Source organism: Mixophyes fleayi, chromosome 6 (genome assembly GCF_038048845.1).
Source record: "Mixophyes fleayi isolate aMixFle1 chromosome 6, aMixFle1.hap1, whole genome shotgun sequence".
In the NCBI taxonomy this organism is placed as follows: domain Eukaryota; kingdom Metazoa; phylum Chordata; class Amphibia; order Anura; family Limnodynastidae; genus Mixophyes; species Mixophyes fleayi.
The window spans coordinates 190,903,739-191,047,917 of record NC_134407.1 but is presented as its reverse complement, the minus strand read 5'-3'; the positions used below and the strand labels follow the sequence as shown (position 1 = coordinate 191,047,917).

The 144,179-nt window shown below is 39.7% G+C and overlaps 3 protein-coding genes across 3 annotated transcripts; all 3 read right to left on the bottom strand.

Moving 5' to 3' along the window:
- Positions 1-30,061: 30,061 nt before the first annotated feature.
- Positions 30,062-55,120, bottom strand: LOC142094984 (protein-glutamine gamma-glutamyltransferase E-like). Its single transcript, XM_075177672.1, has 13 exons — positions 55,059-55,120; positions 51,140-51,313; positions 50,329-50,571; positions 49,039-49,157; positions 47,602-47,730; positions 42,661-42,832; positions 41,138-41,273; positions 40,157-40,260; positions 39,523-39,765; positions 36,308-36,631; positions 33,900-34,057; positions 32,905-33,038; positions 30,062-30,288 (listed from the first exon to the last, which is right to left on the bottom strand). The coding sequence occupies exons 1-13, from the start codon at positions 55,090-55,092 to the stop codon at positions 30,138-30,140; spliced, it is 2,121 nt and encodes a 706-aa protein (XP_075033773.1). The 5' UTR covers positions 55,093-55,120; the 3' UTR covers positions 30,062-30,137.
- A 16,624-nt stretch (positions 55,121-71,744) lies between these two features.
- On the bottom strand, positions 71,745-96,415 carry LOC142095002 (protein-glutamine gamma-glutamyltransferase E-like). The gene is made up of 13 exons (XM_075177701.1): positions 96,339-96,415; positions 92,390-92,563; positions 91,583-91,825; positions 90,293-90,411; positions 89,211-89,339; positions 83,184-83,355; positions 81,664-81,799; positions 80,540-80,643; positions 79,916-80,158; positions 77,948-78,271; positions 75,579-75,736; positions 74,581-74,714; positions 71,745-71,972 (listed from the first exon to the last, which is right to left on the bottom strand). The coding sequence occupies exons 1-13, from the start codon at positions 96,370-96,372 to the stop codon at positions 71,822-71,824; spliced, it is 2,121 nt and encodes a 706-aa protein (XP_075033802.1). The 5' UTR covers positions 96,373-96,415; the 3' UTR covers positions 71,745-71,821.
- Positions 96,416-117,175: 20,760 nt separating this feature from the next.
- LOC142095003 (protein-glutamine gamma-glutamyltransferase E-like) lies at positions 117,176-138,028 on the bottom strand. Its single transcript, XM_075177703.1, has 13 exons — positions 137,955-138,028; positions 132,391-132,564; positions 131,890-132,132; positions 130,587-130,705; positions 129,270-129,398; positions 125,292-125,463; positions 124,691-124,826; positions 123,724-123,827; positions 123,038-123,280; positions 121,351-121,674; positions 119,849-120,006; positions 118,438-118,571; positions 117,176-117,400 (listed from the first exon to the last, which is right to left on the bottom strand). Exons 1-13 carry the CDS (start codon positions 137,986-137,988, stop codon positions 117,250-117,252), a joined length of 2,121 nt encoding a protein of 706 aa, XP_075033804.1. The 5' UTR covers positions 137,989-138,028; the 3' UTR covers positions 117,176-117,249.
- Positions 138,029-144,179: the final 6,151 nt, after the last annotated feature.

Below are 144,179 nucleotides of genomic sequence, written 5' to 3'. Positions count from 1 at the left end.
CCAACTTGTCTTAGGGTTACATTAACCGTCAGTTGGTGACCAGCTCAATTAGTGCTCCAAAATATATATATAAACATAACAATTCTATCTATTATATTCTCTACAAACAGAGGATAAAAGTATTGGGGAAAATAATATGAAGACACCACGTTTTAGTTATAAATAAAGCACTCAGATAAAGACGATTTAGCTGTCCTTTTCCCTACCTTCACTATCCAAAGTTATCACCAAATCCTTTTGTCGCGCAGTTTCATGTGTTTTTAAGATTGGAGTAAGGTTGTGTATAAGCGTCAGATCCAATATACTAGTAGATTCTGGTAGCTGCCAATCAAGAGTGACGTGCGTAAACGTGTAATTGTAACAACTTATTTGTTACATTCAGTAGGATTTTTATATTCGACCAAGAATGTCCTAATGCTTCCCACCTAAGCAGGAATATGAAGGGTTTGGTACCATATCTGTAGTCATGGGAGTGTTTTATTCTACTCTACTGAATATGAACAGCGTGGTCTTGATGGACCAGTCTTAATAGGTTCAATTCATTCCTCCAGCGAAGGAGGTAACAATAGGGTGTTGTGCTTTGTCATCTTTTAGTAAGCCTGATCATCTGACCTGGGACCCCGATGATAGAAATCCACCAAGGCTAAAAAGTATTAAAATAGCTGCCACCCAATTCTTAGAAAATATCCTTCACTCAATGATGGTGCTACATGGTAAGGGGAGCCGTTATGGGGCTCAGAGGTGAGGGAACTAGCGATGGTCAGAAAAACGTAGAGTGGGGGGCCCGGGAGGCTATACAAGCAGGGCCGTGCCCCTACCCAAATTTTGGTAAGGAACTAAGTGATGTAGGGTTTCGCAGAGACGTAACTTAGAATTCTAGTGCCCTGGATGAGAAAGACAAATGCCGCCCCCCTAGCCCTCAATTTTAACCAAATGAACCTAAAATATTCCTAATTTGCGCCCCCTTCTGCGTTGCGCCCTGGGCGGTCGCCCCTGTCGCACAGCCCTAGTTACGGCCCTGGGGTTTCGCCCCTTCTTTCTCTACTATTGTTACTGAACAGATTACTTATGTTAAAACTAAAACAAATGGAAAGTCATCCAAAGAATCACATGCCCTCAGAGGCATGTCCTAAGCTAGTTACCAGGAAAGCTTAATATACTATAATGATTCTATAATTGTGGAGGAATCTCAAAATGTTCTTAGAAGTGTCTGATGGAATGACTATACAATTGGACACCATATTCTGTTCTATGTTTAGGATGTATAATGTAAATGTCTTGTCATTGTTTATTACTTACAAAAAAAATTTCTTCTGTGCCTTCTTAATAAAATAGACAATTTTATAGTCGTTCTCCCTTTTCTACAGACATGACCATTTCCTACTTTTTTAATACAAAGTGTTGATTCAGTTGAACAAAAATATGTTAAAAGCATTTATAATGCCTGTAGTTTTAGAAAAGCGATGCTTTAGTGCCAACCACAACTTTCTCATTAGTTTAAGAGGCAGAAATAATTGTGATTAATACTATAAAAATTGGAATTAAATAGCATCCGAAAAAAAATATGCATTTTACAATGTAAAATGCGTAGGGTAGAGAGACAGCAGCTGTCATCATCAATTAGTGGAGCAAGTCTTTAGGTGGGCAACAACATGATTAATGAGGGTGCATGGGAGTGATTATTTGTAATAAATGTGTTTGAAATCAGGTGTGTTTGTGTTTACTATACTATATATATTTTACAGCTGCACCACTGTTCCCAGCAGTCCCTGGATACCAAGGCATGCTGGTGCTTTTAGTTCATTATTTAACAACTGTTTACATACACTAGGGCAGTGCTTGTAGTGCACCAGCAAAACAAAACAATTTTTTTTTTTTAGCCTGGCATAGCCTACTGCTTGTAGAGCTGTTTCAGGGGGACCCCACGTTTTTCGCCCCCCTTCCCAATTTTGACAGCTAAGACCTAGGGGAGGGGCTTGTTTTTGTTTTAAATATATTTAACTTTTTTGTTTCTTTTATATACTAGTAAGATCTGTACGGATAATGATCACGCACCGGGGGTAGAGCAGACGCAACTGACTGCTCTTCTTACAGGTGTATCTGCGGCTGCTTCCACTTCTACATGGGCAGCAAGCTATGTCCGCCCACCTCAGCCACCACCCCCTGTTCTGCCTCTTTAAGAGTGGGACATGTATTTTACTCTACATATGGACTTGTGTTTGCGTATTTTCGCGCACATGTGCAGTAAGGAAATCCATATTTTATGCTGCAAAAATACACCTACATCCAACTCAGCATCAGGCTCCTAAACGGGGGGAGAGTTTGTCGTAGAGAACGTTACTCCCTGACTTCTCTATTTTGCCTCCTTTATACTGGTAAATGTGAACAAGTAAACAAGTCCTGAGGCTAAACAATAAAAATATATGTACTAGCAAAAGTAGACCTTAAATAAATGTTTGATGTGTTCGCTAATAAACTGTTAAATTACACAACCCGTTGCACGTTCTTTCTCTACCATCCCGAACTGAATTCTACCAAAGTGCCATATTTTGATGTTGACAGATATATAGGTTTCTATGTAATTATAAGTCATGTCACATCCTTTCCATTTTGTGCAACTAGATTAGCAGGTTGGATATTTTGTAAGTACCACACAGCTTTTGTCATAGATAATTAACATGTCATTCACAGCTTGCTACTCAGCAACTCGTCAAATGGAGTGTCATGGCGCTTAGACTACAGAATGAGTGAAGCTGCCGCTTAAATGTGGAAAGTTCATGACCCAACAAATCTCATACACATCCTTGATAAATGGTGTGTCATGTACTTTCTGAAGGTTTTTCTCGTTCCTCTGCTTGTAAATAGAATGGTATTTCCTTATAAGTCATTTCATGTCTTTATGCACACTGTTATTAGTGCCAATAAAAAATATTTTTTTATGGAAGTGTATGGCATACTCTTGCTTTTCCAAATACATGTAATTTTAGTTTTAACTATAAATGACTGTATCGAACGATTATGTGCTGGGCACCATACAAAACATATGTAACACCCCATTTCTCCTGCTAAGGGGGTGTACATGTAAAATTGTTGTATGTGTATCACTAACTTGTTCATGCACAGTGCCTCCACCAAGGGGTAAATGTATTATGGTCCGGTTTTGTCAACTCGCGGGAGTTCGGCGAGTTGACAGCTTAAATTTAAAGTGGCGCTGCCTTGTAAAGGGAAGTTTCCCTTTTATAAGGCAGCGCCGCTTTAAATTTAAGCTGCGAAGACGCCGAACTCCCGCGAGTTGACATAACCGGGGTATGATGCATTTAACCCCAAGTGTTCTTAGTCTGGGTATGTATGGATGTTGATATAATGACCACCAGAGGAGATTTGTAATCACACACACTTCACACAACTCTGACACACGATGAGATTGTTCTTTTATAAAATAATACTTTGATAATATATATTTTAAATAGATGTAAAATAAGGAAATAAATAATTAAAATCACAAATACTTTTATGAGGTTGAGTGTTATACTCACTACCGTTATATTAATACATTTGGATGTTATAGTATCTATGTTATTTTGATATTATGATAACTATTTCTAATAGACTACAAAATTCCCTTTATAAACTAATCCTAGCTCACAATAAAATATCGCTGTCTAACACCTATATGTAGATCATATCACACTGGTTTACTCACAAGAACCAGGGTTTGATTATACCAATACTGGTTTTCTGTGTCTTTTCCCAGAGGGTTATTTTTTTGAAAATTATGTTTCTCTTCACATATGTTTTGGTTTCAAAGATAATTCTCTTTACATACAGTGTGTATGTATATATATATATATATATATATAATGTCATCAGATGCATTTTCTCATAAATGCTGATCTCCACAAATACAACCTTTTACATATACATCTTTAGATTGTACGCTCCTTTGAGCAGGGCTCTCCTACCTCTTGTTTCAAACACCTTTAACTGCGCTCTCCAGCTACTCAGCTCACCTCCTCTCGGTCATTCTGCCCTCTGTCTCCTCTCGCTTCTCTCCGCTCCCCTCAGTGGCTCTTAACCTGTCATCCGTGCCCACCCTCTTGGGCCAAAGGTACCTGCCTGTACTGACTTTTCCCCTCCCTCTCGTTAGCTGAACCTGAGCCCCCAGAGTTATAGTGCTTACTGTTACTTGTACTGTGCTGTTTCACCTTGTACTGTGCCATTGTTTGTCCTTGTACGGCGCTACGGATACTTTGTGGCGCCTTATAAATAAAAATGTCACTCATATTAATATATATCTGTCTTCTCACAGACCTGTCTTAATTAGTTTTCTCCTCCTCACACAAAGGTCTATCTTCTCTCTCCCTCACCCTGTTGTTCAGTAAAACTGTTATTCCTCCTCTCTCCACAGTAGCTGACACAATCCCACATCAGCTCTGTTGTGATTGCGCACCATCTTTCCAGACACCGGGGACTCTGGGATATGTAGTCCCAACCAGCGCCGGATTCTATTTTTATTTTTAATCTCGGCACAGTGACAGATGTTACATATATGTAATACATCTGTGGTCCAAGGCAGGACGTAGTGTGGGCATGCAACGCAAAAAATAAATAAAATAAAAAGCATATTCCTGACAATGCATACCATATGATATCAGTCATGTCACAAGATAAAATAAACCAAAGCTGTATTCAAGTTTATTGTATATGTATATATATATATATATATATATATATATATATATATATATAAATGTAAAAAATGCATAAACTATAGCACACAAAAACCCTAATACCTTTAACCATAATCAATGTGGCAAGTATAGGAATTAGAGGGGTTTTGAGTGTCATGAACCAATTCCCCAATAAAAGCAGGAAACTTGTAAAAGGAATTCCAGGTTCTATTATACCCCCCGAACACTGCTTCTCATGCATGAACCTACCTATAAAAGTAACACCCTCTCTCAAGTGAGGGACCTTGTCTCCAAACACACATACAAAATACAGGACGTACTGGTCACCGTTTGCAGTGTCTTTCAGGAGGCATCCAACTTTTCTGTGAGACTGATTGAGCTGCCTTGCAACTTTTCATCAGCATCTTGCAGGTGCAACTCCTGATTACTCGCAACTTGCTAGTTGGTTGGAAAACCTGAAATGGGCCTTATAAATGGAGCCCACACTTCTCTTTCCATACGTACCCCAGGGACCCTTATTTGGCTATTTCTATAGCTGAACACACTCTTTGGGAAGCTTTTTCCCCCACACACCAGCAATCTCCATGGGGTTTAAATGCATATAAGACAGACAGCCTGGGACATATATACCTGCCATTTGCCACTTTCCCAGTGGTTCCGTCACATGATGTTAATTTTATGTATAACCTCAGGTAAATAATATCTGAATAAACAATGAGTTCAGATGTCATTAATTCAGTGTTCATTAGGAAATTTAATAACACGCTCCCTACTGTAAATTATGGGTGTTATCAGTGGTCGAAGAGGAAATTTAGAAGTAGAGGTATAAAATTTTAGAAGTGGCGGTATGGAAAATCAATGTAATTTATAGTTTTCTGTCCTGTATTAAACCTCATCCATCATAGCACCCTTTGGTGAAATATTATTTACATGGAGGGGGGTGGGGGTATATTATCCCATATGTAAATCTCATATTCCTCATTTTTACATAAATGGAAAAATCAAAATCAAAAGATTGCATATGTACTTACTTCGGCCATAATTTTTCCTTTATTTTCAATGTCAAAGCAAAGTAATGCTGATTAAATAGAGAATACAAGGGCATAGAGAGGCTATCTCCTGAAAATGCAGCTGAATCTTAGCGCTTGATGTATTGGGTGAGGAGATAAAATGCCCCATCACCGGTATAAACACATATGCTTTCTAAAGTACTCATGATATAATTATTAGTAAACCCACACATAATACCAACAGTATCCCAACCAAGACTGGTGATACAATTCTTGGCTCACTGTGCAAATAATTAATATGATGCTTGCTTTCTCTTCTTAGCTATTCATACCCCCACTTTAAAATGTTCCCATGCTCATATGCATTAATCTAATTACAAAATCAAGCATCATTATGAATATTATTCCGGCAAGTATTTCATTAATAAACAGGAAGTGTTGTGATGCACATCATGTCACAATGAATTAATATACAAATATAAGACATTAGTTCTAGGGATTATGCAGGCAGGGTGGGTATTAATAGCCAGTATCACAGGGTAACATAAAGTTTCACAGGAAACCACAAGACAGCATATGGCATGATAAAACAATATCATGGAGATCAAGACAACAAAGATTTAATGAATGCTATTGCACTTATTATTTCTTCCATTTCTTGTATTTTTTCTTTATTACAAAGAAGGATAACATAATATTATATAGTACTGACCGCTGTAACAATTCAGTAATCATTCCCCCTTCTAGCCTTACATAAAACACAAGACTTTAATTCAATGTAATACAGGACAGAGGAGGAGGAGATAGGCCATTTTCCTTTTATGTGTTGTCATTCACTCTCTCTTTCCCTGCTTTAACCCACCTATGCCAGCCCTTTAAGGCCCATAAATTCCTATAACTATCCCTACAGGGAAAATCTCACTTTCCTTCTCCTCAACCACTGAGATTTCTCCTGCCCAAAAAAACTCCTAATTGTTGTCATAACAGCGGACGTCTCCTATTGGGTGTTTGACCTTAGGCAGGGAAGCTATCTGTCCTTTCGTCCCTTACTTCACACCACAATGACACGTAAAATAATTGACAGAATATCAAGCAGAGGAAAGAATATTGCCTCAGCCTTTTATTTACCATGTCCTTAAGGAGAGAGGTGTAACTCTTCCTTCCCACCTTCTGAACACCACCTCCTCTCTTTTTTTTAATCATCACTTCAGCCAACCCCAACTTTGCTTCTTCTGGTTCACCATGGGTCACAAAGTCCGTGTTTTTCTATTATCCTCTCCCCTCAATTTGCCCCCCAGATCCCATTCCCTCTCAACTGCTCTGCTTCCTCTCCCCTCCAATGTCTGCATTCACCTCACTCAAACATTTCCTCTCAACTGACATCTTCTCCTATTTCTTCAAACATGCTCTCATCTTACCCATTCTAAAAAAAAACAGCTTCCCTATCTAAATAGCGTCCTATTTCTTTCCTCCCCATTGTCTCCAAATATATGAGTGGCTCATCTGCAACCGTCTCACCAGCTACCTCGTGGATTAACTCCCTCCTTGATTCTCTTCAATCTGGCTTCTGTCTACTCCACTTCACAGAAACCACCTTGGCCAAAGTCACCACTGATCTTCACTTTGCCAAATCCAAGAGCTACTTCTCCCAGTCTATCTTCCTGGACTTCTCCATGGCTTTTGACACCATAAATCATCCTCTCCTACTGCTCTCTCTTCACTTAATTGGCCTTTGTGACACTGTCATCGCTTGGTTCACCTCCAACATCTCCAACAATTCCTTCTCCGCTTCTACTTCCAACTCCTTCCCCACTCTTCCTGCTTCCCATAGGAGTACTTCAGGGCTCTGTCCTTAGCCCCCTGCTCTTCTCACTGTACACCTCCCTCCATTGTGATCTCATCAGCTCCTTCTGGCCTGCAGTACCACCTCTATGCTGATGACACCCAAATGACCTCTCTCTTTTCTTGAGTGTCCAGCTGTCTTTCTGCCATTTCCTCCTTGATGTCCCAAAGCTTTCTCAAACTCAAAATTTCTAAAACCTAACTCAGTGTCTACCCACTCCACAGGATCTCTATCCCTCTCCACCTCTCCATCACTGTTGAGCTGGAAAGTCATTCTATACTGGATCCCAAATTCCTCCTCTCTGCCTCTGTGGTTCTTCCTGTGAATCTTCCTCCTGGCAAGACCTTTGTTCTGAATTTTTTTGGAAACAACTTCTACAATGGGCGCGTTCATCTTGCTTTTCTGGGCATACTGGAACTTGAAAAACTCTGGAGTTCATATCAAAGGACTATTGGTAGCCAAATCTTTGACTGGATGTAAGGGAATTTGTTTCTGCCTTTGCAACCTGTGCTCAACACAAGATCCCTTGTCAAGCACTCTTTTGTCCTCTTCTTCCTCTTTCCATCCGTGTGAGACCATGGACCCACATTGCCATGGAATTCATCACTGATCTGCCTCCAAGTAAAATGTGTAAAACAATCTGGGAAGTTGTGGATTGCCTAAATGGCCCATTTCATCCAACTCACTGGTTTACATTTGCCCTCAACTCTTCCTAAAATCTTTATCAATGAAATTTTTCGTCTTCATGGATGTCCTCAGGAGATCATTTTGGATCATGGAGTTCAGTTTATTTCTAAATTTTTCAGATCTCTTTGTAAATCTCTTAATATCTGTCAACTTTTCCTCAGCCTACCATCTACTAACGAATAGTCAAACTGAGAGACTAAATCAAGATTTGGAGACCTTTATCAGAAGGTACACTTCATCTAATCAAGATAAATGGACAGATTTCTGTGTGCATAATTTGCACATGAAAACCTTTTTCATGAGTCTTCTACTGCTCCCTTCTTCATTGTGAATAGACTTTATCCTCTAGTTCCAAAATTTACTTCTTTTCCTCCTACAATCAAATCTTTGTGTAGTTTTCTCTACTGTTTGGTCTAATGTTACAGGAAATGTCGTGCTATTCCTGCAGTGAAAAAGTTAGCAAAGTCTGGCTTTCTCCTAGAAACATATGTTTCAAAGTAAAAGGTTTGAAATTTGCACCCAGTGTCATTTAAGTTGAAATTGCCACCTTCACTTCACATCTCCAATAGCTTTCATATCTATTTATTAAAACCACTCATTATCAATCGTTTTTATTCTTCCTTCCTCTCCGTCATATGTAAAGTCACTCACATTCTCATCTTATGGTGTACATACTATACAGATTTTCAACCTCTTCTCTATATGTGTCCCACTAGATCACCACAACAAATCCTTTAACATTTCTCTGCCTGGATCCCTCATTTTGTTCTCTCTCTCTCTCTCTCTCTCTCTCTCTCTCCCTCTCCCTCTCCCTCTCCCTCTCTCTCCCTCTCTCTCCCTCTCTCTTCCCCTCTCTCCCTCTCTCTCCCCCTCTCTCCCTCTCCTTTTTTTTTTAATTTACAGCCACCATGTTCATAGATTTATATCCCTACCCCTTTATTTAGGTTAGGTTGTACCCAATGCCAATGATTTTATAATCATTTATGAATGTTCCTTGTCATCTACTGTTATTTATGGTCTAGCTAAAAATGATTTCATAGATTGAACCTATCATTTTTATTTAGGTTTTTAAATTAGCGCTCTTTTCCACCCTAGGCTTATACTTGAGTCAATACGTTTTCCCAGTTTTATGTAGTAAAATTAGGTGCCTCGGCTTATATTCGGGTCGACTTATACTCGAGTATATACGGTATGTATATTCATCTTGTGCCACTAAACTAATTTATCAAACCTCCTCTCTTGGGGCCTGATTCATTAAGGATCTTAACTTAAGAAACTTCTTATTTAAGTCTCCTGGACAAAACCATGTTACAATGCAAGGGGTGCAAATAAGTATTCTGTTTTGCACATAAGTTAAATACTAACTGTTTTTTCATGTAGCACACAAATATCAACTTTAAATTTCAGTGTACAAATAAGCTATCAAGTATTTGTGTACTACATGAAAAAACAGGCAGTATTTAACTTATGTGGAAAACAGAATACTAATTTGCACCCCTTGCATTGTAACATGGTTTTGTCCAGGAGACTTAAATAAGAAGTTTCTTAAGTTAAGATCCTTAATGAATCAAGCCGCTGGTCTCTCCCAATGGATAAAATCCACTATCCATCTGTGTCTGATTGCTATTTATTACTTTGTTTGTTTCAAATGTATAGAACTGCAAAGTAAGTAAATGTTAACAAATAACAATAGTAAATTGGGCATACTTAATGCATTATAGGAAGTTTGTAACCTTACCAGTATAATCAATGATAATCTTAACATTGCTTCCTAATGGCCACCATCAACTTCCTGTGTCCTCTTTAGCCAGTCGAGCGTAGCTTACAATTTGACACAATCCCAAAATATGTGTCATATTATGGAGCAATGTGAATTAGCAGGTACAGTGTGTTCTTGTCATAAATTAAGTTTGAACACAGTTTAACTGAAATGACACTTGTGAAACAGTAAAGGGTGGATGACTATTTGCTACTTAATTGCACCTTAAAGGGTAAACTTAATCTGAACCTAATATATGATGTGTAGGCATTAATAAAACATACAATATGGACACATATTTGTTTTGTTTTGCGTTACCTTTAAACTATAGATGGTTAACTCCAAAATCAGCTCAATAAAATATGTTAATAATTCCAAAATTTCTTGGACTGTGATCACTTGTTCATTTCAGGATGATCATTAATCTAATAATTGGAATTCATGTTGAACAGGTTGTGTCTTGCTCCAAAAGCACAGTTCATTTGTTTTGTGTAATTGGTAAACTTTCCAAGATAGATTTCACATATATGGACAAACATATTTGGCCACACCTGTTAATTATTGAATTAAGGTGTTTCAATCAGACCCATTGCCAGAGGTGTATAGAATCAAGCACCTAGCCATGCAGTCTCCATTTGCAAACATTTGTGATACAAAAAGGGTTGTTCTGAAGAGCTCAGTGACTTCAAGCATGGTACTGTGATAGGATGCCACCTTTGCAATAAGACAGTTTGTGAAATTTCATCCCTGCTGGATATTCCATGGTCAACTGTAAGTGATATTAATAGAAAGTGGAAGCGTTTAGAAGCAACAGCAACTCAGCCACGAAGTGGAAGACGAAGTAAAATCACAAAGCGGGGTGTATAACTGCTAAGGCGCATGGTGCGTGAAAGTTGCCAACGCTCTGCTTATTCCATAACTGAAGAGTTCCAAACTTCCACTGGCATTAATGTAAGGCAAAAATTTGTGTAGCGGGACTTCTACAGGCCTTCATGTTTATCTGTTGCACACAGGAAACTGCACATGAATTGAGGAACTAAATCCTGATTTGACAGAAGTAAAACAAGAGAGACCTTGACCAATTTTTTTTAGTTTTTGAAAGGGCTTAGCTTTGTTAAAGGTTTCAGGAGTTAACACATTGAAATTCAATTTAAGAGTGACCTATACATCTCACTATAGGGTCTACTGCAGTCATTTATCAAAAAGTCCTGCCAGGACTGCACATCCAATAAGAGGCTGTTCTAGCCTTACTAACAACTTCGCGTTCGGACCTGGAGTCTTTACTGCATTATGCACAGAGTCAGGGGAGAGCTTGCCAAATTGGGATCTGAACATCCCTCTCCTGGGATGCTCTCCCAATAAGACAGGACAGCTAATGCCATCTTCAGATGGAGTAAGCAATCATGGTCAAGCTCCAAAAAGCTAAGCATTTCAGAGCTTGAAAAATTGGCCCAGAGAATTATGGGTACTATGGTTTTCCCCGATACCTAGCCTAATGTTGGTGATATCTGTTTTAGGCTTTTGTTAAATAACTATGATACCAAAATATGCCTAAACCATGCAGAAACTGCATGGTTTAAGGCTTGATAAATAGGTCCATATAGCTGTTATGAGTCAAATCGCTTAGAGTTTGCCGGTTAGTATCAGAGATTCATTGATTGAGCTATATTATTTTATATAGAGTAAACTCATCAGGGATTTTAAAAATGCAAACAGAATGTGAGCGCTCAGTATATCACTTGAAAATATTTATTAAACAGATAAAAATACATATAATACCGTGAATATGGCCATATACACCTAAAGGACATAAAAAGCACGTATCTGATATATAAATATCATGTGATCTCTAACGAAAGAGGTGTTGAGTTAGAGTAATCAAATAACAGACTTCAGCATGGAAAATATATACATATGAGCATGTTTTGTAGATAAATTAGGCTCACAATAGTCAGATTTGATAGCGTAAGAGTCTGGCAAATAAGGGCGACATGGGCGATATATCGATGATTTATTTTTTATATGGGACGGAGATTTAAGATCTATCTCCGAATTCACAGCCCATTTGAATTCTAATCCATTTGGTTTGCAATTTACTAGTAACTTCATAAATTCAAGATTAATTATTTGGATATTTCTCTAAGGATTGATCAGGTTTCTGTTATTACTGAAAATTACATACATACTTTTCTCAAGGCTTTTTTTGATAGTTTTATATACTGGACTTCTAAGGGCTTTCCCTCCTTTGTTCTTTCCTCCTAACCTGCAATCTTGTCATGTGATTATTCCGACCAGTTCACTGTCAGTGTTGTGTCTCGGCAGGGCCGCAGCGAGGGCGGTTATCCCCCTGGACGGTCAAGCACTTGTAAAGAGCTGGGCACACACCCATAGTAGGATGACACTTAAATATGAATTGGATGTTGCTACATTCACTGGCATATGGTCTGGTTCTGGGCGTGTGCAGAGTGATTTTACGCAAAATACGGCACATAGTGACATTTTACATTCCTTAATGAATCAGGTCCAATGTAATCACAGTATAAATAAAGTTATGATAAGTGCGTAGATTTAGCATTAAACAGCCCCAGCCACCTTGTCATAACCCCTATATCAACCTCGTGAGAATGTGCGCTCCCACAGAACATTAGACCAGCCTCATTAAGAACAAACTCTCTTCTCCTCCTCATTGTTCATGTATCACCTGGATTGGATATATTGGAGAAATTAAGAATATTGGAGAATTATAGATGTTGGATTTTCCAAGAAATTAGTACTATATACAATTAATACTTGTATATACACACCAAAAATACCCCAGAAAACATAATGACACTAATGAATACCATAGTGAAGGCATATGTATTTTGACAGAATTAAAGTGACATTATCTGGGAACTCAAGCTTACATTGAATTCCGGGAACCACAACAGCAAAAGCTACTTGGTCATTATATAATGAGTTATGTAGAAAAGACTCATGACAAAAAGATTGCACCACAAGTTAGTCAGCAAAAGTTATTTAAACATCTCATCATAATTGGGGGAAATGCCATCAAACAATAAGTTATCAGAGATTGACAATTAACATTGTAGATGATAACGAGCACACAAAAAGTTAAAGTAAAACATCCTTCTAAAAATAGATAATATACAGCTAGGATTAAATAGTAACCCTCACTTATTTACTGCTCCTTAGATAAGTGGATCTTTATTAGGTTGCACAGCAGTTCATAGGTACTTGAAGTATTAAGTGTAACCAGAAAGATACATTGTTTAAGCACACACATTGTAGTAGTTCCTCAATATAGAAATATTCAGAGGTAACTTGGGTCGACCTTGCCAGTATCTCAAGGGTAAAGACAATTAGCGCTGGTTTGCTGTTGTACAATAGAATATTCCAAGGAACATTTTACAGAACCATCTGAGACAGCTGCAGAAAATTTCAACACCTCATTAAAATTAACAAACTAAAGTTCTAAACAGTGCCAAAAAGTGTAAAAAAAGTGTATACAATGTTCCTATTATTAGTAAAAATAACCAATCTGCAGTGCTAATGCATTTTCTGGGTAATCCACGCACTTCCTCAGGGCCAGAATGCAGAAGTTTTCGAGTGAATTCAGTACTGAATAGATCTTGTGTGGTTATCTAGCCCACAATAAGGCAAATTGTTTTAACAAGTGATACCCTCAAAATATAATCGGATGTAGTACGAGTTATCGGTGCTGTAAACACTGACACTGTTTACTCCTACATAATTATTTCGATAATGAACAGAGCTACATAGAAAAAATAACTACTTACCAGTAAAAAGACACAGAAGAAATCCGATGAGAGGACATCGCGACACTTCCAAATGACGTCAGTTGCGTGCGTGACTTTGTTTTTGATTTTTATAAAGCGGCAACGCACGGACTATGGTAATATTCATTTTATTCCTAACCCTAGCCCTAACCCCTAACGTAAAGGTAATACTTACCTGGGTTCGTGAGTTGCCGCTTTAAAAGCCAAAATTTTCAAGTCGCGCATGCAACTGACGTCAGTTGGAAGTGTCGCGATGTCCTGTCATTGGATTTCCTCTGTGTCTCTTTACTGGTAAGTAGTTATTTTTTCTATGTCGCTCTGTAAACATTATCGGTGTGTACAGCACAGATAACTCGATTACCAGCTATATAATCAATACATTTGTTAAAAATTAAAATTTTTACACATTGGTTCAATGGCACTCTTTTGTTCCGAAAATGATGTAGTGTTAAATTTACAATAACCATGGACACCAGGGGGCAAATGTATTAACCTCCGGTTTCTTCAAACCCCGCGAGTTCGGCATCTTCGGCGCTTAAATTTAAAGCGGCGCTGCCTTGTAAAGGGAAGTTTTAAATTTAAGCGCCGAAGACGCCAAACTCCCGGGGGTTCAAGAAACCGGAGGTTAATACATTTACGCCCAGAAGGGGTACTAAAGAAATACAACTTCTTGTGTCACTTCAGGAACAGCTATGATGTGCAATATTGTCCAGTTTTCCATGGCATTATCATATGATAATGTTATCATCATTTGATACAGATTATACTATGTACAAGTCATAAAACTGAAAGCATTCATTATTAGTGTTTTCCATCAATGGACAAGAAGTCATGTCACTATTAGGATATATAGGCATCCCTCATATGTGTTACTCGTACACCGAATACATTGGTCCTATTGAGGTAATACATAGTATTGTATATTAGAGAGGTGTGTGTATTAGTATAGATAAATTAGTATGATAAATATTTGTCCTTTTGTAATCAAATTTTACCATCATAACAGGCGTATCATTGAACACCACTTGGGGCACTGCACTGAAAAATAAATTTCAACACAAGACATATAGGGCAGCTTTTCCTCTGTATGATTGGAACTGTTACCTCATTCACACAAAGCCTAATTTAGGAAGATGTTCATAGAAGATTCTCCAGTCTAAAATGAGCTCAACTACTAAAGTGGCATTGTAAAAACTTGGGCACTAGCTACAGTGGATAGTACACGCTGAACAGTGTGTTGTCATAAGCGCGTTTCGCTATTGGCGTTCTCATGGGCGCAATTAAAAAAAGTAAAACCTAGAAAAGTTTAAATGTACTGTCCATGACAAATGAGAGAACAACTCTCTTGTCCATTGATGAAACATTGAGGACATTATGTATTAATATGAAAATACCATACTTGCCAACTTCTTAAAGTCGACGTCCGGGAGCTGCCGGGGAGAGGTGGGCGTGCGGAGGGTGGGGCTCAGCAAATCGCGTCATTTTGGCCCCTCCCCTGCAATGTAATGATGCAAACATGTCATTTTACAGCGGGGGAGGGGTCAAATGCCACGATTCCCAGAGAATTGTGGTATTCTGGATGTAATTCTACCAACTTCACTAGTAAGTGGGCAGATGCGGGAGGCTGCCAAACTTTCCCGGGAGTCCGGGAGACCTACCCGGTATCCGGGAGTCTCCCGGACATTTCGGGAGAGTTGGCAAGTATGGAATACAATTTGGTCACTGTTTACATCAGTAGTTGTGACTGACGCACATGTGTTAGCACATTGTCCTCAGGTTGTAAATGAATATTAGTACAGTACCTCTATCTCTGGTATCATTTGATTGCTAATTCAGCATAATTCTTGTATATAAATTAATTGGACAAGAATATATACCCTCTGTAAATATCATACATCTCCCCAACTGGAAACTTTTGGAGGATGTTATACTCATTTTCTTCTTTCACACTCCATGGCAGCCAACAATGGGTTAAGTCCCTCTTCACTTAAGTAGGGACAGCAAAAAGAACACTCCCCCTTCTCTATTTAGCCCAGCTGCACCTCCTTAGCTTTATCCTTTTCCTGTCTCTATAGGTAGTATTAGTTAGTTTTGTTATTTTGGATTTGGGCTTACCTCTTTATTGACTCAGTGACTGCAAGCTGCTGTCAGGGTGGCTACCTGGGATAACACTACATGTCATTGCTTTCAGCTTGACAAACACAGTGTTGGAATGCATTTTCCTTTCTTTTTTTTTTTTAAATAAATTTTATTGACGTTTTTCCAATGCAAAAGGTACAGAGAAAGAAAAGGGACCAAATCCCAAGTTTTAAGATAAGTACAAAAGTTACATTACAGACAGGTTAAAATTAGCAGCACAATGTTATTGCATATGCAAGTGTAGGACAGAGCCACGGGAATAGTCCAGATAGAACTAAATTTGTTGTGTGGCACATCCGGTACCAGGAGGAGAAAGGGGAAGGAGCAGGAGGGGAGAAAAAGTGGGAAAGAAAAAAATAAAAAAGGTGGGGGGGGGGGGGGGGGGGAGAAGGGCTTGTTAGTATAGGGATAAATAGTAAAGGGAGTAGTAGGGATAAATTGTAAAACATAAAACTTTTAGTTGGTGTAATACATTAAGACATGTATTGTGAAGAGGCAAACTAGTCTTGCCACAGATGCCATATCAAGAGGAAATGGTTAGGGCGATCATTTAAGATACTAGTCATATGTTCTAGATTATATATCTGCCACACACTGAATCAACGCTGGTATAGTGGGACTTTCATCTTGCATCCAGTTTCTAGCTATTAAACATCTAGTGGCTGTGAGAATGTGACTAGGGAGTTTCCAAATAAGTTTATGAATGTCAGAGGGAAGAGGAGGAAGAAGAAAATAAAAGTAATGGAATGGAAAGACTGGTTATTTTATGAATAAACTCAGCTACTTCTCTCCGGAAAAGGATAATTTTAGGACAGCTCCAGGAAACCCAGTGAGCACAACAACGCCAGCAGAGATCTGAGGCCGTTGGATAAAGTCTCCAGTCTGGAAGGGAGTAAATACCAGCAAAATAAAGTTTATAAGAATTTTCTTTTATCTGAGTGCAGATTGAAGATTTAGAAACTGCCTTGCGAATCTCTTTCCACTCTTCAGGCTCTAAAACCTCAGCCATGTCCTCCTCCAAACACAACTCATGCGACTCCTTATCAGGTAGATTGTTATTCATCAATAGAGAATAGAAGGTGGATATTAGACCTTTAGAGGATGATCTATTGAGACAGAAAGACTCTAGAGGAGATGGGTGGCAAGGAGATTGCAGCTCTATCTAGTAGTTAAATAGGTAACGAATTTGTAAATATTGGTTAAAAAAAAGGTTGAGGATGGGAGGTGAAGACAATTGTGGAGCTCAGGGAAGGTCGACAGAAATTGCATCGGATCCATATTGGGTCAAAACACGACGTCATGTTTAGTCCAATGGGCAAAAGACTAGGGGGTAAATGTATTAACATGCGGGTTCTTCAACACCCGCGAGTTCAGCGTCTTCGGCGATTAAATTTAAAGCTGCCCTGCATTGTAAAGGGGAACTTCCCTTTACAATGCAGCGCCGCTTTAAATTTAATCGCCGAAGACGCTGAACTCGCGGGTGTTGAAGAACCCGCATGTTAATACATTTAACCCTAGGGATTAGTTCCAGGTGTAAATGCTGGGTTGTTCCAAAGAGGGAACATTTGTTTAGGATTTTCTAAAAGCTTGAAGGTGCGCATACAATATTTCCATATTTCGAGTTAGAAGCATACTGTAGGAGGGAGGGTGTGAAGAGAAGGATGATCTTTTGTTTCAAGCCAGAATAAAATACTAGGTGATAACATCTGGAGAAGGTCCTCTTCCATGTCAACCCACAGTCTGGTGTGAGGGTGTGAGTGAGATGGGACAATAAATAATATTTATGGAGACAGGGAAGACCCAAGCCACCATTTTTAGCCCGCTGGTATAGGACTTTAGGCGGACTCTTGGGCATCTATCAGACCAAACAAATTGGGAGATACTTGATTGTATATCTTAAGTACAAGTGAAGGGACCCGTACTGGTAGGGTTTGATATAAATAAAGAAGTCTGGGAAGGATATTCATTTTTATTGCAGCAACTCTACCAATCCACAATATTAATGGAGAGTTCCAGGAGTGGAGATCGTGCAAAAAATTTATTATTATTATTGTAACATTTAGTTAGTTTGATCTCTAAATATTTAATGTGTTGCGATTGCCAATTAAACTTAAAGGTGTCTTGCAAATGTTTTTTGGTGTTAGGCTGAATGTTAAGAGCTAGGGCTTCCGTTTTGTCTGAGTTAATTTCAAATTTAGAGAGTAGACCATAATCTTTGTTTTCGGAGCAAACAGAGGGGACTGAAACATGTGGATTCGTGAAGGTAAGGACTATGTCATCTGCATAAAGTGCTAATTTAGATGATCTTTTGTCAGATGAGACTCCTGTGATGTTTGGGGGATTCTAGCGACAAGAGTTTCCATCATTAATGCATAGAGAAGGGGAGATAGGGGACACCCCTGTCTAGTGCCGTTATGAATTGCAAAAGCGGGGAGACACAACACAAACACATTTGCTAACACTATAGCTGAGGGATTGTAATATAACAAAACAATTCCATACCCAGAAAAATAGAATTAAATAAGTCTAATATATGTGGTGAATATGTGGCTGTGAAGTCATCAGTGCCTAGGGCAGAAGCTTTTCTAAGGGATTTGACAGTGTGCTTCAGTTCATCGGGCGTTATCTCCTTGTTTAGAAGAGTCAATTGTGAGTCACTCAATGTAGGGAGATGACATGACTCTAAGAATCTTTTGATACTAGGTCAGAGATCTTTGTGGGGGGGTTATCTGCATGCAAATTGTACAATTTAGAATAAAAATCCTGGAAGCGGTTGGCAGAAGCGTCCTGTATATAGATAATTCTGTGTTCTTTTAGAGCGTAAGCTATTAGCTAGAAGGGAGTCTGCCTTGTTTCCTTTTTCGTAAAATCTTTGGCGAAACCATTTCAGTGTATTGGCAGCCTTAGTTGACAAGATTTGATGCAATTAGCCTTTAAGAGCAAAGATTTTTAGATAGGTTTTACGTTGTAGATGGCGTTGGTGTTTCTCAGTTCGGGAAGATATCTCAGATTCAAAGTCAAATATGCGGGATAATTTAACTTTTATCAAAGTTGAAGACATGCTAATTAATAGACCTCAAATTTGTTAATATATAGGAACAACGTAGCCCAGAAAAACACACACCACTTTATGTGTAGGCAATAATTCATATGCGTACCAGAAATATGGGCATAATAGCCAGAAGATGTTTTCTTTATAAGCAGCTGTTTCTCGTGCAATGGACACCCTTGAAATCTGCAATTATTTTATAATCGGGCTGTAAGGGTTGCCTCTGCCCCTGCTGAGATTTTCAGATGTGAGTTTTTTTTATAAATAGCACTTATATATCAACAAATAATGTTGATGGTTGACTGTTAGAGCTTAGCTGTTGAAAGACCAAACTAAAGGCTTTCATTTGTTGATATATAAGTGCTATTTATAAAAAAAACTCACATCTGAAAATCTCAGCAGGGGCAGAGGCAACCCTTACAGCCCGATTATAAAATAATTGCAGATTTCAAGGGTGTCCATTGCACGAGATACAGCTGCTTATAAAGAAAACATCTTCTGGCTATTATGCTCATATTTCTGGTACGCATATGAATTATTACCTACACATAAAGTGGTGTGTGTTTTTCTGGGCTACGTTGTTCTATATATATACCCTGGTGCATTTTGAACATTACACCCTTTTGAATATTCTGTGGTGTTTCACGTGGTGCATTATCCTTTGCATTACAATATTATGCTATGTTTGCCTTTCTCCACGCTCTTGGATTGTTCCTGAGTTGAGATCCAGTGTTACAGCTCTCAAAGAGGATCCACTCAAGTCTAGATTATACATCTCTACCTGACGGTACGCATATATATACATATTTTGTCCCTTGTTGTCCTGGTATAACACTATGAGGCGCCCCGCCTGTGCTTTGTTCTAGTGACTATATTCTTCTGGATTGACCATCTGGATACAGGCTTATACGTGGCTGCCACTCACACATGAGTGAAGTGATTGTGGCCTATTAATTATTATATCTGATACTATATAGTATTGTGAACCTCTATATATAATACTAACTGATGTGGTAGATAGCGCCAGTGTATATCAATTGTTGTGGTTTTATATATATATATATATATATATATATATATAAAACGAGTCTGTATGCTCACAAGTGATTCCTGAACGGATGTGCAGAAACAGGGGCAGGCTGGCCTGGGGGGCAGGGAGGCATCTGCCCCTTGGGATGGTCCCATAATGGGCTACCTTGGGCTGGGTCACTGGGCCACCTGCATTTATTTCCATTAAAATTGGCTGCTGAGTCAAGTCTTGCCCCCCGTGCTAATATTTGTCAGCCCTTCCCTGTGCAGAGGTATAGAGACATAGTTTACCAACCTGCCTCCATCTGTATATTTCATAAACCTGTATAAACCTGTATTGCCTGTTGCTACTGTTGAACACTGCTATACTACAAGTTACCAACTATGAGTATCTGCATATTTTACTGTTGTTATCATCTTTAATAAACAGCAACCTGTTTAAGTTACATAAGCGTTGAGGCTTAGCATCCACATTAACACCGCTGAACACCTTTATTAACATCAAAAGGTATAACCAACAGGTCATGGGCTCAGGCACCCTGCGTTAAAGTAAACGCTTAAAGATAAATAAAGATAACAAAAGTACAAGAGAATAAAAGGAAGCTGATATATTACCGAATAGTCCTTTATTCAGTACACAAAGAAAAAAACAATGCATAGCACAGGAACCAGTATGAACTTTGCTAAAGTAAAAGGTTCTGAGAATTATGCAACGTGGAAATTTGCAATGAAAATGCAGTTAATGCGGGAAAAGTTGTGGAAAGTCACAGTAGATCCAGACAACAGTCCAAATGCTGATGAGGTGAATAGAGCCATGGGCACCATTGGCTTAGCTGTAGAACAGCACGTGTATTCTATTATTAATGATAAAGATTCAGCAAGTGAGATGTGGACTGCTCTGAAAAATGTGTAAAAGGACAAAGTTCTGATGAGAAGGATAAACTTGAGGTATACACTGTATGGGACTAATTTGAGTACTTGTGAGAGCATGGATGAGTACATAGACAAAATGCTGTCGATATCCCAGCAATTGGCATCTGTGGGAGCATGGGTAGATGACTGGGAAGTCACAGTGGCGATGCTGCAGAATCTAACACTAGAGTATGATTTCCTAGTAATAGCTTTGGAGTCTAACGATACCAAGTTAACGACAGAAATCGTGCGATCGAGGCTGCTGCAATTCAAACAGAGAATTTCGGTTGAGGCAAATGCTGAGAGTACCGCTCTAGTCACAAAAAGTACAAAGGTCAAGAAACCTAAGTTTAAATGATTCATATGTCACAAGATGGGACACAAGGCATCTGAATGCAGACTAGAAGTTAGAAGTGGTGGGCAACAGAAAAAGTGTGAAAAACCTAATGAGTCAGCATTGAATGTAGCAGATAGTCATAAGAAAGACTGCTGGTATATGGATTCAGGGGCCACAAGACATTTTAGCTGCAATCAGGAATGGTTCAGTTTGTTGAAACCATTGGTTCAGTTACAGTCAAAGGAATCGGTGGAAAGGTTCTTACTGCTACATAAGTCAGGACTATCACAGTCCGCCTGAATATAGAAAAGGTGAAACCATCATAACAAATATCCAATACATCTTGCATGTACCAGAGTTGGGAACCAACCTTGTCGCTATAAGCATCCTTGAGAAAAAAGGTTACGAGGTCAAATTTGCACAGAGTAAATGTGTGGTTATAAACCAGAAAGGTACTTTAATTGCAATAGCAACCCGGCGTAGCCAGATTTATGTCCTAGACACCCTAGAATGTCATGCAAAGGTGGCTTCAGAAAACAGGAGCTGTAGCATAGAAGATTGGGTCATCTGGGATATTACAACGTTCAGAAGCTCGCTGATGGGATGGTGACAGGCATCACTGTGAACAGTTCAGAGAGACAGACATGCGAGAGCTGCATAAAGGGTAAGCAAACTCGTTGCCCCTTACCCAAGTCAGCTAGAACTGAAGCACCCCTTGCTCTAGTGCAAACTCATGTATGTGGTCCAATGGAGGTGAAATCGAACAGTGGCTACAAATATTTTCTGACACTCATTGATGACGCAACTAGGATGACACATGTCTAAGAGTGAAGTCGTAGGAAAATTACGGAATACAAGAGCCTTGTGGAGACAAAAAGGGGTGTGAAATTAAAAGTATTGAGATCCAACAATGGCGGAGAATACGACAACAGGAATTCTTAAGAAAATATGGCATACAGCACCAACTAACAATTGCCTACACACCAGAACAGAACAGTGTGAGTGAACGAGCTAACAGAACAATTGTTGGAGGAGCACGGACTATGTTGAATGACGCAGGTCTGGAGATAAGGATTTGGATGTAAGCAGTGTCCACAGCAGTCTACCTTAAAAATTGAGTGCCCACAGTAGCTGTGAAAGGGGTTGGGTACATATTAACGATGACGATAAATCAGACACGCATGACTCTTGCAACGATTGCAGAAAAAAATGAATACAATATACACAGACTTACCTGAACACCGAAGCTCCAGTTTTCCGATTGCATCGCCATGCTGACAGGCAGTCATTCCGAAGACACAGCTCTCCGACAGTACAGTTTGACGTCAGTGCACCCTACATAAATGTTAATTTAAAGTGGCTGGACCCCGCAGGCTAAGTGTTGAAAGCGATACGTCAGCCAGGAGAACAATCATATTGAAGACACCCAACCATGGGGGATCCCCCGCCAGCCGAAGCGCCGTTCATAGAATATCATCCAAAAGTGGGTATTAAGATTTCTAAATCTGGATATTAGAGATTCTATTCAAGGTAACCCTTTCAACTACTTAATATACCAGAATGAATAGTAAACCAATGAAGAAAACATGTGAGTATGTAAGTATGAGACATTGAAGGGGTTGCAGATATTTAGAGTAAAGGAGATTAAAAGTCAAATATACAGGGCGGAAACACAGATCAGTATATGATATATCTATGATGTCAAGTGATAATATTCATTACAGAAGAGAAGACCATAAGACGCCATACTGGGTGCCCGCTGCCATCTTCAAAACTTTGTTAAATTAGTCAAATAAATAACTTTCTGCTAAATTTATTTAACCAGTTGAAAAAATAATGACTATTATTATTAATAGTGACTATTTCAACTTCACTTCTACAGGTGTTGAGGAGAACTGAAGAACTTGAAAATAAAACGTTGAGAAAAAACAGCAATATATGCAGATAAAGGCACTAAGTCTTGTTCCAGCCAAATTGAAGATTATGCTTGAGTCCAGGATAATGAGGTTGCTTTCCGCGCAGCAGAGTAGGCCTCATTCAAAGAACTGGGGGTAGCTAAAGGGACTCCCAGCTCCGCAAGCACAGAGAGGCCTTGTTCATGGGTTTTGACTCTGTATATGGCGTCATTGAGGGTGATCGGAAGTGAGAATGGAAATCCCCAGGGGTAGCAGATGCGTTGATTTCTGAGAGTTTTCGTGGTGTTGATAAGACTGCAGCACTTCTGGAGAGTGGAGGGGGCTAGATCCTGGAAAATCTGTAGATTGTGGCCCCAGTATGAGATAACTGGAGCATTGCGTGTGGAGGCAATGAATCGTTTCTTGACTCTGTAATAGTGAAATCTCACAATTACATCTTGAGGAGGTTGATCTGCTGGTGGTTTGACCCGAAGAGCTTTGTGAGCCCGATCTAGAAGGAAATCTGAGCGAGGAAAGTCTGGAAGACATCGGTGGAAGACGCCTCTAAGTATTTCGAAAGGGCGTCAGCGTCGATTATTTCAGATGTTTTTAAATCGAACGTTGTTACATCTTGAGCGATTCTCAATATCCTCTATATGATTCTGCATGTCCAGTTTAATGCAACTCCGTGAGTTGTTTCTCAACAGATTCCTGATAATTGCAGGCTTCATCCATTGTGTGTTCTAAAGAGTCTGTTCGAGAGCCTAAGGTTGCAACCTCAGATTTAATATCTTGAATTATTGCCCTCATTTCTGTTTGAATACTGGTCAGATCCACCATGACCTCCGCTGCTGCAGCAAGATCTCCTTTACCAGGGCCCAGTGTTTTTTATTTGGTGTTAAGGATTTGGCTTTGACGGCAAGGAAATTGAAAGATATCTTCTGAGATATAAGGGACTGTCTGATCCTGTAATCGAAACTTTACTTCAGGCCAGGAAAACTTTTTCATCTAGGCTGTGCCATAGGATCTGGAAAAAGTTTATGCTGTGGTTTGGCATGGAACGAGGTCTAGATGCGCTAACAGTGCCACATGTCTTGGATTTCCTCCAAAATTGGGTTGGGCTGTCCACTCTGAAGGTGTAGGTTTCAGTCCTAAGTATTTTAATCTGGCGCTCAATGCCATTATGGTATCCTTGCTTGAGCCCCTTATTGAAGCACCCTTTAGGAATCTGAATCTCAAAGTTGTATTCCCTGTGGCCATTACGTCAGCAGGGAGAGATGGGGAGCTCTGGGTCTTCTGGGCAAAACAGCCGTTCCTGAATATTTTTGAGGACAGGGTGGTGCTTAGGACTAATCCTTTTCTCCAAAGGTCATCTCTTATTTCCATATCAATCAGGAATTTGAGTTACCTACTTTCTAAAGGAATCTTCAGGAGGAGTAAGATAAACTTCACACTCTTGAGCTAGCAAGGGAAATTACAGTTTAAGTTTCTAGGGTGCAGCCTTTTAGGTTCATGAAGCATCCATTCGTACTTTCCGCAGGGGCAAGAAGAGGTAAGGGCCCTCCTACCTAGATGATTGCGAGCTGAATCAGAGCGCTGATTGTCAAAATATACAGGGGAACAAATCTGGAGATACCCGTGGTTCCTAGGGCACACTTGCCTAGGGCAGTGTCGACTTTATGGGCATGTAAGGCTCAAGTTTCCATAGATGACATGTGCAAGGCAACAGCGTGTTCGTCATCATCATCACCATTTATTTATATAGCGCCACTAATTCTGCAGCGCTGTACAGAGATCTCACTCACATCAGTCCCTGCCCCATTGGAGCTTACAGTCTAAATTCCCTAACACACACACACACACACAACAACACACAGACTAGGGTCAATTTTGTTAGCAGCCAATTAACCTACCAGTGTGTTTTTGGAGTGTGGGAGGAAACCAGAGCACCCAGAGGAAACCCCCGCAAACACAGGGAGAACATAAAAACTCCTCACAGATAAGCCATGGTCCGGAATTGAACTCATGACCCCAGTGCTGTAAGCCAGAAGTGCTAAACACTTAGCCACCATGCTGCTAAGCACACTTTTATTTCTCATTATCAGTTGGATGTGCTATCTGGTTCCCATTTTGGGGGACATGTGCTACATGCTGCAGTAACATAAAGTTGCTTTTTTGTCTATATACCCGAGTTATGTGATTCTTACCCTTCCTCTATGTTATTGCTGTTGTACATCCAGTTGTTAGCTACCATGGAGTTTTCTCTAAGACATATGATTAACGGTAAACATAATCCCCTCTTATTTTGAAATAACAATAACCTAGGGAATACAGATCTAACTATAATAAATTTGGAAAAGGTTATACTTTGTTTATAAATAATTTTTAGGAGTTTAATAACCATAAATACATAAATAAATAACATAGGCATTAACAGTGGAGATTTCAATTTAAAAATATATAATTTATATATATATATATATACACAAAGCATGAATTTTTTCATCTTTTCCTCTTAATATTTTGTTAACTTCTTTGACATAACTGTTTGGAACATAGGACGGATATTGATTTTAATAAAAGCAATTTGGGCTGTATATAAGAGTGCCCCTATACATGATCTTTTCTCATTGCTTAACTGTGTTGATCAATTCATTCTGGGGAGCACCACTTAGAGAAAATCAATTTTGTGAAAAATTATTAGTACACAGAAAATTCAAAATGTAAAGGGGATGGTCAAGCAATAAGTATAAAACACACAATATACTAATCTAACTAGGTTTTACAGATCTTTATTGCAGATATATCCTTTATTGTAGAAAGACTAGATCTATTTTTATAGATTTCAAAGGTATCAAAATGTTTAACTTCTCCTCTGTGGTGTATTCTACTCTTTGACATTATGAGATAGTATATATAATGGCATTAAGACTGGTATAGGGTTTCAATTACGTTATGGTAATTACTTGGCTGTCCTGTAGGAGTATGAAGAGAAAGGGTCTTGGAACAATAAGAATAGGAAAAGGGATGTAAAGTCCACATCTTGTAATTATCACAGATCTAAGATGCTGGATTGTATGAAGAAAGAATGTCACCATTGGTACCTGTGTATTAGCAAAAGACATTACGCCTAAAAGAGGGCACAACAAAACTATGCTAAAATACGTCTTTGTTATAAAAAAAAAGTGATGAAATATGGTCCCTTCAGTTCTGACTAATCATTTAGTAAAACTAAATTGGAAAAAAATTGTTAAAAACTATTTTAAGATAAGACAATGTTAACAAATAATAAAACTAAGCATAAAAATAAATTTTTTTTTGCAAACACAACTATTAGAGATCAAAAATAGAAGTCTATAAGAGTAACATTTTTAAAGAACTACACTAGTGTTGTTTGAATGGTGAAGTCAAGATTAGTAAGAAGCGTGTTGCCTTCTTCAAGATTCCTGGATACGTGGTATTTATTTTGGTGCCATAAGAGTAAATGGGAAGCCCCATCTGTTTTTTATATTTTGTTCTCATAGTGGTATAGTAATTGGTTTTAATTCTCTATATTTGTACCTTTTTGGATAACCCCACCCTTTCAAGCATCTGCTGTGAACCTATAAAGTGATTGAGCAACTTCCATTTCTGTATTGATGTTTGAGAGGCATATTTGGTATCAGTAGCTGATGGGGAGTGCTAGTCCTCCATTGCCATTTTGATGTTTCCGGGGTACCTTTTGTTAAGTTGGCTCAATTTATAAACACATAAATGTGTGACCCAATATAGGGACTCTCATTGTTTATAGTTGTAACTGCCCTATTAGCAGAAGCGCCTTGATGGGGCGGGTGGCTTATCATACTTCGCAAATGTGTGTAACTAAGAAATCTGCAGTTTGCGTACAAGTAGATTATCAGCTCTTTTACTGGTTCACACCAGCATGCTGGGAGATTTTTTTTCTGTAATTGTTCCATTCTAGATAACCCCATCCTTTCAAGCACCTATAAATTGATTGAGATTGACAATAAGGCTCAATTTCATTTGGTATACACTGAATTTGAATATTATCTCTTTGTCAAATTATCTTGATCCTACCGATTCTTGTGTAGTTGGAAGATATTTAGCATTATTTTAATTGGATCTGTTTCTGATTCTTGTTGATAAGCAAGAACGTCGTCCATTTTTCTTTACAATTGATCCGCCCCGATCTCTAATAATTGTTATTTCCCTTTTTAGTTATTGAATGAATTTCTGTACTTCCAGGTGGACTGAGGATCTTGTTTCCTTCATTTCTCTTAGCAGAAGTAAAACAAATATTTGGGGAATTGAAGTTGCATCTTTTTCCATTCAAGCTCGTAACGAATTTGGTAAATTCAGCATTTGATATTATATCTCTTCCTTTAGGCTTATCAACAATCAGTTTTGTCTGAAAGTTCTAAGGAGTATTTCTTTGAGAGCAAAGTTGTAACCATTTGCAAAGGAATAAGCAATTGTATTGGTTAATATTTGAAGGTGTCATCTGTTTAATTATTCATTTTGAATATTTCATATTATTATTTTATACTATAATTTTCTGATAAAGTACTTGTCACAGTTATGTTTTTATGTTGGTAAACGTAACTAATCCAGTTCAGTTGGATTTTAGGCAACTTTTTTCTAATGTTCAATAGTTTAATATTTTATTATAGGTTTCTTAATAAAAACAGTTATTGAACCAAAGAGTTTAGATTTGCGAATAAATTGTAGAGAATTTAAATATTAGTTAATTGATGCCCTCTAGTGGTGAAACGCTACAACTGCAACTCTTTCTTCAGGACAGTATTTGAGAGTGTAAGAAAAAGGAACAAAAGCCCTTAATCCTGCAACAACATAAATTTAACAGTAGTAAGACAGTTTGTGAAATTTCATCCCTGCTCAATATTCCATGGTCAACTGTAAGTGATATTATTAGAAAGTGGAAGCATTTAGGAATAGTCACCAATGCACTGCTGATTCCGTAGCTGAAGAGTTCCAAACTTCCACAGGCAGTAATGTAAGCACAGTCAGTAGTGGGCTAGTAAAGATACTATACAACCTCATCTGGGAACCAGTGTCAGGAAAAAGTGAGGCAGCTATGCTGATGGCTTCATGACATCATCGATAAGTAAAGAAGTAAAACTGAGCATTCTCTAACTATACAGTCCATACTATAAATTCACACTGGCACCAAGTGCTGCCAGCTTATCCCTTTAAAAATGGGCACATGAATTAACGGTAAAGAGACTTTTATTATGCAAAGATTTTCTGAAACATGACGTTCTTAGTTTGCATAATCTGGAGACAACAGTTCCGTCATCACTCCATTTCCCCTATTAAGGTGCATTGGTCTGAGCATACCACCACTTTACAATTCTGATGATCAGAAGTTTGTGGCTTTGTAAAACGCCAACCTGACACAGGCTGTGACTGACCAGGTGAGATGAGGATATGTAGCCAGTCACAGAACCTGTGCAAACCATACATGTCCTTTAAAGGAGTGTTGGTGACCATTCTGATGCCAAACTGCCAGGGCATGAAAAACCAGTTACAATAATTCAGCAAATGTAGGTTACTCAGTTTGGAATAACTAGACATCAACTTGTTAGTAGAGATGCTCAGTCTCGGTTCCCCGAGAACCCAACACCCCCGAACTTAGCAAATTAGAGTGCAGAGCCGGTTTGGTACTTTTGTGCACTTTTGGAATTGAAGAGGCAAAACGTCATTGATCTCGCGAGTTTTGGATTCTATAAGTACTGCCCTCCACGGCAATCTAGCACCATTTCACGGAGGGCCACAGAAGAGGTAGCACAGTCTGTAGAGCAGTTGGACAGCACCATAGATGGAATAGAAAGAGGGTAGCAGTGTTCTTCTAAGTCTAGAGTGACATTCAAGAGAGTGCCATTGCTAATTGTCATTGCTGAAATACAAATACTAGGGCTGGCATACTTGGTGTAAATCTGCAGTGAAATTGTACGGTGTTATATAGGTTACACACAAAGAGGAGAGCTCCATTGCTAATTGCACCACTTTTCTTTACGGACACTGCTGTGTGCCAATGTTTCCCAGATGAGCTGGGAACTGCTGTGTGCGAGCCATTGCTCTGTCGCTTAGCATCAGTCCGAAAGTGTATGAAAATATTGTGACCTGCGAGGTGGTCACAATTGACTGCAAATAACTTGAAATTCGTGTTAGAGGTCAATAATAATGTAGGAACAAAACGAAAAAAATCCCCTGCTGTGGCGCCTGGCACCCTCCTCTGCGCTCCCTGCTCACTGTGTGTCAGTAGTGAGCTGCACAGAGGAGGGTGGTAGAGAAGACAGAAGAGGAAGAGACCATAAAGGTAAGTAAACAGAGGGGACAGTGAAAATGCAGCAGGGGGGGGTGCTGCAGAGGTGAAAGTGGGAGGGTGATGGAGGGTACAGTGTGATGAAGGGGCATTTTTTGTCTTTTCTATGCTTCTCAAATTATAGTGCTAAAAAATGTACACTTTTATTGCAAAGAATATATTCTTCATTTAAATTAATAAATGTTCACTGTTTAATGTACTTTTATTATTCTTTATGATAGTTTATAATATGGTTTGTATTAAAAGAAAAGCATTATCGAATGAAAAATTTTTATGAAAGAGGGCTCAGTTATTTTTTGCAGGGGGCGCCAGACATGCTAGCACTGGCCCTGATGCTATGCAAACTGGAGCAAGGTTATATCAACAGGCTCAGTAGATCTATTTTCACACATGTGCTTATTACAGGGACATGGTAGAATCTTTATTATAGATAGCACTGTTCCACCGTCGGGAGAAAAGCTTAAGCTTCCTATAAATAGACCAGCATACTAACCTTGAGCTTTATTCTAGTAATTGCATCTTTTCTATAGCTTAGTGCTTAATAAAAATCTTCCAAAATAGTAATTAATGAAAAATGCTTTTATTGTTCAATTACATTTAGTTTATTGAAACTATTCCCCAGTAAAGTATCACTGAAATATTAATCTTCAGCAACATTAACTGGTAATGACCCCTTGACATGAAAGAACTTGTCAGACCAGAAATCCACTATGATACATCTTTGGCCAGTTCGGTATGGGATAATGTCCACCTCCGTCACAAATTTCTCATCCTTCTTAAGTAAAGGCACACTGTAAATAAAAAAATATAAGTGATTTTTGAGTACACATAGTCAACCAGTTCAAGAATGCACTATACAAACATATGGCTTTGTAAAATCAACGCCATAAAACACATGCAGGAAAGAGCAGACTAGGAAGAGTGGTTCAACAGAAACATTGCATTTGACAACAGAAAAGAATCCACAGATCTCAGCATTGCTTTAGCAGCTTGTACTGTAACTGCCCATAACTTTATTGTACTCAACGACCAGTGACAGGAGGAAACGTAATTGATGCACTCTGATAACATAGTGCCAAACCTCTCTTCTACAAGTGATGGATCGCCAGGAAAATGGTCCCAGAAATTATACTCTTGTTCCATGGTAAACTTTGTTTGATTATGCTCTGGGTTATAATGCTATATTTTAAAACAAATTCAGGTGTGTAGTATATAGATGTTACCCATTTGGTTTCACTGCCCATACATGCAAATATTTAGGCCACATTAGTTTCGAATAACCATGTATAGGCTCCAATAGTTCAGCAAGCTGAAGTAGTTGTCCTGGCAGAAAATCCCAGTGGCTGAATGTTACTGGGTCCCATGTGATCGGGTCACTTGCCCACATGTATGGCCAAATTACAGATTCCGGATGTGTGACTCAATGTGAATATAGAATGATTTAATGATAGAGGGTAAATATTATACAAAAGACAATGAGTAGATTTATCTAACCTTTTAAAAAGAGTGGAGGTGTTGCCCATTGCAATTAGATTCTAGCGATCATCTAGCACATTCTAGGAAGTGATAGCTAGACTGGTTGCTATAGGCAGTACCTCAACTTTCTTTTTAGAATGTTTGATAGATCTACTCCAATGACCTGTTTTACTGTAGTCATGAACTAGGAGTTTTGGTCAAAACTTGCAATGTTCATATCCCATGCAACACATTTGGTGCATCAATTTTAGACCTGAATCTTAATCCAATCTGTGTTTTTCCTGCATCAATAATAGCTCATACAAATGACATGGGGTCCCTGCAACATACATAAATCCAAAATGTTACCCTCCATCTGGCTGCATTTTGTTAGACAATTAAGCAGCTAATAAAGATCAAAATTAATGCATTTGAACATGGCTGGTGATGGGACCTTCTGTGTCCCCTCCCCCTCAGCACGTACACTGTAAAGCCTCCGATTGAAGAGGCTGCACTGCGCATGCATTGCTCCCCCATATCCCATGCTCATTCCAATACCTGCTCTGTTATCTTCAGAGCGAGGACTCCGAACTTGAGGCCCGTCGCCAAGGCCTTTAAATATTTCTTCAGCTCAGGTAGACTGGATGGGACTGTTCCTCTGGCCTTGCATATAATGTTTAGGTGCCTGTTAGTTTAGGACAGGCTTGGCTAACCTGTGGCACTCCAGGTGTTGTGAAACTACAAGTCCCAGCATACCATTCCAGCAATAAGCTGTTATATATTGGCAATGGTATGCTGGGACTTGTAGTTTCACAACACCTGGAGTGCCACAGGTTAGCCAAGCCTGGTTTAAGACATAAGTATAGGAACTCAAATAGTGTTGGGTGCATGTACATTTTTAATGCCAACCCTTATGTTGGAAGAGTTGGAATGGGGTGCTCAGCAACCTGGAGATGCAACCTAATGAGTACCGGACACATCCCCAGATTCCCTTTTGTTGGTACTGCAGTCTGGTGTCATTAAATAATCTTACCCCAACCTATACATCAGCTGCACTATCTAGTGGCTCCTAATTGGCTGCTTATGTATTGACCATTCTAGTGGATAACATGTAAATTAGCATTGTAGCATTACATCAAATAATGGCATTCTATTAAGACTACAATGGGAATCTTCTTTCCTGCAGCAGTTTAAATGAATGACAAATTATTAATTTTTAACTGGTAAATGACAGATTTGGAGACTTACTTATGGAAAATGTAACTTGTGCATTACTACCACTGTCTTTTGTATATGAAAATTCATTACAATAATTTGTGTATGAATAGGGTTTGCTCTTACTAATCTCAGTACTGTCAAGCTGCATCTCTACACTTGTCCCTGCTTTGTCTTATGCTGAATTGTGTTTGTATGCCTTGTGATTTATTCTTTTAATTACATTCATGCATTTATTATTCTGCATTGTTTTTATCTGTATGTACATATGTAATTTTGCTGTGTGTTCCAACCCCCTACGGTGCAGCAGGAAGCCTTGGGTCAATTTACAAGATTATTAATAAGCCATAATGGAACACAAGCATATGCATTTGTACTCCATGTACGTCTGGTGCAGAAATACTCCTGTGTTTGAGTTGCATATTTCCAGAGCTCAAAATAATCTGATTAATGAGCTCCTTAGTGTGCAATGAGTTGTAATTTTCAGGATCTAGAGGTCTCAGTTGTGGCTTTAGCAATGAGTCTGCAAGTAAGGGGGGATTCCCCTTAAGACATCTGAGGCCTAGTCACATGTAGTTACACTACTGGAATAAGCAACCACTAGTGTCTCACAATAACTCTGGATTTGTTACCCTTTTGACCCCATTAAAATGCAACTCTAGTTGGAGTAGAAGTCCAAGCTCCATGTAGCACAGCACCTGTGAAATCCAGGTTCTGAATCAGTCAGTACTACTTACTCAATCTTAATCTGCTCCTTTACCAGCCCACTGCCATCTACTGTCATAACACTGTTCTCAACATCCTCCGCAATGGGATTGGTAAATTCAATCTCTAGATGAAGAGGTTTATTTATAAATGCTTGTTCTGTAACCTGGAAAAGGAAAAATAAAGGAGATATATACGTATACACACGATTTTGAACTTACAGTACTTTAGGAATCCAAGAATGATCCAGCATATGTATAGATTACTCTACCCATTCTATGTGGGTTTTTTGTACAAAACAGAGGTTTGGGGGGCTCCAATCCAGCAATCCAGTATCTTGCCTGGGGCCCCACAGGGTCTTAATCACTTCCTGCAAATATATATTGACAGTGGTGGAGACATGGGGTAAATATACCCCAAGAATAGTGCTTGGTGGCGGTTTTATACTGCCACAAAATGCCGGATGTTTATGCACCAAACCAACACTTTTACTATAAGGGGCATTTCCTCTAACTTATGGGGGCAACATTTTTCATTATATTAAGGGGGGGCACAATTTTTGGATTATATTATGGGGCAACCTAATGCCACATTGTTAATGGGGATATAACTTTATGCACGTTCAAATAGTATTGCTGAGTTATATATTCACATTCCCCCCCCCCCCATAAATACTAAATTAGTGTTCCCTTAATATAATGAATAAAATTTGCACCATAATTAGAAATTCGTTTTCACCTTAGATGACTGCCCGAATAATTTATATGTGAACAATGCCTCCTCCAACTGTGGAGTCACTCACCCTTTAAAACAGGCAGCTTTACTAAAGGCCAAACTGACACTTAAACCCATCTGAAAAGCGGCAGTTTCATCAAACTACCATTTAGTAAATCTAACCCATGGAATAAGGAATTTGTGGGAGAAATGGCTTTAGAATGTGCATTACATTCTTTTTAAACTTGCATGACAAATATTTACAAGTGCAGTTTATTTTTATGGTGCCTTTGTTTTTTTTTTATTGTCATACCTTGATCACAATGGGTGGGTTCTTCAGTGCAATGACTGTTTCCACTAGTAGGTTACCTCCATTTTCATCCACACACATAGCTACAACTTTGATCATATGGCTTGGAGTTATGGCATTTCCATATTGATCGTATGCTATGGTAAGTGGTAGGTTTTGCTCTGAAAGAAAGTCAAAGTTAGCAGATATTGAAAGGTTTGGTGTTTTCGGCCACAAATGTGGACTTTGACAAATCATTTGGTCACTTCATCAGTGTAAGAATGTTTTGTGTCCTCTAGTGAATGTTATGGTTTTAGAACTTGGAAATGTGAACAGATTAGCGAGCTAAAGGTAGTCTGCTCTGCAATGGGTTTTCTGGAGGCCTGCTCTGCATCAGAGTTCACCTAATAAAATTTGGCCTCTACAGAGAAACTCAGGATCCACAACTACCATTTAAGCCATTTTTTAAAAAAAATGGCTTCAGCCTTGAAGGGGTAGATTTATCAAAAGTTCTAAAAAGGAAGAGTGGAGGTGTTGCACATAGCAATCATTCTAGCCATCATTTACCTAGCACAGTGATGGGCATCCTCATGTTCTTTGAGGGCTGCATGGGCAGAACTTCACAGGCCACAGAGGGAGAGCACTCTGGGCTTCTCCTGCATTATGCAGAATGACCTCCTCGCATTGCGCAAAAAAGAGGATATTTGCAGCGGTAGTCAGCTGAGCGTGAGATAGGGAACCAGAAGTGCCCACCACTGCTCTAGTGCATACTAAAAAGTTACAGCTAAAATCTGATTTGTTACTATGGGCAACACCTCTAATTTTCTTTTTAGAAGGTTTGATAAGTCTACCCCCAAGTAATCGCAGAGATGGTCATTTTTAGGTGTGTCATTGCAGGGAGACAATCTAACTCCATTCAGTCTTTAAAGATCTTAGCTGTCAGGCACTTTAGTGTGTGTCGTTTGTTAACCACAATATAATCAGTAAGCATTTCATGAATCAAAACACATCTAAATATAAATTTTGGAATTCATCTTTTGGGTTCACAATTCTATATTTGAGATGCATCTCTCCAATTTGCCTTACTCCACATATTTAAGACTGCATGTATAATTGGTTATATTATGAAATGGGTATTCTTGGTAATAAGAGTTAGTGAGTGACTGATCTCACACCAATAGTCAAAGAAATAAATATTCAGCCAACGCAAATCTTATATCCATATGGCTGTGGCCACTTTTGGATATGTTTTTGGATTCTAAAAATGGGACTCAATTTGTCATAAAGATTTGGAAATCTTCTGTAACTGGCAGGTGTAGGGTTTCCACAGAAGTTTGGTCCAATTGCAAAATACATATTTTAGAATATCATGTTCTTTCCACAATTGAATGTGGTGGCGCACCAAACCCTGACTTGTTGGGTTCAACTTGAAGTTATAGCCCATCTATTCTATGGTGGGCTCCCTATTACAGTTGTGTGAAACATTTAGAAGTCAGCCATTATTACTGCCTAGTGAATACTGGGCATGCCACAGTGTTTCCTAAAGATACTAGTCACAAGGCCTTTAAGATATCCAGACATTTGTTTAGGCCAATTAACTTCATGAAGCAGCCACAAATTTAATGGTGGTGTTTGGAACCTAAATCTTCAAAGTTCTTCTTGGAAACTGCCATGGCACAGTTAATGCTGCGACAGTTATGATATGGCAATGTTCTACATGTGAAGTGTAATTAAGCTTCTGGGTCTTTAAATTATAGAGTATAGCGTTCCACAAGGCCTGGACCAAATATTTGTAAAGACATCAATTATGGATCCTACATAAAGTTTAAGGACCTTTCATATTTGGATGCAAGTCTGTTTGCAAGAATTCGCTCTGCTCATTCTTTGAAACAGAACTTCTACCATTGAACCCAATTGCATGTAAAATCATGTTTGCATATAGGGGACACGGACAACTTTCTGCGAGTTAAGGGCAGGAAGGGGCTGACTAACATAGCCCAGGTACAGTAGGGGACATTTGGACAAAGGTGCCCAATTCAAATCCTGGCTTATGCACAAGTACGCCTCTTTTCAGATGTATTGCTTGTTTTTTTAAGCTCCTGTCTGGGAGATCATTGAGAGGGAAGTCATGTCAAGAGGGCCAGTTTTGTCACTGCTCGAAGATTGCAAGAATTTTCCACCAGGGGCATGGTCAAAGTGAAGAGATTTGCTTCATTGAGTCCAGCACTTGTGGGTAGGAACCAGGAGAAAGACCTGCTCTCCCATGGGTCCAGGAGCACTAGCAAAAGTTTGAGAGTCTGGCAGTCTGGGAGGACAAGTATGAACCAGAGCAGACATTCAAAGATAGATAAAACTGTACCATGAACCCTCCTCTGCAACATATAAAAGTCAGTTTTGTTCCAATAAAACATATGTAATTGAAAGAAACATACCTTCATTTGGCCCTAGGGCAACAGAAAGGTCTTGGGTTAGGATTTCATTAACTGAGGCATTGGTGTATACAATGGCAGTGGCAATCATTTTGACCCGTAGGGACATGTTATTGGCACTTGTATTTTTCACGGTCAGAGTTAGTGTGACATCTTGGCCGACCAGGGTATCACTGCTTTGTTTGAAAGTGGCGTAGAAGTCAGGTTTTGGTGCTGGTTCTGCATCAGCGGCTGCCAAGGAAACAGTGTCTCTTGCAGCTGTCCACGTGGAAGACTCTTGCAGTTTCTTCTGAGCCTTCATAAATATTTCCCTTTCTTTGGGAGTGCCTGAAAATAGAACAAGGAAAATACTTGCTGTTGAAGGATAAACAGCTAATTGTCCATACAAAAGAGTAACGCTATTCAATATATAAAAATGCTGTTTGGCTTCAGTTTGGTTCTAAAATGTTAATTATCAGATTTAGCAAAATAAAAAAAATAATAAAATTATATATATATATATATATATATATATATATATATATATATATATATATATATATATTATTTTTTTCTTTTAAAGCAGCTAGTTGATGCATAAACCATCAGGTGGATGTAATTTGCTGCTGTACACATTTCCCTGACCATCCCAGCACTGTCCCTGTCTAGGATATTGACCCAGAGTGGTAGGAGATAGCTGTAGAGACTGTCTGGGGAAGTGATAAGTTGTGCACATGCCTTGACTGGATTGTCATTTCATGTTTGCACATTTTAATATTTAAATTACACTTTAAATATGGAAGCATACTTTTAGGCACATGAGTAGCAAGTAGTAAGTAGTAATGCCAGCTCCCAGTTACCTCGACCTTCCATAGTGGAACAGTCCTTACAGTATTCTTTACCAATGACATTGCCACTAGAGATGTTCACCAACCCCCGTGTTTTGGTTTTGGATCTGCATTAATGTTGTGTTTTGGAAACAATATCTCTGAGGAAGTTGCTTGTTGCAATGAAACGCGTAAGTTAGGTTGCCATTTCGTCTTATGCGCTACTACAGACTCCGACCAATTCAATTACGAGCAGACCAGTCCAGTTTTCACTATTTGTTCCGGTGACCGCAACGAAGAAGTGTTATTAATACGATCGCTGTAGGAGGTCCTGCATATCTTGTGAAGCTCTCCTTTTTGACTGCAAGTAACACTGAGTAACTTACATTGGAACCAATCTATTGGCTATTTAGTTGTGGAGGAAGCTTTTCGTCCCAGCACTATTCACCCAGGTGCACAGGGAGAAGCATCATTTACATTGGGTGACCGAGTGCGTATGGAGACGCATTGAATGTTTACCGGGTGACTGATTACCTATTCCAGCGATCTGGTAAGGAAACAATTCATTTGTTCCAACTACCCGAGGATTATCTATATTTCTTTACCATTGCCTATATTAGGAGTGACATTGAGGCACATTTATCATTAATCGGCAAAAGTGAGAAATAGTTATCAATCCTGATCGCAAGGATAAGGATTGAACTATTTCTCAAATTTATTAAAAAGGGAACACAGAAACGGCAGTTCCGAAAAACTGCTGTTTCTGTGATAGAAAAAAAAACCAACCACACTTACCCCCCTCTTCGGATGCGCTGTCTCGGGATCTCTTCTTCCTTCAATTGCGCATGTGCAGTGCACATGCGCACAAAGTCCCCACTCTGCAACGATAGTTGGAGACAGAGAGAGCGCGCTGAGTGACAGGGAGGGATCATGTGATCCCTCCACACATGCGCTGTCCAGCTCTGCTCTTCGGAGCAGAGCTGACAGCAGTGGATTTCTTCAATTCTGATAATGTACGCCAGCCAGCTTCAGCTGGCGTACATCATCAAGACAAGTTCCCGAAAAAAAAATAATCTCGGGACTTGTTAGATTGCAGCCAGAGCAGTCACCATTCTGTTGAATGGTGACTGCTCGCAAAAACGATCAGGAGTGCAAAGCAGCAGATATCCATGATATCTTCTGCGATGCACCTTTAATAAATTTGCGGAGGGCACATCGGGACTTTAATTCCACGGTAAGTGCACAATAGTGCACTACCGTGATTTGTTAAATATGCCCCATTGAAACTACAATTCTAGCGGTCTTATCTATTAACACTGGACAACGATACCATCTATCCTAGGTGACTGGGAGCATTAATGACTGTTACATTAATACCTTTTTTTCCAAGCAAATACCGGACGAGATACTATCCGGTCCAGGTGTTTGTGAATATAAGTGGTTTCTCTACATGTTTATTATATTGAATTTTAATCAAAGGACATTATGGTCTTTCTAGAGCTGCAATTTTCTTCTATCTGGCTAAGGAAAGTTTATGAGTCCGATTGAGCCTGCACCATCGTGACATTTGTTTTAGGATCCAAGTTAATGATAATATACTATAGGGGCACCTATATGATTGTGATTCCTCTTCATTAGATGGCAATAACGCATATAAAAAAAAACACAATATGTATCTGTTTTAATAAATCATTTTTTATATCCACATTACAGCATCAGTTTGGATGATTTGAGGATTTATTGCAATTTGTTGGTTGTGTTTTGGAAACCCCTCACATGTTTTGGATCCCTAGTTTTTGCTAGGGTCACATAATTTGGCTTTTTTGTTCCTAAATTATTAACCTCAACATGAATTTCCAGTCAATTTTTGTCAAGTGACAAGAACACCGCTACCCCTGTGAGTGAGCAATGGTGCTGGGTCTCCTGGGGAGGGAGGTACTTATGGAATCCAAATCCCGTGAGATCCAACAATGACGTTTTGCCTTGATTCAGATTGGAGGCGGCCTACTCGGATCCAAGTCCGGGAGGGTTCGGTTTTCAGAAAACGAACATTTCTTGTTGCCACATTTGGTTATGAGACATTTTTTTCTAGATGCGGAAATCATTTCAATGGCCAGATTAGTCACCATATTGCACTGTTTCTATATAGGCCCATCAGATGGGAAATAAGACAGAATTGTTAACTAGTGTAATGATCACCCAGCCTACAACTAGCTCTGCCTCACACACAGAGATAATGTGAGGGGACAATATTTAGGCTGATTCAGTTAAAACTTCCCTATAGTTTGCCATTTGAAATGCTTAAAGCCTTTACAAATATGTAAAGCTATTTAAGCTTTAATGGTCATTTAATGTAATTGCTTAATATATATATATATATATATATGAAGAGTAATTTGAAATGGTCTTTACCTTCAGCATATTTATAATTGTTTGTTACATCTGCTCGAGCACGAGAACCAACTGCTTTGGTGCTGGTTAATTTTCCCACAGAATGAGTGTTTGAGTGGATCTTTACTTTTGAGCCATCAGGATAGACCAACCAGTCCACTGTGTCAGCATTCAGTTCAGCAAATACAAAAGGGACATCATACTGTAGGTCCACATCTCCCTCTTTAACAGCCTTCACAGAACACGGTCCAAGACGGTATAAACCTAATACAAACAAGTCAGGTAATCTAAATATCGTTTGCTGAAGAGAGAAATTGCATACCCTGAACCTGCCCCAATACGCTATGGATTAAAAACACAATTGCAGATATAAAAATTGTTCAAGTAACTGGTTGCAATGAGTTACAGCCCCCTCCCCCCACCCCCCTCCAACCAGAATTCTTCAAAACTGTGCAAGAAAACACAACCATCTGTACACCATTACTTTTTGATGTCTATATATGGCTATTTTGCCTGGTTTTTAAGTTGCACTTATGAGTCTTAAGACATATTGAATGCATGCCTACACATGGCTATGTATTTTCTTGCCATTTAATGTGGAATATACTCAACCCAAGAAGGGTTACAGAAAATATTTACATATAACATTTTGTACCTTTACTTTTTTCCTGAGGGGTTGCATCCAAAACCTGCCACCCATCACGAGTGGATCCAAGGTCCTTTCTGGCAAACCAACCTTCAACCCAAGCATGGAAATTCCTGTTAGGACAAAGTTTTGAGTCACAGTATGCATGGATTTCAACTGTAATACAAACTGAAGGATAGGAGATTCCTGCCTGAAAAGTGTTCAGTCGGGGTTATAAAAGTAGCCAATTTAATTTAAAGTCGAACATAAGGTTAGCTTTCATTTTTTTTAAAAAATGTATTCTGTATAGTCATAAGGCTTTGGGTTCATAGCAAAATGTGAGCTGGCCATCCATGACGTGATATTTAAAGTGGATTAGCACATTTGGAGAGAAGGTTACACAACACTGCGTTCCCCAGATTAGTACACAATGGGCAGCCTATCCTAAATCCAAACACATTTTCTTTGCACTTTGGTTACTGTTGGAGATTTGCATGAGAACTTTTTGAAAACCCCAGGATCCAGTGTGGTGACAAAATTTGACAGATCTTCTGGCTAGATGCTCTATTCTGGGGCATAGTTCTTCTAGTGTATTTGACTTCATGGTGTAAAGAAAGCTCTGTTACAGTGGTACTGGTGAAGATTCCAGAGGAGACATCCCCAATTATCTAACATGCTGTGAGGAATTTCAAAGTTGTGTAAACTAAAGAAAAGATTTGAGGCACCAATACTCTTATACCAAGCCTAAAATAATCAAAACAATTATGAAAGTGGCAGCTTCCTCCTGTGTAAACTACCCTCAACTCTATTGCCCAAAAATATTGCAGAGCCCCTTGAAGTAGTTTGTAATAGAAATTCTTATGTTTTTGCAAAATTTTGTACTACAACATTGTCATGGTATATTCACAAAATCCTAAAGAGCCCAAGCTGTTTTAGGAATTCTTATGACTGCCATCTTCCAGGTGCCTACTCCATATATTCAATAACTAGCCCAATTATCTCATAACTTACCACACACTGTCAGCTGTCTTTGTATTTTCTGTGCCATCCTCATTATAATATCGGTCAATATTGAGATTTCTATCTGTATCATGAGCCGAATTAAAATTGGTGATCACACGTGCAGGTATCCCCAGGCTTCTAAGCACTAAATACAGACACATACAGAACAGGTTACATCTTTTTACCTTTATAATAATGTATTCACTAAGCTAATCAGATGGTGGCTTCACTGTAAGCATGGGTGTGATGAAACAAGTTTGATAACACTAACCATCTTGCTCCTCATTTCTCACATAATGTGGATTACAGCAAGTACATTATAGCCCTTGCTTTTGTTCCTCAGCTCAGAGTACAACTACAGTGTCTAATTACATTTGGATAAGGGAACATTGTAGATCATTGTAAATAGGTTTATTGAATATTGGTGATGTGGCAGTGAGGTTGTTATTTATTGTCCTTAAAGTGAAGCCAGGGGGTTATGGGTAGGGATCAGGTTGCAAGATACTGGAGGGGGAAAACTAATTAGTGTCCATTGTTCTCACAAGACTAGTCCAGACATGCCAGATAGAAGGGGAGGTTCTGTGAAAGAGCAGTTCATCTTCACTCCTTTCCCAACCCCCTTAGTCCAGCATTGACCAATGTTGGACAAGGAGAGGCCCAGGGGTTTGTGAGAGAAGTAAAAGCTCTGTGGAATTTAGACTGTAGATATAAGGAGCCACTCTAGGGGATAATATTTTGGGACAGATAGCTGCACAGTGGCTGGTTTTTAGAGTTGCCGTTCTCTACCAGTGAAATACATTGGCAGATGAATGGGTCGTCAAGTCCGGATAGCCAGGTGATTAACTTCTAAGCTAGTGGGGTAAGGGACAGATTTGGTAAACCTGCCTGGCATTTATTTACTGTGTGGACATAATTTAGTGTACTATTGTACTTTTATAACTGCATTTGCATGCATGACAAATGCAACCTTAGAAGGTACTGGGTAGTCTTCCCTGTCTTAGGAAGGCACCTGTGGGTGGTCAGCCAGAGTGAAGTGGGTAGAGTTGGGCCAGAAAACCTGGTATATTCACAATGGGGAAACTGTTTCCCTATCAAGAAGCTCTGCACAGGGGAGGAGGAAATGCAAGTATTTTGGATGGGGTAGGGGGAAGTTTACTGTGTTTTCTTTAAAAAAAAAAAAAAAAGGCTTGCCATAAACAAGCTGCTGTCTAGAAGGGAGGCATTTGTGACATGTAAAACTATACACCAACACTTGGAGCTACTTAAAGACCACTAAAGTCTATAGCAGGATGACCCAATAATCTAAGCAGTAGGGGTGTGTGCGTGGGGGGGGGGGGGGTGGGTATATTTCTCACTTCTTGCAAACAGAAGAAAATAAAATTAAATTGATTACATGCAATCGTGTTTCTTTAGGAGTTAGCTAATCTGATATTAAACGGTATTTGTGGCAGTTATGTTTAGCTTTGTTATTTTTTTGTTTGTTATTCTGTTTACATTTACTGATTAGCTTTAATATGGTTTATTTTACAGACCTGTACAGAGAACACCCGCATAAACCCAACATTGTCCAAATCGGACAGGTCCACTTTCCTTCCATTGACGGAGGATGTGAACACTTCCATTCCACTTGGTAGGAATCTCTCCACCTGTGTAATCCCCACTCCAGTTTCCAACAACAACGCCATCATCATTATTGCTGTTAACCTAAAGAAAAAACAATGATTACTGTGGCAATAGGAATTACGTTTGTGACAAAATGCACTGACAACAACATATTGGTGTAGTAATTGCCACCAAGTTTAATGCAAAAATATTTTTTCAGGCACTCAATTCAAAATCTAAGGAACTCTTCACTTCTTTTGCAAAACTACTGTACAAGTAGGCAGTTCTGATCAGAATTGTAAGGCTATCCATTGCAAATAGTTTTAGTGATCAATTTTACACATGAATGACCAAAATGATAGAGCTTTCGGTCTACGTGTCCTTGACTAGATCATGAATAGTTTTCTTTTAGGCTTTTCAAGCCAATTTCAACATTAAAGGCAAAAAAAAAAGAAGTTTAATTTGGTAGATTAAAGTTCATATATTTGGCATTATAAAGGGAAAAATACAATTTTACAGAACTGTACAAACATTTACTTTCAAAGTTTAATCAGCTTCTTTTACCAACTATAGGGAGCTTTGAGTCTGCCAGTGGTAACCCTTTGTCTGATCTACTTTGTATTCAACTAGCTTTACATGGAGCAGAAAGCATCACAGATCTCTAGGGGAATTGTGAGAACCATTGACATACATTTGAGGTCTGTTGTAGACATAGGATTTAGGTTCCAAAGATTCTCTGTACAAGTGACAGGTATTTAAAACCAAACTTGAATGACAGGTCAAGAGAACCTGTCACTGGTCTCTTGTCAGCATATAGGCAGAACAACTTTATTTAAATCAATTAGATTTAGGTTTCACTGAATCTGCAGTATAAGTCCTGGAATGAGAAGGTGATGCTGTGTCCTAAGCATTTAGCAAACTGGCCCTCATTCAGACCAGATTCCAACATTTAAAAAAAAAAAAAAAAATCTACCCCTGGTAGAATCAGACCAACTCTCACTGTATTTTAAGTGAAAGATTGTTCCTGCACAGTTCTGCATATTAAACGGTTCCCCAGATACATTGACATACAGTACATTGCTGTCTACACTGCATAGAATTATGGTGCACAGAATTAGTTTTTATAGAATTTGTACCCTTATGGTATGCCTAAACTATATATGATAGTATTTTTTATGCACATATTTTCATAAATCCTGACGGATTTTTAGGTTTTAACACAACACATGTAAAACATGTAACTAACAAACTGATTAATGGCTATGAGCTGAGGGGTAATGAAAAGTTTCCTATCCCTACAATTAACAATTGCCCATAAGCTGGTCAAAGTTTTACAATATGACTGGCTGTAAAAAATATAAGCTTTCAGTATCTTAATTTCTGGTACTGTGTGTATTAACCTCTCAAGCAGGGTTCAGACAGGACAGTTTGTATGCATCAGATTGAAGGGTAGATTCAGTTACAGCCTTATGCAAGTAGTGTAATGTTTAGGTCTCTTTTCCAGCCAGCTTCTTGAGGTTCAGGAGATTGCTACTCAGTAGCAAGATAGAGGATGGAGCTCAATCCTTTGAGATTTACCAAGTATGTACAGATGTTCAAGAATATTTAGTGGTCTTTTTTGGTACAATATGTGGGTTTGAAAGAAATTAATTTGGAAATATTGAAGGTTGCTTGTGCAAGTCATCCTTCTGTAAGGGTGGGTGGAACAACTTTTTGTGAAATATGGAGGAAATGTAATAACCAATAACTAACCTGCCTTAACTAATTTTTTTAATACCATGGATTGTGTTTTCTGGAGAAAATGTCAGAATGGAATGAGGGGGGTGAAGGTTTTGTTGATAAGCATGCACATTAGTTGCAACCAAAATTGTTAGTATAGGGTTGATTGTTGGGATTCCATAAGTTCAGGTTGGCCCAAGTCCTTTTGAGAACCAAGGAAAGGAGGAGTCCAGATGATCCTCTCTCTTAGGAGGACTATACTAGAACTTGAATGTACCCAACTAGGTGGGCTATGTTGGGAGGTCTGATAATGTTTCTTCAACTTTGAGAAGATCAATCTATATATTCTGGGTTTTTAATCAGTGCAAAGAAAAAGAATAAAAAAAAAAAAAAAAATTACATTATTATTGTGTTTGAAGCGATTGGAAAGTATGTTTTGGAATAAATAAGGCAATGGTTTGGAAAAGGATGACCCCTCGGAAGTAGAAGGACATAAAATGTCAGAATCATGCAAGCCTGCCTTGGTGCATATGCATGCCCACTTTCTGGGCATTTGCAGATTGATATCATGCTGCACCAGCTCCATTATCCTTTTTAAACCAGAAAATTGCCAGACTTACAAGTGCCTATTTTTTTGTTTTTTATTTCAGTAAAAGCTATGTGTGGCTCTTAGAAAACTTTCTGGTAGGATAAGAACAATATTCTATCAGTTTAGAAAGTTAATACACATTACCTTTATAACACAAAAAGGTATTTCAGTTATGGTCACCAAGGTATACTAGAGTAAAAAATTAACTACAACTCTCTCAAGTGGAATCAATTTAGTCACTATGGAGCCCATTTCAATCTGGCAAAATAAGTGAAAATTTTGCTCATGTGAAAGTGCTCCTTTTTGTACCCAATGTTCAGGCGCTGGCTGACAAGCACAGGCGGCCGCATCACATGACACGGGATGCGGCCACGTCATTGACACGGCCGCATCGCGTGTCATATGATGCGGCCGCCTGTGCTGCCCGAACAGCGGTCACTCTGAGCGCCCCCCCTGCCCCCCCCGGGCCAGCCTGCCCCTCCTGCCCCCCCGGGCCAGCCCGCCCCCCCCTGCCAATGTTTTACTTATGCACCCCAACTAATCACCTAATGCAATAGAATTGCCCAATTACCAGACCTCATGAAAACTGAGGCATGGGGTCTGGGCCACTTTCAGGGGGAGTGCAGGTGGCATCACATCAAGGGTCCTGGACAAAACAGAGGGCCATCTAATGCTGACCCCGGCAGCAGCTAGCTACTCAGTCTTCTTTCTGACTGACCAGCCTGATGGTGGAAAGATGCTCTGCACAAGATGCTTGCCCTGCCCTCAACAGTCAAGTGATGATGCAACTTAGCATCTCACACACACACACACACACACCTTCCCACCGCATAATGAGTTGATGAAAGAGCACTCTGCAGTCATTCTGATGACGTCTGCATTTTCCATTGGATCTCACCAATGACTCAATGGGGAGGAGGAAGGGGGTATTCAGTTCCCCAGAGTATTGCTGCACTAAAACCATTATCGTTATTACAGTAAGCTTAACCCGGCTTTTTGCTGGCAGCTCAGGGAGCTGTGAGCAGAAAGCTGGTATTGAAACTACTATGGTATTTAAGCGCACTTTTACTGCAATCACTGTAATAGCGTGCAAGCAGTGTTACTTTTACATTAACGCAGCCAATTGAATTCCCCCAATGAGTCTCAGTTTAAAGGGATATGTTTAAATGAGCATGTGGAGTTTGAAGTGCTGGCGTGGGGAGGTCGGACATGTACAGGGCATTTGGGAAGCACTACTGGGCATTTAAAAGTCATATGGATAGATATGTGGGCATGTGGAAGTCAGTAGCTTGTGGGCAGGTCTGATGAACATGTAAAGGACATATGGGGAGGTATGAGGGGAATGCAGGGAAGTTGGAATACTTGAGCATGTCATTTATTTCCGGCTACTACAGTACCCAATCAGACTTTCTTGCTCACCTCTATGGGGTGCAAGGAAAAAAAAAATTATGTTTCATGGAGTGTCTGACAAGAAAAAAAAATAAATATCTGTGTCAAGAAAAAACCCCAAAGATTACAGAAGGTATAATCAGAGTGATTTTAATCAAGATAATACAGATTAACTGAACATGTAAACTGCAAAAGATGAAAAACAATGCTGGCAAAATCCTCTAGGGGGTATATTTACTAAACTGCAAGTTTGAAAAAGTAGAGATGTTGCCTATAGCAACCAGATTCTAGCCATTTATTTAAATACATTCTATAAAAATGACAGCTAGAATGTGATTAGTTGCTATAAGTCAACTCTATTGAACAGTTTGAGTGTTAAAATTTTGTTAGTCTCCTTGATGAAATAAAGGCCTTATCCAGGTTAGTAGGATTTATTTTAAGTGCACATTTTATTATTAGTTGTACAAAGCACTAAGACAAATTCATCCAGGCTTTCCTGTTTTGTCAGCAGTTGGATAATTAATAATGGGTGTAGAACTCACCATGTCAGTGCATGTTGCAGTTCTATCAATTGGAAAGTAGCTTGGCATTTATAAGCCATTTTTCAATGCAACTGTCCAATACCAAATTTATGAGCATGAAACATGGGACTCAAGCTTGCAAAATATGTATTCATTCCGTAATTGCCCAGGATACATGCTCAAGGTTTCTAAGATTAGTTTGGAAGCATATACCAGGCATTGTACAGAATGGTTTATTTTTGTCCTGGGCTCCAGGGCGGAACGCTACATTGCTGGGTTTCATAGCAAGGTTCGGAGGGGGCCCCAGGAGTGTCCATCATGCCACAGCCTCCACTCTTCTGATCATGTGCGCATATCAACAACTTAGTGACAAAGTATTTCCCAAGTGTCTAAATTAAAGACATCTGCATTCTTCTGTCGCACCAATCATTGGCTGAAATTTAGTCATTGCTATCATGTACCACACCCACAGGCAGGACTTTGTCCCAACCAAAGATGTAAAGTTATTAGACAAAGTGCTGTGTATAATAGAAGGTGTGAATTCTGTGATAGGCCATCCAGGGTCCAATTTGGTCTCATCACTTATATACACACACACACTATACAAGTCTCGTTTACATATACAGTTTATTATAAAGATCATTGCTACTCACCATGGCACTTAGTACTCTTCCCACATATATCGGGTCATTTCTTTGAACCAAGTCTTTTGCAGGATCCCTTCTGTGGTCTAAACTACTGTCCAGTAATTTTAAACTGGCCTCCAATATGTCTCTTTCAAACTGCAAAATCGGAAGAGAAGTTACATACAATAGATGAGCAGCGGAACACATTTGCACAAGGAAAAAGCATTAGGTAACACATGCGGTAACCAAGCAAGAAGCATTACTTAATAAATGTATTCTCCAGAGATCAGCAACTAGAGCCAAGAAATTTCTGCAACCCCTTAAGAAAAATCCAATCAAAATAGATCAGTGCTTGAAGCAGAATATTTACCATATGATAACTATACATGGATTTTAACTTGGGATTATCACTTAACGAGCTATGTATGGATAGTTGCATATATAAATTTATATGAATATAAAAGCATAAGTTTTATATCTGAGGTTTGTGCATTCCCATTTAACAGGATATATTTAATATCTGGGGTTAGCTGCTGATAGTTTTGGTTGCACATATAGTAACCCACAAAGAAACACATGTCACTCTTGACAAAGGAAAGGAAGGAAAATAAAATTGCATATTTCCCTAGTTTCTGAATACCTACTTCCTGCCAAGGGTTGTAGGAATAAAAAAAAAAAAAAAAAGTGTACTGTGCCTTCACCTTAGGCATGCCTCTGTTTTGCATATTCAACCAGTGTCAATTTCGTATACATTGAGATGCCATCTATCCTCCGACCTCTAAATCTGTAGAGAAAGAGGCTTAAGACTGGTCAAGTTTCTAGTAGTCTGAATTTGACCCCCTCTCTCTCTCATTTTTAAGAATGTTTTCCTCTCTATTACAGACAGAAGTGGGAAAAATGTCTACCTACTACTGTAAGGTCAGTATGAAGTACAACATGGGTCACATCATATACCCAAGCTAATTTATTTATGGGAGCAGGAGCTCAGTGCAGTGTACACGTTACACTCATCAGCACACCTGAGTTAGGGTACTGAAGCACTACCCTTACACTACCGGACTAGGGAAGATGGAGCATATCAAAAATTTATGGTTCACTAGCCACCAGCATAATATAGGTTCTGCATTGAATAATCGACAGCAGATTGTTGTCTGTATTGCATAGACACAACCAGAAATTGTATAATCTAGATGTCAGAGATGGAGTATGTATTGTATAAGAGCCAACAGAAAATGGAGGTCTCCTTGTCTAAAGCCAGCTCTGTGGCTTTGTAATGTGTTATAAAAAGCCTTTAATACAGTACATACAGTGGTGATCCTGTGCCACTATAGAATGCAAAACCCATTTGTGACTTCTGGTCAGCAATTGTCTCTGTACTCTATAGTGGGGATCAGAACAACTACCAGTTTTAAAAAAAAAACAAAAAACCCAGGTTTATGTATTTGAATAGGTCCTAAAACTTACCTGCCCAAAGTCCCACGGTCTACTTCTGGGACTCTCTGAGCTTCCTTGGAAGATTACCCCATTCTCATTAAGAACATATTCATTCTTCTCAGCAACACTTTCCATGTACACCACTTCCTCTGCGTGGAATGTAAAATACCACCATGTTATTGTCAAGCTATATTAATGTTGTTACAGTGTGAACTGGAAGGCTTCCAGAGAAAGGTTTGCAATGTGACACTGGCAGTCATGGTTTAGATCTGCAGAACAAGTACAGTAACTGTCTCCAGTCTGTAGACATGGTAGAGTCCTGCTTTATAGATATCAGTCTGACCTCAGATAACAAATAAACTGATAGGGGGAAGGAACACTACCCAAGATCACACAAGACAGGTTCACTTATGGATACAGAGGGCGAGTAAAAAACCCATATTGAAGCCACCTCAATCAATAAGAATTTGACTGTCTATACAAGTCTCATTTTGATTGCTTCCTTAAACTAGTGTCATCACTATCAGATGTGTTAACTAAATAGTGCCCTCTTCTCGCATTCCTTGGACGTAATGCCTTCAATCCTCTTTAAACCCAGTTACCCAATATGTGATAAGCATGTTCCCATACCACTTGTTATGAAACCTTCACCATCAACCCTTCATATTGACTTTTATTATAGCTATGCATGTTGGGTCACTTCTAGTGTTGCCAGTCAGTGTGATTTTGGTTGGTTAGTTTTCTAAAACCATTGTTCCATGGGTTCACATGAGATTCGGATACAGTATAAAGCCCATTCTATTGCATTCATATTTTTTTTTAGGCATGACAGAATAATCAGGTTAAATGACAACCACCATTGCTTTGTGTGAAGTCAAAGTTTGACCTAGACGTTTAGATAAAGCATCATAATTTGTTTTTGGGACAATGTCTGAACAAGTAGATCAGTGCACTTATGATGGTTTGGCAGTCATACCACCTTAAGGTATGTTGACCTTGAGAAAAGTAATTGAAGAGGGGTGAAATGCAGTCCTGTTTAATGGTTATTTTCAATAAGTATGGGTAGGACCAACTCATTAGAGGCACCTTGTGGCTGGCTTATGCATACATTGCATATGGACATTTGGTATATGCAGCCGCCAAATAAGCCAAAATGTACAATGGAGGACTATGATGTGACAGGTTCAGTAGCTGACAAAGATAATGTACTCTAAACCCATTTGCACTTAAATTCCCATATGCATCAAATACAAAAATAACCGTGGGATAACTTTCCTGATGGATTCGTTCACTAGATGTATTGGAATTTGAAGAAATTACCTGAAGCCCATGGGTTGAAAAGCACAATAAAGTCTCCCAGGAATTTTGTGGTGGTTCTCTCTTCACTGGAGAATTGCAGGCTTAAACGATAGCGTCCAATGATTGCATCAATTGCTGATTTGATGGTGACATTCAAGGAGTTCTTACTGATGGAACTACTGGTTGCAGTCCAGGATGTTCCACTGCTAGAGCTGGAAAGGGGCATTACCAGACTAGTATGTTTGGATCCTGATGGAGAATTGCCTAGAAAGAATAATTTCAGATCCAGAAAGTTTATGACATCTAGCCAATAAACTAGAAGTTCTCACATGTATTACCAATTGTACTTAACCTTTCAAGACCTTTATAGATAATGGTCATTTAGTCAAATCATGCACTAAAGCAGCTACTTTGATCATATAGTAGTTGCACATTTCATAAGATGTGATAATGACATTAAATTGACCATTATAATCATCAATTTTTATAACGCCACTAATTCCGCAGTGCTGTACAGAGAACTCACATCAGTCCCTGCCCCATAGGAGCTTACAGTCTAAGTTCCCTAACACACACACATTGGGTCAATTTGAGAGCAGCCAATTACCCTTCTAGTATGTTTTTTTAATTGTGGGAGGAAACCTGAGCACCCGGAGGAAACCCATGCAAATACAGGAGAACATACAAACTGCACACAGATAAGGCCACGGTTGAGAATCAAACTCATGACCTCAGTGCTGTGAGGCAGAAGTGCTAACCACTAAGCAACCATGAAAGCAAATCAGCATTCCTTCAATAAACATTACTTGTGTATTACTGTATTGTATATTACCTGTCTCAGCTTTTAGGGAGACATGGTCTATGGTCTCGACAGGTCTGTTGAGGTGAAGTTCAATAGTAAATGGCTGGCCTCTCCTCACAATGAGATCGTTGCTCATATAGTCATTGGTTCTGTGTGCTGATGCATTCTTGCTTTTATGAAGATCTGAAGATATCAGCTGTAGGGCTAAAAGGAAATTAAGTTTGTGATATTTGATAATGTAGGTGTATTAGCCGCATCAAGAACACAGGAATTATCCCTGTCTTCACCAGGCTAAAATTTTACATCCTTCAGTGCATCAATTGAAATGGGCAAAACCCTTGTATTTCTTAGACCAGGCAAGTACATTTTGGTAGCACATTAAATATATTTGTATTTTATGTACATTGTATAGAGAAACACTAGTTGAGTCTAATAAGCTTTTCCATTCTTCGACTAGTTTCCAGTCATCCTAAAACTACCAGATATTCACCCTAAAATATAAACTAGTTATTCAGAATATAGGGCGGGCCTGGCAAACCAACAGAATGTTGGGGGTCTTCATTCCACAATACCTGGAGAGCCACAGGTTGGTCAGACCTGATGTAGAGATACCAAAGAAGTGTATTTGATATAACATTTCATGCAGTGCTAGACCAGAGTTGCAAGGTGTATATTTTAGGTATACATTTTTTGCCTTTGTACGTTTGCATTTTGCACACTGCAATAGACTTTAGATACGGTGTGCTGATAACTGAAGGGGCAAGGACTATATTGTTCAGGTCCTGCCCCCTTGAGGCACTGGGTCTGGCGATAGGAGTGGCCAAAAGATGTTTGCAGACCGCCGCTATCTAAATTGAATTGTGTTATAGTTTGCCAGGAGCAGTTATCAATACAGTAGGCTGCTGACTCCTTCCTGACATGAAGTCTCTATGCCCATCCAGCACTCCTTTATATTCCATACATAAATGCTACAGACCATATTCAACCATGTGACCAGGGAGAAATCTACCCTTTACTCTTCTCATCGAGTTACTCATTGCAGCAACTTGCAATCCTAAAGTAAAGCTGCTTCAATTCTTAAGTGAATTGTGAGTTTGAAACAGACACAGGCGAGTTAGAAATGAATACAGAAACACAGATATGGTCGCTACCATTAACATCAATACAATGTTTGGTCTAGTGCAGTAATGTAATAATTTGTTTGTGGGAGGCATTCTGGAAACTCCATTACTGTCCAATCTATAAACAATTGTTTGTTGTGGTAGGAGATATCTAGCATGTCTATCTTTGTGGCTACCACTGCCTCAGAGACCCCAGAAGACACCCTGGGTGGACTACTGTGAAACTTAGCGGGAAGACTTCAAGAGACACACACAAACATATCAGCTATGACATTGCAAAACTCATATGCTGCTCTTGCAAGGCTGGAATGTGCAACCAACATAGGCAATACATTACATGGGGACTTCTAACTAGGAACAAGAGAATTAGATCTAAAAAAAACTAAAAACAAACTTCTATTGGGGAATTCTATTAGAGAAACATCTGGGAAAAGCTACTGAATTAGAGAAACAAGGTGCTTACCAGGATCTACAGCTACTAGGGATAAAGATTGTATGTTAATTATGAAAGCAGCAAGAGAAGATAGGAAGGTGGATGGTCAGTTAAGTTTCAAAGTATATTCATAAAAATTAGGTAGATACAAGTACATTTATAGAGGAGAATGTCAGAACACTCAACTGAAAATGGATAATCAATGGGGCCACATGTGAAACTTTAAAAGCTTTAAAGGATGCTGGTAACACCATTAACAATTATTCAACCAGTCACAGGAGTAATTCCAGAGGTCTGGAAAAGAGCAAGTGTAGTCCCACTGCACAAAAGCACAGACAAGAAAGATGCAAGTAACTACAGACCAGTGAGCCTTACATCAAGAGTAGGGAAAGTGATGGAAACTCCAGAGTTATAATATTTCAAATACAGCAACTTACAAGACACCAAACAAATTATATTGACTTGGTGACTAAAATAATAGGTCAACAGGGGGGGGGGGGGGGGCGCATAGATTTAGCTTATCTAGACTTTAGTAAGGCTTTGGACACTGTCCCACATCATAGACTGAAGTAAAATATTGAATGGAAAGTATGCCTTTTTGCAGATGATACAAAGGTATGCATCAAGGTAGTCACCAGGAGGGGTAAAACTAGTGATCTATGTAGAGTAGAGGAATGTTAAAGAGTGTGGCAACTACAGTTTAATGTAAAAACAGACTAGATATAGTATTAATGACAATATAAAACAGAAGCTACTGAGGACAGGGATCTAGGAGTCATCCTTTCAGGTAAATTTGAAGGCAGCTAAGCAATGAGAAAAGAAAGTATAATGCTATGTTGCATAGGAAGAGAAATCAGTAGCAGAAAGTAATAATGCCACTGTATAGGTCATTGGTACGGTCTTATCTAGAATATGGTGTTCAATTCTGGAGACAATATCTCCAGAAGGATATAAATACATTAGAGACTGTACAAGAAAGGCAACTACAATGGTGCATTGCCCACAGCACAAAACTTACTGGAAAGACTATGATTTTATTATGTATAGTTTGGAGCAGAGACAGGGGAGACATGATTAAATATATCAAGGGTTTAACAAGGTACAGTAGGGAAACATTCTTCAAAGGTAAATTAATGTTAGAGTATGAGGACATTCACTGAAACTGGAGGCTCAAAGGAGTTTTGAGGAAACTACTTCACAGAAGAGGTAGTGGATAAGTGGAATAGCCTCCCATCAGAGGTGGTAGAGGCTAATCCAGTAGAAAACATGCTTGGCTAGACATCAGGATCTCTTTACAAAGAAATAAGGATCAGATAGGGTTTAAAGTTACCATAGGAGAGAAATTTTTTATATATCAGTCTTATTTGCCTTTTCTTTAAGGCTTTGTTTGGTTTTACTTTTCAGTGATCTAAATATTCCAACCATCTGGTATTTTCCCTTTTCTTACACAAAGTAGGAGTACTACAATGACAGTGCACTTCTGGATAACCAGTCTCATAGCAATAGTCAATTATTTAAAGTCACTTAAAATCCAAATGATTTATTAAATACAAAAATCAAGTGATATTAAGTGAAAGCACATGCAAGAAAAAAAGTAAGCGATTTAAATCTCTCATCAGGTGTTATCTGTTAGTGATCAACCATTACTTTCTATAATGGAATAATTGTGCAAGTTTCCATTATGAAGATACTGTTACAACAGAACTGCAGGGAAGGAGATCTGCAATTAGTTTTATTATTCTCTTCCAATTCAGAACACTCCACAGCAGATCCCGCAAAGTAGAAATGCTCATATTTTTTTCCATTCACCTTTATTCCAGGTATCTCACTTATACCAATAACACTTTATATTTTGTTTCCCTTTCCATGCATAAGGGATCCATTTCTTGTATATTGCCCTGGTATTTAACTAGGAATATAATCAATTTCCTCTGAAGGAAAGTTTAGAAACCTCTATTATAAACACCAATATGAAAAGTAAAATAGAAGTATCTCTTAAAGATTCCCATAGACTGTACTTCCATTGCTTACAGCTCTGCCTGCTGTGGCAGACAGTAGATTTTCATCAAGATAACATTAGTAAGAAATATCTTGCAGTAATCCTCTGTTCATTAGACCAGCATCTACCCTCTATGTGTATAGTCATTGCCTTTTGTAGATCAATTACAACATTGTATATAGCAACATATCTATCTTGTGTTGGGAGCATATTAATACACTCTCCATGTACAAACTGGGGTGCATATAGGGGCTGCCTATCATTGTATAAACAAAAAACCTGGATACTCTGTACTCACCAAATACACAATTAATGCTGTTCAAACTACTTTTTTCTACTAAAAACAGGGAATGTTAGTACTACATATTGCAATATATGTAAAGCTGACAAACTCACGCAAACGTTTTCCTGTTCTGTCTGGTTCTGCCATGATCTAAGCTTTTTCTTTCACATGAGTTAAAGGATTACCTGCACACAGCTTTTAAAGGCAAGTCTTTCCCTAGCACTAGCTGCCATTGGACACCTGGGTCTCACCTGACACAAGTTGCAATTAATCAATGTAAAGAACTAAAACATGGGTTGCAAGTGAGTTGGGGTTTACATTGTATAAACAAAAAAGACATTGATCCTCTGCACTCTCCATGTACAAACTGTGGTGCAATAGGGGGCTGCCCAACTTTGTATAAACAAAAAGCATGGATTCTCTGCACTCACCAAATACACAATTAATGCTGTTCTAACTACTTTTCTATATTAAAATTAGGAAACGTTAGTTCCACATGTTGCAATATATATATAAAGAAGACCAACTCACACCAAAGTCTTCCCATTCTGGCTGGTCCTAACATGATCAGATTAGGACTGTCCAGAATACAATATAAGTCCCAACTACTTAAATTGTCGTTCATGGCAGCCTTGACTTGCTGGGACCTGTAGTCCATTTATGTAAAATAGTGTTTCATAATTTTTTTCTGTTTTTACCCCACACGCACCCCACACGCACCGCCCAGGGATGTGGCAAGATCCTTGGTGCTGTCAGCACAGGGCTGGGTACCCTGAGAGAAGGGGCCTACAATTTTTTTTTGCAGACCCCATCTCACTAGGGAATCCAGCCCTGTGCTGACCAGCCAAGCGCGTTGATTCCAAATGCTGTGTCCATGCAAACACAATGCAAAGAATGATAAAACAAAGTAAAATATGTTTAATGATTTGATTTTGCCAGCCAGTACTCCTTACAACTTATAATAGGAGGTCCTGCATGTGTTTATGATCTGGCCTGGATCAGAGGAAAGGCCACATCAGCCCTGGCCTAAGGTGACAATGATGCCTCGGCTTCTTTATGAGATAAAGTATTAATAGTAAGTATTAAACATATATAAAATTCTAGAACAGCATAAATTAAATACCACAGCAACACCATAGAAAATATATCCAATTTAGTAATTAATGTTTGTAATAAAAGATAGTTCATAATTACAGGTATGGAAATATAAAATATCAGCTGTCTTAATGAAATAGTAGTCTATACAATATGAATTAGTAGATTTGTTCTCTAACTTGTGAAACTTATCATTCACCATTTTGTTTGGATATTAGATCAGTAACCAGTCCCAGATTTATTGAAGGGCAACATAGGCCAATGCCTAGGGCAGAAGAGCTGCAGGTGAGGAAATTATCTCACTTTGCTCCATTGTTTTTATGCATAAATGTTGTATATTTATAATTTAATGTGATCTATTTATATATTATATTCACTGACTTTAATAGGTTGAATTATTGCTATGAATTTACATAAAAGAAATCATCATCATCATTTATTTATATAGTGCCACCAATTATGCAGCGTTGTACACAGAATATATTTGTCATTCACATGAATCCCTGCCCCATTGGAGCTTCCAGCGCATGCACACGCACACACACATTTTACCTACCAATATGTTCTGGGACTGTGGGAGGAAACCAGAGTACCTGGAAGAAACCTACGCAAGCTCCACCCAATAAAAGCCCTGGTTGGGAATCGAGCTCATGCTGCCCGTATCATATGCAGTGAGGTTTGATCCACAAAGAACTACAGAGGTAATGGGCCACACAATGTATATCTAAGGTTTATATTGTAACTCCTTAGAACACTCAGAAAAACTTTTTTTCAGCATGGAGGCAACTACCATCATCATTCATTGGTTGCGCAGACACAACACTTTAAGTTTATGATCCAATTAAACCATATGATTATTTCTGTTTATGACACAAGAATGATGGAAAATGATTTAATAAGGACAAAAGATCATTCACAAATTTAATTCTTTAGTTTGATCATTTTGCTCTTGAATACAGTTGTATTGCATTGTGTATGAATGTCTATCATAATCAAAAAAGCAAAGAAATATTTTATTGAAATCTAAAAAAGTAATCCGGGCTAATGTTTCAAAGGTGGAAGTAACAGGCTTGGGAGAAAGACTGAATGTGGAGAGTGATGTAGAGGGTAGAGTCAAAAGTGGCTCACAGTGGACCAATCCGCTCCTGTGACTCACAAACAGTGGATATGAGGAACAGAGGAGAGTGTTGTCCAAGAAGTGAGAAAAATGTGGGGAGGTTTGGAGATCCCAAAGAGAAGATGAGTTTTAGATATGGTGAGATTTAGGTAATGTTGGGACATTCATGAGGATATATTACAGAGACAGTTTGATATACAAGAAAAGAAAGAAGAGGAGAGGTTGGGGAAGAAAATGTATAATTAGATGTCAAACGTATAGAACTGGTACTGGAATCTACAGATGTTGATGAATTCACCAAGTGAGCAGGTGTACAGCAAGAAAAGCAGAGGGCAGAGGATAGGAAATGAGCCTGGTGAGAATGGTGCCAAAAAGACCAATGAAGTGAAGGGTCTGCAGGAGGAGAATGTGGTCTACATTGCAGAACGTGGCAAAGAAGGCCTGGAGGATGCACATGGAGAGTTGACCTTTAGACTTGGCAGAGAGAAGCTCATTGGTCACTTTAGTGAGGTCAATCTCGGCTGGAATCCACTCAAGTACTATAGAGGTGAATGGGAGGAAAGATATTTGGTGGTATTTGGAGAGAGAAACAGGCTCCAGAAAACTCTTTTGAGAATAGGAGAATAGATACAAATGTGTGTTTAAAGAATGAAGAGAAGAGGCCAGTGGAGAAATACAAGTTGAAGAGGTGTGGTAGGCATTGACAGAGGGTGGGGCAGTGAATGTGAGAGGAGGAAATGGAAAGGTAAAAGGAGGAGATGACAAACAAGCTTAAACCTTGTCCCCAGATTGTGTGTGTGTGTGGGGGGGGTTACACAGATTGTGGGTTGGGTAGGGAGGTGGATGTTGGGGCAGGTGTGGCCTGGAAGAAAGGAAATCTCTTGGTGGTGACAACTTTGTTGGTGAAGTGGGTGGCAAAGGTAAGTGATGTAAGGGAGGAAGAGTGAGAAAGAGGAGATTGGCAGAGGAGGAAGCAGAATGTTTAAAGGAAAGGTGACATGTGTTTGAAGAATAGGTGGACATGAAAGACTAAGGGGTATATTTACTAAACGGCAGGTTTGGAAAAGTGGAGATGTTGCCTATAGCAACCAATCAGATTTAAGCTTTCATTTATTTAGTACATTCTACAAAATCACAGCTAGAATCTGATTGGTTGCTATAGGCAACATCTCCATTTTTCCAAACCCGCCGTTTTGTAAATCTAGCCCTAAAAGTTGGTTAGTTTAGGGAGAAAGGGGCAGAACTGTAAGTCAAAACAAATTTGAAATGAAGGAAGTCAGTATTAGAGCAAGATTTCCTCTATCAGTGCTCAGTGGTACGGGAGCTCTTTGGCAATTAATATATCTGCTTGGAGTACCATAATTTGGGTATACAGTGCAGAAGGCTGTGAGTGCTAGCAGCTGAGTCAAAGGCTGAGGTAAGAGTGTGGTTATACAGAGACACAACCACATTGAGGTATGTTTGCTGTAATAGAAGAGAGGAGCGGTTCAAAAGTGGTAGAAAAGATGGCAGGGTCAAGAGCATGAAGATGACACTGACTACATGTAGATTTCAGTGACAAGGGAAGGGTAGGAGTGGGGAGAGGCTAAAGGAAAGGAGGTTGTGGCCGGAGAGTGTAAATGGTGAGTTGGGAAGATGAGAATAAGCACATAGGCTCGAGAAGCCAGAATCAAAAGAATGACCATTGCAGTTGGTGGGAGAGAGGCCAAAGGAAAAAGAGACACTGAAAGGTTTGGTGGGAGAAGAGTTGATGGGTCTATCAATAGAGGATATATTTATTAAGAGTTATTTATATAGTGCCTACATAATATGAAGTGCTTAACAGACAATATTTAATCATTTGCATCAGTTCCTGCCCCATTGAAGCTTGCAATCTATATTCTCTATCACATGGACAAAGACATACAGATTGTTATTTTCATCAGGAGCCAATTAGTCTACCAGTATGTACAAAATACGAAAATGGGATTCACGCTTCTTTACCTATATGTTGAATGCAGCCATTGGGAGTGTGACGGGGGCTCGTCCTAATCCCCAGAGTGTTAGTAGCTGTAGAAAATGAATTGGTTCCCAGGCGCCAGTGTAATTGTATGTAATGAGATGGTAACTGGTGTGGTATAGAATGGCTGGTTGCCAAGATTTATTCTTGCCACAGATACTATAAATGATTCAGGACAGTAATGTAAAGGACATGAATAAAACATAAAAGCATCAAGTGCAAGAGGGCTGTTGCAAACGGAGTTGCAATATGATAGATAGTCTTAAGTGTGAAAGTAGGCACAGAATAAAATAGAAAATATGCAAATCTGCTGGGTGAAAAAGTACAACTTGAAATTCAAAATGAATAAGTCAATAAATTTCTGCTAACAAAAATGTATAGAGCTATACACGGCAAATCGATGTAGTCAACACATAAAAGCTGATGTTTCCCATTTAGTGTAAGTTTTTCAAGATCTTTTTCAACTAGTTGTTGAAAGGTATTGATGAATGGGCCTTTACAGTAGCTGGGGTTGAATTTGGATGGATTCTTTAAAGTGGTATGTTTAAAGCCATCTTGTGGCTCTTGGTTGTGATTGGAAATAATGGCTTTTGAGGGGTCTGAGAAGTATTTCTTTATGGTTATTTTTTTGATAAATTTTTGGATATCAATAAACGTATAGAATTTATTAAGGCCCCTATCAGGGGCAGTTCAAGACTGCTAAGGTTGAATATACCTTGGTTATTCTCGTTTACCTTCTTATTTTGGGTTTGGTTCCTATGTTTGCTTCGTCCCCCTCTGTTTCCTCCGATTCCCACCTGTCTCTTCTTTTTAGACATATCCCTGTTGGACTGGTTAGCTGTACGGGTGGTGGGGATGTTCTTTTGGCTAGTTCTAAAAAAAAAAAAAGATCCAGATTGTGTTCTGGATCTTGGCTATTTATTAGTATTTCTTTTTCTATTATTGTGGGATTTTCTTTAATGCAGCTTAGTATGTTAAGAAAGACTTGTTTGGTTCTTCTCCAATCAGCAGCTGCCTCTTGTTTTCCTTTTCGATATTGTTGTTTTGTTACCACTGTATGTTGATCCCTTTATGGGTGTTTAGGTGATTGGTTGCAACCAATGTTTAGGTGGTCTAGTGGTTTGTAAATGCTTTGACGTTTGCCTCTTGTAGGAAGACGTTTGATCAGAGGGGGTCTTGTTGGGTGGGCCTCAGGCAATTGTTTCTTGTTTTTGGTCTGATAATTACGTGGAGGTTTAAAGAGTCTGTTTGGCGTATGAGGTGTATTATAAGTGGGATGTGGGCAATGTTTAAGTGTCTTTATTGCATAGGGTTTATCATTCTGTTTGAAATGGTAATCTTTAATGTCCCTCAAGAATTTATTTTCTTTTGTTTTTATGATTTCTTCTTCGCACACTTTGTATACAATACATCCTCAACGGTAACTTTCCTAGTGCCTTCTTTTGTGGATTTATCCTAGTGTTTATCTGCCTATGTACCGCTGAGTCGAGTTTTGAATCAATCTAGCCTTTAGTGTGTTTTTTTTTTTTTTTGCAACAGATTGCCTGTTTTGCTATAATAATCCAATTTTAAGTATTATTATTATTATTATCGTTTATTTGTAAGGCGCCACAAGGTTTCCGCAGCGCCGTACATGGTACAAACAGTAGACTATACAGGGTAAGACAGTACAGAACAATAAACACAAAGTACCAGTACTTCAGAGGAAACTCCAGGCAGGCAGATACAGTAGAGACGGAGTGGAAGAACAGGTATGGAGACAAGGATCATTATTTCATATAGTCCCATTCTTTCATGTAGTCCTTTTTTGAGTCTTTTTTGCAGAGATTGTTTCTAATTGCACCCTTGTCTGGTACAAGGTTCAACATGAGCACATTTTTCAGTTTTAATGCTTTGCCCTTTTTTTTAATAGTAAATTGACATCACAATTTCCATTTTCTGGCTTTTGGAATTGCTGGCTATATGTCTTTGTTTTTACTGGAGGAACCTATATGACATTATACAAGTTCTGTCCGGACAGATTTGAAGGTGCGCACCAGAGAGGAATTCCGATTGGACATTTCTAAAATTACAATTAGCAATGGAGAAATGGAGCTCTTCTCTTTGGGTGTTACCTATATAATGCCGTAGAATTTGCCTGAAAATTCTACAGACAAGCCTGCTTCTCTTCCTCTTCATTTTTGACTCTCAACAATTGAGCACTCCTCTTTGGATGTATATTAGACCCTACACTTAGTGCAAATTCAGAAAAATACAGTTTAATCCCTGCTAGGCCCTCCCTAAACAATACAGTGCTATATTAGAATTTCAGCACTCAAAAAAATTGAGAATTATACTCCCCGTTAATTTCCTTTCCTTGAAATACTCCATGGCAGCCCTTACAACGGGCTAATATCTGATCAGCTAGTGTAGACAGGAAGAATTTTGTCCCACCTGGCCGCTATATAAGGCAGCTCCTCCTCTTCCTCAGTGTCTTTGGTAACTTCCCAAGCTGTCCTATACATAACTACAGAACAAGGGTGTGAAAATATAGGGCTGCCATGGAGTATTTCAAGGAAAGTAAATTAACGATGAGTATAATTCTCAATTTTCCTTTCCCTGCTGCATGGCAGCCCTCACAATGGGATATACCAAAGCAGTACAATAATTGGGAGGGCAATAAAACACCTTAATAAAGTGAAACAGAAAATTTATTCACAGTGCTTGTTGGAGAATCTTTCTTCCAAACTGTGTTTCTTTAGAGACTGAAACGTCAAGAAGATAATGTCTAGAAAAGGTGTGCACGACGACCATCCGGCTGCCTTACAGATGTCTGTTGCCGATGCATGTGTTCCATGTGCCCAGGAGGTCACTACCGCCCTAGTTGAATGTGCTTTTAGTATTCTAGGTACCTCCTGCCCTTTCCCCCTGTAGGCCTGTGCAATCACTTCTCTGATCCACTTTGCCAATGTGGGTTTGGATTAGAGATGGGCGGGTCCGGTTCTCCGAGAACCGAACCCACCCGAACTTTGGGTATCCGAGTACCGAGCTGAGCAGCTCGGTACTCTCCCGCCAATTCCGAATCCAAATCGAGGCCGAACGTCATTGTGACGTCGTCGGATCTCGGGACTCGGTTCTCGCGATACTTCAACTTTATAAATACACGCCTCCACAGCAATCCATCGCCATTTGACAGAGGGAGAGAGCAGGGTGTAGTCATAGGCTAATTAGAGCAGGGACAGAGAAAGAATACAATATTGTTCTTGCAATTGCTCTAACCAAAATCGCTAGTGCAGAGAGGAGGATAGAGGTTTATTATTTTTTCTTCATATTTGGCACTCCCCAGCGCTTTTGGGTTGTCCCCCATAATTGTGCATTAATATTTCTGGCTGTCAAAAGTCATATCTGTCAGCAGTATCTACTCAATAAATGTTAGCACTCCTCAGTGTTTTTGGGGTGTCCTCTCTAATTGTGCATTAATATTTCTGGCTGTCAAAAGTCATATCTGTCAGCAGTATCTACTCAATAATTTTAAGCACTCCTCAGTGTTTTTGGGGTGTCCTCTCTAATTGTGCATTAATATTTCTGGCTGTCAAAAGTCATATCTGTCAGCAGTATCTACTCAATAATTTTAAGCACTCCTCAGTGTTTTTGGGGTGTCCTCTCTAATTGTGCATTAATATTTCTGGCTGTCAAAAGTCATATCTGTCAGCAGTATCTACTCAATAAATTTTAGCACTCCTCTGTGTTTTTGGGGTGTCCTCCCTAATTGTGCATTAATATTTCTGGCTGTCAAAAGTCATATCTGTCAGCAGTATCTACTCAATAAATTTTAGCACTCCTCTGTGTTTTTGGGGTGTCCTCCCTAATTGTGCATTAATATTTCTGGCTGTCAAAAGTCATATCTGTCAGCAGTATCTACTCAATAATTTTAAGCACTCCTCAGTGTTTTTGGGGTGTCCTCTCTAATTGTGCATTAATATTTCTGGCTGTCAAAAGTCATATCTGTCAGCAGTATCTACTCAATAAATTTTAGCACTCCTCTGTGTTTTTGGGGTGTCCTCCCTAATTGTGCATTAATATTTCTGGCTGTCAAAAGTCATATCTGTCAGCAGTATCTACTCAATAATTTTAAGCACTCCTCAGTGTTTTTGGGGTGTCCTCTCTAATTGTGCATTAATATTTCTGGCTGTCAAAAGTCATAACTGTCAGCAGAATCTACTAAATAATTTTTAGCACTCCCCAGTGGTTTGCGCTCAGAATGGATTCAAAGCAGTCCACATATGATCTAAATGAGCAACCAGGTTCTGTCACCAGTCCTGATGTTAGTGTTCCCAGTACGTCATCTGGCCAAGGCGATGTCAAACAACAGAGTGTTTTCAAATTAGTGCAAAAAACAAAAACCAAAAAAAATTTTACTGTATTGAAGCGAAAAAGAAGTGTAACTGAGCAAAAGTTAAGTGACGATAAAAAAAAAATTGCAAGCATACCATTCTACACACGCAGTGGCAAAGAGAGAATGAGGCCTTCACCTTTGGCTATTAGTGGCAGATCCCAAAAAGTTACCCAGCCTACAATTGGTGCACAACTACTGTTACGCGTCAAAGCCGAGCGGCAAGATAACAGTGAGGCATTACAGGAGAATATTTGCTCTGATTCACAAATGACAACAATCCCTGTGGAGAGTCCATCCAACAGTGGGATGTCTAATCGTGAGCATTCTGCTGATGTGTGCCTTAATAGCCCGAGTGTAGCCGGTGATACCCAAATTGAGGATGCCACTTTGGAATTAGAAGAGGATGAGGGGGAGATTTGTGTAGGCGACGAGGGCGCTAATGATGATGTTGATGATTATGATGCAGACAGATACCAAATTGCCTTTCTCAATTTTTATTTATATTCTAGATTATATAACGGCTGAATAGTTTTCTATTTTACTCCTAGTGGAGAGAGGATCTGATGCAGACAGATACCAAACTGCCTTTGTCCATTTCAATTTATATTGTACAGTATATAACGGCTGAATTTATTAGTATTTTATACAAGTGGAGGGGGGCCTAGAGATACAGAAACCAAACTGGCTTTCTCCATGTCAATTAATATTGTACAGTCTATAACGGCTGGATTTTTTGGTATTTTATACAAGTGGAGGGGGGCCTAGAGAGACAGAAACCAAACTGGCTTTCTCCATGTCAATTAATATTGTACAGTCTATAATGGCTGAATTTTTTGGTATTTTATACAAGTGGAGGGGGGCCTTGAGAGACAGAAACCAAACTGGCTTTTTCCATTTCTTTACATATTTAACTATAAGTGTAGGGTGTAATATACATTCAAAGACGATGGCTGCATTGCCAATATGCATAGATGGAGAGGAAGACAATCTGTTTTGTGTGTAGAATAGGCCTACCAACGAAGAATTAAACTGTTTTTTTGGATGATTTATTACCTCAACAATTAGATTACTTGTCTCTAAAACAGTTGGAGCACTAAATTGGGTTAATTTAGGCCCAAAAACATGGATTTTCCAAAAAAATAGCAAAACAAAACCAAACAAAACCAAAACCAAAACCAAAACACGCAATGGCAGTTTTGCAAAACCAAAACCAAAACCAAAACACGACGGTAATCCAGATCCAAAACCGAATCCAAAACCAAAACACGGGGGTCAGTGACCATCTCTAGTTTGGATGGGGCCTGTCCTTTAAGAGAACCTTCCCGGAAGCACACATAGTTGCTTTGTCTTCCTCAGATTTTTTGTTCTGATGATCTACGTAGATATAGCCCTCACTAGGTCTAGAGTGTGGAGATGTGTTTCGTCACTATTAGTGGGATGAGGACAGACAGATGGCAGAATCAACTCCTGATTGATGTGGAATAAGGATACCACCTTGGGTAAATAATCCGGATTCGTCTTCAGAACCACTCTATCTTCATAGATATTCAGAAAGGGTTCTTCACACCATAAAGCATGTATGTCTCCTATTCGACGAGCCGAAGTGATAGCCACCAAAAAGAGTACCTTTAGAGTGAGGCATCTCAGAGATATGTCTTGCAACAGCTCAAAAGGATCGGCTGTTAAGGCATCCAAAACAATATAAAGGTCCCAAGGGTCTAAGAATGGTTTCTGTCTTGGGCGTAACCTCTTTAGTGCTTGAAAAAACTGGAAGATAAGACTTTGAGATGCCAGTTTGATATCAAGAAGTATGCTAAGGGCCGACACTTGTACCTTAAGCGTAGCAGGTGCTAGTCCTTTAACAAAACCATCTTTGAGAAATTCTAACACAACGGGCACACTGGCAGACATGGGATCAATTGCTATGTCCCCTGCCACAAAAAAAACATTTTTTCCAGATTCTGTAATAAATCATAGGGGAGATTTTTTTTCCTGGCGTGAATTAGAAAGTCTATTACTTCATCCGAGACCCCTTTAGATTTTAGCAATTGCCTCAGTCTCCATGCAATCAAACTCAGGGAGTTTGGATTTGGATGTAAAACTGGACCCTGATGTATGAGGTCTGGCCTGATCGGAAATGGCCATGGATGTTCCAGCAACATTCTCTGTGCTACAGCGAACCAGGGACGCCTCGGCCATGCCGGGAGGATCGCTATCACCTCCACTTTTTCTTTCCTTATTTTCTTGAGTATCTGAGGGATGAGTGGAAAGGGAGGAAACACGTACCCCAGTTTGAAGTTCCACTGTATTGACAGGGCATCTATCCCTAGGGCTCTGATGTCTGTGTGACGGGAGTAGAAGAGGGGTACCTTGGCATTGCTTCCTGTGGCCATAAGGTCTATTTCTGGTGTTCCAAATCTGCATTGCACCAGCTGAAAGACTTCTTCGTGCTGCTCCCACTCCCCTGGGTGAACTTGGTGTCTGCTCAAGTAATCCACCACTACGTTGTCTTTGCCCGCTACATAAAGGGCTGAGAGGTATCTCAGATTTGCCTCTGCCCACTCCATTAGAGCGGTTATTTCTGTCAACATTGTTCTGCTCTTGGTACCACCTTGCTTGTTTATGAAGGCAACCACAGTCCTGTTGTCGGAGAAGACTCATAGATAGGGCTGGAAGTACTGAACCGCTCTCATTTCCAAGAAATTCCCCTGAAAGATTTTCTATTTGTCTCGCTAAGTGCCCTGCGTGACCATACCTTGCATGTGAGCACTCCAACCTAGTGCACTGGCATCTGTGGTAAGGCTATACCAGTCTGGTACCGAAAGGGTCACACCTTGTTTTCTCAGGTCTGGGAGCTGCCACCAATGTAAGGACTGCCTGGTTGACCTTGAGAGATTGATTTTGGAGTCTAGGGACCCCACTGCGCAAAGAGGTTTGCTTGAAGAACTTATATGCCACCTCGCCCATGGGAGTATTCCTATTGTTGAGGAAAACATTCCTAGGAGGCGCAGACATGTTCTCGCTGACACACGAGGTTGGATTTGAATCAGGTGTGCCAACGACTGGATCTTGCCGACCCTTGCTTGAGAGGCAGACTTGGTCCGTACGTGTATTTATTTGAACTCCTAGAAATACAAGCTATTGTGATGGTATCAACTGGCTTTTTTCTATAATGAATAACCAACCGTGATGTTGGAGAAACTGGATCACTTGAGATGTAGTTTCCCAGGCTGTTTCTTCGTATTTTGCCGAAATTAGAATACCGTCCAGATATGGCCACAAGGTCACTCCTCTTTCCCTGAGCGCCGCCATTAGCACTACAAGGACCTTGGTGAATGTTCTTGGAGACGTGGAAAGGCCAAACGGAAGACAAATGAACTGGAAGTGACGCCCTAGAATTCAAAACCTTAGGAACTGTTGGTGATGGGACGTGACCGGACTATGGAAATATGCATCTTTTAAGTCTATTGCAGTTAGAAAATCTCCTGTTTCTAGTGCTTTGAGTATTGTGTTGACAGATTCTATCCTGAAATGTTTTGCTCGCACATAGCCATTGAGCGCCCTTAAATCTAGTACTGTTCTGAAGGCACCTGATGGTTTCTGGACAAGGAACAGTCTAGAGTAGAACCCCACCCTTTTTTTCTGTGCCGACAGTACTGATACAATAGCTCTTGTTCTCACCATGCCTCTGAGACTTTCCTCCAATGCTTGCCGTTCTAGGGAAGACAAGGGACTTCTTGACTGAATGAATTTGTCGTCTACAGGGTATGTATGGAATTCTATAGCATATCCCTTGGTGACAATCTCCTGGACCCATTTGTCTTGTGTGGTCTGAATCCAAACTTTTGCAAAGCATGATATCCTGCCACCCACTGGAATTAGTGGGGACTGGATTCGTAGATAGTCATTGGGGTCTTTGCTGTCCTTGCTTCCCCCTTCTTGGTCTGAAGGGCCGAAAGGACTGTCTTGCCATACTATCCTGTTGTCTAGAATATTGTCTCCCCAGCCTGTAGGTACGGGCTTCCTTAAACTGCTGCTTTGGAGAATAAGAAAAGAAACGTCTCACCCTTCTGTCCTCTGGTAATCGATTAGCTTTGCCACTTGCTAACCTCTGCATTAGGTTGTCCAGTTTTTCAAACAGGAAACTGCCTTCATATGGAAGCGTTGTCAAACGACTTTTAGATTGGTGATCTGCCGCCCACGGACATAGCCAGAGCGCCCTTGTCGCTACTACAGCCGAAGTCATGCTCCTGGAAGAAAACACAATCGTAACCAACGCAGCTTCACACAAGAAATCAATACGTTTTTGCATAATCTCTAGGGATTTGCGAAGATACACTCCATTTATCTTATCCTCAATATCCGTATATATAGTATTGGCCTATAGTCTCAGGGCTCTAGCTACCAATGCCATAGCTACCCCAGATTTTAGGGTTATGCCCGAGACGATATGTAATTTCCTGGTGGAAGTCTCCATTTTCCTATCCATAGCATCTTTTAATGGACCCCCATCATCCCATGGGAGAGTGGTCCTTGAGGATAGGCCAGCTATAGCCGATTCCTCTTTAGGCACTGAACACCATTTCAGCATATCTTCATACTGAAAAGGGTACATGCGATTTAGCCTCCCCATGTTAGGATTACTTTTGTCTAGAGCCTGACATTCTTTGGTAATCAAATCTTTAACTACTTTATGCGTAGGAAACACTCCAGACTTCACTCTGTGCTCTGCAAACAATGCATCTTGCAGTTTGATTGGCACTGCTGGCTCGTCAATACCTAATGATTTGTTAATATGCTTCAGTATCATATTTACAGTATCCAAACTAAACATTCTTCTTTCCCCTCAACTTCACTATCTGAGTCTGAATCCCATTCCAGAGTAGAGCTGAATGTTTCAGAGAACGGCCCTGGCCTTATTTCTTCCATAATCTTCTATTGTAGGGACCCTGGCCCTTGTAGCTCTCTGTTCTGGGGCCTGAAACTCCTGCATTGCTTTAGCCATCCATGAAAAGAACTGCTTGAATTGTTTAGGGGGGGGGGGGGAGGGGGCTCCTCTACAGTTTCCAGGGTGCACGATACACATAATGGGTCAGTACAATCCTTTGGCAACCTGCCATCACAGGCTGCACACAAACACGATTGTTCACTTTACATTTCCTTTTTCCCTGCACAAGCTCCACAGATGTACTGTATACACATAGAAAGAAACTAAGTAACCTAGCCTTAGGAATAAAGACCCCTTACTAAGGGCTAACCTTGGGGTATTCTTCAGCTTTTCTGGGGCAGGTCCATAGTGCACTACCAATAGCTGCCAACTCCTGCAGCTTCCAACAAAAAAAGCAAAGACTGAACCTCATTACTAATGGGCTGCAGCTGCTTAATATGGTGCCTGCTCTCGACATCATAGGGAGTCTTAGCATACTTCTCACCTGATTCTATCCACAGGTGAGTCTGCCAGAGAATAAAGGCTGCTGGCAATGTATAGCGCGCGCATTGTCCTCCGTGCGCGCACTTCCTGTGCACAACCCCGGGAGTCTCATAAGATTAAATCAAAGAGAACACCCGTGCCCAGCTGAAACGGCCCTGCAGCCAGCCCAGAGGTGGTAAGCCCTCTCGAATAACAAACAATAAAACACTCACTACACTATCCTGTCCCAACAATGCTGAGACAGAAAGAAAAGACATTGAGGAAGAGGAGGCGCTGCCTTATATAGGGGCCAGGTGGGACAAAATTGTTCCTGTCTACACTAGCTGATCAGGGATTAACCCATTGTAAGGGCTGCCATGGAGTAGGGAAAGGAAATACAGCTTTTTTTTTTTATAAGGGGGGATATGAGACCCCAAACACTTTGTAGTGCAAATTCAGAAAAATACCTGCTCTATATTGTTTTTCCTGCTCTATACTGTGACCTAACCCTTCTGTCCCTCTCTCAAATGGCGCTAGATCGCCGTGGACACAGGTATTTGTTGATTCCAAAACTCGCAAGTTCCAATGATGTCACAATGACATTTTCCCTCGTTTTGGAATCCGAAGAGGCGCGAGTGTACCGAGTTGAATCCCCAAAGTTCGGGTGGGTTCTGTTTCAGAAAACAGACCACCCATCTCTATGTAGGACCTTCCTATCGGTCATAAAACTGTTGTAGCAATAAGTTGTGTAAACCAGAAACTCATAACTAGAATGTGGAATATGGCCAGGATACTAATGGAGCTGAGCTACCATTAGGCGCACCTAGGCAATCTAGGGCGCTATTAGGGGCATATAAAACCCGGAATAAGTGACAATGTCCCAACAGTGCTCCAATGCGTAACAGCAACCATTGACATTGAGGCAGCTTCTTACCTAGTAAGCAGTCAGCTGCTGTTCCACACATTCAGTAATGGGCTAGTAAAGATTCTATACAACCTCATCTGGGAACCAGTGTCAGGAAGAAGTAACCGCTATGCTGAGGTCTCCATGACCTCATTGTGTAGCATAGAAGTAAAACTGAGCAGCTACCAACTTTACAGTCCATACTATAAATTCACACTGGCACCAAGTGCTGCCAGCTTATCCCTTTACACTTAATTCATGTGTCCATTTTTTTTTTTTTTTTAGAGACATTTTAGGATGCAAAGATTTTCTGACCAGGATACATGACCTTCTAAATAGTTTTAGCACTCTGCATAATCTGGAGACAACAGTTCCCCATCACTCCAAATGTTTCCCCTATCAAGGTGCGTTGGTCTGAGCATACAATCACTTTACAAAGCTGATGATCAGAAGTTTGTGGCTTTGTAAAACGCCAATCTGACACAGACTGACTGATCAGGTGAAATAAGGATATGTAGCCATTCACAGAACCTGTGCAAGCCACACATGTCCTTTAAAGGGATATTGGTGACCCTTCTGATGCCAAACTGCCAGGGCATGAAAAAACAGTTGCAATAATACAGCAAATATAGGTTACTCAGTTTGGAATCCCTAGATATCAACTTATGTCCGTTTCCTCTACATAATTAGGCTAATGGCACTGTGTTCCTTTATTCTGCATACAAGTCCATTTCAGAGTTTCACACCCACAAAAAATGCAATGCGTTTTAGCCATGTGGACTGAAATTGTTCCTGCTACAGTCAAGAAAACAAAGTGGTGCCGATGCAGAGTTGCTCACAAAATGGGCATAAAATTACTACAAAGGGAAAAAAGTACATGTAAAAATAGTGTATTTACACCTATATGCAGAGCTGTACACAGACAGATGTTTGGCTCCACATTGACAGCATATGCACCTGCTTTATGCCAAGTAATCATCATAGCAGGGTAAGTTATGCTTCCCATCAAGCATTTCTACATTGGTGTGAACACAACCTTACTGTACTCTTGCACATTTGTACGCCTCATCCCTCGCTCATACTGCCTTTTCAGTCACAAGGGAATGCTCAGTGTAAATTTGTGCACTATGCTACGCAGGACTGGTGGAAGAGGTGCTCCCCCCCCACTTGTCTTCCCTGCTGTCAATCAGCTCTGCTACAAAAAAATATAAAATCCCTTTCTGCGGCGCCCTTCTCTGTGCTCCCTGCTCCGACAGTGTCGGGAGCGACGGCATCAGGCCCTGACACTATCAGCGAAGAGCCACACAGAGGAAGGCATCAAAGAGAAGACAGCGAAAGAGACCATAAAAGGTAAAGTAAACAGATGGGACAGTGTGAAAATGGAGTGAGGAGGGGTGGGGGTTGATGGAGGGCAGTGTGATGAAGGGGCTTTTTTCTTCTTTTCTTTTCAAATTAATTTGCTAAAAATGTAAAGTTTTATTGCAAAGTACACATATTCTTCATTTAGAATTATAGAATAAATGTACCCTGTTTAATGTACTTGTATCTCTTTGAGAGTTTAGAATAGGATTTGTATAGAGAAAAGCATTATTGAATGAACAAAGGGTGCAAATTTGTTTTTTTTGCAGGGGGCGCCAGACATGCCAGCAATGGCCCTGACACTATGCAAACTGCAGTAAGTTCATCTCTGCAAGAGGCTCAACACATCTATTTTCTCTCACACACGTCCAGGACATGGTAGAATCTTTATTATAGATAGCACTGTTCCATGGTCAGGAGAAAAGCTTAAGCTTCCTATAAATAGACCAGAATACTAACCTTTAGCTTTATTGTAGTAATCACATCTTTTCTATATTTATAAGTGTGCAGTGCTTAATAAAAAATCTTCCAAAATAGTAATTAATGAAAAATGCTTTTTATTGTTCAATTACATTTAGTTTATTGAAAGGATTCCCCAGTAGAGTAACACTGAAATATTAATCTTCAGCAACATTAACTAGTAATGACCCCTTAACATGAAAGAACTTGTCAGATGAGAAATCCACTATGATACATCTTTGGCCAGTTCGGTATGGGATAATGTCCACCTCCGTCACGAATTTCTCATCCTTCTTAAGTAAAGGCACACTGTAAATAAAAAATGTAAGTGATTTTTGAGTACACATACAGTAAACCTGTTCAAGAATGCACTATACAAACATACGGCTTTGTAAAATTAAAACGCCATAAAACACATACAGGAGAGAGCAGACTAGGAAGAGTGGGTTCTTTTCTGGTTCAAAATAAACATTGCATTTGCAACACAGATCTCAGCATGGTTTTAGCAACTTGTACTGTAACTGCCCATCTTTGGTCGAGTGCAATAAAATGATAGACAATGACAGGAGGAAATGTAACTAATGCACTTCGATAGCATAGTGCCAAACCTCTTCTACAAATGGATCGCCAGAAAAATGGTCCCAGAAATTATACTCTTGCTCCATGGTAAAATTTGTTTTATTATGCTCTGGGTTATAATGCTGCATTTTAAAACAAATTCAGGTGTGTATTAAATGGTTGTTCCCATTTTGTTTTACTGCTCATACATGCAAATATTTAGGGCGCATTAGTTTCTAATCACTATGTGTAGGCTCCAATAGCTCAGCAAGCTGAAGTAGAATAGGCCTGGCAGAAAATCCCTGTGGCTGAATAATGTTTCTGGGTCCCATGTGATCGGGTCACCCACCCACATGTATGGCCAAATTACACAGACTCCGGATGTGAATATAGAATGATTTAATGATAGAGGGTAAATATTATACAAAATGTGCAGTGATAACTAGAAGACATAATGGAGTAGATTTATCCAACCTTCCACTTTTCCTTTTTAGAGGTGTTGCCCATTGCAAATAGATTCTAGCGATTATTTATCTAGCATATTACAGGAAGTGATAACTAGACTGGTTGCTATGGGCAGCACTTCAACTTTCTTTAGAATGTTTGATAGATCTACTCCAATGACCTGTTTTACTGTAGTCATGAACTAGGAGTCTTGGTCAAAACTTGCAGTGTTCATATCCCATGTAACACATTTGGTGAATTAATTTTAGACCTCAATCTTAAGCCAATCTGTTTTTCCTGTATCCATAATAGCCCATACAAATGACATGGGGCCCCTGCAGCATAGAGGTCCAGATGAATCCAAAATGTTTCCCTCCACCTGGCTGCATTTTGATAGCTAGGCGATTTAGCAGCCAATAAAGACCAAAATTAATTTGAACAGGGCTGGTGCTGGGACCTCCTGTGCCCCCCTCCTGCCCAGCATGTGCCCCCGTTTGGAAGAGGCTGCACTGCGCATGCATTGCTCCCACATATCCCATACTTGTTCTAATACCTGCTCTGTTCTCTTCAGAGCGAGGACTCCGAACTTGAGGACTGTCGCCCATGCCTTTAAATATTTCTTCAGCTCAGGCTGGGTCTGTTCCTCTGGCCTTGCATATAAAGTTTAGGTGCCTGTGTTAGTTTAGGACAGGCTTGGCTAACCTGTGACTCCAGGTGTTGTGAAACTACAAGCCCCAGCATGCTTTGACAATATATATCAGCTTATTGCTGGAATGGTATGCTGGGACTTGTAGTTTCACAACACCTGGAGTGCTACAGGTTAGCCAAGCCTGGTTTAGGAACTCAAATAGTGTTGGATGCATGCATATTTTTAATGCAACCCTTATGTTGCAAGAGTTGGAATGGGGTGCTCAGCAACCTGGAGATGCAACCTAATGAGTACCGGACACATCCCCAGATTTCCTTCTTTTGTTGGTACCGAGGTCTGGTGTCATTAAATAATATTACACCGACCTATACATTAGCTGCACTCTCTAGTGGCTCCTAATTGGCTGCTTATGTATTGACCATTCTAGTGGATAACATGTAAATTAGCATTGTGGCAATATTACATAAAATAATGGCAGTCCATTCAGATTACAATGGGAATCTTTCCTGCAGCAGTTCAAATGAAAGTGACAAATTTTAAACTGGTAAATGACAGATTTGGAGACTTACTTATGGAAAATGTAACTTGCGCATTAATACCAATGTCTTTTGTATATGAAAATTCATTACAATATTTTTTGTATGAATAGGGTTTGCTCTTCCTAATCTCAGTACTGTCAAGCTGCATCTCTACACTTGTCCCTGTTTTGTCTTATGCCTTGTGATTTATTCTTTTAATTACATCCATGCATTATTCTGCTTATTTGTATGCATTGTTTTTATCTGTATGTACATATGTAGTTTTGCTGTGTTCTAACCCCCTATGTACGGTGCAGCAGGAAGGCTTGAGCCAACTTAAAGATTAATAAGCCATAATGGAACACAAGCATATGCATTTGTACTCGATGTACACCCAATGCAGAAATACTCCTGTGTTTGAGTTGCATATTTCCAGAGTTTAAGATACATCTTAATATTAATGAGCTCCTTAGTGTGCAATGAATTGTAATTTTCAGTATCTAGAGATCTGATAGGTGTGGCTTTAGCAATGAGTCTGCAAGTAAGGGGGATTCCCCTTAAGACATCTGAGGCCTAGTCACATGTAGTTACACTTCTGGAATAAGGAACCACTAGTGTTTTACAATAACTCTGGATTTGTTACCCTTTTGACCCCATTAAAATGCAACTCTAGTTGGAGTAGAAGTCCAAGCTCCATGTAACACAGCACCTGTGAAATCCAGGCTCTGAATCAGTCAATACTACTTACTCAATCTTAATCTGCTCCTTTACCAGCCCACTGCCATCTACTGTCATAACACTGTTCTCAACGTCCTCTCCAATGGGATTGGTGAATTCAATCTCTAGATGAAGAGGCTTATTTACAACGGCTTGTTCTGTAACCTGGAAAGGGAAAAATAAAGGCGATATATACGTATACACACGATTTTGAACTTCCAGTACTTTAGGAATCCAAGAATGATCCAGCATATGTATAGATTACTGCTCTGAAAGTAGCAGGGAAGAGATTACACTACCCATTCTATGTGGGATTTTTGTTGGTTTGTGTACAAAACAGGGGCTTGAGGGGCTTCAAACCAGTATCTTGCCTGGGGCCCCACAGTCTTAATCAGGCTCTGCAAATATATATTGACAGTGGTGGAGACATGGGGTAAATATACCCCAAGAATAGTGTTTGGGGGGTGGTTTTATACTGCCACAAAATGCCGGATGTTTATGCTCCAAACCAAGAGTTCCACTATAGGGTGCATTTCCTCTAACTTATGGGGCAACATTTTTCATTATATTAAGGGGGGCACAATTATTGGATTATATTATGGGGCAACCCAATGCCACATTGTTAATGGGGATATCATTTTATGTACATTCAAGTAGTATTGCAAAGTTATATATTCACATTTCCCCCCCCAATACTAAATTAGTATCCCATTAATAGAATGAATAACATTTGCACAATTAGAAATTTTTCCCCTTAGATGACTGCCCCCATAATTTGTGTGAATAATGCCTCCTCTAACTGGTTTCAGCCCTTTAAATGTCCGTTTGGCCTTTAGTAAAGACAACAGTTTTAAACCCATCTGAAAAGGGGCAGTTTCATCAAACTGCCATTTAGTAAATCTAACCCATGGAAGAAGGAATTTTTGGGAGAAATGGCTTTATAATGTGCATTATATTCTTTTTAAAATTACATGATAAAGATTTACAAGTGCAGTTTATTTTTATGGTGCTTTTTTTATTGCGTCATACCTTGATCACAATGGGTGGGTTCTTCAGTGCAATGACTGTTTCCACTAGTAGGTTACCTCCATTTTCATCCACACACATAGCTACAACTTTGATCATATGGCTTGGAGTTATGGCATTTCCATACTGATCGTACGCTATGGTAAGTGGTAGGTTTTTCTCTGAAAGAAAGAGTAAGTTAGCAGATATTGAAGGCGGTGGTCCAAAGTAAGGGTTTGGTGTGTTCAGCCACAAATGTGGACTTTATTTACAAATCAATTGGTCACTTCAGCATCAGTCTAAGAACGTTTCATGTTCTCTAGTGAATGTTATGGTTTTAGAACCTGGAAATGTGAACAGATTAGCGAGGTAAAAGTAGTCTGCTCTGCAAACTGGGTTTCCTGGAGGCCTGCAGTGCATCAGAGTTCCCCTGATAAAATTGGGCCTCTGCAGAGAAACTTAGGATTCCCACCCACCATTTAAAAAAAAAATAAAAAAAAAATGGCTTCAGACTTGAAGGGGTAGATTTATCAAACGTTCTAAAAAGGAAGAGTGGAGGTGTTGCGCATAGCAATCATTCTAGCCATCATTTACCTAGCACAGTGATGGGCATCCTCATGTTCTTTGAGGGCTGCATATGCAGAACTTCACAGGCCACAGAGGGAGAGCACTCTGGGCTTCTCCTGCATCATGGAGAGGGACCTCCTTGCATTGCGCAAAAGAGGATATGTCCAGCAGAAGTCAGCCGAGCGTAAGATTGGGAGCCAGAAGTGCCCACCACTGCTCTAGTGCATACTAAGGTTGCAGCTAAAATCTGATTTGTTACTATGGGCAACACCTCTAATTTTCTTTTTAGAAGGTTTGATAAGTCTACCCCTAAGTAAATCGCATAGATGGTGATTTTTAGGTGTGTCATTGTAGGGAGACATTCTAACTCCATTCAGTCTTTAAAGATCTTTGTTGTCAGGCACTTTAGTGTGTAGTGTGTGAACCACAATATAATCAGTAAGAATTTCATGAATCAAAACACACATCTTACAATATTGGAATTCATCTTTTGGGTTCACAATTCTATATTTGAGATGCATCTCTCCAATTTGCCTTACTCCACATATTTAAGACTGCATGTATAATTGGTTATATTATGAAATGGGTATTCTTGGTAATAAGAGTTAGTGAGTGACTGATCTCACACCAATAGTCAAAGAAATAAATATTCAGCCAACGCAAATCTTATATCCATATGGCTGTGGCCACTTTTGGATACCGTTTTGGATTCTAAATTGGACTCAGTTTGTCATAAAGATTTGGAAATCTTCTGTAACTGGCATGTGTAGGGTTTCCCCAGAAGTTTGGTCCAACTGCAAAATACATATTTTAGAATATCATGTTCTTTCCACAATTGAATGTGGTATGCGCACCAAACCCTGACTTGTTGGGTTCTACTTGAACAGTTATATCCCATCTAGTCTATGGTGGGCTCCCTATCACAGTTGTGTGAAACATTTAGAAGTCAGCCATTATTACTGCCTAGTGAATACTGGGCATGCCACAGTGTTTCCTAAAGATACTAGTCACAAGGCCTTTAAGATATCCAGACATTTGTTAGGCCAATTTCATGAAGCAGCCACAAATTTAATAGTGGTGTTTGAAACCTAAATCTTCAAAATTCTTCTTGGAAACTCTGCCAAATCATAACAGCATTAACTGTACCATGGCAATGATCTGTTAAATCTAATCAAGCTTCTTGGGCTCTTCAAATTATAGAGCATAGTGTCCCACAAGGGCTGGACCAGATATTTGTAAAGACATCAATTATGGCTCCTACATAAAGTTTAAGGACCTTTCATATTTGGATGCAAGTCTGTTTCAAAGAATGAGCAGAGCGAATTCTTGCACAGAACTTCTACCATTGAACCCAATTGCATGTAAAATCATGTCTGCAGGAAGGGGAGATGGAAGGGGCTGACTAACAGCCCAGGTACAGTAGGGACATTTGGACAAAGTTGCCCGATTGAAATCCTGGCTTATGCACAAGTACGCCTCTTTTCAGATGTATCGCTTGCTTATTTTTTAAGCTCCTGTCTGGGAGATCCTAGAGAGGGAAGTCAAGTTGAGAGGGCCAGTTTTGTCACTGTTCGAAGATTGCAAGAATTTTCCACCAGGGGCTTGGTCAAATTGAAGAGATTTGCTTCATTGAGTCCAGTACTTCTGGGTAGGAACCAGGAGAAAGACCTGCTCTCCCAGGGGTCAAGGAGCAGGAGGGCAAGTATGAACCAGAGCAGACATTCAAAGAAAAGTAAAAAACTGTACCATGAACCCTCCTCTGCAATATATAAAAAAAAAAAATCCATTTTGTTCCAATAAAACATATGTAATTGAAAGAAACATACCTTCATTTGGCCCTAGGGCAACAGAAAGGTCTTGGGTTAGGATGTCATTAACTGAGGCATTGGTGTATACAATGGCAGTGGCAATCATTTTGACCCGTAGGGACATGCTATTGGCACTTGTATTTTTCACGGTCAGAGTTAGCGTGACATCTTGGCCGACCAGGGTATCACTGCTTTGTTTGAAAGTGGCATAGAAGTCAGGTTTTGTTGCTGGTTCTGAATCAGCGGCTGCCAAGGAAACAGTGTCTCTTGCAGCTGTCCACGTGGAAGACTCTTGCAGTTTCTTCTGAGCCTTCATAAATATTTCCCTTTCTTTGGGAGTGCCTGAAAATAGAACAAGTAAAATACTTGGTGTTGAAGAATAAACAGCTCATTGTCCATACAAAAGAGTAAGGTTCTACAAGATAAAAATGCTGTTTGGCTTCGGTTTGGTTCTAAAATTTTAATCAGATTTACCAAATATATATATATCTTTTAAAGCAGCTAGTTGATGCATAAGCCATTAGGAGGATGTAGTCTGCTGCTGTACACACTGTCCTGACCATCCCACTACCTGTTGTACCAAGTGTTCCCAACCTCTTAGATTGTAAGCTCATGTGGGTTAGGTCATCTTTACCTTCTGTTTCATGTCACTATGCAATTTGTGGAATTCCTTCAATGTACAGTGCTTTATAAATAAAACAAATCTTCTCAGCTTAGTTACTTCTGCATGCATCATACAATTTACTTTATATATTTATGCAGAAAATAACCTGGCATCCCTGTGCATCCATGTTCTGCCCACCCTAATCAGGGTGGTAACATGGTAAGCATGGCAGAAAGGCTTTTTGGCACCGAGAACTTGCCCTCTTAAGTTCCCAGTTCCCGCTCAGTGTAGAGCTGGTATCAGAACAAGCGTGGGGGTAATGGGTGGGGGGGGGGGGGAAGCAGTTCATGTGCAGTGGAGTGCCACAAAAGGGCTTCACTGCACATGTGTCAACTCCAAGTGTATGGGCAGTGTGAGGTGGGGGGGGGGGGGGGGGGGGGCACTGGATATCCCTGCACTGTCCCTGTCTAGAATACTGACCCAAAGTGGTAGGAGATAACTGTAAAGACTGTCTGGTGTGATAAGTTGCATACATGCCTTGACTGGATTGTCATTTCATGTTTGCACATTTTAATATTTAAATTACACTTTAAATATGGAAGCATACTTTTAGGCACACGAGTAGCATGTAGATGGTGGAAAAACCATCAAGAGAAGTAATGCCAGCTCCCAGTGACCTCGACCTTCCATAGTTCTAAAGTGGAACAGTCCTTACAGTATTCTTTACCAATGGCATTGCCACTAGAGATGTTCACCGACCCCCGTGTTTTGGTTTTGGATCTGCATTAACATTGTGTTTTGGAAAGGTACTTATGGAATCCAAAACCCATGAGATCCAACACTGACGGTTTGCCTCAATTCAGATCTGAGGCGGCACGAAAATACCAAGCCGGCTCACGAGCCTACTCTGATCCCCAAAGTCCGGGTGGGTTCGGTTTTCAGAAAACAAGCCTGAGCATCTCTAGTTGCCACAATTGGTTCTGAGACATTTTTCGAGATGCAGAAATCTTTTCAATGGCCAGATTAGTCACCATATTGCACGGTTTCTATATTGGCCCTTCAGATGACAGAAATAAGACAGAACTGTTGTCTAGTGTAGTGATCACAACCTACAACTAGCTCTGCCTCACACACAGATAATGTGAGGGGACAATATTTAGGCCGATTCAGTTAAAACTTCCCTATAGTTTGCCATTTGAAAATGTGTGAAGCCATTACAAATATGTAAAGCTATTTAAGCTTTAATGGTCATTTAATGTAATGGTTAAAATTTTTTTTTTTTATATATATATATATATATATATATATATATATATATATATATATATATATATATATATATATATATATTTGACAGAAGAGTAATTTGAAATGGTCTTTACCTTCAGCATATTTATAATGGTTTGTTACATCTGCTCGAGCACGAGAACCAACTGCTTTGGTGCTGGTTAGTTTTCCCACAGAATGAGTGTTTGAGTGGATCTTTACTTTTGAGCCATCAGGATAGACCAGCCAGTCCACTGTGTCAGCATTCAGTTCAGCAAATACAAAAGGGACATCATACTGTAGGTCCACATCTCCCTCTTTTACAGCCTTCACAGAACATGGTCCAAGACGGTATAAACCTAATGCAAACAAGCCAGACAATCTAAAGATCTCTCGATGAAAGGAGAAATTGCATACCCTGAACCTGCCCTAATACGCTGTGGATTAAAAACAATTGCAGATATAAAAATTGTTCAAGTAACTGGTTGCTATGGGTTACAGCCCCCTTCCCCAAACCAGAATTCTTCAAAACTGTGTAAGAAAACGTAAGTAACGCAACCATTTGTACACCATTACTTTTTGATATCTATTTTGCCTGGGTTTTTTTAAGTTGCACTTATGAGTCTTAAGACATATTGAATGCATGCCTACACATAGCTATGTATTTTATTGCCATTTAATGTGAAATATACTCAACCCAAGAAGTGTTACAGAATATATTTACATATAACATTTTGTACCTTTACTTTTTTCCTGAGGGGTTGCATCCAAAACCTGCCATCCATCATAAGTGGACCCAAGGTCCTTTCTGGCAAACCAACCTTCAACCCAAGCATGGAAATTCCTGTTAGGACAAAGTTTTGAGTCACAGTATGCATGAATTTCAGCTGGAAAACAAACTGAAGCATAGGAGATTCCTGCCTATAGAGCAGGGGTAGGGAACCTGTGGCTCTCCAGGTGTTGTGAAACTACAAATCCCAGCATGCCTTGCCACCTCTCTGCTGGTTATCTACTGGCAAAGCATGCTGGGACTTGTAGTTTCACAACACCTGGAGAGCCGCAGGTTGCCTACCCCTGCTATAGAGTGTTCAGTCAGGGTTATAAAGTAGCCAATTTAAAGTCGAACATAAGGTTAGCTTTCATTTTTTAAATATGTATTCTGTATAGTCATAAGGCTTAGGGTTCATAGCCTCATTGCAAAATGTGAGCTGGCCATCCATGACATGCGATATTTAAAGTTGATTAGCACATTTGGAGAGAAGGTTACACAACACTGCGTTCCCCAGATTAGTACACAATGGGCAGCCTATCCTAAACCCAAACACATTTTCTTTGCACTTTGGTTACTGTTGGAGATTTGCAAGAGAGCGTTTTGAAAACCCCAGGATCCAATGTGGTGACAAAATTGACAGATATTCTGGTTAGATGGGCATATTTCTTTGTGTATTTGACTTCATGGTGTAAAGAATGCTCTGTTACAGTGGTACCGGTGAGTATTCCAGAGGAGACATCCCCAATTATCTAACAAGCTGTGAGGAATTTCAAGGTTGTGTAAACTAAAGAAAAGATTTGAGGCACCAATACTCTCCTATACCAAGCCTAAAATAATCAAAACAATTATGACAGTGGCAGCTTCCTCCTGTGTAAACTACCCTCAACTCCATTGCCCAAAAATATTGCAGAGCCCCTTGAAGTAGTTTGTAATAGAAATTCTTATGTTTGCAAAATGCTGTATTACAACATTGTCATGGTATATTCACAAGTTCCTAAAGAGCCCAAGCTGTTTTAGGAATTCTTATGACTGCCATCTTCCAGGTGCCTACTCCATATATTCAATAACTAGCCCAATTATCTCATAACTTACCACACACTGTCAGCCGTCTTTGGATTTTCTGTGCCATCCTCGTTATAATACCGGTCAATATTGAGATTTCTATCTGTATCATGAGCCGATCGAAAATTGGTGATCACACGTGCAGGTATCCCCAGGCTTCTAAGCACTAAATACAGACACATACAGAACAGGTTACATCTTTTTACCTTTATAATAATGCATTCACTAAATGAATCAGATGGTGGCTTCACTGTAAGCATGGGTGTGATGAAACAAGTTTGATAACACTAACCATCTTGCTCCTCATTTCTCACATAATGTGGATTACAGCAAGTACATTATAGCCCTTGCTTTTGTTCCTCAGCTCAGAGTACAACTACAGTGTCTAATTACATGTGGATAAGGGAACATTGTAGATCATTGTAAATATGTTTATTGGTGATGTGGCAGTGAGGTTGTTATTCATTGTCCTTAAAGTGAAGCAAAAGGGGTTATGGGTAGGGATCAGGTTGCAAGATACTGGAGGGGGAAAACTAGTTAGTGTCCATTGTTCTCACAAGACTAGTCCAGACATGCCAGTTAGCAGGGGAGGTTCTGTGAAAGAGCAGTTCATCTTCACCCCTTTCCAATTTCCCTAGTCCAGCATTGACTAATGTTTAACAAGGAGGCGCCCAGGGGTTTGTGAGAAGGAAAAGATCTGTGGAATTTAGACTGTAGATATAAGGAGCCACTCTGGGGGATATCCATTCTGGGACAGATCGCTGCAGGGTGGCTGGCTTTGAGAGTTTCTGTTCTCTACCAGTGAAATACATTGGCAGATGAATGGGTTGTCAAGTCCAGATAGCCAGGTGATTAACTTCTTAAGCTAGTGGGTTAAGGGACAGATTTGGTAATCCTGCCAGGCATTTATTTATTGTGTGTACATAATCTAGTGATTGTTTTTATTACAATAAGTGTACTGTTGTACTTTTCTAGCTGCATTTGCATACATGACAAATGCAACCTTAGATGGTACTGGGTAGTCTTCCCTGGCTTAGGAAGGCACCTGTGGGTGGTCAGCCAGAGTGAAGTGGGTAGAATTGGGCCAGAAAACCTGCTATATTCACAACTGTTTCCCTATCAAGAAGCTCTGCACAGGGGAGGAGGAAATGCAAGTATTTTGGATGGGGTAGAGGAAGATTACTGTGTCGTAAAAAAAAAAAAAAAAAAATTGCCATAAACAAGCTGCTGTCTAGAAGGGAGGCATTTGTGACATGTAAAACTATACACCAACACTTGGAGCTACTTAAAGACCACTAAAGTCTATAGCAGGATGACCCAATAATCTAAGCAGTATGTGCGCGCGTGGGGGGGGGGGTATATTTCTCACTTCTTGCAAACAAGAAAATAAAATTAAATTGATTACATGCAATCGTGTTTCTGTAGGAGTTAGCTAATCTGATATTAAACGGTATTTGTGGCAGTTATGTTTAGCTTTGTTATTTTTTTATTTGTTATTGTTATGTTTACATTTACTGATTAGTTTTAACAATATGGTTTATTTTACAGACCTGTACAGAGAACACCTGCATAAACCCAACATTGTCCAAATCGGACAGGTCCACTTTCCTTCCATTGACGGAGGATGTGAACACTTCCATTCCACTTGGTAGGAATCTCTCCACCTGTGTAATCCCCACTCCAGTTCCCGACAACAACTCCATCATCATTATTGCTGTTAACCTAAAGAAAAAACAATGATTACTGTGGCAATTACTACACCAATATGTTATTGTCAGTGCATTTTGTCACAAAGTTTAATGCAAAACAATTTTTTTCAGCCACTCAATTCAAAATCTAAGAAACTTCATTTCTTTTGCAAAACTACTGTACAAGTAGGCAGTTCTGCTGAGGACTTGAATCAGAATAATTTTAAGGCTATCCATTGCAAATAGTTTTAGTGATCAATTTTACACATGAATGATCAAAATGATAGAGCTTTTGGTCTACGTTACCTTGACTAGATTGTGAAGAGTTTTATTTTAGGCTTTCCAAGCCAAGTTCAAAATTTAAGGCAAACAAAGCCTTTTTTTTTGTTAGAATATTAAAGTTAATATATTTGACATTATAAAGGGAAAAATACAATTTTACAGAAATGTACCTACCATTTACTTTCAAAGTTTCATCAGCTTCTTTTACCAACCACAGGGAGCTTGGAGTCTGCCAGTGGTAACCCTTTGTCTGATCTACTTTCTATTCAACTAGCTTTGCATGGAGCAGAAAGCATCACAGATCCCTAAGGGGATTGTGAGGACCATTGACATACATTTGAGGTCTGGTGTAGACATGATTTAGGTTCCAAAGATTCTCTCTGTACAAGTGACAGGTATTTAAAACCAAACTTGACTGACAGGTCAGGAGAACCTGTCACTGGTCTCTCATCAGTTAATTAAATCCAGGTTTCACTGGATCTGCAGTATAAGTCCCGGAATGAAAAGGTGATGCTGTGTCCTAAGCATTTAGCAAACTGGCCCTCATTCAGACCCAATTCCAACAATAAAAAAAATCCACCCTGGTAGAATCAGACCAACTGTCACTGTATCTTAAGTAAGTTTATTCCTGCACAGTTCTGCATATTGAACAATTCCCGAAATACATTGACATACAGTACATTGCTGCCTACACTGCATAGTATTATGGTCAACAGATTTAGTTGTTATAGAATTTGTACTCTTATGGTATGCCTAAACTAATATATATATATCAAAGAAAATCTTTAAGCCCAGAGCGCTTAATTATATAGTGTGGAAAAATAAAGATAATACTTATATTGTAGTAGGCAGCTCCCCAGTCATTCAACACCTGTCTGCAAGTGTCAGACCTAGTAATTGGAACACAAAAAGACAGGGGGCGCCAACATAGTGCATTACAATAATTTAAAAATGCAGTTACAACTCCAAAAATAGGTTTTATCCGTACCAGATGGTGGTAGACTGATAGCCAAATAGAATATAGTTCTTGCTAGAAACACTGGAAATCTGTACCAAGCCTGGATGGCAGATGGAACCTTCCAATACGATGAAATGATGATCAGAAAGCACCTGTGAACTTAAATATAGCCACAATAGTGTGATACCATAACATTAGGGACTACAACATCTCAAGGCAAATTCAGATTTAATAGCAGCAGATGGAAGCAAAGCTTCTAAGTAAAATCAATGCCCGTACATAAAATAAGTAAAAACAAGCTTATCTGCGCCCGTTACACAGCCGTAGAGGGTTCCAGCCGGCACCACCTCCAACATCCGACAGTGACCACGGGAAGCAGTAAGGTAAGTAAGAACGAACTCTCCGACGCGTTTCGTCTTATCAGTAAGACTTTTTCAAGGAGTAATAACAACAGCATGACTGCGGAATCCTAAATACTCAGGTCCTCTTAACGAGAGCCAATCCTGGTGCAGTGCCAGATCAGAGGGTGGAAATCTCCTAGATCCGATACGTCATATCCGGTTTTGTCACTTCCGGTATCGGAGATATTACAACACCCGGACCACAGGAAATGAGGACTAGAGTCCGATATGTCACATCCGGTTTTAACGTTTCCATAGCAACCCGAAAAAGGTGACAGTATATAAATATTTACATCACAAGGTACAAAAATCTGGACCCAACGCCCAGTACATACATAATATACAGGATATGCAGAGGACCATTAACATGGAAAAATATACTACCTAATACAACAAATTATTAGTTAGGTAGACATATACATGTAAGGGAATTACCTAAAAGGAAAGAAACCAATATTAGTGATCTCATATACAATGTAATTTACACTAAAAAGGAGGCCATCTCAAATGCCTCATTAAGACCTTTGGGTGCCATAGTATCCAATCTATATACCCAATACATTTCTCTACAGGTAAGTCTTTTAGCTAAATCGCCACCTCGTGATCCCAACACCACATGCTCAATCCCTTTAAATTTAAGACCACTGGGATCAGCATTTTGACAAAAAATAAAGTGTCTAGAAACTGTGTGTAGGTCTGATCTATTTTTGTGAAGACGAAGCTTAAGAGCTCTCTTAGTCTTGCCTATAATAGATTAGGTAGTATATTTTTCCATGTTAATGGTCCTCTGCATATCCTGTATATTATGTATGTACTGGGCGTTGGGTCCAGATTTTTGTACCTTGTGATGTAAATATTTATATACTGTCACCTTTTTCGGGTTGCTATGGAAACGTTAAAACCGGATGTGACATATCGGACTCTAGTCCTCATTTCCTGTGGTCCGGGTGTTGTAATATCTCCGATACCGGAAGTGACAAAACCGGATATGACGTATCGGATCTAGGAGATTTCCACCCTCTGATCTGGCACTGCACCAGGATTGGCTCTCGTTAAGAGGACCTGAGTATTTAGGATTCCGCAGTCATGCTGTTGTTATTACTCCTTGAAAAAGTCTTACTGATAAGACGAAACGCGTCGGAGAGTTCGTTCTTACTTACCTTACTGCTTCCCGTGGTCACTGTCGGATGTTGGAGGTGGTGCCGGCTGGAACCCTCTACGGCTGTGTAACGGGCGCAGATAAGCTTGTTTTTACTTATTTTATGTACGGGCATTGATTTTACTTAGAAGCTTTGCTTCCATCTGCTGCTATTAAATCTGAATTTGCCTTGAGATGTTGTAGTCCCTAATGTTATGGTATCACACTATTGTGGCTATATTTAAGTTCACAGGTGCTTTCTGATCATCATTTCATCGTATTGGAAGGTTCCATCTGCCATCCAGGCTTGGTACAGATTTCCAGTGTTTCTAGCAAGAACTATATTCTATTTGGCTATCAGTCTACCACCATCTGGTACGGATAAAACCTATTTTTGGAGTTGTAACTGCATTTTTAAATTATTGTAATGCACTATGTTGGCGCCCCCTGTCTTTTTGTGTTCTAGATATATAGATATAGATATAGATATAGATAGATATAGATATAGATATAGATATAGATATAGATATAGATATAGATATAGATATAGATATAGATATAGATATAGATATAGATATATTTGTATTCCCATATTTTCATAAATGTATAAATCCTGACAGATTTTTAGGTTTTAACACAACACATGAACATGTAAAACTAACATACTGGTTAATGGCTATATGAGCTGAGGGCTAATGAAGATTCATATCCCTTCAATTAACAATTGCCCAACAATAAGCTGTTCAAGGTTTGGGGTTTACAGTATGACAGGCTGTAAAAAATAAATAAAAAGCTTTCAGTATCTTAGTTTCAGGTACTGTGCGTATTAACCCCTCAAGCAAGGTTCCGACAGGACAGTTTGTAACTGAATCTGCCCTTCTGTCTGATGCGTTCAGTCTTCTGCAACTAGTGTAATGTTTAAGTCTCTTTCCGAGCCAGTTTCTTGAGGCTCACGAGATTACTGCTCAGAGGATGGAGCTCTGCTCAATCCTTTGTGATTTACCATCTCACTACTCTAAGTATGTACAGATGATCTCAAAACGGTTTAGCGGTCTTTGGTATTTTATCTGGGTTTGAAAGAAATTCTGTTTGTAAATATTGAAGGTGGTTGCTTGTGCAAGTCATCCTTCTGCAAAGGTGGGTGGAGCAACTTCTAATGAAATATGAAGGAAACGTAATAACCAATAACTAACCTGCCTTAACCAATTTCTTTCTACCATGGCTTGTGTTGTCTGGAGGAAACATTTAAAAATGCCAGAATAGAATGAGGGGGTGAAGGTTTTGTTGATAAGCATGCACATTAGTTGCAACCCAAATTGTTAGTATAGGGTTGATTGTTGGGATTCCACAAGTTCAGGTTGGCCCAAGTCCTTTTGAGAACCAAGGAAAGGAGGAGTCCAGATGATCCTCTCTTAGGAGGACTATACTAGAACTTGAATGTACACAACTAGGTGGGCTCAGTTGTGAGGTCTGATAATGTTTCTTCAACTTTGAGAAGTTCTATCTATATATTCTGGGTTTTTAACCAGTACAAAAAAAACCCTAAAAAACAAAAGAACATTGTGTTTGAAGCAAAAGTATGTTTTGGGATAAATAAGGCAACGGTTTGGAAAAAGTAAAAGCAATCTGGGAAGAGTGTTCACAACAGTTATCTTGTGTCACTACCCACTTAAGGAATTCTACACTACACCCGATCAGACTCTCCCAGTCTTCAAATCTAAACACTCTGAAAACCCATCTCTTTACCCTACTCCAACCTATACTACTCACACTAATTTAGTCTCAAGCAATCAAGGTGAGAATATAAATGGAGTGACTAAGCGTTTGTGGTAAGTAGAGATGTTGCCTATAGCAACCAGATTCTAGCTGTTTATTTAATACATTCTATAAAATGACAGTTAGAAATTGATTGTTCGCTATATTCAATCAACTCTTTCAAACTTGCAGTTTAGTAAATAAACCCCTAGAGATTTGCCAGCATTGTTTTTCAGCTTTTGCTGTCTACATGTTCAAGTTATTTTAATCAAGACAAGATTAACTAGACTACACCTTCTGTAATCTTTGAGCGAGGTATTTTTTTTGTCACACTCCTGCTCAGTTTGAGTGTTAAAATAGTTATTCTCCTTGATGAAATAAAATAAATCCCATCTAACCTGGATAAGACCTTTAAATGCACATTTTATTATTAGCTGTACAAAGCACAGACACAAGTCCATCCAGGCTTTCCTGTTTTGTCAGCAGTTGGATAATGGGTATATACCTCACCATATCAGTGCATGTTGCAGTTCTATCGATTAGAAAGTAGCTAAGCATTTATAAGCCATCTTTCAATGCAACTGTCCAATGCCAAATTTATGAGCATGAAACATGGGACTCAAGCTTGCAAAATATGTATTCATTAATAATTGCTTTGGATACATTCTGATCAAGGTTTTAGATTAGTTTGGAAGCATATACCAGGCACACAGAATGGTGCTTATTTTTGTCCTGGACTCCAGAGCAGAACACTACATTGCTGGGTCCCATAGCATAGTCCGGAGGGGGCCCCAGAAACGTCCACCATGCCACAGCCTCCACTCTTCTGATCATGTGCGCATATCAACAACTTAGTGACAAAGTATTTCCCCAAGTGTCTAAATTAAAGACATCTGCATTCTTCTCTTGCACTTACCGTTATCTGAAATTTAGGCATTGCCATCATATACCCCACCCACAGGCAGGACTTTGTCCCGACAGCAGTGAGATATATCCCCAGTTGTGCTACACTGCAGGATAGCTGAATGGGAGAGCCAGACAGTAAACAAATGCAAGTAGAATCACAAGAGAATGGAGCAGGATGGTAGGACTTGTATTTGTTTAGCCCTCAATAGGCTGATCACCCCCCCCCCCCCCCCTCTAGAAATCCTGGGTTTGCCTCTGAACAATTTGCTACACTTGAAGCTGTCTAGCTAGAGACATATCTTCAGAATTCTCCAACCAAATATGTAAAGTTATTAGACAAAGTGGTCTGTATAATAGAAATTGTGTGATAGGCTATCCAGGGTCTTGTGTGTGTACTATACAAATCTCCTTTACATATGCAGTTTATTATAAAGATCATTGCTACTCACCATGGCACTTAGTACTCTTCCCACATATATCGGGTCATTTCTTTGAACCAAGTCTTTTGCAGGATCCCTTCTGTGGTCTAAACTACTGTCCAGTAATTTTAAACTGGCCTCCAATATGTCTCTTTCAAACTGCAAAATCGGAAGAGAAGTTACATACAATAGATGAGCAGCGGAACACCATTGCACAAGGAAAAAGCATTAGGTAACACATGCGGTAACCAAGCAAGAAGCATTACTTAATAAACGTATTCTCCAGAGATCAGCAACTAGAGCCAAGGAATTTCTGCAACCCCTTAAGAAAAATCCAATCAAAATAGATCAGTGCTTGAAGCAGATGTACCATATGATAACTATACATTTTAACTTTGGAATTATCACTTAACCAGCTATGTATTGAAATCTGTAGATATAGAGGCATAAGACTGGTCAAGTTTCTAGTAGTCTGAATTTGACACCCTCTCATTTTCAAGAATGTTTTCCTCTCTCTATTACACAGACACCAAGAGAGATGGGAAACAAATGTCTACCCCCTACTGCTACTGCTGTAATGTCAGTATTAAGTACAACATGGGTCACATTATACCCAAGCTAATTGATAGACTTATGGGAGCAGGAGCTCAGTGCAGTGTACACGTTGCACCGTCATCAGTACACCTGAGTTAGAGTGCTGAAGCACTACCCTTACACTACCGGACTAGGGAAGATGGAGCATATCACAATGTATGGTCCACTAGCCACCAGCATAGTATAGGTTCTGAATTGGATAGTAGACAGCATATTGTTATCTGTATTGCATAGACAACCAGAAATTGTATATTCTATATGTCAGATTGAGTCTGTATTGCATAAGAGTCAACAGAAAATGGAGGTCTCCTTGGCTAAAGCCAGCTCTGTGGCTTTGCAATGTGTTTTTTTAAAAACCTTTTAATACAGTACACAGTGGTGATAGTGTGCCACTATAGAACGCAAAACCTATTTGTGACCACTGGTCAGCAATTTGCTCTGTACTGTATAGTGGGGATCAGAACAAACCAGTTTTGAAAATGCCATGTTGATGTATTTGACCATGTCCTAAAACTTACCTGCCCAAAGTCCCATGGTCTACTTCTAGGACTCGCTGAGCTTCCTTGGAAGATTATCCCATTCTCATTAAGAACATATTCATTCTTCTCGGCAACACTTTCCATGTACACCACTTCCTCTGCGTGGAATGTAGAATACAATGTTATTGTCAAGCTATATTAATGTTGTTACAGTGTGAACTGGAAGGCTTCCAGAGAAAGGATTGTAATGCGACACTGGCAGTCATGGTTTAGATCTGCATAACAAGTACAGCAACTGTCTCCAGTCTGTAGACATGGTAGAGTCCTGCTTCATAGATATCAGTCTGACCTCAGATAGTAAATAAACTGATGGGGGAAGGAACACTACCCAAGATCACACAAGACAGGTTCACTTATGGATACAGAGGGCAAGTAAAAACCCTTAATGAAGCCACCTCAATCAGTAAGAATTTGACTGTCTATACAAGTCTCATTTTGTTTCCTTAAAACTAGTGTCATCACTATCAGATGTGTTAACTAAATAGAGCCCCCTTCTCATTCCTTGGAAGTAATGCCTTCAATCCTCTTTAAACCCAGTTACCCAATATGTGATAAGCATGTTCCCATGTCACTTGTTATGAAACCTTTACCATCAACCCTTCATATTGACTTTTATTATAGCTATGCATGTTGGGTCACTTCTAGTGTTGCCAGTCAGTGTGATTTTGGTTGGTTAGTTTTCTAAAACCATTGTTCCATGGGTTCACATGAGATTCGGACACAGTACAAATCCTATTCTATTGCATTGATATTTTAGTAGGAATGACAGAATAATCAGGTTAAATGACAACCTCCATTGCTCTGTGTGAAATCAAAGTTTGACCTAGATGTTTAGATAAAGCATCATAATTTGTTTTTGGGACAATGTCTGAACAAGTAGATCAGTGCATTTATGATTTGGCTGTCATACCAACTTAAGGTACATTAACCTTGAGAAATCTTCTAATTTGAGAGAGGGGTGAAATGCAGTCCTTTTAATGGATATTTTCCTTAAGTATGGGTAGGACCAACTCATTAGAGCCACCTTGTGGCTGGCTTATGCAAACATTGCATATGGACATTTAGTATATGCAGCTATCAGAACAAAAACACCAACACAAGACGTACAATGGAGCACTATGATTTGCCAGGTTCAATAGCTGACAAGATAATGTACTCTAAACCCATGTGCACTTAAATTCCCATATGCATCAAATACAAAAATAACCGAGGGATAACTTTTTCCTGATGGATTTGTTAGCTAGATGTATTGGAATTTGAAGAAAGTACCTGAAGCCCATGGGTTAAAAAGCACAATGAAATCTCCCAGGAATTTTGTGGTGGTTCTCTCTTCACTGGAGAATTGCAGGCTTAAACGATAGCGTCCAATGATTGCATCAATTGCTGATTTGATGGTGACATTCAAGGAGTTCTTACTGATGGAACTACTGGTTGCACTCCAGGATGTTCCACTGCTAGAGCTGGAGAGGGGCATTACCAAACTTGTATGTTTGGATCCTGATGGAGAATGGCCTAGAAAGAATAATTTCAGATCCAGAAAGATTATGACATCTAGCCAATAAACTAGAAGTTCACATGTATTACCAATTGTACTTAACCTTTCAAGACCTTTGTAGATAATGGTCATATTCAATCATGCACTAAAGCAGCTACTTTGATCATATAGTAGTTGCACATTTCATAAGATGTGAATGGTACATCATTATAAATTGACAGTTATAATCTTCAATTTATAAAGTGCCACTAATTCTGCAGTGCTGTACAGAGAACTCACATCAGTCCCTGCCCCATAGGAGCTTACAGTCTAAATTCCCTAACAGACAGACTAGGGTCAATTTGTGAGCAGCCAGTTAACCTACTAGTATGTTTTGGAGTGTGGGAGGAAACCTGAGCACCCAGAGGAAACCCATGCAAACACAGGAGAACATACAAATTGCACACAGATGAGGTCGTGGTTGGGAATTGAACTCATGACCTCAGTGCTGTGAGGCAGGAGTGCCAACCACTAAGCCACCATGAAAGCAATCAGTATTTCTTCAACAAACATTACTTGTGTATTACTGTATTGTACATTACCTGTCTCAGCTTTTAGGGAGACATGGTCTATGGTCTCGACAGGTCTGTTGAGGTGAAGTTCAATAGTAAATGGCTGGCCTCTCCTCACAATGAGATCGTTGCTCATATAGTCATTGGTTCTGTGTGCTGATGCATTCTTGCTTTTATGAAGATCTGAAGATATCAACTGTAGGGCTAAAAGGAAATTAAGTTTGTGATATTTGATAATGTAGGTGTATTAGCCGCATCAAGAACACAGGAATTATCCCTGTCTTTACCAGGCTAAAATTTTACATCCTGCAGTGCATCAATTGAAATGGGCAAAACCCTTGTATTTCTTAGGAGAGGCAAGTACATTTTGGTAGCAAATTAAATATATTTGTATTTTATGTACATTGTATAGGGAAACACTAGTTGAGTCTAATAAGCTTTTCCATTCTTCGACTAGTTTCCAGTCATCCTAAAACCACCAGATATTCACCCTAAAATATAAACTAGTTATTCAGAATAAAGGGCAGGCCTGGCAAACCAACAAAATGTTGGGGGGTCTTCATTCCACAATACCTGGAGAGCCACAGGTTGGTCAGACCTGATGTAGAGATACCAAAGAAGTGTATTTGATATAACATTTGATGCAGTGCTAGACCAGAGTTGCAAGGTGTATATTTTAGGTATACATTTTTTGCCTTTGTACGTTTGCATTTTGCACACTGCAATAGACTTTAGATACGGTGTGCTGATAACTGAAGGGGCAAGGACTATATTGTTCAGGTCCTGCCCCCTTGAGGCACTGGGTCTGGCGATAGGAGTGGCCAAAAGATGTTTGCAGACCGCCGCTATCTAAATTGAATTGTGTTATAGTTTGCCAGGAGCAGTTATCAATACAGTAGGCTGCTGACTCCTTCCTGACATGAAGTCTCTATGCCCATCCAGCACGCCTTTATATTCCATACATAAATGCTACAGATCATATTCAACCATGTGACTAGGGAGAAATCTAATCTTTACTCTTCTCATAGAGTTACTCATTGCAGCAACTTGCAATCCTAAAGTGAAGCTGCTGCAATACTTAAGTGAATTGTGAGTTTGAAACAGACACAGGCGAGTTAGAATACAGAAACACAGATATGGTCACTACCATTAACATCAATACAATGTTTGGTCTAGTGCAGTAATGTAATAATTTTGTTTGTGGGAGGCATTCTGGAAACTCCATTACTGTCCAATCTATAAACAATTGTTTGTTGTGGTAGGAGATATCTAGCATGTCTATCTTTGTGGCTACCACTGCCTCAGAGACCCCAGAAGACACCCTGGGTGGACTACTGTGAAACTTAGCGGGAAGACTTCGAGACACACAAACATATCAGCTATGACATTGCAAAACTCATATGCTGCTCTTGCAAGGCTGGAATGTGCAACCAACATAGGTAATACATTACATGGGGACTTCTAACTAGGAACAAGAGAATTAGATCTAAAAAAAACTAAAAACAAACTTCTATTGGGGAATTCTATTAGAGAAACATCTGGGAAAAGCTACTGAATTAGAGAAACAAGGTGCTTACCAGGATCTACAGCTCCTAGGGATAAAGATTGTATGTTAATTATGAAAGCAGCAAGAGAAGATAGGAAGGTGGATGGTCAGTTAAGTTTCAAAGTATATTCATAAAAATTAGGTAGATACAAGTACATTTATAGAGGAGAAAGTCTTAAGAACACTCAACTGAAAATGGATAATCAATGGGGCCACATGTGAAACTTTAAAAGCTTTAAAGGATGCTGGTAACACCATTAACAATTATTCAACCAGTCACAGGAGTAATTCCAGAGATCTGGAAAAGAGCAAATGTAGTCCCACTGCACAAAAGCACAGACAAGAAAGATGCAAGTAACTACAGACCAGTGAGCCTAACATCAAGAGTAGGGAAAGTGATGGAAACTCCAGAGTTATAATATTTCAAATACAGCAACTTACAAGACACCAAACAAATTATATTGACTCGGTGACTAAAATAATAGGTCAACAGGGGAGGGGGGGGGGCGCATAGATTTAGCTTATCTAGACTTTAGTAAGGCTTTGGACACTGTCCCACATCATAGACTGAAGTAACATATTGAATGGAAAGTATGCCTTTTTGCAGATGATACAAAGGTATGCATCAAGGTAGTCACCAGGAGGGGTAAAACCAGTGATCTATGTAGATTAGAGGAATGTTCAAGAGTGTGGCAACTACAGTTTAACGTAAAAACAGACTAGATATAGTATTAATGACAATATAAAACAGAAGCTACTGAGGACAGGGATCTAGGAGTCATCCTTTCAGGTAAATTTGAAGGCAGCTAAGCAATGAGAAAAGAAAGTATAATGCTATGTTGCATAGGAAGAGGAATCAGTAGCAGAAAGTAATAATGCCACTGTATAGGTCATTGGTACGGTCTCATCTAGAATACGGTGTTCAATTCTGGAGACAATATCTCCAGAAGGATATAAATACATTAGAGACTGTACAAGAAAAGCAACTACAATGGTGCATTGCCCACAGCACAAAATTTACTGGAAAGACTGATTTTATTACGTATAGTTTGGAGCAGAGACAGGGGAGACATGATTAAATATATCAAGGGTTTAACAAGGTACAGGAGGGAAACATTCTTCAAAGGTAAATTAATGTTAGAATATGAGGACATTCACTGAAACTGGAGGCTCAAAGGAATTTTGAGGAAACTACTTCACAGAAGAGGTAGTGGATAAGTGGAATAGCCTCCCATCAGAGGTGGTAGAGGCTAATGCAGTAGAAAACATGCTTGGCTAGACATCAGGATCTCTTTACAAAGAAATAAGGATCAGATAGGGTTTAAAGTTACCATAGGAGAGACATTTTTTATATATCAGTCTTATTTGCCTTTTCTTTAAGGCTTTGTTTGGTTTTACTTTTCAGTGATCTAAATATTCCAACCATCTGGTATTTTCCCTTTTCTTACACAAAGTAGGAGTACTACAATGACAGTGCACTTCTGGATAACCAGTCTCATAGCAATAGTCAATTATTTAAAGTCACTTAAAAGCCAAATGATTTATTAAATACAAAAATCAAGTGATATTAAGAGAAAGCACATGCAAGAAAAATAGTAAGTGATTTAAATCTCTCTCATCAGGTGTTATCTGTTAGTGATCAACCATTACTTTCCATAATGGAATAATTGTGCAAGTTTCCATTATGAATAAAGATACTGTTACAACAGAACTGCAGGGAAGGAGATCTGCAATTAGTTTTATTATCCTCTTCCAATTCAGAACACTCCACAGCAGATCCCGCAAAGTAGAAATGCTCATATTTTTTTCCATTCACCTTTATTCCAGGTATCTCACTTATACCAATAACACTTTACATTTTGTTCCCCTTTCCATGCATAAGCAATTCATTTCTTGTATATTGCCCTGGTATTTAACTAGGAATATAATCAATTTCCTCTGAAGGAAAGTTTAGAAACCTCTATTATAAACACCAATATGAAAAGTAAAATAGAAGTATCTCTTAAAGATTCCCATAGACTGCACTTCCATTGCTTACAGCTCTGCCTGCTGTGGCAGACAGTACATTCTCATCAAGATAACATTAGTAAGAAATATCTTGCAGTAATCCTCTGTTTATTAGACCAGCATCTACCCTCTATGTGTATAGTCATTGCCTTTTGTAGATCAATTACAACATTATATCTAGCAACATATCTATCTTGTGTTGGGAGTATATTAATACACACACCATGTACAAACTGGACACACACACTCTCCATGTACAAACTGGGGTGCATATAGAGGCTGCCTATCATTGTATAAACAAAAAACCTGGATACTCTGTGTACTCACAAAATACACAATTAATGCTGTTCAAACTACTTTTTTCTACTTAAAAACAGGGAATAATAGTTCTACCTATTGCAATATATGTAAAGCTGACAAACTCACGCAAACGTTTTCCTGTTCTGTCTGGTTCTGCCATGATCTAAGCTTTTTCTTTCACATGAGTTGAAGGATTACCTGCACACAGCTTTTAAAGGCAAGACTTTCCCAAGCACTAGCTGCCATTGGACAGCTGGGACTCACCTGACACAAGTTGCAATTAATCAATGTTAAGAACTAAAACATGGGTTGCAAGAGAGTTGGGGTTTACATTGTATAAATAAAAAAGACATTGATCCTCTGCACTCTCCATGTACAAACTGTGGTGCAATAGGGGGCTGCCCAACATTGTATAAACAAGAATGATGGAAAATGATTTAATAAGGACAAAAAATCATTCACAAATTTAATTATTTAGTTTGATCATTTTGCTCTTGAATACAGTTGTATTGCATTGTGTATGACTGTCTATCATAATTAAAAAAGCAAATAAATATTTTATTGAAATCTAAAAAAGTTTCATCCTTCTATGCATATAGAGATTATACTTTATAATTAGTTTGATTTAAATGTTTACATTGTTGTGTTCCAGTTTCAGTTATTTAGTGCTGGAGGACACAAGAGCAAAACATGAATATTTATATTTTTTTAGATTTAAATTTAGGACCTCTCTCGCAGCTTGTAAGCAGACTAATGTTCAATATGTTCATTTGTGCGTTACCAAAGTAGGTTGTCTCCAAAAATATAAGCTGTCCATCTGAAATAATAATATTACGAGAATTTAAAAACATTTTGTTTATTTATATGAACATATTCTACTACTGTATAGAGTTTGTTTATTTAACACTGAATTTTGCTGCCAAATTCCAAAGTACTTTATGTACATGTTGAACCCTTTACCCACCCACAGCAAAACTAGCCCACTGGCTGGATTATTTTGGGGATCAAGCTGCCTGATAAGATTTTTTTCCGAAGACACTTGGAATATTTTTTGGGGGTATTTTTTTTTTTAATATCTCAATTTGGATTAGAAGCTTACAAGACTGGATCTTACAGAAGCAAGAATAACAGAGTTGGTAAGAATTAATGTTTTTTGTTTTTTTAAATAAAATATTGTGGTTTGAATGAGAGGGTGTCAGTTATTTACATCTTTCATTGATGAAATAGATGGCCCAACAACCCTGGTTGTAAGGGCATGCTTGCACTTGTGGTTCCCCAAGTGCCAGCATGCACCAGCCATGGGTATGCTTGTGCTTGTAGTACTACAAGCACCAGCATGCTCGACTGCTCATGGCTTGCTGGGACCTGTAGTTCACCAATGTAAAATAGTGTTTCATTAATTTTTTATAAAACCATTTTTTACCCTGCACGCACTGCCCAGGGGCGTGGGAAGAAACCTAGTGCTGTCAGCGTGGGGCTGGGTACCCCTAGGCATTTTTTTGCAGACCCCAACTTCCTAGGGAAATCAGCCTTGTGCTGACCAGCCTGGGACTGATTTGCATAATGGCAGGGAGACCCCCTGCTGCGGCTTACCTGCTTTGGTGTAGCTGGCTAAGCCTAGGGCTTGTTGATGGAAAATCGGAGGACCTCGCACGGTTTGTCTTCTCTATTTTTCTCCGGCCAGCACCAGGGCAGCACTAGGGTCATCATTAACCATTTTGTTACTCCACACCCACCGCCCAGGGTGTGGGACGATCCCTGGTACTGTCAGTACAGGGTTGGGTACCCCTCGTGAGGGGGCCAACATTTTCTTTGTAGACCCAAACTCTCTAGGGAATCCAGCCCTGTGCTGACCAACCTGGGGCTGGTTGGCATCATGGCAGGGGGACCCCCTGCTGTGGGTTACCCTGCTATTGTGCCACCAGCTCCGGCTGGCTAAGCCTAGGGCTGGCTGAAGGAGCATCGTGAGGACTCCACTCTGTTTGTTCCCCCAATTTTCCTCTGACCAGCTCTAGGTTGGTAGTACTAAGGTTAAGATGAATGGGAAGGGGGGGGGGGGCAGGCATTTTTTTTTACATTTCTTTCTTTCTTTCTGTTTATCACTATTACAACCGGCGGATCCAGCGAGTCATTGTCGACATTGTGAATGTTGGCATTTTCACTGTCGGCAATCACAGTGTTGGTATTTTTAATGTGTCAGGGAAATGTACATACTGGTATTTAGCTTGTCTGCATTTTCATGTCGGCAGTGTAAGTGAATATCTTCCATCGGAAATATAGCTACAACCGATGTCATGTACATGGTGCACTTTGGCAGATTAACTGCGCTAATGGCTCCTTGGCCATAGGATTGTCATATGGTTTCTATCATGTGGTAGTGTAGTTGTAAGAAGAACATTACTAATCTAGTCTCTTCTGTGTGTGAACCAGATATAACAAGATTCATGGAAAGGGAAAGTAAGGTCTTGTGGAATTAACATTTAATCAGTATTGTTATGTTATCTTTATTTTATACCTAAAACTAATTATTTAACAAACTTGAACTTCCATTCAATAAATTTAAAACATCACCCAGGTAAGGCCTTGACTAAATTCGACGGTATTTGTAAGAGGAAATATAAGTTAAAATATTGTTAAAGTTACTAGGAAGTATACAGTGATTCTTTACATTCAGCTTACAGAAAATAATTGTTATGTAAAAGTATGACTAACTAACAGTTATAGATTTTACTAGTACATTGCCATATAGTACATATGTACATTGCTGCATTTGGTAATGAATACACTGGCAAGGAGTATATAATGAATATTGTTTATTTATAAGGTTCAACAAAATCTCTGCAGTGCCATACATTGAGGAATTAGAGCATACTGAAAAACATAGAGCACCAACAGGCAAAATACAGGACGTTCAAATTCATAATGCTGTATATAAGACATAATAGAGAAGATATATGTATGACAAGTGTTTTAAAGAAGATGCAAGAGGTATGATACAAAGATGCACATGTGGATGAGGTGGGACATGGAGGTAAGAGGGACCTGCTCATGAGAGCTTACCATCTAATTAGGAGCGGCAAGGCTGAGACAAGAGTATGGTGATATAGAGATAGAATTTGGTTCAGAGGGAGGCTTGGCAAGTGAGGATGGATTTAAGTGTAGACCAGGGGCGGATCTTGAGAATACATCTACCCGGGTGAATTTAGGGGGGGGGATTTAGGCCCCGCCCCCTTTTTGACATGTGAGGCTGCCGGCGGCTGCATACTATGTGCAGTTCCGTTCAGCAGTGACAGGCAGGGACAGTGTGCTGCCCGGATGCTCTGATTGTGTTTAAAACACAATCAGAGCTGCCGGGCAGCACACTGTCCCTGCCTGTCACTGCCGAACGGACCTGCACATAGTATGCAGCCGCCGGCAGCAAGCCCCTGCTAGGGGGGATCGACCCCCCCTGGATCCGCCACTGGTGTAGACTGATATATTTTGATACTTCAGAAAAATAGGAAAACCGCACCAGTCATTGTGATGTAAGAACTTAAATAATTCATTCAAATGAATGCCCGATTAGAGAGAAAAGGGGAGCTCTCATCGGGGGGTGCTCCCTATACTTTATCAATACATACATAAAGGGGGAAGGGAAAGAGGAAAAGCAGTGTGATAAGAGGCACTCCTGTAGTACTTACTTAAAACATAACTTTTATTAAATTCATAATATTTTGGAAAGACATGAGCGAAATATCTAAAAGGAAAAGGTTAAAACAGTGAAAAGTGGTTAAAATGCAAATAGATTGCAAAATCCCACCTATCTGATAGAGTCAGATAATGTTAGTTGAATAAATGCAAAATTAAATTAAAATGCCTCTCTAATATGTCCAATGAACATTGTAGTGAGATGTCCGTAGGATCATTATAATTTTAGTACAGGGACTGATATCCTATATAAAGTGCCAGCTATTAGGGGAAACAAAATTGATATCCCCGAGTAACGCTGCAATAGTATGCATCTAGAGTAATTATAATCCTCTCAATAAGGCTAATAACAAGCCCTCCGAAAGCTGCCGTGAGAATATACCTTCCCCCTTTATGTATGATATATTTTGATGTAGAGTTAGATTTTAAGAGCCTTTAAAACATTGGAGGATTGTGGAGATTCTGATTGGGTCTGGAACTGTATTCCATAGGTAGGGAGCAACACGAAAGAAGTCTTTGAGGCAGACGTGAGAAGTGTTTATACTGTGTGCTCAGTAAATGAGGAGCTAAGTTGGGTTCTGTAGGGAGTGGCAAAGTCAGTGTATAGATTGGCTGAGTTGGGAGGCAGAAGCGGGCTGGCAGAATAGGAAAAACTGTACAGCCGTGATGTTGGAGATCGGTTTACATGGGGAGAAATGAGTGAGATGGCAGCTAGCCAAGAGGAGTTTGCAGTAGTTGAGGCTGATGATAATGAAAAAAGTAGATGAGAGTTTTCATGGCACCACGGGTGATTAAGGTTCTAATCTGGGCAATGTCTCGAAGGTGGAAATAACAGGCTTGGGAGAAATACTGAATGTGGAGAGTGATGTAGAGGGTAGAGTCAAAAGTGACTCACAGTGGACCACTCCTGTGACTCACAGGCAGTGGATATGAGGAACAGGGGAGATTGTTGTCCAAGAAGTGAGAAAAATGTGGTTTTAAGATCCCAAAGAGAAGATGAGTTTTAGACATGGTGAGATTTAGGCAATGTTGGAACATTCATGAGGATATATTAGAGAGACATTTTGATATACAAGAAAAGAAAAAAGAGGAGAGGTTGGGGAAGAAAATCTATAATTAGATGTCAAACGTATAGAACTTTTATTGGAATCTGCAGATGTTGATTAATTCATCAAGTGAGCAGGTGTACAGCAAGAAAAGCAGAGGGCAGAGGATAGGAAGTGAGCCTGGTGAGAATGGTGCCAGGAAGACCAATGAAGTGAAGGGTCTGCAGGAGGAGAATGTAGTCCACAGTGATGAAAGTGGCAAAGAAGACCTGGAGGATGCACATGGAGAATTGACCTTTAGACTTGGCAGAAAGAAGCTCATTGGTCACTTTAGTGAGTTCAATCTCGGTGGAGTGATAGGGATGGAATCCACTCAAGTAGTAAGAGGTGAATGGGAGGAGAGATATCTGGTGATATTTGGAGAGAGAAGCAGACTCCAGAAAACTCTCTTGAGAATATTAGAATAGATACAAAAGTGTGTTTAAAGGATGAAGAGAAGAGGCCAGTGGGGAAATACAAGTTGAAGAGGTGTGGTAGGCATTGGAAGAGTATAAGCAGTGTGAGAGGAGGAAATGGAAAGGTAGAAGGAGGAGATGACAAACAAGCTTAAACCTTGTCCCCAGATTGTGTGTGGGGGGGGGTTACACAGATGGTGGGTTGGTAGAGAGGTGGATGTTGGTGCAAGTGGGACCTGGCAGAAGGAAATCTCTTGGTGGTGACAACTTTGTTGGTGAAGTGGGTGGCAAAGTTAAGTGATGTGAGGGAGGAAGAATGTGAAAGAGGAGTTTGGCAGAGGAGGAAGCAGAATGTTTAAAAAATGTGACATATGTTTGAATAAAAGGTGGACATGAAAGACTAAAAGTAGGTTATTTTAGGGAGAAAGGGGACATAACTGTAAGCCAAAACAAATTTGAAGTGAAGGAAGTCAGTATTAGAGCAAGATTTCCTCTATCAGTGCTCAGTGGTACGGGAGCCCTTTGGCAATTAACATATCTGCTTGGAGAACCATAATTTGGGTATACAGTGCAGAAGGCTGTGAGTGATAGCAGCTGAGTCAAAGGCTGAGGTAAGAGTGTGGTTATACAGAGACACAACCACATTGGGGCAGGTTTGCTGTGATAGAAGAGAGAAGCGGTTCAAAAGTGGGTAAAAAGATGGCAGGGTCAAGAGCATGAAGATGACACTGACTACATGTAGATTTCAGTGACAGGGGAAGAGTAGGAGTGGGGAGAGGCTAATGGAAAGGAGGATGTGGCCGGAGAGTGTTAATGGTGAGATGGAAAGATGAGAATAAGCACATAGGCTCGAGAAGCCGGAATCAAAAGACTGACCATTGCAGTGGGTGGGAGAGAAGCCAAAGGAAAAAGAGACACTGAAAGGTTCTGAGAACCTGAGAAGAGTGGATGGGTCTATCAATAGAGGAATTATTTATTAAGAGTTATTTATATAGTGAATACATATTATGAAGTGCTTAACAGACAATATTTAATCATTTGCATCAGTTCCTGCCCCATTGAAGCTGGCAATCTATATTCTCTATCACATGGACAAACACATGCAGATTGTTATTTTCCAATTAGTCTACCAGTATGTGTTTGCAGTGTGGCGGCAAACTGGAGCACCTGGAGGAAACACACACAAACAGGGGGGAGAACAAGCAAGCTCCATACAGATATAGCCTCAATATGACTCAAGCTCTTGACTCCAGCTCTCTGAGGCAGCAATGCTTACCACTATACCACTAGGCTGCCCCAGATTGAAAAAAGTATAATATAGAACGAATAACCCCAAATCAGTCTGTTTTGCTATAATAATCCAAATTTAAATATCATTATTTCGTATAGTCCTTTTTATTCTTTCATGTAGTCCTTTTTTGGTTCTTTGCAGAGATTGTTTCTAATTGCACCCTTGTCTGGTACTAGCTAGCTACAACATGAGCACATGTTACAGTTTTAATGCTTTGCCTTTTTTTTTAATAGTAATTTGCATCACAATTTCCATTTTCTGGCTTTTGGAATTGCTGGCTAAATGTCTTTGTCTTTATTGGAGGAACATATTTGACATACATTCTGTCCAGACAGATTTCAAGGTGCGCACCAAAGAGGAATTCCGATTGGGCATTGACAGTGAGCTGACTAAGTAAATACAGGAATAGTACGTAAGTGGATGATTATTCAACCTAATTCTTCTACCTCCTTAGTTCTTACTATCGGAGGAACTACTATATCAATAATAGATACTTGCGATTGAGACCCAGAGTGTGTGTGGACCTCAGCATTTCACCCACTCTCTCTTCTCTCACTGGTGTCTGGAACATTGAAATAAAATTTTGAGCTATCTTCACCCAGAATAATTGTCTCCCTATATGGGACCATAATATTGAGGATATATACTCAATTAAACTATATTCTTTGAGGCCCATTTACTACCTGCACAATATGTGGATGCACAGCGCATTTCATATTGAGTGAATGAGTCTGTTTGTCCTGTTTGGGAAGTGACTCAATGAAACTCTTGTGTGCGACCTGTTTCTGGATTGCTAGATTGTGGGCCCTGGTGGAAGAAGTCGAAATGTCACTTAAAAGTCTGATTTAAAATCGCTGCAAATAGTTTGAGAGAACCAGCAATTTGAAGTGCAAAATCGACATATGTATTAACCAGAGATTTTGACTTTACTACATCCAATCTCTGGCAGCTTGTGTAGATTTTAAAACACCTATCTCTCCTGTGTTAAAGTCAAACTTGCGGGAGATTCAAAACAAACTCGCCCGAGTTTGAATTCAAAATTGCCAGATGCAACACGCTGCTTTCTATAGGCGAGATAGACATACACATCACTGTTACACTACAGGGCAATGTTAATATAACAGAAGTCACAATGGAAGTTTAAATAAACCATCTTTTTTATTGTAAAGGGACAAAAATGATTATAAATTTTCTTACGGGGGACATTTTATTTTAATAATAAATTAGTGACCCAAATGTAATTATAGAATAAATGTAAGTGTTTTTTTTTTTAATAACAGGGTCTTACTATTTCATCAGCACTGGGGCAATATGTATATTTTTATGATATGTCAACACTTCAAATTTCCTGATGGGGACACCAATAAAAGTACAGACTTGTAGCACTACAAGTGTCAGCATGCACATGAGCAATTGTAGGGGCAAAAGTCTGTGGTTATGTGACACAGGGGTGGGGAATTTGAATTCCCTGCTCCTATATCTAGAACACACTGCCTGTGTCAGAGCAACAAGTTAACATTTGGTGTCTGGCTGTCCCTGTGTATTCTGTGCTGCTCTCTGGTGTTTCCCTGTGTATGATATTTGGCTTGTTAGACTGTTGCTTCTGGATGCTCCGCTGTCTGAGCACCAGTGTATCCGACCCAATGACTCTCCTAAGTGTGGTGTTTCTTCAATATATGCGACCCGGAGTTCCACTGACTACGGCTTGGATACTTCTATGTGTGCTGTACCACTTCAGCTAACTAATCCTACCCTGCTTAGCTGTTTTACAGTATCGTGAGAGTCTGCTCTCCCTGATCCTGCCGGACCTCTCACCTACCATCTATCACCTATTATGTCTTTGGGCTTATACATCACTCCGGCAGCAAAACCCATCCCACCTTACGGCAGTTCTTGATGAGGACCGGGGCATTCATTAGACTCCACGCCTTAGGAAGGCCAGCGCTAAAACTGTCTGATAGGAATCTCCCATGAGACGTGACATCTATACACACACACCTTATACAATTTATTTGCACTGTTTCTGCAGTTGTAAATGTAGACTTGCAGATATGATGTATCCACACCAGCACACACACAATGAGGACATGTAGATGAATAAATTGTTCACAGCTAACAATTTCTATTATTATTATATCTTGTCTCCGTACATACATGACACTATCGTCCAATTCCAGGCAGATTATTCTGGAAGCTATCAGCAAAGACTGCAATTACAAAACTGTTTTATGTCAGTCTGTAGAACACCCATTTTACATGTTTTACCAACCTAGAAACATAGACCCTCATAAGTCTTACCCAGACATATCTGGATAAGTCCTCTGAGGAAATCACAAATGTGTGATGAAACGCGTCAGGTTAGTACCAAGGACTTATGAGGGTCTATGTTTCTAGGTCCCATGGACACTGCACCTAGTCTCGAAATCGTTCTCTAACCATTGCTTTAATACCAGCACTTCAGGGTGGATTACCTGTTAGCAATCTATCAGCAAATTACAAAAATGGAGCTCACAGCATCCAGCTGTATATCAGAGGTAGAGAACTCCGCATACAGCTCCTTGTCTGTTTGATGAGTGGAGATACGGAGACCCAGCGTACCCATAGGAATCACCGAGACGGCAGCTATCTGCATTTCATTTATGCTAACTGGGCATCCGTTTTGAGATTGACTGACTCCATATTTTTACTCATTCTGTTAGAAGAACACCATTCTGATACTTAGACAACAGAGAAGTACATTTATTGCAATCAGAGATCTGTACTGCCGGCATGGGTCCGTAAGCCCATCCTTTGATATTGGCTCAGGCATTCAGGAACGGTTTTCAGAGAGTATATTATGGATAGGGATGAGCGCACTCGGATTTATGAAATCCGAGCCCACCCGAACGTTGCGGATCCGAGTCGGATCCGAGACAGATCCGGGTATTGGCGCCAAATTCAAATGTGAAACTGAGGCTCTGACTCATAATCCCGTTGTCGGATCTCGCGATACTCGGATCCTATAAATTCCCCGCTAGTCGCCGCCATCTTCACTCGGGCATTGATCAGGGTAGAGGGAGGGTGTGTTAGGTGGTCCTCTGTCCTGGTAGATCTCGTGCTGTGCTGTTTAGTTCTGTGCTGTGCTGTGCTGTGCTGTGCTGTGCTGTGCTGTGTTCTGCAGTATCAGTCCAGTGGTGCTGTGTGCTGTGCTCTGTCCTTCTGAGGTCAGTGGTGCTGCTGGGTCCTGTGCTGTGTCCTGTTCAGTCCAGTGGTGCTGTGTCCTGTGCTCTGTGCTTCTAAGGGCATAGTTATTTCCCCAATATTCCCCTGTGTTTAAAAAAATAAAAAAAAGTTTTTTTTAAAAAATACCAAAAACTACTTTAATTTTTTTTAATTACCACAAAATTTGCACAACCAATCCTGCAGTATAAGCCCATTGGTACTGCAATATTACCAAGTTCACACATTCAGCAGTAAAAGTCCAGTGGTACTGCAATATTACAAAGTTTACACATTCTGCAGTATCAGTCCAGTGGTGCTGTGTCCTGTGCTCTGTCCTGCTGAGTTCCGTAGTGCTGCTGGGTCCTGTGCCGTGTCCTGTTCAGTCCAGTGGTGCTGTGTCCTGTGCTCTGTGCTTCTAAGGGCAAAGTTATTTTCCCATTATTCCCAAGTTTTTAAAAAATAAAAAAAAAGTAAAAAAAAAAAAAAAATTAAAAAAAAAAAAAAAATATATAATAATTATAACCAAATTTGCAAAACCAATCCAGCAGTATAAGTCCATTGGTACTGCAATATTACAAAGTTCACACATTCTGCAGTATCAGTCCAGTGGTGCTGTGTCCTGTGCTCTGTCCTGCTGAGTTCCGTAGTGCTGCTGGGTCCTGTGCCGTGTCCTGTTCAGTCCAGTGGTGCTGTGTCCTGTGCTCTGTGCTTCTAAGGGCATAGTTATTTCCCCACTATTCCCAAGTTTTTTAAAAATAAAAAAAAAGTAAAAAAAAATAAAAAATTTAAAAAAAAATAAATATATAATAATTATAACCAAATTTGCAAAACCAATCCAGCAGTATAAGTCCATTGGTACTGCAATATTACCAAGTTCACACATTCTGCAGTATCTTGTGCTACATATAATGGAGACCAAAAATTTGGAGGATAAAGTAGGGAAAGATCAAGACCCACTTCCTCCTAATGCTGAAGCTGCTGCCACTAGTCATGACATAGACGATGAAATGCCATCAACGTCGTCTTCCAAGCCCGATGCCCAATCTCGTAGTACCGGGCATGTAAAATCCAAAAAGCCCAAGTTAAGAAAAAGTAGCAAAAAGAGAAACTTTAAATCATCTGAGGAGAAACGTAAAGTTGCCAATATGCCATTTACGACACGGAGTGGCAAGGAACGGCTTAGGCCCTGGCCCGTGTCTAGTGGTTCAGCTTCACCCACGGATCTTAGCCCTCCTCCTCCTCCCCCCCCTACAAAAAATTGAAGAGAGTTATGCTGTCAGCAACAAAACGGCAAACAACTCTGCCTTCTAAAGAGAAATTATCACAAATCCACAAGGCGAGTCCAAGGATGTTGGTGGTTGTCAAGCCTGACCTTCCCATCACTGTACGGGAAGAGGTGGCTCGGGAGGAGGCTATTGATGATGTAGCTGGCGCTGTGGAGGAACTTGATGATGAGGATGGTGATGTGGTTATTGTAAATGAGGCACCAGGGGGGGAAACAGCTGATGTCCATGGGATGAAAAAGCCCATCGTCATGCCTGGTCAGAAGACCAAAAAATGCACCTCTTCGGTCTGGAGTTATTTTTATCCAAATCCAGACAACCAATGTATGGCCATATGTAGCTTATGTAAAGCTCAAATAAGCAGGGGTAAGGATCTTGCCCACCTAGGAACATCCTCCCTTATACGTCACCTGAATAACCTTCATAGTTCAGTGGTTAGTTCAGGAACTGGGGCTAGGACCCTCATCGGTACAGGGACACCTAAATCCCGTGGTCCAGTTGGATACACACCAGCAACACCCTCCTCGTCAACTTCCTCCACAATCTCCATCAGATTCAGTCCTGCAGCCCAAGTCAGCAGCCAGACTGAGTCCTCCTCAATACGGGATTCATCCGAGGAATCCTGCAGCGGTACGCCTACTACTGCCACTGCTGCTGTTGCTGCTGTTAGTCGGTCATCTTCCCAGAGGGGAAGTCGTAAGACCGCTAAGTCTTTCACAAAACAATTGACCGTCCAACAGTCGTTTGCCATGACCACAAAATACGATAGTAGTCACCCTATTGCAAAGCGTATAACTGCGGCTGTAACTGCAATGTTGGTGTTAGACGTGCGCCCGGTGTCCGCCATCAGTGGAGTGGGATTTAGAGGGTTGATGGAGGTATTGTGGCCCCGGCACCAAATTTACTACCGGGGCCACTCCACTGTGCAGTCCATATTTAGGTGTATCAGATATTAAACAACGGTGACAGTTGATGCCCAATTTTTTAATTATATTGTGGCCTCGGTACCAAATTGTGTACCGGGGCCACCACACTACGCAGTCCAGATACTTGTTTGGTGGAATTCAGACCAGTTGAGGGTTTTATTATTATATTGTGGGGACCACTCTATCTATACCACACTACAACTCTATACCACTCTATTTCATACTTTAATTCTATTTAATACTTTAATTCTATTTCATACTTTAATTCTATTTAATACTTTAATTCTATTTCATACTTTAATTCTATTTAATACTTTAATTCTATTACTAATTACCATAAAGAGGAACAAAATAAACCAATTTTACCAAAAGTATAATATGACTTAGACTTACAAACACTACACTTGAAAGATGGTGCCTTTAAATGAAAAAGTCAGTCTTCATTGCACGACTATGTGCAACAGGGACAGTTTTTTGGTTTACAAAGTCAACCAATAACACTTGGACCCTGTCTGTCTTTAACATACTTGATGGGATCTCAATGACGAATTGTCTGTACCATGTTTGGAGGAGGTATTGTGGCCCCGGTATCAAATTGGGTACCGGGGCCACCCCACTACGCAGTCCAGATACTTGTTTGGTGGAATTCTGACACGTGGAGGGTTTTTTAATTATATTGTGGCCTCGGTACCAAATTGTGTACCGGGGCCACCACACTACGCAGTCAAGATAGATAGATGCGTATCATAGATAAAGTACATTCAGTGGTGTGGGGCAAATTGAAAAATATTCAAAATGCACTGACATTATCAAAAACAAGAGGTTGTCACACGCTAAAACTCCAACATGTATATGATGGAGAGGATGGAGGAGCAGCCGTATGTGTAGTGTAATGCAGACCTGTTGAAGGTTTTTTATATATTTTATTGTGGTGCCCAGTACCCATCCTCTACGCAGTCCAGATACATTTATTGGTGCGAATCATAAAAGTTCAGGGTTTTTAATATATTGTGGTGACCCACTCCTCTACGCAGTCCAGGTACATTTATTGGTGCGAATCAAACAAGTTGATGGTTTTCTTATTATATATATTGTGGTGACCCACTCCTCTACGCAGTCCAGGTACATTTATTGGTGCGATTCATTAAAGTTCAGGGTTTTTAATATATATTGTGGTGACCCACTCCTCTACGCAGTCCAGGTACATTTATTGGTGCGATTCATAAAAGTTCAGGGTTTTTAATATATTGTGGTGACCCACTCCTCTACGCAGTCCAGGTACATTTATTGGTGCGAATCAAACAAGTTGATGGTTTTCTTATTATATATATTGTGGTGACCCACTCCTCTACGCAGTCCAGGTACATTTATTGGTGCGATTCATAAAAGTTCAGGGTTTTTAATATATATTGTGGTGACCCACTCCTCTACGCAGTCCAAGTACATTTATTGGTGCGAATCAAACAAGTTGATGGTTTTCTTATTATATATATTGTGGTGACCCACTCCTCTACGCAGTCCAGGTACATTTATTGGTGCGATTCATAAAAGTTCAGGGTTTTTAATATATATTGTGGTGACCCACTCCTCTACGCAGTCCAGGTACATTTATTGGTGCGATTCATAAAAGTTCAGGGTTTTTAATATATATTGTGGTGACCCACTCCTCTACGCAGTCCAGGTACATTTATTGGTGCGATTCATAAAAGTTCAGGGTTTTTAATATATTGTGGTGACCCACTCCTCTACGCAGTCCAGGTACATTTATTGGTGCGATTCATAAAAGTTCAGGGTTTTTAATATATATTGTGGTGACCCACTCCTCTACGCAGTCCAGGTACATTTATTGGTGCGATTCATAAAAGTTCAGGGTTTTTAATATATATTGTGGTGACCCACTCCTCTACGCAGTCCAGGTACATTTATTGGTGCGATTCATAAAAGTTCAGGGTTTTTAATATATATTGTGGTGACCCACTCCTCTACGCAGTCCAGGTACATTTATTGGTGCGATTCATAAAAGTTCAGGGTTTTTAATATATATTGTGGTGACCCACTCCTCTACGCAGTCCAGGTACATTTATTGGTGCGATTCATAAAAGTTCAGGGTTTTTAATATATTGTGGTGACCCACTCCTCTACGCAGTCCAGGTACATTTATTGGTGCGATTCATAAAAGTTCAGGGTTTTTAATATATATTGTGGTGACCCACTCCTCTACGCAGTCCAGGTACATTTATTGGTGCGATTCATAAAAGTTCAGGGTTTTTAATATATATTGTGGTGACCCACTCCTCTACGCAGTCCAGGTACATTTATTGGTGCGATTCATAAAAGTTCAGGGTTTTTAATATATATTGTGGTGACCCACTCCTCTACGCAGTCCAGGTACATTTATTGGTGCGAATCATAAAAGTTCAGGGTTTTTAATATATATTGTGGTGACCCACTCCTCTACGCAGTCCAGAAAGATACCTTGTTGCAACGTTTTGGACTAATAACTATATTGTGAGGTGTTCAGAATACACTGTAAATTAGTGGAAATGCTTGTTATTGAATGTTATTGAGGTTAATAATAGCCTAGGAGTGAAAATAAGCCCAAAAACTTGATTTTTAAACTTTTTATGTTTTTTTCAAAAAAAATCCGAATCCAAAACCTTAAATCCGAACCGAGACCTTTCGTCAAGTGTTTTGCGAGACAAATCCGAACCCCAAAAATAACGAAAATCCGGATCCAAAACACAAAACACGAGACCTCAAAAGTCGCCGGTGCACATCCCTAATTATGGATATTATTTTGTGTGGTTTAGCGGAGTGGAGACCATCAATGTATGTGTGAACAATCACCAACAACCTTGTCATATCCGCAGTTTGGATATCATTTGACATTTTTGGTTTTATTTTGATCAGTGCACTGGTCTAAGTTATAATTCCTACTATATGCGCATATATGATTAGTACATCATTGAACACCCTCTATCTTTATATTTCGCATTTGTTATTTTTCTATTTTTTATTTTTCATGTGGTTATATATTGTTTTATGTTTGCAATAAACCTGTTATTTTTAATTCCATGAATTCATCATTTTTGATTAGTATCTCTTTTTCCAGTGCTGTTTTGCTATTGTTTTTTACGGTTTCCATTTACTGAGAACTCACAGGTTCTCAATTTTAGCTGCAGGAACTGAGTTACTGATTTATGCATGAGCTATTCAGCACCCAGGAATAATTTGGTTTTTCTTTGATGTAACTGTTACATAGGACGGATAATGATTTTAATAAATCAAATAAAAATATTTTAATAAAAGTAATTTGGTCTGTAATTAAGAGTTCCCCAATAAAGAATGTTTTCTCTTTGCTTAACTGTGTTGATCAATTAATTCTGGGGAGCACCACCAGGTGAAAAAAAAATTAAGAAAAAATCAAAATGTACAGGTGGCGGTCAAGCAAAAAATATAAAACACAGAAAATACTTATCCAACTAGGTTTAAAAGATCTTTAGTGCAGATACATCCTTTTTGTAGAAAGACAAGGGGGTATATTTACTAAACTGCGAGTTTGAAAAAGAGGAGATGTTGCCTATTGCAACCAATCAGATTCTAGCTGTCATTTTGTAGAATGTACTAAGTAAACTAGAATTTGATTGGTTGCTATAGACAACATCTCCACTTTTTCAAACTCGCAGTTTAGTAAATCTAGGCCCAGGTCTGTTTTTGTGGATTTCAATGTTTTAAAAAGTTTACCTTCTCATCTGTGGAGTATTCAACTCTTTGACATATGAGATAGTATACATATTGGTATTTAGACTTTAGCCTTTCAATTATGTTATGCTGTAAAATGCAAAAGGATAATAGTTGAAGTTTGGGAATTACTTGCCTGTCTTGTAGTAGTATGAAAGAGAAGGGTCAAGGAACAATGAGATTAATGAAAGGGGTGGAAAGTCCACATCAAGTAATCACAGGTCTTAGATGCTGGTTATAGAAAAGAAAAAATGAATGTTACCCTTGGTACCTGTGTACTAGCAATAGACATGACAAAAGAATGTTAAAATGTCTTTGCTATCAAAAAAGGGTGATGAAGTATGGTCCCGCCAGTTCCGACTAGTTATTTAGTAAAACTAAATTTCAAATAAATTGTTAAAAACTGTATAAAGAGAATTCAATATTAACAAATAATAAAACTGCAAGCATAAAAAACAACAATAAACTTCTTTGCAAATACAACAATGAGAGATCAAAAATAGAAGTCTATAAGAATAATAGGACTGCACTGGTGCTTGAATGCCAAAGCCAAGATTAGTAAGTGTGTTGCCTTCTTCAAGATTCCTGGATACATCTGTATTTTAGATTTTTGATCTCATAGTGGTGTAGTAATTGCTTTTAATTCTATGCATTTAATTAAGAATATGGGTGAATGGTCTTGGTAGATTTGTACTTGTGAGAATGAATTTGTTTATGAGCCTCTTCAATGACCTTTTATTGTTAATTAATTGGTGAAACCAAAGAAGGATTTTGGGAGTGAGATTTCAGAGCTCTGTATGGTCTCTAGTAATAAGTAGTCTTCAGGGATTGCCGGTGTTAATTGAGCCTTTTAATGTAGCACCTTGACGGGGGAGGTGGCTTATCATACATTGCAAACGTGTGTAACTGAGCATTCTGCATACAAGTAGACTAGCAGCTCTTTTACTGATGTACAGCAGTGTGCTGGGGAAGTTTTTCTGTATTTATGTCTGTTTTATTTGAATTAGATCTGCTTCTGGTTGATAAGAACATTGATCCATTTTTCTCTAATTGTTATTTCACTTTTTAATTATTGAATGGCTTTCTGTACTTCCAGATGGACTGATGACCTTGTTTCCTTCATTTCTCTTAGCAAAAGTAAAACAAATATTCGGGTAATTGAAGTTGTATCTTTTTGCGATTCAAGCTCGTCTCTGGAGGAGTGCGTTTCATAACGAATTTGGTTAATTCAGCATTTGTTGATATACCTAAAGGAGGGGGGAAAAAATTTCAATTAATTTTGTCTGAAAGTTCTAAGATGTAATTCTTTGAGAGCAAAGTTGTAACCATTTGCAAAGGAATAAACAATTGTATTGGTTAATATTTGAAGGTGTCATCTGTTTAATCATTAATTTTGAATATTTCATATTATAATTTTCTGACACAGTAGTTGTCAGAGTTTTGTTTTTATGTTGGTAAACTTAAATAATCCAGTTCAATTTGATTAGGCAACTTTTTTTCTAATGTTTAACAGTTTCATATTTTCTTAATAAAATAGTTATTGAACCAAATAATTTAGATTTGCAAAAAAAAATTATAGAAAATGTAAATAGTAATTAGTTGGTTCCCTCTAGCGGTGAAACTCTACAATTGCAACTCTTTCTTCAGGACAGTATTTGAGAAGGAACAAAAGCCCTACATTCTGCAACATAAATTTAACAGTGGTAAGATTAATGTCTTAACACTATGGGAATGTAATTTGGTGGCTCTGTCATGGTCATTAAGTTAGCTTCACTTTTCCAATAGTGCGCTCTCTTCATATGCAAGTGTCCATAGAAATACAAATGTCTTCGGAGATCAAAAAATTTAAATTCTTAGACGTATACCTGCCTGCTCTCCCAGAATTCCCAGGAGGCTCCCGCATTTCGGGGAGTGCTCACGAAAGAGTAGGCAAAGCTCCCGCGTTTGCCAAAATTCACAGCAGTGAATGGAGGGGGTGAAGCCTTATTGTGTCATTAAGCTCCACCCCCTCCATTCAATGTCAGGATTTTTGCATTTTCTAGTGGGGGGCGGGGGGCGGGGCTATGGTGATGCAACAATGTCACCACGTCCTCCTACCCTTGTCACGTGATAGGAGGGCATGCTTAGAAGCTGACACCAAGAGGTGTAGAGTGATCACTTAGAAGAATGCAAATGCCTTAGAAGTTGTCTATAACTTCTTTCCTATGATTACCAAGATAGTGACACTTTTTAAGGCTGCTGCGTTGGCAATTTAACCCTGGAGAAGCAACCATTACCAGTGGGGGGGGGGGGCTGGAGCGAGATTCTCCCTAACAGAAAATGTAGGTTTTTGGGTTTTTTAATTGAAACAGAAGTTTTGCCAAAATATGTTAAACTTTAAAGGTTCTTACTTCGATATGGACCGTCCACAGGAAAAACATCTTCGCAGAGAGCAACAACCCTGAGTTACCAAAGGACTAAGGTGGGCAGACGTACAACCATCTCTTTAGTCTAATGTATATCTTGTATGCATCCGACTTCCATCTGTCCTGTGCGACCAAAGGCAGAAGACAGGGCTGCGTTTACTGGGAAATGGTCCGATCCTGGGCATAAACAAGTTATTTTGCGCACAATATGCTCAAAATGGGCACACGTGCATTGGTGCAACCAACCCAGAGTGACTTGGTAGATGTTTGTTCACAGAGCTGTGTGCATTGCTGGCAACATTTAAAGACAATATTCAAGGACACTTAATTTGTTATAACCAAGATCAGAACTCAAATTTATTGTGTTGAGTATGGCATATCCATGTTTTAAAGTTGGCCAATTTTGACACAGACCATTGTTGAATATAAGGAATTGTTATAACTATACATTTTTTTTTTTTAACAGATTTAAAACAAGACACAAAATACACTAAAAAGACCATATATGTTGGGCCATGCACTAGCAACTTGAAGCATCTATTGCAATATTTATTCAGTGTCACAATATACACTTTACAAATCAAAATACTAACTTTAGAGACACACACACCTCAGACTTAATTTTTTTAATAAAAGTACAACACAGCATAGCATCCATATGTCCGAACACTGAACAGATATAGTTCTCTTAGCTGGAATCCACAATCATGCTGGTGACGACAATAGGATACAGCTTTCCACAAAAGCAGTCCCTACTGTAGAACTCCCAAATTCTGAGTAGGTCTCACCCCTGGGAGAGCAGGCTTTTCTCACACATCCTGCCCACTTCCTAGTGAAGTGGGCATGATGTGTCTCTTTACTAAATCAGTAATATAATACTGTATAATGGTTTATTGTTTATTTATAAGATGACCGATAGATGGCCAAATTCCAGGGCAGGTGCATGTTAGGCTGCTTAGTTTGTGCCTTGCCAGCAGATGTCCTTCTCTATTCAAACATTTCAAAAGGTTGTGCAGAAAAAAGATTGAAGTGAAAAAAAACCCCAAAAAAAAGCCTTATTGCCAATTCCGGAAAGGTTCTCACATATACAAAAATATTAACAGTTAATATCAATATCATCTCACCAGAGAGTGAGACATTTATTAAGCACCAGTATATTCCATAGCACTTTACAATTGGAGATAAACACCAATAAAACTGGATCCCTATCTGTATTACACACAGTAATAATTTAACCAGAAAGAAAAAAAAGATGCCTGTAAGTCTAGAGAAAGATTCAACTATTGTAATCAAACCATCTGAAAATGAATGTCTCCCCTAAGTTTGTTGGCTTTTTAACCATTTCTCATCTCTGAAATTATTCAAATTATTCACTGTAATAGCAGTCAGCACTATACTCATAGTACTTTACTTCAAATCACATTTGGTAGTGTTGTCTAAAAGTGCTCTCTTCACAACCTTAATATCTGTCATAATAAAACCATTGTAGTAATAAATTGTGTAAACCAAGAACTCAACTGTAATGTGGAATACAGCCAGGACAATAATTGAGTCAGAGGTACCATTAGGTGCACCTAGGCAATTACATAGGGTGCCAATGATTAGGGGCACCTAAACCCCTGAATAAGTGACTGTCCCAACAGTGCTCACATGCAGACACAGATCTGGAGAAGCAGCAGGCAGCTTATTACCTTCTGTCAGCTGCTTCTCCTCAGTCAGTGAAGATTCTACATTATACAGACTTGTCCGGGAACCAGGCTCAGGAAGAAGTGTAGTAACCAGGCAGATTCCTCCATGACAGAGGTATAGAAGTAAAACTGAGCATCCTCAGACTACAGTCCATACTATAAATTCACACTGGCACCAAGTGCCGCCAGCTTATCCCTTTTAAAATGGACACATGAATTAAGGATAGACATTTTAGAATGCAGGGATTTTCTGGACAAGAAAACATTATAAATAGTTGAAGCACTTCACATAAATCAGATTGGAGACAGCAGTTCTCTTATCACACCGAGTGTTTCCCCTATGAAGGTGCTTTGGTCTGAGCAGACCACCACTTTGCAATGTGCATGATCAGAAATATGTGGCTTTGCAAAAGGCCTATCTGACAGACTGACCGAGATGAGGAAATGCAGCCAGTCACAGAACCTGTGTAAGCCATATGTCTTAAAGGGATGAGCTGGTGACCCTTCTGATACCAAACTGCAAGGGCATGGAGAGACTACATTCTGTTTGGAATCACTAGTCATCAACTTGATAGGTCCCTTTCCTCTACACCATTAGACCAAGTGCATTATGCTCCTTTATTCTGCATACGAGTCCATTTCAGTGTTTCCCAGATGGATTACTGCTACAATCAAGAAAACAGCGGTGCAGACGCAGTTTCTTGCAAAATGGTCATAAAGTTTAAAAAAACAAAAAGAGGTAAAGATGGAGTATTTAGGTGTGTACAGCGTCGCATGTAGGCACAGACATGTGTTTGGCTCTGCATTGGCAGCATATGCACCCAATGTATGCCAAGTTATAATCATAGCAGGGCAAATGTTATGCCCCCTATCAGGCGTTTCTACAGGTCTGCATTGGTGTGAACACTTACTGTACTCATGTACATTTGTATGTCCCATCCCTTGCTCATATGACTTTACCAGTCACAAGGGTATGCTCAGTGTGAATTTGTGCACTACACTATGCAACCTGCTGTAAATTAATCTCACCAACAGGCTCAGTATATTGTCACACATGCTTATGGCAGGGACATGGGAGAATCTTTGTTATAGATGAGCTTTTCTCTGGAAAGAGTGGGACAGTACCAAGCTTCCTACACGTAGACTTCAGCATACTGACCTTGAGCTTTATTCTAGACTAGTAGTCTCACAATATTTATAAATGTGTAGTGCAGCAATTAATGAAACTTTTGCAAAATAATTTGGAAAAATGCTTTTTATTATTCAATTATATTCAGTTTATGGAAATTGTTCCCTAGAAAAGAAACACTGACATCAATTTTCAACAACATTAATTAGTAATGACCCCTTGACATGAGAGAACTTGTTAGACGAGAAGTCCACTATGACACATCTTTGGCCAGTTCGGTATGGGATAATGTCCAATGCTGTCATGAATTTCTCATTCTTCTTAATTAAAGGCACACTGTAAAATAAAAAAAAAATAAAGTGATAATTGAGCAAGTCAGTTAAAAAATTCACTATACAAACATGGTTTTTGCTGAAAATTGATCTATAATAAAAAAAATAAGTCATTGTCATTATTTAATGACAATGACATCCACTGCAATATCTAGCAGCTCCTAATTGGCTGCTTATGTATTGACCATTCTAGCAGATATGCCAATTGGCCCCAAATTGATGTATTACCACAATGCCATCTATTCAGATTACAATGGGAATATTTCCTGCAGCAGTTCAAATGGAAATGACAAATAAGTAATTTTAAACTGGTAGGTGACAGGTGGAGATGTTTTTACTTTTACAGAAAAATGTGACTTGCATTAATATCACTGTCTTTTGTATGAGAATTACAAACAATAATGTTTACGAATAGGGATTGCCCTTACTAATCTTAGTACGGAGAAGCTTCATCTCTGTACTTCCCCATTTTGTCTTATGCTGCATTGTTTTTGTATGCCTTGTGATCTTTTAATATCCATGCATTTATTATTCTGCTTGTCTGTACATATGTAATTTTGCTGTGTGTTCTAACACCCTATGTATGGAGCAGCTGGGAGTCTTGGGCACCTTATAAATAAGATTATTATTATTAAGCCATAATGGGACACAAGAATATGCATTTGTACATCTGATGCAGAAATACTCCCGTGTTTATTACGTACATATCCTAAAATATGTACGTAATAGAGTATTTGTGCATATTTCCAGAACACAAGATACATCTTATTATAAATGAGGTCCTTAGTGTGCAACTATCCAACAGATAGTTGTGGCTTTAGCAATGAATCTGCAAGTAGGGGGATTCCTCTTAAGACATGTGTGCAACTCACATGTAGTTACACTACTGGAATAAGGAACCACTAGTGTCTTAATATAACTTGCATTTTAATGGGGCACAAGAGTAACAAATCCACTCTAGTTGAAGAGCTTAAAGAGTCCAAGCTCCATGTAGCACAGCACCTGTGAAGTTCAGGAAATCCAGACTGAGTCAACACTTACTCAATCTTAGTCTGCTCCTTTACCAGGCCGCTGCCATCTACTGTCAGAGCATTGTTCTCAATATCCTCCGCAATGGGATTGGTGAATTCAATCTCTACATGAAGAGGCTTATTTATGTAGGCTTTTTCTGGAACCTGGAAAGGTGGAAATTAAGGGGATAGATTTTACACAGCTGAATTTGTTAGTATAGTAGGAATCCTAGAATGAGCAATCATATGTGTAGATTACTGCTCTGAAATTAGTAGGGCTTGGATTGCACTACACTTTGTGGGGTTTTTGTCTACAGAAGGAAGGGGTCCAAACCAGTATCGTGCCCTGGGGCCCCATGGGGTCTTAACCAGGCACTGCAAATACATTATAAAACAACCACTAATAGGGCGCTCTAAAGTCCTAAATGCTGCCAAAATCCTATTCACAGGATATACATCTGATAGTAATAGTACAAAATATAGGACATTCAGCGCATACAGGATCCCATAACAAAGATAGAAAACATGTATACAATTCACAATCCAAATCTCATTCTTATAAAATACAGAGTGACTGTTTCACATGACATAAGTATTGGCTTTCCAAGTACTAAACACCTTCCCGTCACCTTCCGTGGCAAATAGTGTAAAAAATGGATTCCTATTTGCCACGGAAGGTGACGGGAAGGTGTTTAGTACTTGGAAAGCCAATACTTATGTCATGTGAAACAGTCACTCTGTATTTTATAAGAATGAGATTTGGATTGTGAATTGTATACATGTTTTCTATCTTTGTTATGGGATCCTGTATGCGCTGAATGTCCTATATTTTGTACTATTACTGTAAATATATATTGACAGAGTGGTAATGGGACATTGGGTATATTTACCATATTAATTGTGTTTGGTAGCGGTTTTAAACTGCCACACAATCCCAGCGGTTTATGCTCCAAACTATTGCCTTTACTATAGGACACATTTACTTTAATGTATGTGAGGGCAAAATTATAGGAACAATACAATACCACATTGTTAACAGGAAATTTGTTGCACAATCAAGTAGTAATGCCAAGTTATTATATAGTCACATTTCCCCCATAATATATTACAAAATTCATGTCCCCTTAATCTAATAAAATTTGCCCCCATAAATTAGAAATTAAATTTTCCCCTTAATCAAGGATTGCCCCCATAATTTATGTGAGTAATGCCTCCCACTTACTGTGGTTTGGCTTTCAGTAAGTTGGTGGTTTTAGACATATCCGAAAAGCAGTGGTTTCACCAAACTGCCATTTAACAAGTCTAGTCCATGGACTTGACTGAATTTTGGGGACAAATCATTTTAGAATGTTCATTACATTCTTTTTTTTAAACTTGCATGATAAGTTTTTAAAAGAGCAGTTCATATTTTTTTATGGTGCTTTTTGTTTTTATTATCATACCTTGATCACAATGGGTGGGTTCTTCAGTGCAATGACTGTTCCCACTAGTAGGTTACCTCCAGTTCCATCCACACACACCGCTACAACTTTGATCATATGGCATGAAGTTATGGCATTTTCATACTTATCGTAAGCTATGTTAAGTGGTAGGTCTTTCTCTGAAAGAAATGGAAAGTGTCAAAGTTAGTGAATGTTGAAGGCAGTGGTCCAAAGTAAGGGTTTGGCGTGTTCCTTGAGGACTTCTACTGAAGTGACCTGATGACTTGCAGATCAGTGTAAGAACATGTCATAAAGGTTACCATTTTAGATCTTGAAAATGCAAAAATAGCTGGAAATTAAGCTATTTTTAGGAAATGAAAAACATTTCCACTATAAATATTCAGGCTATATGCGATGCATAGAATAGAGCAAGAACTGGTTGCTAGATGGCTTGGAAGCAGTTCTTGCCCTGAAGGCAAAACAATTAGGCATGTGGTGTAGATATGCAAGTTGTTTTCCAGTTTGATTCAGGCCTCAACTATACATGTTTGTCATTTTTTACTTTGGTTCCACTGTAAGAGTTTGTAACTGATCTATACAAACATGTGAACATAAGTGTATGGACTTGCACAATACCAAGTTTACTGTATTTACTGTAAGGGGTACTATTCCTTAGATTGTACGCTCCTTTGAGCAGGGTCACCTCTCCTCCTGTCGCCACCACTTTAACTCTGCTCTCCAGCTACCTTGCCCTCCTCCTCCAGGACTCTTCCCCTCTCGCTCCCTCCTCTCACCTCTGGGGGTCTCCCTGTCATCTGTGCCCCCCTGTTGGGCTCTGTTGTATGCAGACCTTCCCCTCCCCAGCTGTGCTTTGAGCTCATGGAGTTACTGTGCTTATTGTTTACTGTACTGTGCTGTCTCCTTGTATTGTAATTTCGTTAGTCCCTGTACGGTGCTATGGACACCTAGTGGCGCCCTATAAATAAAAATCAATATTTAGCTGTATTTACTGAAAATAGCAGAGATTTTATGATAATTGAAATCTATTGCTTTTATTTAAAGAGTATTAAAAATAAGATAACATTTTAAAGCACAATATTTAAACAGTTGATTAAGATAGAGTAATGATTTAGCATAAACTGCTACTAGCAGGATCATATATCACAAGCAAGTACAGCAGGCAACTTTAAAGGATTCTTTTTTACCAGGGAATACCTACCAATTTTTTTATTCTCCCATCTGGGAAATCCTGGATGGGAAGTCAGTCAAGACTTCCCCCCAATATTGCCACTGCCCCAAGATTGTAAGAATTTCCCACCAGGGGCGGGGACAAAGTGAAGATATTTGCCTTGAGGCACTTGTGGGTGGGATCCTGGAGAGCTATCCAAAATGCACAAGTCTCAGTCTGGGAGGGCTAGTATGAACCAGAGCAGACATTGAAAGGTAAAGCCATACCTTGACCCCTCTACAACATCTAAAAATCAGTTCCAATTTATTAACACATGTAATAGACAGAACCATACCTTCATTTGTCCCTAGGACAACAGAAAGGTCTTGGGTTAGGATGTCAATAATTGAGGCATTGGTGTATACAATGGCAGTGGCAGTCACTTTGACCCGTAGGGACATGCTATTGGCACTTGTATTTTTCACGGTCAGAGTTAGCGTGACATCTTGGCCAACCAGGGTATCACTGCTTTGTTTGAAAGTGGCGCAGAAGTCAGGTTTTGGTGCTGGTTCTGCATCAGCGGCTGCCGTGGAAACAGTCTCTCTTGCAGTTGTCCATGTGGAAGACTCTTGCAGTTTCTTCTGAGCCTTCAGAAATATTTCCCTTTCTTTGGGAGTGCCTGGAAATAGAATACAAACAAGGAAAATACTTGGTGTTGAAGGATAAATAGCTCATTGTCCGTTCAAAAGAGTAACATTCTACAAGATAAAAATGTGCTGTTTGGCTTCAAATTACTTCTAAAATTTTATCAGATTGTTATTTACCAAATATCTATCTTTTAGAGCAGTTAGTTGATGCATTAGACCTTAGGAGGATGTATACACACTTTCCTGACCAACCTGCTACCTGTTGTATCACATTTTTCCCCCCAACCTCTTAGAAAATAAAGATGGCCTGACCCATATGAGCTTACAATCTGTTTCATGTTATTGTATGCAGTTTATTTGTAGAATTATTCCTTCAATATATAGTACATTATAAAAAATAAAAAAAAAATGCAAATAGACATTTCATGCAAAAAGGCCCAGGGACCCATCACAAGTGCCTGATTGTGGTGGCAAGTAGGATATTATAAAAACCACATGGCTGGCATTCATCAAAAATAGCTCTACTTAGCATCCTTGTAATCGGGGTGGGCAAAACACCAAGAGTGACAGGAGGGCTTTTTGGCACTGGCAACTTGCCCCCTTAAGTTCCCAGTCCTTGCTCTGAGTAAAGCCGGTAATGGAACATGCAAGGGGTAATGGGGGAGCAGTGCATGCACAGTGGAGTGTCACAAAAGGGCTTCACTGTGCTTGTGTCAACTATGGGGGTGTGGTCAGGGTGGGTGGGGGCACTGGATATCCCAGCACCCTCTGTCTAGGATAGTGACCCAGAGTGGTAGGAGATAACATGGAAACAGTCTGGGAAGTGATAAGTTCTATGCATGCATTGACTTAATTGTCTTTTCATGTTTGCATATTTTAATATTTAAATTGCACTACTTAAAATATGCTTCATATTTAAAGACACACTAGTACGTAGATGGTGGAAAAACCATCAAGGGAAGCAATGTCTGCTAGTTGTTACCTCAACCTTGCAGTTCTAAAGTGGAACAGTCCTTACAGTAATCTTTACCAATGGTATTTGGTTACGAGACATTTTACAGATACACAGAAATTGTTTCGATAGCCAGATCATTAGTTCTGGTCTTATTTCCCTCATCTGATAGACCAATATAGATAGGACTAGAATATAGAATATGGCGACTTGTGTAGTGATCATCCAGTCTACAACTAGCTATGCCTCACACAAAGATAATGTGAGGCAATATTTAGGCTGACCACTCAGTTAAATTGTCGCTATACTTTACATGTTTGTAAAGGCTTCACACATTTTCAAATGGCAAAGCTATTTTACCTTTAATGGTCATTTAATGTAATGGTAAAAAAAATATGTATATATATATATTTGACAGAAAAGTAATTTGAAATGGTCTTTACCTTCAGCATATTTATAATTGTTTGTTACATCTGCTCGAGCACGAGAACCAACTGCTTTGGTGCTGGTTAGTTTTCCCACAGAATGTGTGTTTGAGTGGATCTTTACTTTTGAGCCATCAGGATAGACCAGCCAGTCCACTATGTCAGCATTCAGTTCAGCAAATACAAAAGGGACATCATACTGGAGGTCCACATCTCCCTCTTTAACAGCCTTCACAGAACACGGTCCAAGACGGTATAAACCTAATACAAACAAATCACTTGAAGGGAGGAATTGCATACCCTGAATCTGTCCCAATATGCTATGGATTAAAACCATTGAGAATATTTATGAAAAACTGTTCCAATTGGAAAAAAACAAAAAAACAAAAAACAGGGGGGGGGGGGGGGGGCAGTAATCCATAGCAACCAATCAGAATTCTTCTGAACTGGGCTAGAAATCTTAAGAGCAGCAGCACAACCATATGTACATGGTTACTTTTTGATGTCTATATACAGCAATTTTGTGCTTTGGTTTTTATAAGTTGCACTTTTATGAGTCTTAAGGCATATCCTATGCATGCCTACAGATTGTAGAATGTGGTCTATGTACAAACAATGGTGATGTATTCTATTGCCATTTAAGGGGAAATACACTCAACCGAAGAAGAAATGTTACAGAATATACTACATATAACATTTTTTACCTTTACTTTTTTCCTGAGGGGTTGCATCCAAAACCTGCCATCCATCACAAGTAGACCCAAGGTCCTTTCTAGTAAACCAAGCTTCAACCCAAGCATGGAAATTCCTGTTAGGACAAAGTTTTGAGTTACAGAATGTTTTTCCAGCTGAAATGCATGAAACTGAAGGATAGGAGATTTCTGCCTGAAAGGTGTTCAGTCAGGATTATAAAGTAGCTAGTTTAAAGCCGTACATAAGGATAGCTTTAATTTTTTTTTTTTTTAAAAGTATTTTGGATAGTCATAAGGCTTATGGCCCATAGCCTCATTGCAAAATACGAGCTGCCATTGAGCATTACATCAGTGATATTTAAAGTGTATTTGCACATTTGGAGATGGGAAGGTTACACAACATTCCCCATATTATTACACAGTGGGCAGCCTATCCTGGACTCCTCACATTTACTTTGCACTTTGATTACTGTCGAGGATATAGGAGAGCATTTTGAAGACCCCAGGATCCAATGTGGTGATAGAATTGACAGCAAGCTTCTGATTGGTTAGATGCTCTATTCTGGGGCATATTATTTCCTACTAGTGTATTTGACTTCATGGTGTAGAGAATACTCTGCTACCTACATTGGTACTGGTGAGGATTCATCCCCAATAAATTGGGAGGAATTTCAAGGTTATGTAAACTAAAGATTTAAGGAGGCACAGATACCCTTATTCCAAGAGTAAGATAATCTGAACAATTAGGACATGGTGACAGCTTCCTCCTGTGTAAACTACCATCAAATCCACCACCAAAAAAATATTGCAGAGCCCCTTGAAGTCAACTGTAATAGAATAAGGTTTGTATAATGTAGTAAATATACCATGACAATGTTGTGGTAGAAGTTTAGAGGCTAAGCTGTTTGAATATGTGGTATAGGCACCTGGTAGAGGCAGGAATTCCCAAAACGACTAGCCCAATTATCTCATAACTTACCACACACTGTCAGCTGTGTCTGGATTTTCTGTGCCATCTTCGTTAAAATAACGGTCAACAATGAGATTTCTATCTGTATCATGAGCCGATCGAAAATTGGTGATCACACGTGCAGGTATCCCCAGGCTTCTAAGCACTAAATACACAACAGGTTCCATTTTGTTAGTTTATAATAATGAATTCACTAAAATAACTGAGAAATGGCTTCACCAAGCATAGGGAAACTGTTACCCCTAACAGGAAGCTCTGCACAGCAGTGGGGCAGGAGGAAATGGAAATATTTTGGATGGTGATGAGGAATGTTACGTTAACAGAAAATTGCCATAAACAAGCTGCTTACCAGAAGGGAAGCATTTGTGACATGTACATCACATGTAAAACTGTACACCAACACAGCAAGCTACTTAAAGGCCATTAAAGTCTATAGCAGGATGATCCGAAGAATGTAAGCAGTGTGAGGGGAAATATGTTTCCCCACTCAATTAAATTTGAGGGCATGCAATCATGTGGATGTATGAGTGTCACAAATACCCTTTAATATCAGATTGGCTGTTATGATTGGCTACTGATTAGCTTTAACAATATGGTTTATTTTACAGACCTGTACAGAGAACACCTGCATAAACCCAACATTGTCCAAATCGGACGGGTCCACTTTCCTTCCATTGACGAAGGATGTGAACACTTCCATTCCACTTGCTTGGTTTCTCTCCACCTGTGTAATCCCCACTCCAGTTCCCGACAACAACTCCATTATCATTATTGCTGTTAACCTAAAGAACGAACAATGGTTACTGTGGTAAAACTGAATGCAATGGTTGCAATTGTAACTTATTACACAAATATGTTATTGTCACAGACTAATGTAAAATGATTTTTCAGCCACTCAATTGAAAATCTATGGAACTCGCTGCATTTCTCTAGTGAAATTTTTTTGCAAAGCTACTGTACAAGTAGGCAGTTCTGCTGATTCAATGGTGTTGAATCAGAGCAATTTTAAGGCTATTGCAAGTAGTTTGTGATAAAAGCAAATTTTACATATTAATGGCCAAGATGTTATAACTTTAGGCTATAACCTAGTCTATGATCCCTTGAGTACATCATGGATTTCATCTTGATCTTTAAGCCAATTTCAAAATTCAGGGCACAAGAGAGGGGGAAGACACAAGTGGGGGAGTGGAAGTGATGTAAGAAGAGGACAGCCTTAAGAAATTCACTTACAGCCTTGGAGAATTGAGATTTGAGATTGTTCCACAGGTGGGGAGCAAGGTGCAGGGTGGTGTAGATAGAGGTTGTAAACGTAGGGAGGATTGGTTGAGAACTTTGTAGGCGGGAGTGAGGAATCAATTTCTGTGGGCCAATGTAGCAACTGGCAGAGGGGGACAGCACGGAATGGCAGGAGAGAAAAATAAGGCAATCAGTATTAAGTATAGCCATAACAGGGGTTTCTTAGTCATAGCATACCTATTCTCCTTGTTACTTGGAGTTCTTTTCAATGTTTTTAAACATCTTGTGTTTCACATGTATATTTTACCTATGTTTTGTAAAAACCTTAATAAAAATTAAACAAAAAAACCCCAACAACAAAACAAACAGGGGCAGTTGGGAAGATCAGAGAGAAGGAGGTTTCAAGTAATCTAGGTGAGATTATAAAGAGTGAATAGGCGTTATGGTGGCTTCCATGGTAAGGGCCAGGTCTTTGATACATTTCTGGAGGTGGAAGCAGCAGGATTTGGTGAGTTACTGAATGTGTGGTTTGAAGAATAGGGAGTATTTGAGCATGACCCCTTGGCAGATTGACATAAATGTCAGAATAATGCAAGTCTACCCAGGTGAAAACGCATGACCACTTTCTGGGCATGTGCATAGTGAATTCATGCTGCATCAGCACCATTAACCTTATTGAACCAGAAAATTTGCAGCCTTACAAGTGCCTGTTTTTTACTGAAATAAAAACTAGGTGTGGCTATAGAGAATAGTAATATTGCATGTATCCCACCAGAGAGTTGTCTATAATACAAAAAGGTTTAAGACTTGATAAACTGAAAAAAAAAAAATATATATATATATATATATATTCTGATAAAAGTATTAGTAGAGAGCAAACAATGATCAATAACCCTATCAAAAGCAATTATTCAATTTAGTCACTATGGGGCCCCAATTCAATCTGGCACAATAGTTTTGCTTATGTGAAAGTGCTCTTTTGTACCCAATGTTCTACTTATGCACCCCAAATCTCCTAATGCCATAGAATTGCCTGCTCACCAGACCTCATGTGAAAACTGAGGCATGTGTTCTGGGCCACCTTCAGGGGAGTAGAGGTGCTACCCCATCAAGTGGCCCAGACACAACACGGGGCCAGCTGATGCTAATCCAAGCAGCAGCTAGCTGACAAGTTTTCTTTCTAAATGACAAACCCGATTGTGGAAAGATGCTCTGCACACTGTTAGCCCTGCCCTCAGTCAAGCAATAGTGTGTCCTCACATCACTCATCTTCTCACCACATAATGAGTGGAGGAAAGTGCACTCTGCAAGCACTGATTCTGCATTTTACCATTGTAGCTCACCAATGACTCAAGGAGTAAGTTTAAAGGGGCATGTTTAAATGAGATGTGGAGTTTGAGGGACTGGCATGGGGGAAGGGGGGGGGGGGGTGGGGGTTGAGTAGAGTCTGATAGACATTTAAATGGCATTTGGGAAGAACTTCTGGGCATTTAAAAAAAAGTCTTATGGATAGATCTGTGGGGAGAAATGCTGGGCATGTGGGGGTGATGTGTGGAAGTCAAGTGCTTGTGGGCAGTCTGATGAGCATATAAAAGGACATGTGGGGAATGCAGGGAGGTATATATGGAAGTTGGAGTACAAGAGCATGTCATTTCCTGCTACTACGTTACCCAAACATCAGATTTTCCTGGACACCTCTATAGGGTAGGAGGAAAAGTGATGTGCTGTGTAGTGTCTTGTGACAAAAAAAAAAAAAAATTCTGTGTAAAAAAAACAAAACAAAAGACCTCACTCAAATTACAGAAGGTATAGTTAGCCATTTTAATTAAGAAAAAAAAACCTACGTCTAATATAAATAATCTGAAGTGCAAGAACAAAAACGAACATGTAAGCAGCAAAAGCTGAAAAACAATGCTGGCAAATCCTCTAGGGAGTATATTTACTAAATGGTGGGTTTGAAAAACAGATGTTGACTATAGCATACTTACCGACTTTAAGTTGGCTTCCGGGAGCTGCCTGGGGAGGCGATTGTTTCAGGGGCAGGTCTATGCAAATCATGCCATTTTGGCCCCACTCTGGTGTAAGGACACCAACGTGTCATTTTACAGTGGGGGTGGGGCCACATGCTGCAATTCCCTGCGAATTGTGGCCTTTTGGATCCAATTCTGCCCACTTCACTAGGAAGTGCAGGAGGCAGCCATACCCTCCGGAGAGTGCGGGAGTCTCCCAGACATTCTGGGAGAGTTGGCTAGTATGGACTATAGCAACCAAATTCTAGCTGTCATTTTGTAGAATGTACTAAAAAAAAAAAAAATAAGACTGGAGTTGCTGTCCTTATAGGCAGATCTATAAATCCATTAGCTGATTTTCCAATATTGGGATCGAGTTCTTGGACTGGACATGAATGAAGTCCTGACATTCAACTCTACTGAACAGTGAGAGTTAATATTGTCAGTCTCCTTTATGAAATCGAATATATTTTCTCTTTAACCTGGTTAAGGCCTTAAAGTTCACATTTTATTAGCTGTACAAAGCGCCTAGACAAATCCATCTCATCTAGGCTTTTCTTTTTAGTCAGCAGTTGGATAATTAATAATGGGTGTATACCTCACAATGTCTGTGCATGTTGCAGTTCTATTGATTATAAATGCCAAGCTACTTTCCAAATTATTTTTCCATGCAACTGCCAAATTTCTGAGCATGTAACATTGGGCTCTTTTAAGCTCACAACACATGTAATCATTCCAGAACTGCTTAGGATACATTCTCATCAAGGATTCTTAGATTAGTTTGAAAGTATATACCAAGTATTGTACAGAATGGCATTTATTAATTTTGCCCTAGACTCCAGGGTGGAATGCTAAATTTCCAGGTCCCATAGCAAGATTTGGATGGAGCCCAGCAATGTCTATCATGCCATGAAATTGTTCTGTCACTTTTTCACTATGTGGGTATTTCCTATGTGTCTAAATTGCAGCAATAGGCATTCCGTCACTGTTGCTGGAAATATAGGAATCACCATCACATACCCCACCCACAGGCAGGCCTGTCCCGACAGGGACAGTTGGGAGGTATATCCACCGTTGCACTGCAATGCAATGCAGGACAGCAGAATGGAAGAGCCAGACAGTAAGCAAGTACAAGTGGTATCACAAGAGACTGGAGTGGGATGCATGGGGACTGGCATTCATTTAGCCCTCAAGGGGCTGAACACTTAGCTACACTTGAAGCTGTCTAGCTAGGGACACATGATTGGTTCTGGATAGCCTATTTGTTTTTATCACTTATAATGCTTGTATAGTGTAAGTCTCCTTTAAAAATACAATTTCTTCTAAAGATCATTGCTACTCACCATGGCACTTAGTACTCTTCCCACATATACTGGGTCATTTCTTTGACTCACATCTTTAGTAGGATGTTTTTTGTGGTCTAAACTACTGTCCAGTAATTTTAAACTGGCATCCAAAACATCTTCTTCAAACTGCAAAATCAGAAGAGAAATTATATACTGCAGACGAGCAGCAGAATGCATTTGCACAAGGAAAAAGCATTTTAGGTAACACGTTGTAACCAAGCAAGCAGCATTACTTAATAAATGTATTCTCCAGAGATCAGCAGCTAGATCAAAGGAATTTCTGCAACCCCTTAAGAAAAATCCAATCAAAATAGATCAGTGCTTGAAGCAGAATATTTACCCTATGATACCTATGTGGATTTTAACTTTGTGTATATCATTTAACCAGCTATGTATTGATAGTTGCATATATACATAATATAATTTTTCTATTTGATGTTTGCACACTCTTAACACCTTATAAAAGGGTATAGTTTTAAATATCTTTTTTTCAATCACTGATTGTGGGTTACTATATATGCAGCCAAAACAAACATCTTCCTTTTTTAAAAAAAAACAAAAAACAAAAAAAAAAAACACTAGAAACTAGTGCCAGTTTTTTTTTTTTTAGACATTCAGAGATACCATCTACCCTCTTCTGACCTTTAACCATCTAGAGATGGTGTTAAGACGGGCCAATGTTCTAGTTTTTTCCAGTAGTCTCATGAGCTTGAGGAAAACATTCTTGAAAATGAGGGGTCATTCTTTCATTACTGACAGATGGGAAGCAAATGTCTACCACCTACTCCTCCTACTGGAATATCAGTTTGAAGTACAACATGGGCCACATCATTCTTAAGCTAGTTGATAGATTTATGGGAGCAGGAGCTCAGAGCAGTGTACATGTTTAACTCAGATGTGCTGACACGAGTGCTGGAAGCACTACCCTTATAAGCTACTGGGACTAGGGAATGTGGAGCATATCAAGATTTATTGTCCACTAGCCACCAGCATTGGATAGTAGACAGCAGATTGTTGTCTATTCCATAGTAACAATCAGAAGTTGTATGTTCTAGACATCAGAGATTGGGTCTGTATTGTATTAGAGCCAACAGAGAATGGGGTCTGTCTAAAGCCAGCTCTGGCTTTCTATTGATTATATAAAGCATTTTATACAGTACATAGACAGTGGTGATAGTGCCACTATACAGTGCAAAACCCATTAGTGACCACTGGTCAGTAATTGGCTCTGTACTGTCTAGTGGGGTTCAGAACAACAAACATCTGATTTTAAAGAACCCAGGTTAATGTATTTAAATATGTCCTAAAACTTACCTGCCCAAAGTCCCATGGTCTACTTCTTGGACTCACTGAGCTTCCTTGGAAGATTACCCCATTCTCATTAAGAACATATTCATTCCTCTCAGCAACACTTTCCATGTACACCACTTCCTCTGTGTGGGATGTAGAAAGAAAAAAAAAAAAAGTTACTGTTAAGCTATATTGATATAGCTAATGTGAACTGAAGGGATTCCAGAGAAAGGTTTGCAGCGTATCACTGGCAGACGTACAGCCAGTGTATTCCCTGGTGGGCTCTGACGCCCGATAACTCCACCCTTTGTTGGTGGGGGGAGGGTACAGTTTTAAAAAAAAAATCTACTTACATGACCAGGGCACCAGCACCCCTCCACCATTTGCACTGAATGTTGGGCATGTCATCATTCCTGACATTCAGTGAGGAACCAGCAGGCAAGAAAGTAGTCAGAGGAGACGGAAAGATGACAGTAGCCAATAGAAAGATAAGGAATTGGGGGAAGCAGAAAGGCACAGAGTGATGAAGGGGGCCATGCGAAGGGGAGAACAGCAGCATGGAGGGTGCAGTGTGATCATAAGGGGGCACTGCCTAGTGAGACAGGGTACAGTGTGATGGCACAGGGGGCTTGTAGCTATGTATTGTTCAATAGGTGGTGGCAAACTAATGGGTGCCCTTTTGTTTGTGGGGTGATGGTGGGGCAGTTTAGTTTAATAGTGGGGACCATTTTAATGTGGGGTGGTTTGTGGGTCATTAAATGTGGGGGTGAGTTTGGTGATAATGAGGTCTATTTATTAAATGTATTTAGTTAAGCATGACAGAAAATCAGGTTAAATGACGACCTCCATTGCTGTGTGTGAAGTCAAAGTTTGACCTACATGTTTAGACAAAACATCAGAATTTGTTTTTGGCACAATGTCTGTACAAGTAAATCAGTGCACTGATGATTTGAGTCATACCAGCTTAAAAAGGCATGTTAACCTCTACTAATTCAAGAGAAGGGCAAAATACAGTTCTTTGTAATTGTTGTTTTCATTAAGTATGGGTAGAGCCAACTCATTAGAGCCACCTTGTGGCTGGCTTATGCATACATTGCATAGGGACATTTAGTATATGCAGCTACAAAAAAAAAAAACAAAACCAAAAACCACAAGATGTACAATGGAGGACTATGATTTGACAGGTTCAATAGATGACAAATATAAGGTAATGTACTCAAAACCCATGTCAACTAAAATTCCCATATGCATCCAATACAAAAATAACCATGGGATAACTTTCCTGATGGATTTGTTAGCTAGATGTATTGGAATTTGAAGAAATTACCTGAGGCCCATGGGTTGAAAAGCACAATAAAGTCTTCCAGGAATTTTGTAGTGGTTCTCTCTTCACTGGAGAATTGCAGGCTTAAACGATAGCGTCCAATGATTGCATCAATTGCTGAGTTGATGGTGACATTCAAGGAGTTCTTACTGATGGAACTACTGGTTGCACTCCAGGATGTTCCACTGCTAGAGCTGGAGAGGGGCATTACCAGACTTGTATGTTTGGCTTCTGATGGAGAATTGCCTAGAAAGAATAATTTCAGGTCCAGAAAGATTAAGACATCTAGCCAATAAACTAAAAGTTCTCACATGTATTACCAATTGTACTTAACTTTCCAAGACCATGGTAGAAGAAATGGTCATTTAGTCACAATCATGCACCAAAGCAGTTACTTTGATCATACAATAGTTGCCATGATATGTGATAATGGCATGTCATTAAGTTGACCATTATAACAAAAGCAACCAGCATTTCTTCAATAAACATTGAAATGTACATTACCTGTCTCAGCTTTTAGGGAGACATGGTCTGTGGTCTCAACAGGTCTGTTGAGCTGAAGTTCAATAGTAAATGGCTGGCCTCTCCTCACAATGAGATATTTGCTCATATACTCAATGGTTCTGTGTGCCGATGCATTCTTGCTTTTTTGAAGATCTGATGTTATCAACTCTAGGGCTAAGGAAAAGAAATAGGTTTAGGACATTTGAAAATGTAGGTGTATTAGCGGCATCAAGAACACAGGAATTACCCCCTATCCTCACAAGGCTAAAATTTTACGTTTTGCAGTGCACCAGTTCAAGTGGGCAAAACCTTTGCATTTCTTGGACCATGCAAGTACATATTGGTGGCACATCATTACATATATTTTTATTTGCTGGACATTGTATAGGGAAACAAGCTAAAAGTCTAAGTATGCTTTTTCATTCTTCCCCAAGCTAGTTTCCCAGAATTACAAAAACACCAGATAGATATTCATCCTATAAATATAAATCCACTAGTTAGTTATTTAGGATATAGGGCAGGCTAGGCCAACCTATGGCTTGCCAGGTGACACTACAAGTCCCAGCATGCCCTGCTACCCATCAGCTGGCTTTCCACTGACAAAGCATGTTGGGGCTTGTAGGTTAACACCTGGAGAGACAGGTTGGTCAGACTGGTTGCAGGGATACCAAATAAGTACTTTATATGAAGTTTGATGCAGTTATAGACCCGAGCTGTAAGGTGTATTTTATTTACACATTCTCATTTGTACATTTGCATTTCACACACTGCAATAGACTTTGGATGTGGTGTTCTGATAACTGAAGGTGCAAGAACCAAAATTGTTCAGGTCCTGTCCCCTTGGGGCACTGGGTCTGGTGATCGTGGTGGCTAAAAGATATGTTGGTTTACAGAACACCTCTATCCAAATGGAAATGTACTTGGGTTGACCAAGAACAGTTACCAATACAGTAGGCTGCCAACTCCTTCCTGACATGAAGTCTCTATGTCCATCCAGCACTCCTTTACATTCCTTACATAGGGAGTCACAGGCCATATTCCTCAACCAAGTGAGCAGGGAGAAAATTACTCTTCATTGCAGCAACTTGCAATCCTAAAGTGAAGCAACTTCAATACTTAAGTGAATTGTGAGTTTGAAACAGAATCAGGAGAGTTCAAATGCAGAAACTGGTACACAGATATGGTCGCTACCATTAATATCTGACAGTGTTTGGTGCAGTGGATGTAATGCTTTTGTTTGCAGGAGGCATTCTGGAAATGCAGCTATTGTCCAATCTATAAACAGTTTTCTTTGTTGTGGTAGGAGATGGCTAAGCAGGCTGAGATATCTCACATGTCTGTATCCCTGAGGCCACTGCTGCCTCAGATCCCCCAGAAGACAACCTGGGTGGACTGTGAGCCCTGAAAGGAGATTTCCAGAGTGACACAGAAACATCCCACAAGTTGTGACATAATAAAACTCATGATGCTCTTGCAGGGCTGGATGTACCACCAGTATAGATAATACAGAAAATGAGGAAATGGGGATGTCCTACTATGGGAACAGGAAAATTGTAACAAAAAACCTGTTCTATTGGGGGGTTCCATTATAGGAGAAACATCTGGGAAATAGCTACTGAAGTAGAGAAACAAGGTGCTTACCTACAGCCACAGCTCCAAGGGATAAAGAGCAGATGTTGATTGAGAAAGCAGCAAGAGAAGATGGTAAGGGGGGGGGATGTCCCTAGGTGAACAGTCACAAGTGACCTGACTAATGAAGTCATGGCCATAAAAGAATTTAGACAGGGACTGCTCTACAGCAGGTGGCAGCCACTAACTTATAGCAGTATTACCAGTACACAGAGGTGAAGACAGAACTCACTGCATCAGAGGTACTGTTTCTGCAGGCTAATTGTACTAGCAGAGGAGCGCTACACTCCATCTCCTTTACCTTATTGCAGCCCTTTCCCTGCAGAAAAATGTCTGCAATAAGTTAGTGTCCAATATGCACTACTGCGCATGTGCAAACTGGAAGTTCGGCTGTCGCACCAACACTTCCAGACAGTGTACAGAGTAAGACACAGCAATAGCAGCAACGTCCTATACATTTTAAAAGGGCTCAAAGTGCCTGAAGTAGTGACTGCAGGCACCCTAGTAATAAAATGTGTGCCCACATAAGCAAGTTACTGCACAGACAAGCAGCACACCAACCTCCTGCATATACAACTGTATTAGGGGAAGCCCAATACATATACAAGTGTATATTGCTTGCTGCTGTACTACAACTATGAGTACCTGCATCAAGTGTTATTACCAGGTTCAATAAACAGGAACCTGTTTAAGTTAAAAACGTGCATGGCTTCACATCCACCTAACACCACTGACACCCATCACAACCACAAAGGTAGAGCCAAGAAATGGAACAGAAAGTATAGTCACAGCAACAGAAACAATGCTGATCAAAATAAACATAGGCAGAGAAAGGAACATAGCTAGAATAGGAGATGCACATACACCCAAGTTGTATTTGTGTAAATGCCAAGAAAATAAATCCCTGAACTAATTGCGATAATTGCAAAGGATCATCTGGATATTGTGGATATCATGGCGTAAAAAAAATTGTGACTGGGACACAGCTATACTTTACTTAGGAAGTATAGAGTTGGAAGAATCTGAGGGGGTACCAATGTATGTGAAAAAAAAAAAAAAAAAACATAATTACTTTAATACAAAGTATTGAAGGAAAAATTGGAGGTGCTTTGGGTGACAATAGAAATGGGGGAGAAGGCTATTCTTCATGCTGGGGTGATCTGTAGATCACCAGGTCAGAAAGAGGAACTTATTGCAGGGCATTTCTAAAATGTCCTTAAAAAAATGGAAATAATCATCGGAGACTTTAACCTACCTGATGTAACCTAGGAGGGGAGCATCTCTCAGTCAATCAGTGAGGGAGCCCACTCAAACAATAGGAAAATATGTAAGCGGCTCTTTGGCAGAGTGGAAGAACTTAGGAGTGCAGGAGAGGTGGGGGGTAAAATATAAAAAAAAAATACAAATACTAAAAACAGACCTTTGTATCCCAAGGATTAGGAAAAGCACAAGGGAAAGGAAGCCAGTGTGGTTTGCAAGAGTAACAGCAAGTATTGTGAAAATATAAACAAAAAACCAAAAAAGAACACAGGCCTTTAGGAAATATTAAGAATAATGAAGACAAAGGTGTATCTTAGACAGGAGGCCAAGAAGGTAATTGGATGTGCAAAGACAAGCTGAAGAGAAAATGGCCCAGTCAGTAGGTCAAGGAGGCAATTTCTCTCTTTTTTGGTATAAAAGTGAAAGGAGAAAAACCAAGAGGAGGAATAATAAGATTAAATACAGAGTGAGAGTCCATCTTTATTTTTTGCTCAGTATTCACTACAGGAAGAGGGGAAGGGTCACACTTAAGCTGGGAGTATATTCATAGACATTAGGTAGATACAAGTACATTTATAGAGAAGGTCCCAAGAGCACTTAACTGAAAATGGAGCTACATTAGAAACATTCAAGGATACTAAAAGAGCTTTAAAGGGTGCTAGTAACACCATTAACAGAATTGTTCAACCAGTCACTAGCTACAGGAGTAATTCCAGAGGACTGGAAAAGAGCAAATGTACTGCCACTGTACAAAGTGCAAACAAGGTAGGAGCAAGCAACTACAGACCAGTGAGCCTTACATCAGTAATATGGAAAATGATGTAAACTCTTAAAATCCATTCTGTTTGGGATCATGCAAGTTACTGGATTTGAGATTTCACAACTCTTCTGTGGGGAGATCATGTCAAACAAATCTAACTGACTTGGTGACTTAATAGATCAGTGGGGAGGGAGGGGTCAGATTTAGCTTATCTAGACTTTAGTAAGGCTTTTGACACTGTCCCACATCACAGACTGTTAAGTAAAATGGTATTGAAGGGAAAGTATGCCTTTTGGCAGATACTAAGATATGCAACAGGGTAGACATCAGGAGGAGTAAAACAAATGATCCATGATCTAGGTAGACTAGAGTAATGGTCAAGAGTGTGGCAGCTACAGTTTAATGTCTAAAAATGCAAAATCACGCAGTTCGGTCTCAAAAACCCAAATGCTAAATTTAGTATTAGTGGCACTGTAATAGAAGCTACTGAAGAGGACAGGGATCTAGGAGTCACTATTTCAAGTGAATTTGAAGGCAGTTAAGTTATGTAAAAGCAATGAGAGGCAAATCATATGCTTTGTTGCATAGGGAGAGGAATCAGTAGCAGAAATTAGTAATAAAGCCACTGTATAGGTCACTGGTACAGCCTCATCTAGAATACTCTGTCCTGTTCTGGAGCCCATATCACCAGGAAAATATAAATACATTAGAGCCTGTACAAAAAATGGCAACTACAATGGTACATGGCCTACATCTGAAAACTTACCCAGAAAGACTAAAATATCTTAATATGTATAGTTTGGAGCAGAGAAGGGAACAGGGACATGATAAAACTCTTTATATTTGAACAGTTCTAACAAGGTATAGGAGGGAAACATTTTTCAAAGGAAAATTAGTATTGGAACACAAGGACATGCAGATACTGGAGGCAAGTAGGTTCAGAGGGAATTAGAGAAGAAGTTTCTCCACAGTAAGTGTAGTGGAATAGCCTTGCATCAAAAGTGGTAGAGACTAATCCAGTAGAAAATGTGCTTGGAATAGACATCATGATATCCTTACAAAGAACTAAGGATCAGATAGAGTTTGAGGTAACCATAGGTTAAAATAAATAGGCAGACTAGATAGGCCAAGTGGTTCTTATCTGTTGTCAAATTCTACATATATTTGTGCAAGTTTCCATTGTGAATATACTGTTACAATAGAACTACAGGGCATTAGTTTTATTTTTCTCTTCCACTCCAATGCAGAACACTCAACAGCAGATCCTCCAGAGTGGAAACGCTCATAACTTTCCATACAACTTCATTCCAGGCATGTTTAAACCAATAACACTTTGTATTTTGGTTCCCTTTCCTTGCATAATCAATTTCTTGCATATTGCCCTGTTATTTAGATAGGAATATAATCAGTTTCCTCTGGGGGAAGTTTAGGAACCTCTATTAAAACACTAATATGAAAAGTAAGATATAAGTGCCTCTTAAAGATTCCCATAGACTGCACTTCCAATTGCTTACAACTCTGCCGGCAATTGCGAATAGTATATTCTCATTAAGATAACCCACTCTTATTTAAGAAATATATAGTAATTCTTTGTGTTCACTAGACCAGTATCTACCCCCTATGTGTATAGTCATTGCTTTCTGTAGATCAATTACAACATTGTATATAATAAACATGTATCTATCTTGTGTTGGGAACATATTAATACACCCACCATGTACAAACTGAGGACACACACACACACACTTCATGTACAAACTGGGGTGCAAGAGAAGACACTGTATAAGCAAAAAAACCTGGATACTCTTCACACTCACCAAATACACAATTAATGCTGTTCCAACTACTTTTCTCTATTAAAAACAGGGAATGTTAGTTCTACCTATCGCAATACATGTTAAATTGACAAACTCACACAAAGGTTTTCCTGCTGGGGTTGGTTCTGCCATGATCTAGGCTTTTTCTTTCACATGAGTTAAAGGATTACCTGCACACAGCTTTTAAAGGCAAGTCTTTCCCTAGCACTAGCTGCCATTGGACAGCTGGGACTCACCTGACACAATTTGCAATTAATCAATGTAAAGAACTAAAACATGGGTTGCAAGAGAGTTGGGGTTTACATTGTACAAACAAAAAAGACATTGACCCTCTGCACTCTCCATGTACAAACTGGGGTGCAAGAGGGGGCTGCCCAACATTGTATAAACAAAAAACATGGATTCTCTGCACTCACCAAGTACACAATTAATGCTGTTCTAACTACTTTTTTTATATTAAAATCAGGGAATGTAAATTCCACATATTGCAATATATATATAAAGCTGACCAACTGACGCCAAAGTCTTTCCATTCTGGCTGGTCCTGACATGATCAGATTAGGACTGTCCAGAATGCAATATAAGTCCCAACTACTGCTTGTAGTTCATGGCAGCCTGGGCTTGCTGGGACCTGTAGTTCACCAATGTAAAGTAGTGATTCATTCATTTTTCCTTTTTTTTAACACCTTCATTACCCCACATCCACCGCCCATGGTTGTGGCAAGAGCCCTGGTGCTGTGAGCAAACCCTGAACTCAAGTTGTGGGGGATCCCCATGTTACATATATGATGGAACCGCCTCTAAGAGCTCATTCAGGACAAGAGCTTTTAGAACAGGCTTGTCCAACCTGCGGCCCTCCAGATGTTGTGAAACTACAAGTCCCAGCATGCCCTTCCAGCTATCAACAGGTTGTCTACTGGCAAAGCATGCTGGGGCTTGTAGTTTCACAACACCTGGAGGGCCGCAGGTTGGACAGGCCTGTTTTAGAAGCTGGTTGTGCGGTGCATAAGAGGGCTTTGTACTTTGCCAAGCCAGGGATCCCTGGATTTATTACAGATGAAGGGGGAGCATAGTCTGGATCTAGGTGAGTAATGAAGAGGGTGAATAAGGGAAGTGTAGGGGTGTTTGTATTTCAAATAAAATTATTTTTGAACTTTGTGTGTTTGTGTGAATGTTTTATCTACATTTTGCCCTGGTGCATTAGGGTTCCAGCAGGCCCTGGGTGCCAGGGCATGCTGGCATTTTTGATTCTCCAAGTGACAGCATTCCCTGGCAGCCATGGGTTTGCTGGTGCTTGTAGTGCTACAATCGTCAGCATGCCCAAACACTTGGTGAAGCCCGGCCATGCTGGGACCTTTAGTGTACCAGGGAGAAAATGTTTTATATATAATTTATTAATTATTATTACCCCCCACCCACCGTCCCAGGGGTGTGGAATGAGCCCTAGTGCTTTTAAGTATGAAGCTGGTTAAACCTAGGGAGGGTGCCTGCATTTTTTTTCAAACCCGTCGTTGCTAGGGGATTCAGCTCAGTGCTGACCAGCCTGGGGCTGGTTTGGCATTATAGCTAGGGAACCCCGTGCTGCGGATTAACTGTATTGGGGCCACCAATCAAGTCTGGCAAGCAGTGCTGATATTTGAAAATTCGAGGGGACCGCACGCTTTTTGGTCCCCTGATTGTGCAGTGCCAGTCTAGACTGGCTGCATTAGGGATTGTTAAGATTTGTAGGGGGGTACCGCTGTTCTTTGGAACATTTTATTATTGTTTATTCAATTATCAGCACTACGGAGCTGCACCCAGTGCAGTGACTGAAGTAAGTGATGTCGCTGAGGGGACGGGAAAGGATTCTAATTCACACGTGCTGTATTTAAATGGCTGCCCCCTGTTGATTTTAAATGTCAAATTTGTGGCTCAGCATAATTTAACCCTGGCATGTGACAGAAAATTTTGTGGGCATATGTTAGTTGCAAGGGATGATGTGAGAGAAAAGCTGATGGGCAGATGAGGTGACATGTGGAAGAAAATGTGGTAAGCATGTGAGAGAAAGGCTGGTTAGTATATGAGGTGGGGAGTGAGAGAAATCCTGTCGGTCATAAAGGGTGACATGTGAGAGAAAAGCTGGTGGGCATATAGGGTAGCACCTGAGAAAAAACTTGGTAGGCATTCAGGGAGGCATGTGAAAAAAAAGTGGTGGACATATAGGGTGGTATGTGGGAGAAAAGTTTGCGTGCATATGGGGTGACATGAGAGTACAGCTGGTACACTGGGGTGACGTGTGTGAAAAGCTGGTGGGCAGGGAGGGAATTTGAGAGAAAAGATGGTGGGGGGTTGCATGCGATCGAAAAGCTGGTTTGCATGTGGGGATTTGTGAGAAAAAGATATTAACTTGAAATGGAGGGTACTAGCTTCAGAGGAAATCTGAGAAAAAATACTTTATCAAAACTGTAGTGAATAGGTGGAAAAGGCATCCAACCGGGGTGGTATAGCGCAATATAATGGAAGAATTTAATAATGCTTGGTTATTAAGGATTAAGAAAATAGTGGATAGTAGATTCTAGGCTTTGTTGTGCCCGCCGCCCACTCTCACCTGCATCCTGGCTGTCATGGGAACACCTACCATTCCCGCTGCTTGACTTTGGTTAAACCTCTACAATCACTTTCCACCACTTCAGACTTGACTCCTTCGGTTCTACCTCCTCAGTGCTTGGCATTTTTTGATGTATTTGACAAGGGTCGTGCTGAACTGCTACCACCTCACCATCCTTGGGACTGTCCTATAAATCCTCTGCCGTGGAAGAACTCTCCTAGAGGTCTCCGTCATGGCCGTTGCCAGGGCAATGGTCGGGACGCTATTACAGGCAGCACTGCGTCCCGGCATCTGGGGTCACCCGGGTGCATGCGCAATTAAATTTAAGTTAATAAGCGGCCTCCTGGGACTTATTAGGCACTTGTCCCCTGATTGGACACTTTGACTATTTAAGGCAGCGAGGGCTTAGCCTCACTGCCGGTTAGAGTGTTCATGCTGTGGATTGCTGACTTGCTCTGCAGTTACTCTGCTGAACTTCTGTTTGACATTTGTTGTGACCCCTGGCTTGATTATGGACTTTGCTTGCACTCCTGTGCCCTTTGATCTCGGCCTGTTTTTGGATTACTCGTGTTCGCTGCCTTCCCTGACCTTTTGCCTGTCTCCCGGCTATCCTGCGCGCATATGACCCACAACCCTTGGACTGTCTCTGGTATCCTTCCCCAGTATTCCCAGTTAATTTCTACCTTGTGCTATAGTTTGTTCTGATAAGCTTCTACTACTAGAGAGTTAGGTCCTTGGGGCATCCTAGTACCTTTCGGACCTACTAGTTCTACGGGAAAGGCGGCTGCTATACGTCAAGATCTCTACCAGTCTGGTTCTAGAAGCTTATCATACAGCCGTGGCCCATAACATTATAACCGGCCTTAACGGAATTGGAGGATTTTGTCTAATGGACCCCAGTCAAACTAATCCCAGCCCTGTTCAGGTCCTAGCTGGCCAGATCCCCAGACCATTTCACAAGTGGTTCAAGACCTTTCACTACAGTTGTCCGCCCAGGAGGATCCCTCTAAGGCCTTGCAAGCCACCCTGGCACCTGTGGTAAAGCCTAAGTTGGACTTACTGGACCTATCCATGGTTTCAGAGCCACAGTCCCCATATTGACTGGAAGAAAAGGGAGATCATTCGCTGGTCTTCCACCTGCTTGACCCTTCTACTCTATGTCCTACAGCCCAGTATGGAACAGCTTCCAGCTCCTTACCAGGAGTTCCAAGATGTATTCACAAAGAGGAAAGCGGACTCTCTTCCTCCATATCGTGGTGTTGACTGTGCCATTGAGTGAATTCCAAGATCCAGGTTGCCCAAAGGGAGGTTGTATTCACTCTCCGGTACTGAATCCCAGGCAATGCAGGACTATGTGGATGAGAACCTGTAGAAAAACTTTATTAGGCCTTCAACGTCTCCCGTAGGGGCTGGCTGTTTGCTCATGTCAAATAAGGACGATGGCTTAGGCCCTTGTGTCGATTACTGGGGCCTCAACAAGATCATGATAAAGAACACCTATCTGCTCCCCCTCATCTCAGTCTTGTTCGATCACCTGAAAGGTGCTACCATCTTCACCAAGATTGATCTTCGCAGGGCCTATAATCTTATCTTCATTAGAGAGAGCGACAAGTGGAAAAGATATTCAACACCCATTGGAGCAATTATGAATACCTGGTCATGCCTTTCAGCCTTTGTAATGCGCCCGCTGTCTTCCAAGACCTCATAAATGAAGTTCTCAGTGACTTTCTTGGCCAGTTCATTGTTGTGTACTTGGATGATATCCTGATTTATTCACAGTCCTTGCCACAACATCGACTCCATGTGAAACAAGTTCTCCAGAGACTTTGAGACTATCAGCTCTTCCTCAAGATTGAAAAATGTGAATTTGAAGTCCGGAAGTTATCTTTTTTAGAGAACATAATCTCCTCTGCCAGATTCTTTGGATTCTTATTGGAGGCAGATGCTTCTGATATAGGTGCCGCTGTAGTCTTATCTCAAAAGGACCCTTATGATCACTGATTGCATCCCTGTGCTTACTTTTCCCATAAATTCTCTGCCACAGAAGCTAACTACGACGTAGGCAAGTGGGAACTTTTAGCCATTAAATGGGCCTTTGAAGAATGGAGTCGCTAGTGGGGAGGGGCCATTCATATCATCTCAGTTATCACTGATCATAAAAATCTCCAGTATATAGAGTCTGCAAAATGGTTGAATCCTAGGCAAGCATTTTTTTTTACCCACTTTCAATCATTATTACCTACAGACCTAGGTACAAGAACGTCAAGGTGGATACATTATCTTGAAATTTTGCTTCCCATCATGTACCTGCTCCTGAACTGCTGCCTATTATTGCATCCTCTGGTATTCATACTGGATTGACCCAAGATTTGGGTATAATGCTTCGCAGATTTCAAAAGTTGTCTCTCGCGGAAATCCCTTCCAATCGCTTGTTTGTACCAGTCCTTAGGAAAACTGTTCTTTCTGAAGCTCACGAAAACAAGACCACAGAGGGTCTTTAAGGTTCTGTCTATTGGCCTTCCCTGTCTTCAGATGTCAGAGACTTTGTTCTATCCTGTGAAACTTGTGCAAAATACAAAGACCCCAGAAACTGCACTTCGGGCCACCTTATGCCATTGTCTATCCCTACGAGACCCTGGACATACCTATTTATGGATTTTGTAGTGAACTCCCTTGCTCAGCAGGGCACAATACTATATGGGTGGTTGTAGACCGATTTAGTAAAATGTCTCATTTTATTCTTTTAACTAGACTTCCTAGTGCACGGAGTCTAGCATAACTCTTTGTTCAACATATCTTCCAGCACCATGGCCTTCCTTCAGATATTGTCTCTGAATGTGGTAGTCAATTTGTTGCCCAATTTTGGAAATCTTTTTGTTCACTTTTCAGGATTAACATCAGCCTTCTATTAGCGTGTCATCCACATTCCAATGGACAAACTAAAAGGGTTAATCAATCCCTGGAACAATTCTTGTACACCTCTGAATTTCACAACAATTGATCAAGTTTTACTAACATGAGCGGAGTTTGCATATAACAACTCATGTCATTCTTCCACTCGCACCTCTCCGTTCTACTGTAGTCTGTGTTTTTACCCTAGGTCCAGATCTCTCAATCCTTATGGTCTGCCAGAGATATGCTCTACAGCTTCCAGGCTCAGGATCATCTGGAAGAAAGTTCATGTTACCTTGAGGCAGGCTTTGCACCATAGAGCTTGATTTCAAGACAGAACAGGGACCATTTCCTGGTACACTGGAAGGATTGTGGACCAGATTAACAATCCTGGGTTCCATGAAAGCGTCTACACACTGACAAGAAGTTCTTCAAGCAATTTCCCAGGAAAACAGGATGTCGGAGTTCCTTGACCCCTCCTCAAGGTGGGGTAGTGTTGAGAGCAGCGCTGTTTGACCTTTGTTGTGACCACTGGCTTAACTCTGGACACTGCTTGAACACTTGTGCCCTTTGATCTCGGCCTGTTTGTGGATTACTTGTGTTCGCTGCCTGCCCTGACCTGACATTTTGCTTGTCTCCCGGCTACCCTGCTCGCATCTGACCCATGACCCTTGGACTGTCTCTAGTATTCACCTTCAGGATTCTAGTTAGTTTCTACCTGACGTTACGGTTTGTTCTTATAAGCTTCTATTACTATAGAGCTAAGTCCTGGGGGCATCCAAATACCTCCAACATACTAGGTCTATGGGAAAGGCGGCTGCTATAGGTGAAGATATGTCCCAGT

Excerpts from the sequence above, each read along its gene's own strand:
- LOC142094984 (XM_075177672.1), bottom strand. The coding sequence starts at position 55,092 with ATGGCAGAACCAGACAGAACAGGAAAACGTTTGC. Across the intron at positions 47,731-49,038 it reads GACCGTGGGACTTTGGGCAG|TTTGAAAGAGACATATTGGA; the intron begins GTAAGTTTTAGG and ends CCGATTTTGCAG. Across the intron at positions 34,058-36,307 it reads TGCCCTAGGGCCAAATGAAG|AGCAAAACCTACCACTTACC; the intron begins GTATGTTTCTTT and ends ACTTTCTTTCAG.
- LOC142095002 (XM_075177701.1), bottom strand. The coding sequence starts at position 96,372 with ATGGCAGAACCAGACAGAACAGGAAAACGTTTGC. Across the intron at positions 89,340-90,292 it reads GACCATGGGACTTTGGGCAG|TTTGAAAGAGACATATTGGA; the intron begins GTAAGTTTTAGG and ends CCGATTTTGCAG. Across the intron at positions 71,973-74,580 it reads AAGGAGCAGATTAAGATTGA|TGTGCCTTTACTTAAGAAGG; the intron begins GTAAGTAGTATT and ends TTTTATTTACAG.
- LOC142095003 (XM_075177703.1), bottom strand. The coding sequence starts at position 137,988 with ATGGCAGAACCAACCCCAGCAGGAAAACCTTTGT. Across the intron at positions 129,399-130,586 it reads GACCATGGGACTTTGGGCAG|TTTGAAGAAGATGTTTTGGA; the intron begins GTAAGTTTTAGG and ends CTGATTTTGCAG. Across the intron at positions 125,464-129,269 it reads GAAGAGTACTAAGTGCCATG|GTTAACAGCAATAATGATAA; the intron begins GTGAGTAGCAAT and ends TTCGTTCTTTAG.